The sequence below is a fragment of the Podarcis cretensis genome, assembly GCF_951804945.1.
Source record: "Podarcis cretensis genome assembly, chromosome: 1".
Lineage (NCBI taxonomy): Eukaryota > Metazoa > Chordata > Lepidosauria > Squamata > Lacertidae > Podarcis > Podarcis cretensis.
In genome coordinates, this window is record NC_137170.1 from 99360145 (window position 1) to 99483005 (window position 122861).

The window sequence follows — 122861 nt, forward strand, 5'->3', positions numbered from 1 at the left end:
CTGATTTAGGTGCTTTCTCCCCCTCTTCAGACAACTTGCTGCTTTCTCCTCTGGTCAAACCTCAGAAAGAAACTTTGTCTCTTGGACTAATTCCTTGCTCTCAAACACCTACCTCTTCCTTAACTTTCCAAAGGGAAGGTAGCCATGTATGTGTAGTTGGGCTTGAGGCTGAAAGTTCAAGAAAAATGTTTTAATAGGGCTTTCTCAGGGGAAAAGAAATGTTGAAGTGAAATCCCCACCCCTATTTCCATAATGCAATACTGGTTTGAAGTACTGAATTAACCATATGTAATCAGGAGAAAGTGGGCATATGTTCATCTGCCTACATTACAGTTAAGATTATTAGGATAACCCAAGGTCATAATTTATTTAAGAAAAAAATCTAGCTATGCACATGTCAGAACATCTAAGGGGGAGGGGAAAGTAACTCCTGGGTAATATTATTGTTGATAGATATAGTGTAATATATGTCAGGGAAGAGTTAGAAATTTCCAGTTTATCAGAGGGAGAAAGCATTCCCCAAGGGGGGAAGGGGAGCAGTGAATCTAATAGAAGGGAGCAAGAGGAACAACAGGGAGGGACTGGCTGTTCCCAGGAAAGGCAAGGGGTTACCGGTAAGTTCTAGCTCAGATTGGGAGGAGGGGAGATACAAACCAGCTCTAGCCCAGGAGGTTAGAAAAAAGAGCGGGAAAGCGAAGGGAAAGGCGCTTTTGCCATTTTGAGAGTGGCTGGTCACGGAGAAGCAGAGCTCAGAAGGTATCTGAAAGAAGTGACTGAGGAATAATAGTTAAGAACCGTTTATAAGATTGTTTTGTTAATACGCAATAAAAAGTTATAAAAGAACAAGAAGCATTTGTGTGGTGATCTGAAGAGGACAACGACCAGTCCTGACAATATAGTAAAAGGTTATACTGTTATATCCTCTCAACCTTCAAGTTAGGCTGAGAGACTGCTGAACCCAAGGTTACCTTGTATTATGGATAAAAGCACATACATTGCCTGGAAACAGGTATGTTTTTATTCTAGGATGCATATTTACAATTTAAAATGGCTCTAAATGGCCTATCTAGGGGTAGGAAATATCAGTTGTTATTAATGTCACTTGGTCATCCAGAGGCTAGGCTTATTTCATCAAAATGAAATTAATTTTTTTCCTTTTTTGTGGAAAAAATAATAAAAGACAATGACTTCTATTTCTGTTGTGAGAAGCAACACTTCAAAATCTCTTGTTACTTTTATTCTTTTCTACTTTGATCAGAAAAGTGAATTGCATGATTATTTTATTAAGTTGAGCATTCACGTACCAGTATTATTATTTTGGGTTGAATCCAGAATATTCCATCCACAAAAATAAGGGTTGACTGGAGGCAACTTTCACCAATGCTCTCTGCAGCTCCCCGCACCATTTCAAATGCTGCAAAGTTCCCCCAATCTTCTGCAGATGATTTAGCGTGGAAGTAGAGGGGGAAAGGAATTACAATTTTGCCTTCCATTCATGGTGGTTGAATGACTGGCTGATTAACCACTGCCTATTAAGATGAGCCTCCTTTTATGCAATTACAGTCAGCCTGTCTCTTCTACTGAGCTGTCCACACTTCATATTGTGTTGCATGGCTCCTAGGCTTTGAGTGGGGGTGGGGGGTGGAGAGATGAACTGCAGGGGTAGGAAAGCCAAAAGATGTCAAATGTCTGATTTTAATTTTAAAATGAGATCAAGTGTTCTACAGCCACAACATTTTGATACAAAGTTTGCCGTCCTGAAATTGCATCATGTCTATATTTGAAAATGAAAAACAAGAATTTACAACTCTGTAACTTTCACAGCTTTCATACCAATCATTCTCAAACCGAAAGTTTAAATGTTAAATTTCATTTAACCTCTTCAATAAGTAAGAGGGAAATCTGTCATCTACTGAAGCCTTTGCAAAGTTCACGAGGTTTTTAAATCATGAAGGGATGCTGCAGCAACTGTAGAGCAGTAGGTCGCTCATACTGGTCCCTGTTTGGAAAACAATAGAAAAAATATATTTATTGTGAGTAATTGATAATGCTTCTGTCAGCAACATAGATTTATTACTTGTCTAGTAATAAATCTACTTTTGAAAAACTTGTCTATCTCATGGGACTAGGTGAGCATCAAAAGGTTGTGCTCGAGCTTTTATATTCTTTTTTAATGATTGGGGCTTCTTTCTGATCATTTTGACATTTAAGGGTTTGATTCCTGACAGTTCTCAAATAGTTTTATGGCCTTTGCCCTGGACAAAAGGCTTTAGTTCTTATTAAAAGAAAGGGGGAAGCTAGAAAAGCTTCTGCCTCTTCTCTTAAATAATGGTACCATCACCCCAGTCTGACAGTTTTTAGGTTTCAGACACTGCTGCAAAAAAGTTGCAGAACATACTCCTATCCACTTTTACAGGGGACAAATGGTCCTAGACATGCGGAAGGGAGATATTCAGCCTTTCCTTATTTCAAGCAGAACTCTTTCCCAACCTCTATCTGCAGGTACCAAAGACTGGACCTTGGACCTTTTCTTTGCCATCTACGTGTCACACCATAGACCTGGTGCAATTTCCCGTACCTTTTTAAGGAACTCATTGAACTACACATTTTATTTAAGGAAAATATAATGATTAAAAGGATATCTCTTTAATATTTACAGATATTTAATATCTCTTTTAATATTAATAACTACTTACCTGGTAAAACACAGATGAACAAAATCTGCTGCTTTTGTTGAGCAATGGTTGGGTAAGGAAGGCATGATTCCCCTGTGAGCACCAATATAAAACATGGCTGCTATCCTATCCATGGAAGCCAGTGGTGGTTTTCCTGTGGCCATCTCAAATACAGTGCAGCCAATGCTCCAGATGTCTGATTTTCTCCCATAGCCAGATTCTTTTATCACCTCTGGTGCCATCCAATAAGGAGTGCCATGCACTGATTTCAGTGGTTCGCTGTGGGCATCAGTCAAACTTACATAGGCTAAACGCTTTGCACATCCAAAGTCTATGAGCTTGATAACACCATTGGGCATCAGCATGACGTTGTTGCCTTTAATATCTCTGTGGACCACACAGTTTTCATGCAAGTATGCAACCCCTTGTAGAATCTGTTTCGTATATTTACAAAACACTATTTCAGGCAATGGCCCAAATCGATGAATAATACTGGAAATGGAACCACCTGGAACAAATTCCATGAAGATACTCACTATGTTGTCTTCTAAACTTGTTCCCAGGTACCCTACAATGTTGATGTGTGTTAGATTTTTCAAAATCTCAACTTCGTATTGCAGTTTCTGATATTCCTTCTCAGTCCCAATTTGGTCACAGGTACTCAGTGCTACTTGTTTCACAGCTATTAAATGTCCTTGGCTTGTAAGTCCACAATAAACCTAAAAATTAAAAATGTCTATTTTGGTAGTGGAACTACAGATACATTCCTGTGTGCACACACATTTATATGTACTCACACATGCTGTTCTCATGCATCTAATTTAAATACATTATAACTCATCCTGCTTAAATTATGTCTGCAGTTATATCTGGTATTCATTTATTTCCATAGAAAATATGACAAGGTAATTTACCACATAAAATACTACAATAATAGTAAAAACATCAACAACATATTAATGAAAATTGGTTGTCCCACAAAAAATAATAATAATCATATTCCAAAGTCTGAGAGAATCGGCTTCTGGTATACTCTTCTGCTAAATAAGAGACAGCCCAGTTCATACTTAAGCCCTTCTGATCACAAAAAATATTCTGTGTGAGCATATAATAGTTCTTCCATGAGCAAAAGAGGCATTTTCAAATCCAACCCACAGTATTTAAAGGCCACCTCACTAGTGTTTGTCATGCAGGCCTTTTAGTGAGTGCCCTCATCTGAAAGCTATGAAGACATTGGCAGTAAATAACCCAAGGCCAACCTTTCTTCCATCATAAAATTCAGTGAGGCATACGCAGGCTTCATAGGTGGTCTTTCCATCTAAGCTCTGACCACACTCAGGCCTGCTTAACTCCCATGTTTGCTTTATAGGAGTTGCCACTGCATAACTGAACACCCTTTTCTTCCCTGTGAACCTGCTAAATTTGTTCTCGGGTTTCCCTCACCATCCTCCAAGCAGATTTGTGGAGAGTATGGGGTGTACACTTTCTGGTGGAAGAGAGGGAGCAGTTCCATTCTCCAAATGTAAATTATTGCGCTAAGAGAATGAGGACACTGGATACTACCCACAGTGCCTCCTCCCGCCTGCCCTGGCAGACTCCTTCACAGTTCTCACCAATTTTGTGGTTCACCCAGAGGTTTAGATGGCTTCCTGAAATGCACATTTGGAAGTCTGTTCAGATAAGATTTTGTCCTATCTAGTCCCATGACACAAAGCCCACTTGATTTCCTTTAGAGAAAGTAAAGCAGCTTTAATCAGGGATGCAATTGTGGTGGATTAAAAACACCCACAATTGTACATTATTTACTTTATGCTTAGAAGCCAGTATATTGCTGGGCTGATGGGAGTTGTAGTGCAAAACATTTGGAAGACACCATATTGGGTGGGTGTGTGCTTGTTTAGAAGGACTGGAATTGTAATTAGGATTGATCAAGGTTTATTGATGCTAAAATGTCCTTTGGGAGATACAGTGCAGTGGCGTAGCGTGGGGGGTGCAGGGGGGGCCGGCCGCACCGGGCACAACATTGGGGGGCACTCGCAGCTCTCTGCCCCTACTAAAATCCACGGGTTAGGGGGCGCAAATTACTTGCCTTGCCCCAGGTGCTGACAACCCATGCTACGCCACTGATACAGTGAATACACTTTGAGATAACAGGGGTGTTATATATACTCCCCAAGTAACTTACTGTGCCATAGGCTCCTTTTCCAAGGATTTCACCTTTGGTCCACAGGATAGGTCCTTCACTAGCTACATTGTTTTCGGAAAATGTAACCACATTTAGAAATCTTTTTTCTTTACTGGATTCCAGGAAATCTGGAGAAAAATCCTGTAAGAGGACAGAAGAGCAAACCAGAACACGTTGAATGAGAAATAATGCAAAGAGAGGCTTGAGATCAGGGTCATTTATATGGTATGTTGAATAGACCTTATTTCTTTCCTGAGAGAGAGACAAAAACTCTTATCACAGCAGTCTTGAGATAAAGATTGCTGCTATTTACGGTAACTTGGTGGTTGGATCTACTGAGTGCTGTTAGCACAGAATACTTAAACGGACCTTCACTTATAGAGATGGTGTACCTCTGAGTACCACATGCTGGAGAGAGCAGAGGAAAACCATTACCTTCTTGGTGTGCTTGTCAAAGTAAGAGACATCTGGACTAGATGGGCATTGGTTTGATCCAGCAGTACTGTACAATTATTTTGTTCTGACTGATATTTATAAATGGAAAGCTGAGGCTGAAAATAAAGAGTTGCCCAAGATTACCTGAAGGATTTCTGAATGGTAAGAAACTGAGTCCTAGATCTCAAGGCACAACATATTTTAAATATTTGACTGGCTTTCACTGTTCTATTGCTATTGAATATACATATAAATACTTCAATAATTACCTTACAATTTCTAACATTTGCTGCGCTGTTTCCTTTACTCTCAGTGTTTCCATTTTGTACCACAGTATCTGCATTTTTTGTAGCTATTCTTGAATGGTTGCCATCTGCTCTATCGAGAGAGAGCAGCTCAGATACAGAACAACAAAACAAGTCTTCAGTTATTTCTTCACTGCAGATCAGAATGTTTGGATATTCCTGGGAAACAGAGTTTGCAGGAAGGCAAGTCCGTTCAGTTGATAAACCAACTTTTTCAACTTGTGAGCTTTGTGGAGGAGGTGAGTTTACTCTGTTTGGAAAACATAGTGCAGGGGGGTTCCTTTGACTATCATCACAGAACAAAACCTGATTTGCATCCAGATCCTCAAGGCAAGCAGTTGATCCAATTTTCGCCTGCATTAAACTTTTGTTCTGTGCTACATTTATATGTTCATTTTTATCTTTTGCATAGTTTAAGAAAGGAGCATATTCTGCATGAACTTTAACCTTCGGCCAAAGTAATTCCTGAACATTGATAGCAAATGCTTTACTAATGAAAGCATCGCTAGCCTCTGAAGTGTGATCCAATGAGACTTCTTCAATAGTTGACAAATTTGAATTAGGAATGATTTCATTTTGTTGAGCTGGTAGAGTAAACTCGGTAGGAATTGGCAGCTGCTGATCATCATCTTCATGAAATGGTGCTGCACTCTTTATTTGCCCTTCTGTTTTAGGGCCAATCACACTTTCCTTCTGCTTCTGACAGCAACCCTCTAACCCAGATACCCCTCTTTGCCCCAAATCCTTCTCCTTCTGTTTAATGCCAAGGGAATTCTTGTGTGATTTGGGGCATGTTTTCTTCTGGGCATTTCTTATTCTGCCACTTTCCTTTGCACTGAGATGGTTATATTTATGTTTCATTGCAGTGCGCCTCCCAGCTGGAGCAGAGTGCACATTCCTGCAGGAACTGTTTTCACAGCCATTAGGCTCCCTGGAATATGCTGGAGTTCCAAACATTTCATAAATGCCAGGACCTTTGTCACTTGAATTTATTTCCTTGAACATGTCACTGTACTTCAGGTCTACGAAGTCTACGGAAGACTGTGTTTGTCTTACAGGAAAAGGAGTGATGGTTTCTCCTGAGCCAGGAAAATGTTTGGAATTGCTGGGGAGCATCTGCTTTGGGGGTTTCTGACTGCTTTGACCAAAGCGGCATTTCTCCTGCTGAAGGTGTTTCTTCTGAAGCTTTGAGGAAACCCCAGTCTTTGCATGAGACAATCCTAGTCCTTGAGAATGAGAAGTGGGATTCTTTACCTTGTTAGCATGGTGTTGGATAGAACTCTTGCCCCAAAGAATAAAATCTTGAGGCATCTTGGTACACACACTAGCCTTTAGAGCCAAGGTGGTTCTGTTGCTGTTTACTTTAAAAATTTCACTCCCTTTATGAGCAAATACGTTGAAGCTGTGGCTTAAGTTAGTTGGCATGCTCTTTCTTTGAGCGGAGTGTCTAGAAACATGGGAGATCTGATCTGGTTCATGGCTAGATATTGTAATATGGCTAATGGGAGTTGCTTTTGTAATATTGCTTTCAGCAGCTTCAGACACAGTGACATTTTCCATCATTCCCAGGTTGATTGCTGTACAAATACTGCTTTCAGATTGTTCAAGATCCATCAAAGTATTAGGAATAGTAATCACTGAAGCATGATGTCCTGTAACCTCCCTTTGCAGACTTGAATCCATATCAGTATTTCCTGGTTCAATATTCATAGTATTTTTTGTACGTTCGTTCAGATCTGGTTTCACCTCTGATGATTCTGCTTTACTTGACTGTAGCTTAGGGCTGCCACTCCTCTTTGCAAAATATTTCCCCCAGTTTTTAGCTTTGGAACTATCTTGATGTCCCAAAGGAGAACATTCATATTTTTCTGCTGTATGTACTACTTTGCTTTGGCTGAAGTAACCATCAGGATGGTCAAAACTACAGTCTTTGCTTGTAATACTTAAACTCTCAAAGGTTGCCAAAACCTGATGCATTTCACCACTGGATACTTCATTTCCTATATCTGCTCCATATCTGCTGCACTCAAACTGCAGTTCAGTTTCTTGGGCTTTGGAATATGGAAAGGTCATATGACAGTTATCCAGGGTGACTGAGTGTGGATCTCCAAGGACGGTGAAGCCATCTGTTATAATTTTGTGATTCTGGTCCTCAGACTGAGGGTTAGTATGCTTCATAGGAGCGGAATAGTGGTTCAAAATATTGGGCAGATTATTACAATCAGCATTTTTATTGGCTTTGCCTTCTAAAGGAGGAAGCTGCACCATTCTTATAGGATGAAATGCCACTGGTGGTGATAGGTTGAGCTGGAAGTTTAGAAAAAACACCTATTAATGAATCAGTATTGTTTAGGAAGTTTTTAAATGAGTTCAAGCATGGATACCACTCAATAAGGGTGGCTGGAGAAACAAGCCAGATGGGTGGGGTAATAATAATAATAATAATAATAAAGTAGTGATAATACTCAGTTTTACTTCTTAAGCCTTGCATCAGACATATAGTTTAGAATGGAGTCATTCATGTATACAGAATGGAGTCACCCATCTATACAGACAGTGGAGAAGGGGGAGAGAGAGGGAGTGAGAGAGAGCAGAGGGTGACTCCATTCTAAACTCTTTCTCTCCCTCAACAATTTTTCTGTCTTTGTTTTACCCTTTAGTCTTAATATGTGAAAGCAAAGTGATATGGATTGGGTTCCAAAGGACTGAGCAGGCTTGTGGCAAGAGTTTTGTACTACCTTTCTTTGTTTTATTTCTTCCCATGTTCTTTTTTTTTTTTTGATGTTCTGCTAAGACTGGAAATTAACTGTATTTGTCTTATTGTTTGTCTTACATATTATAATTTTGCTAGAACATAATTAGCCAAAACTTTGTATTGTGAATTGACCTGCCTTTTGTCTTCTTTGCCAGCCATCTGGCGTATAGGGTTGCTGCCTCCTGCAGCATTATCTTTGTGCTTTAACAGTACAACTTAATCTGCAGTTTAATACTTGGGTCGTTATACCATAGACAAGTTATTGATCTATCTTGCCTGCTGCTGATTCATCCTAACAGATAGAGGTTCTTCATAGACCATAAACTTTCCTTGAATCTAGCCCTTTAGAGATGCAAAAGCATCACACTATGCTCAGGGTTTACTTTTCTCAGTCACTTTTATGAGGAGAGGAAGTGAGACAGGAAATGATTAAGTATAGGAAATTAGCCTATTCCCTTCTCTTGAGATAACTGTCACAAGGTTGCTAATTAAAAAAAAGAAAACACCAACTTTGGAACTTTCTTCCAATCAGATGATTGAAATAATTGGCTAAATAAAGAGAAAAATAAATTAACATGTATGCTTACTTACAAAAGTATTTGAAGTCATCTGGCTCTCTCACTTGTATTAACTGTGGCTGGGGCATCATCTGTACTCTGTCTGCAGATGACATCTGTTTTCCCTACATATGGTGATCAACTACACAAAGAGCTTTCTAATTACTATGGTTACCCAGAGCAGTGCATCCTCCTCTTTCCTGAGCAAAGCCACTAACCCAACAGTGTCATTTAATTGTATGATTACATGAAAGGAGGTTGCAGATTACAGGTGGTAACAATAATTTCTTAATTTAGAAAAAACTTTTAAAATTATAAAACAATATGCTGGGGGCACTCATTAGTAATGTATGCTGATGACACCCAGATCTATTTCTCTGTAACAGCTGAATCAGAAAATGTCATAAATGTGATCTACTGAATTAAACTGATCTTTAAGATTTTTTGAGGATATCCTGCTGGTTATTACATGACCAGCAGATTGTCCCTTGGTGACCATATTGAAGTTGGTCTTTTAAGCTCTAAGCTCACCCTCTGGAATGCACTTCCTTGGGCAAAGGCAGTAATAACTTTCACCCACTCCTTAAAAGCTTGTACGTTACCCACACTTTACTGGACTTTGACTCTTAATATTGTTTTGTACACTGTTCAGTTTTATATAGTTATATAGATTTGTTTTTATCTTTTTGATCTAGTGCTATTGAGTGTCTTTTTTTTTTTTAGGTCCTATGGTAAACCACTTCCACTTTTATGAAGTGGAAACTGTGTAAAGTTGATGGGGTCACACCTCCTCTGAAAGTGCAGGTATGTAGCTTAGAGGTACTTCTTGGATCCATTGGTGTTGCTTGAGGCCCTTGGTGGCACAGAGTGCCTACCATCAGCTTCAGCTGGTGGCCCAGCTATGCTCCTATCAGGACAGGGATAGCCTAACTTCTGTTGTCCATGTTCTTGTAACCTTTAGGTTAGATTATTGGATTATTTTCTACATACCTTTGATAATAGCTTGGCAACTTAAGCTGGTGCAGAACTCAGCAGCCAGGCTGCTCACCAGGGCAAAATAGTCTGAGCTCACCACACCAATCCTGGCCTGACTGCACTGGCTACTAATTCGTTTCTGGGAGCAATTCAAAGTGCTGGTTTTGACCTATAAAGCTTTATGTGGCTCAGGATCCCAATACCTCAGAGACTGCCTCCCCTCCATATGAACCAGTCTTGACCCTGTGATCATCATCTGATGCCCTTCTTCATGTGCCCCCTCCATGGGAGGTCCAGAGAGTGGTAACATGAGAATGGGCTAGTGGTGTCTCCCCATTTGTGGAAGGCTGTCGCCAGGGAAGCTTGCCTGGTGCCAAACTTACATATCTTAGGCGCCATGCAAAAACACTGCTTGTTCACCAGGACTTTCATTTTTAATTATCTATGCCTTTTTGCATGAGAGGGATGCTTTAATTAAGCTTTATAAAAATAGAATGTTAAAATATTTTCCATTGCCGTCTTTAATGCATGCATATGTTTGTTTCCTTAAAGCAACTAATGTTGCTTAAATTGTCTGCAAAAGTCTAGGGTAGCAAATCCAGTGCTGTAACTTCTGCTTTCAAATATTTTTTTCCATCCATCTTCTAAGTCAGTAGTCTTTAACTTGTCAAGAGCAAGGACTCACTCAAGATTCACACCTGGCACAACAACATGGACTTGCATCCATGAGCCTCATGAACTGAGGGAAGAGAGGAGCTTTGTGATGAAGAATGAAGTCCATATATCCAGAGTGAAGGTTAAAGGGACAGAGCCCATTCATCTGGTGGTGGAGTGCAATATGTGGAAGAAAGAATTATGTTAAAGTATGCTGGTCTTCCACTCATTTATAAATCCCTGCCACTAACTGATGCATAATATGAATTTAGTCCAACACTGATTCATATACAAATTGGACTCCCAATTGTGTCATTAACACAAAAAGTGCAAAATTCAATTAGCTAATACCACTGCAGTAAAATGTGCTCATATCATCTGTAACCCACTGAACTTCATATGCGAAAAAGAGGAAACAAAATAAAAAATGAAGTAACACTGTGGTTCTGGCTTACCTGCACTTTGCTTCTCCCAACAATGACACTCCAAGCATGTTAGCTTATAGTTCCCCAGGTGTATAGGACTCCCAGTGTTCTGGCTTTGACTGCAGACCCCACTGAATGATTTCTGCTTCAGTCTCCCTACCCCCATCCCATTTACAGAGCTACATTCAGACTGTTTAGTTTACAGGCTGTCGCCAAGGCAACTCTCCTTGGGGCATTTTGTATGGTGAATTGCCAGTCAAGCAGACTCAGCTGGCTGGGAAAACAAATGTAAGAAACCCACATCTCCAACTGATTTGCTCCACCAGCGCAAACACTCTCTGGATTGGAGCCAAAGTAAACTACAATTTTTTTTGCAGCACTTCAGAGGTGCACCACGCTCATCTTACTCTCCGTTCTTCTCATTTTACAAATGACAATCAAATGCTGAAATGCAGCAGCAAAGGACCACCCAGGTTCCGGGCAATCTGTTAGGATGGGGATGGATGTAAGGTAAACCTGGCTTTATGACCAAATCTCTCCCATGATTATTATTATTTAATTAACGAGGGTTTAAAAGGTAAAGGTACCCCTGCCCGTACGGGCCAGTCTTGACAGACTCTGGGGTTGTGCGCCCATCTCACTTAAGAGGCCAGGGGCCAGCGCTGTCCGGAGACACTTCCGGGTCACGTGTCCAGCGTGACATCGCTGCTCTGGCGAGCCAGAGCCGCACACGGAAACGCCGTTTACCTTCCCGCTGGTAAGCGGTCCCTATTTATCTACTTGCACCCGGAGGTGCTTTCGAACTGCTAGGTTGGCAGGCGCTGGGACCGAGCAGCGGGAGCGCACCCCGCCGCAGGGATTCGAACCGCCGACCTTTCGATCGGCAAGCCCTAGGCGCTGAGGCTTTAACCCACAGCGCCACCTGCGTCCCCTAACGAGGGTTTAGGCTGCACTTAATAATTTCTGCATGATAATAATAATAATAATAATTTTTATTTATACCCTGCCCTCCCCAGCCAAGGCCAGGCTCAGGGTGGCTAACAAGCAATAATAAAAACAATAAAAGCAAGTTGAATGAATACAACTTAAAAACAAGATTAAAATACAACATTAAAATATTGAAACATTAAAATATTAAAATGCAGCCTCATCACAGGAGGAGAAAGGAAAAAGAAAAAAGAAAAAAGAAAGCGGGGGAGGGAATCAAATTGGCTCCAAGCCAAAGGCCAGGCAGAACAACTCTGTCTTACAGGCCCTGCGGAAAGAAATCAGATCCTGCAGGGCCCTGGTCTCATGAGGCAGAGCGTTCCACCAGGCCGGAGCCAGTGTTGAAAATGCCCTGGCTCTGGTTGAAGCTAATCTAACTTCCTTAGGGTCCGGTACCACTAGGGTGTTGCTATTTATCCATATCTTGAGGCTCTTCGTGGGGCATACCGGGAGAGGCGGTCCCGTAGGTACGAGGGTCCTAGGCTGTGAAGGGCTTTAAAGGTCAAAACCAGCACCTTAAATCTGACCCTGTACTCCGCCGGGAGCCAGTGCAACTGGAAAAGCACTGGGTGAATATGCTCCCATGGCAGAGACACCATGAGGAGCCTCGCTGCAGCATTCTGCACCTGCTGGAGTTTCTGGGACAGCTTCAAGGGCAGCCCCGCGTAGAGCGAATTACAGTAGTCAAGTCTGGAGGTGTCTGTCGCATGGATCACTGTGGCCAGGTAGGGACGGGAAAGGTAAGGGACCAATGATGATGATGATAATAACAATAATCCATGACAAAATGGTTCTCTATACCAAAGCCAGAACAAACCAAGCCAGAACGAAACCTTCAGTGTAAAAATCTTAACATGTCAGGAGAAATTCAGGAGACCCAGAATCACAACAACAACAGGGCGCTTCGGCTTTGAAGTCGGTGTGGCGAACCACAGCGAGGGGGGAGGACGGGACATCTTTCCTTAGGCAAGATACCCCTCTCCCTTTTTTCATTTATCTTTTGACAAGAGACCCCGCTCGGGATACCCCACTCGCTGCTGGCCGTCCTGACAAGTCACACCGCGCAAGCTCCGCCCCCCCGGGAGCCTCGCCTCGCCTCGCCTCGCCTCGCCCCTTCCCCTGCGTTCATCCCTTCTCCCCCTCTGTGCGCGTGCGTGTGTTGTTATTGTGCCTCTTCCTCGCTCCCGTCATCCCTTTCAGGAAGCTGCGCCGTCCTGCAGGCCGGTGGCTGGCTCAAGATGGCGGCCGACAGTGAGGTGAGTCCTCCTTCGGAGCGCCCTCCCCACCCCCTCCCGCTGTCTCTAAGCAAAGAGGGGAGTGACGCTGCGCGGGTCGCCCCTCTTCACCCCTCCCCGTCCACACCCGCCCTTCAGCGCCTCACTCGTCTTCTTTGCCCCCCGCAGCCGGAGTCCGAAGTGTTCGAAATCACCGATTTCACCACCGCCTCCGAGTGGGAGAGGTAGGTATCGCTCTTCGCGGCGGGGCCGCCTCCTCCTCCTCCTCCTTCGCGGACCCTCCTTCGCTGCCGGTCCCCCCCCCCTTTTTTTTTAATGAACTGCCTCCGTTCTTTCTCGAGTTGTCTCTTCCCGTCCCGTTTCCTACTTTGCCCTTTGCGGAGCTGCGTTGGGGTTGTGTGTTTGACAGTAGAGGAGAAGGGTGTGTGTGTGTCTGTGTGTGTGTGTCTGTCTGTGTCTGTCTTCGCTTCTTGGCTCTCGGATGATCTGGCGACAAGCTGGCTGCAAGGTCCAGCTGCTCTGGGCGAATTTGGGGAGAGGAAGAGGCAGGGGGAGACTCCCAGTGACGACACCTGGAGGGAGCGCCCCTCTTGTTTTGGGGTGGGGGACATCTTAAGAATTGGGGAGAGGGAGAATGCACCTGAAAGGTGGTTGCTGGGTCGGTAACCCCCTACCCCCCATAATAATATTCCATGTTGCCAGAAAGGGCTCTTCTGCAGCCTGTCCTCCGCCCCAGGAATGTTGTCAAATCTGTTCCACAGATGGACTGAAAAACAAGTTTGCCTGGCAATGTGGTTTTATTTTTTTAACCTGCCTTCCTGTCTTCTACTTGTTTCTATGGCAAGTGAGCTACGCCAGAAAATAGTTCATGCTGGGTGAATGGGTAACTGTATATGGTAACTTAAAACCCACCCACGAAAAACCCAAAATATAAAGGGGTTGATGGCATGGTGGTTGATCTCTTAGCAGCTTTTGATCCTGTTGGCCCTGACCATCTGATCAAGATCATTTGCGTTGGAAGCTGTGGGTTGTGCTGCGTGTGATTGTGCTTCAGGTAGATTCCAGGCAGTCTTAGCTCAGAGACTTATTAAACCAAAAAGTCTTGATGTAGGCAAACCTATATAAGAAAGTAAAATAAAATGGAAACTACCTCCATTTCTAGTAAAATATTCTGAGATGGAGGTGGGGGAGGGTGCATTGACAACCCATGTATTGGGGATGCGGGCCAGAAAGGAAAGGAAGAGGGTACTTGTGACAACTGTCTGGCCAAGGCCCCAACTTTAAAAGAAGTGAGGCTGGGCACATCATTGGAGCAGCCTCCAATGTGCGCACAGGGCATTTAGGGGTGAAGGTAATCCTGCCCACAGCCCTAAACATAACACACAAATAGATGCAGCAGATCGAATAGCACTAATCTTCCAGCGGCTTAATTGCCTGTGTGTGAGAGAGTTTTCTCCTTGATGTGTGGAGCTTGATTAATTCTAAGCATCTAGGTGGATTTGGATTCTAAGCACCTAGGTTTCTGTTAGCTTGGGAACAGCCATGCTCATCCTGATGCATTATCTGCATTACCAGCAGGAAGGTAAACGGCGAAGTGCCTCCGGACAGCGCTGGCCCCCGGCCTCTTGAGTGAGATGGGCGCACAACCCCAGAGTCTGTCAAGACTGGCCCGTACGGGCAGGGGTACCTTTACCTTTACCTTTAGGTGGATTTGGATTCTAAGCACCTAGGTTTCTGTTAGCTTGGGAACAGCCATGCTCATCCTGATGCATTATCTGCATTAGGGAAAGATATGTAAGAGTGCCTTCTTTTATTGTTGAACTCTCAGCAGCTTTTGATACTGTTGGCCCTGATATTCTTCCATATTCTGTGTTGGAAACTGAGATTTGTGCTTTAGGATTCCAGGCAGGTAGTGTAAGGAGACTGTTGTTTCTCTTCATGGGAATTATCCTCTGAGGTTCTCCAGATTTCAGTATTGCTTTCTATGCTGGGTGCAGTTGGCTTGAGGTTTGGAGAGTGGTTCCATTAATGTTTCTGATGACACTTGGCTCCATTTCTCCTTTTCATCAGATGAAAGTGGAGCTTTGACCTCGCATAACAAAAGCCATGAATGTGTAATAGACTTTACAAAGGTGAATAAACTGAAGTTTATTCCAGACAGACAATATGATAGTCAAGCAGTCTGATCAGAAAATGTCTGCAAGCACTTTCAGCTGGTTTAGAATTTGCTTATGGGTTTTAGCTGTCATCAACTTAAAACATTTCTTAAGATTTTTTTCATTGGCAGCGAGTCTGTTTCCTTGTTCAATTCAAGATGCTGGCCTTGACTTTTTTAAAACCCTAAACGGCCTCTTGGGGAGCACCTTCCTCTATTTGTTCAAAAAGTGTTTTCATTATCAATGTATTGTAGAGTAGCTCCTGCATTTTGTTAGGGGTTGGGCTAGAATATCTCCAAAGGCTCTTCCAGCTCTAAAATGATCTACCTTGGGAACTGCTGTATACTAAATAATAATAATAATAATAATAATAATAATATATTTAGAGATATATATATAGATATATAGATATAAAATATGCTAGTGAATGTGCTGGTGATGTTCTACTAAAATTGATTTGTGTCTGTATGTATATATGTGTGAGAGGGAGAGAGAGAGAGAGAGATGTTCTCCTGAATATGTTGTTTTACAGCACAATCCTATAATGTCTACTCGGAAGTAAGTCCTATTAAATTCATTGTACTGTACTTACTTGCAGGTAAGTAGATATAAGATTGTAGCCTAAAGCTACCACTGTTAAATTGTGCTAATAATCAGCCATGAAAAGTTTTAAGGTCCTTATGTTTTAATCATTTTTATGGCTATGAGTTATAATATAAGCATTGTATGATGTTAGTTCTATATCATAACTTTCCTTGTTAGATTTATTTCCAGAGTTGAGGAAGTTTTGAATGACTGGAAACTTATTGGCATTTCTTCAGGCAAAGTTTTGGAAAAGGTAAGATTGCCTTTTGAACTGTTTGGTGAAAATATAAACCATTAGTCCCATTCTATGACATCTTTATTTAGAAACTTAACAATTTTGGCAGAATTCCTCCATTAGTTTACAAACTTATAAAATCAAAATACAATAAAGTACAAATAAAGATCAGGATACAATAAATATAAACCTCCTACTTAAACCACCAAGTCAGCAGCTAAGTGGGATAATACTTGCAAACATCTAAATATCCTGTGTAAAAAGCTCAGTTTATAGGATACATTTGAAGCATCCAGACTAGAGGATTGGTGCTACAACAGAAAAGGCTTCAACAGAAAAGGCTACAACAGAAAGAGGTTTCTGGATGACCTTCTGCTGGTTGCAGTGTTTCCAGCAGAGGCTCCTTTGATTATCATAAAAGTTAATTTGTCCTATAAAAGGTGGTCTGCTAGGTATCCTGGTCTCAAGTTATTCAGGGATTTATATATGAGTAAAACCTTGCAGAATTCCTTTATATGAAACTTATTTAAAACACTTTCTATTTGTAATAGTGGAATTGCATTCAGAAATGTGTAGTAATGTTATATTGCAAATAATTTTGCCCATACATAACTAATGTTTCTGCGCTATTTGATATTCAGGGTGTATATACCACTGAAACATGGGAGGAGAAATCTGATGAGATTGCTTTTGCTGATTTCCGATTCTCAGTGACACATCATTATCTTGTGCAAGACTCCAGTGACAAGGATGCAAAAGAGGAACAAGTAGAAGGTAGTTATGTTTTCCATCACCCAAATATTTTTGAGTCTTTACTACATTATTTTGTGGCATTATATTATATTGTGTTGTTACTGAATGTTGTTGCTGGCATACATCTCTCTTTCTTGAGAGAGAGAGAGAGAGAGAGAGAGAATGGAGTGTACCTCCAGGGGTGAAAACAAATTGATGTGTTAGCGGCACCAAAGTGACCTCCCCAGGACACAAGCCTGGGTATTGTGTATGGAGGTCCTGGGCTGCACAGATGACAGAACCCTACTTTTGGCCTCACTAATGTGGTCCAAAGGAAAGCAGAGCCAATATGTTTGGCTTCTTCACTGCAGGAATTGCCGGAAGGAGGTGTACAAGGGGCCATCCAATCGTCTTAGCGACTCTTCTCTAGTTTTGTGTAAGGTTTACTTAGCCTTTTCTTCTCCCGAAGAGAGCCTGCAAGGCAGCAGAGGTTTTGGTTCAGAGTTTTGCTTCTCTTAGATGGGCTACCTTCCCAGATTGACAAGCCTCATTTGCCACTTGTTATTACTAATCTATAAATATTGTGATGAATAATGTGTTATTGAATTGGTCACTTTTTCGTTAGAACATGTAGAATATCAGTGGTCTAATTTTCACTATTTTTAAAAGTTGATATAATAGGATAATGCAATTTGAATTTGGGCATATAATCCTCCTTTCCAGTTGGTTGAGAGAGATTAAAAGATCTTACCTTCTATGGATACTGCTTCTAATAAAGAGCAGAATATTTTATGAAAAAAAGGAAGCTTTCTGAAATCACTTTTTTTAAAAAAAACAAATATTCATTGGAGGAAACAATTCAAATACCCTAGGGCAGGGGTCGGCAAACTAAGGTCCGCGGGCCAGATAAGGCCAAAGGGGCTCTTTACTCCGGCACGAGGACCCTGCCCTAGGACCTTGCCACCCGCTCGGCCAGTTCCCGCGCTAAACCAGCAAGGTGACTGACTTCCGTGACGGGCGCACGGGCGGCTTTGGATTGGCTCCAGGAAGCTCCTGCAGCCAATCCGAAGCTGCGGACACCTCTGGGCAGGCAGTGACGCTGGCCAATCAGAAGTCTTGCCGCCTGTGCGCTGGGAAACCCGACTCAGCTTCGGATTGGCTCCAGGAAGCTCCCACAACCAATCTGAAGCCGCAGACACCTCTGGGCGGGCGGCGACACTGGCAAATCCGAAGCTGCGCTGGGCTTCCTCAGCGCACGGGCGGCAAGGCTTCGGATTGGCCAGCATCGCGGCCATAGACAGAGAGGCTGACGGGCGCGTCGCAGGCTGCAGCTGGAGCTTGGCGCGCCCGCTGGCCCCGCGCCTGGGAAAGCTCTCCCAGAAACGTGAGGTGCCGCTGCCGGCTCCTAACCGCCACCGGAGGAGGTAGGAAAGCAGGGGGAGGGAGTGGGGGAGAGAGAGAGAAGCCCCCTGCTGGTGTCTCTGTGTGTGCGTGCGTGCGTGGTCTGGCCATAGCTGTCAACTTACAGATTTGAAAATAAGGGACCAGCAGCCAAAATAAGGGATCTGCAGCCTCACCTGTTCCAGGCACTCCAGTCTTCCTGTCCTCCTGCAGTCTGGTCAAACTCATGCTGGGTAGCTTCAAGAACACTGTCCAACTAACTTTGTAACCAGAGGTTCAACTGAATAGAATCTGAATCACATGCACCACAAGGCCTAGGCAGCCTCAACTTAAGATGGCTCCCCGGCCTGGCTTTGCACTGCAAAGTTTGCAGCAGCACGTGCAACAAAATGGCGTCCAGCATTCAAAAACCTCCTCAGTTTGCATTAACTAGCCACACACACACAGCCTCCCCCCCCCACAAGATCTCCTTTCCTTTTCCCTCACCATGTGCCCCCGCTCCAGACAGACCTTTTCGCCGGCAAGGGTGAGTGGGCCATCGATGACGTATCCATCCAATTCCGATCTGAGCACTCAGCACAGGTATGTTCAACTTCTGAGCCCCTCTGAGCCAAAGGCAGAAAGCCCAGCCAGCAGCCACACGAAGCCTCAAGGAAAACCACCGTCACCTCTCCGCTGGGACGCGCTGAGCAAAGACGAGTCCCCAGGGAACACAGCCAATTTGATCAGCACAAGGCATGCAAGCGCCACCCCCCAGTCGTTCTTAGACTTCTTATTGGGTGAGCAACACAGCCAAGCAACACAGTTGGAGCCTCCCTCCTCGCTGACCGGCAGGGAGGGAGGGAGAGGAGCTGCTTCCTTTGAAATTTAAGAGACATCATTTAAGGGACATTTAAGGGACATCCATCAATAAGGGACAGCAGTGAGACGTGGCGCTGGAATAAGGGACTGTCCCTTCAAATAAGGGACACTTGACAGCTATGGGTCTGGCCCACCAGAAGATTTGAGGAACAGTGAGCTGGCCTGCTGGTAGAAGTTTGCTGACCCCTGCTGTAGGGAATGATGCTAAATGTTACTTTAAATACTGACTGGTTCCTGTTGTTCAAGTCTCACAGGTGTGATAAAACAATACTCCACTTAAGTAATATTACTTGCGTACTTTATAACACATTCATGATAACATATGCACATTTAGGAGTTTGTCTCAGTGACACTTTTGAGTAAATATGGATTGAATTGGACTGTTCTGTTTTTCTCTTCTTATCTCATATGGTAGCTTTAATAATGTATCTGGTAATTTTATTCTTGTTTTTATTATTTACTTCTGTGGCTTGGATCCAGAGTGGCTATATCTTATCTTTTATGAAATAATTAAATTGATTACCATATTTGATGCGTAGATGTTTAGTTTGTATTATGACTGAACTCTTTCATTATTCTGAATGGTTTTACAGATATTATTCCAGTTGCTATGCAAGACCTTCTGTGCATGAACAATGATTTTCCTCCCAGAGCTCATTGTCTAGTGAGATGGTATGTCTGCTAAAACATTATATTACATATAGCTACATTATAGTCACAGCATATAAAATTCATGATGTACTGACTAGTACACAGAATAGTGATATGTGAACAAGCCTGGGTGAACCTCAAACTCTTTGCATCCCTGTGGTGTGACCTTGTAAAGGAAGCTTTCACTTTTATTTTTAAGTAAATACAGGTTAGTGTTACACTTGAAATCAAATTGTACTTAGTCTTAACTGTAGTTTAATTAAACAAGCTGACTTCAAACCATAGCTTATGAAGCTTGGACTTTTCAGTTAACCACAGTTTAGGGTTCAGTCATAACTGTAGTTGCAAAACTGGAAGCAAACGATTCCAATTTAGTCCTTGCAGCTGTGTTGGAGGAGAAGTGTGGGGAACAAGTGAGAGCAGTGCTCATTCAAGTTTATTCACATAATGCTAAAGCTTAGCTTAGTATTTTGTCTGAACAAGGTTGATGCTTCTGACATATGCTCAGTGTTTATTATTCACAAAACTACATCAAACTTCAATCTTAGTTTGTTTCAACCATATTTTTAGTGAATATAAACTAAGCAGTTTGAGAGAGATTAGATGTTGCACACTTGAATAACATTGAAAGCCATATATGTGCATTTTATTATAGGCTTTAATATTTGTAATCTGTAATTAACTGAAAGCATTATTGTTTTTATTCTAGGTATGGATTGCGTGAATTTGTAGTCATTGCACCAGCAGCAAATAATGATGCCGTTCTTAGTGAATCTAAATGTAACCTCCTTCTTAGTTCAATTTCTATTGCATTGGGGAACACAGGCTGGTAAGTAAGGGTCCACATCATGCACATTCATCTCATGCACATAGCATGAAACCACAGATTGCATGTGAACTGGGCAAATGTGTACATTCCACAGAATAGACTGTTACATAGTCTTTGTGTGTTTAAAACTTTGTGTTGTTTGATATGACTATACGTTCTAAAATAATAAATCTCAAGCACAGTTTGGGCTGTTTGCTAAAAGCTTAGGATGAATTGATACTTGCCATGGTGAATAGTAAAGGCTAACAGCTCTGTGTTTCCTAGGCTCTAGACGACTTAAAACACTTTTGTAGCTCTTCTGAATATTTTGCAGCCAGGTGCCAGTATTTGTACAAATTCATCACAAATGGCGAAGAATGTATGTCGGAGAGTGTCAAGGTCCTGGAGTTAGAACAGATTTTGAAATGGTTCATCTTCGCAAAGTCCCTAATCAGTATACTCACTTATCAGGATTATTGGACATCTTCAAATCTAAGATTGTAAGTATAGTTTGTGTGGGTGCATGTAAGCATTTGCACGTGCCAAGAATTATTTTCGTCAGAAAAGTGGGCAAATTCTGAAAATCCTGCCTCTGTACCTATATGTTGTGCAGATTAAAACATCTTCTTATGACAGATTAATGGATATTTGGCAGGTACAGCCACAGGAGAAAGCTTTGGTTTGTATTATATCATATGAACACAGTATAGCCTTTAGGTTTTTGAAAAGAATTACTGTGGATAAGACTTTATGGGAAATGTCTGCCAATCAATCCATTTTAATCAGGAAGACTTGGACTCTGTTCTTATTTTGATATTAGACTTTTCCTTCTCCTTCAATGAGTAACAGTGCCATTGACAACTAATGGAGTCATCTCCATTACTAAATGCTATTGGTACTTATCTTAATCAGTTTTTATTCTGTCTCATTATGCCTGTGAAATATGAAATATTTCAGTGCTTATTTTGTAGTGTATTTAAAGTTATGCTCTTTCGATATGACAAATGTGTAAAACAATTAATATGGGATTCAGATTTGCATTGTCATCCATGCAATAATTGCCACATGGTATGTTGACTTGCATGTGTGAATGGGCCATTGCATATTTAACACCAAAGAGAGGACTTTCACATCACCAGGTATCATTTGATGTCATATCATAGGACACTGTTCAACAAAGTCAGTTCACATACTCAGTAACCTGTCCTCAAGTGGACATAAGTACATGGGTGAACCAGTCTTTATCAGCTGTTACTTTTGATTTTCAGACACTTTAGCTCATGCTCCTAGGGAGCACAGAGGGATATTTGCATGAGCAGTGCATCTTTCCTTTTCTGAACAGCAGTCAACCCTCTTCATAATTGCAAGCTACATCTGGAACTCAGGTGAACTTCAGAAGTAGGTTGCTATGAAGCACAGAGAAGTGACTATAATATTTGTGTGTCCATATTACTGCTGCTAGCAATATTTCGGAAGCCAAAACTTGTTGAGTTTTCGAATACATTCAGCAGATCAGCAGTCATGTACATTTATTATATCTGACCCATTTTAATAGTAAACCATTTATTTTGAGCTTGGGGGTATTTTGGAAGGATAGTGATGAATGATCTTCCCACCAGATAAAATGGTGGGATGTAAATTCCTAATAACATTGAAAATCTATCTCTCATAGAAACTTTCTGACACATTGCTTAGATTAAAGCAGATGTCTAGATATATCTGCTTTGGTCCTAACTTTTTGTATTTCTTTACATATGTCTCCTAGGGCTGCCCTTTAACCCCATTACCTCCAATCAATATAAGTATTAGACTTACGTACGTACTTCAGGACTGGCAGCAATATTTCTGGCCTCAACAACCACCAGGTATGATGCTTCCTTGTGCATATTACAGTTATGTTCTATAGAATTTATTACGGAAAGTGGCTGAGATCCACAGAACCCTGGAACTATGGACTTTTTTCTTTGACAGCAGTGACGTGTTACCTTTCCTTCCCTGCCCTTTTGCTGTGTGGCAAACCGTTTTTGAAATGGAGGAGAATTTTAAATAGTTTCAGATATAGCATGCCAACTGTCCACAGACAAAAAGGTTTTATAAAATTCTTCTGCAAATCATGACAAATGTCTTTTTTTATTCCCAAGAAATGTATGTGATATACTATAGGACAGTGTAGACACGTATTATACTTGTTGCCGTTCTTTATTATCCTTACAATCCAAGTTTGTTTGTTTTTTCAATCTTCTTCTTTGGCGATCACTCATAGCCGAGTAAGATTGTCTTCCATAAACACAGTTTTAACAATGAGTCTGTAAGTGACTGTGGAGGCCAATTCTGGACCCACATGTCCTTCAACAGTGGGGACATTGGTTCCCGGGCGGGAGTTGATCACGATGTGGATTTGCCAAGCGTGCCTTCCTCTTAGCATGTTTCTCCTTTGTGTTCTAAGTTCGAGTGTCTTCAAAGTGCATGACACCTTTGTTTTTTTCAGTAAAGCTTAGCCCTCTCATTGACGGTGAATAAATAACTTGAAATGTTTGCCATTCAATATGTAATTTATGACTTGCCAGTCCTTGGACATCTTGGTTCGAAATAAGTGTTTAAGCTTTCACAAGCTTGTATCACTTTGTAACAGTATCGACTATCAACATCTTTGCCAAATGTAAAAATGAAACACAAAACTCCATTACATAAAAAAATAGTTTCTGCGGAAATTGTATATGGCAGAAAAAATTGTACCCATTTTACTTGGATCTTCGATGAGCTCCAACAAAGCATGAACAAGCATCTACTTGTTCAACAGGGTTTCTCCTTCCTCGCCATTCCTCCTGTGGTCCCATTGTGTGCCCCTCAAACCTGATCTGGATTGTTGAGAGAACCTCAGGATAATACTTTGTAGATGCATATGGGGACTGGAAAAGAGAGAAGAGAACTGATAATCACTGGAAATCTGTGGCAAAGTTGGGTGTACATATTAGATGTCACCCAGTGCATAATTTTGTTACTTAATTCTGATGTAATGATCAAACATGTTTTCTGTCAATAGATATAGATGCTTTGGTTGGAGGTGAAGTTGGAGGCCTCGAGTTTGGAAAGTTACCATTTGGTGCCTGTGAGGATCCCATCAGGTAAGACTTGGTATAATCAAATATTTAGTTTCTAAAGTAAAATGGAATTGATCTTGTTGTGATGGGAAGCTAAATCTTCAACAGTTTACTCAAAAGAAATGTTGCTTATGTAATCTGACATGATACAGGTAAAGGTAAAGGGACCCCTGACCATTAGGTCCAGTCGTGACCGACTCTGGGGTTGCGGCGCTCATCTCGCTTTATTGGCCGAGGGAGCCGGCGTACAGCTTCCGCCGCTTCTGGCGAACCAGAGCAGCGCACGGAAACACTGTTTACCTTCCCGCTGGAGCGGTAGCGTAATGCTATTGACCAAAGCTCTTCAAATGTAATTGCTATCCATGAGCTAAAGTATTTGCTTTGTGGACTGTCCTAATTTTCAAGGCTATTTCTTCGAATAAACATTCTGTTTGCATGCAAATAGACAGTGAGAAAGCACACAGATACAGTATATGTTGTGGACAGGTGTGAAGTTATGCAGCAATGACCAGGAAAATATTGGATCTCAGCTGTATATTTAAAAAATAAGACGAAAAAGACATATGTGCTATTCATAATGGACATAAGTGTATTAAACTAAAACATGTGTGCAAAATGGCCAGATTCACATATAACATTAAGCTGTGGTTAACGTTAATCGTAGTTAAACTTTTGGCATCTGACAGATTATTGCTTACATCTTGGTTTATTATGTGTACTTCCACATTATAAGAAACACAAGCCAGGAAGAACTGCTCTTTCAGCTCTGTAACTTCTGGGCACTGATAGCTTCTTAACTGTAACTAAGGGGGATGTTCCAGTTCATACAGAATGCTAAGCTATGGCTAACATTAACTGAGGGTTGTCAATTACAAACTCTAGTTAAAGAGTGATTTTTAACCATTTTTAAACCATAGTTAAGCTGCTGGACTGGATTTGTACAACTCTAAGCCATACTTCAATAAACCACGGTTTAGAGTTAGGTTCAACCCGAGCCAATGCGTTGTAAGTAGTGACTGTAGTCTATAGTTGTGTGGTGGTTTCCGAATTCTGTCTCCAAGTGTGCCACTTTTACTTTCAGTGAACTTCATTTAGCAACTACATGGCCTCATCTAACAGAGGGTATAATTGTGGACAACGATGTTTATTCGTAAGTATATTTTTGACTTCATTTTCTTTTTGTAATCAAAACATCTGAGCTTCATTTTTCAGAACACTACATAATCTAGAATTCTGGTCTAGTTGAGAAATACTTAAATATCGGTTTAGCAAACACGGTAGCTATTGTAGTAGTATGAAAGTCAATTTTGCTCACGTTATTATTACTACTACTACTATTATTATTACAATTTTCTCATAAGCTTGATACAGCTACTACTTAAGAGGCAATTTAAGAAAGAAAGAAGCTGCTGTTATGACCATTATTCTTTTTTTTACATTTATATCCTACCTTTACTCCCAAGAGCTCAAGGTGGTGTACACACCTCCTATCATGTTTTATTCTCACAAAAATCCTGTAAGGTAGGCTTGGCTGAGAGGTGGTGACCGGCCCAGGGTCACCCAGTGAGCTCCATGACTGAGTGGAGATTTGAATCTTGCTCTCTCAGGACCTAGTCCGACACTCTAACCATGACACTGCACTGTCTATGCAACAAAGTTCTAACATTTTTATTTTAATTCCAACACTCTTCATAGTGTCTTGCTGTTAGAATGGTTGAGTCAAACTATTTTAATTGGACGCCTGTGATTTTTAAAATTCGTGTTATTTCTATTTATCTGTGATGTATTTTCTTCCTCCTGCATTTGTGGTTATTTTTGCTATTCTAATGATTGGAGCACTCAAGGACAGTTGTGTCAGTTTCATGTTAGAGAGGGACTTGGATCTACAGTATGGTTTACTTACATGATTGCTGTATGGTGAGAGAGCCATCAGGAAGACACTAATAAAACCCATTGAAAGCCCAGATGTATAAGAAGGCCGCTACACAATAAAGTTAGATATGAGGAAGAACTATTGAGTCATGCTGGCAGCCTTATGTAAAAAGGCACAGAATGGCCTTGGTAAAATCAGTCAGAGATGGAGATGGAGAAGCCGTCAGTTTTAAATGGATGTATACATTGAATATGGCAGCTCCAGCCCAATTGAGCCTTGCCTGCATTAGACCACCTGTGCTTTGGGGCACCTGCTTTGGTGCAAGCCATTCATGCATTGTCAGGTTTGTTTGTTTCTTAAAGCGTGGCTAATTATATGCAAAAAGCACATATTACATACACAATGCATACATGTTATGTGTATAATCCTTTAAAAAGATTCAAGCACCATCTGCAGCATGATTTTTAAAGTATTAATACATGATTTCATACCATTATATGAATTGCTGTATGCATCTGGTTACTTTGGGGCAATATGCTGTGTGTAATAGTCTGCAAGAATAGTGCATAATATGTGAGAATTGTCAGTGTTTTAGTGGAGCTGGTAAAAACCCTTTTGTTTCACATCATGATCAAGGAGCGAGATGGGAATTAGAAAAAATCTGTATGGAAAAATTCAAAATTGAAGAATGTATAACTTGCTGCTGAAATGGAATACACAAGACGAAATGGTTAAATCGGTTATGATAAAGTGGGCTCAGGATATTGGGCATAATATTATGTTTGAGGACTGGGAAAGGTTGTGGACCACTGGGCTGAACTTCACTGCATGTAATGCTTTGAAGGAAAATGTAATGAAAATGATATATAGATGGTACATGACCCCAGTTAAACTTGCCAAAATATACCATTTGTCTGATAATAAATGTTGGAAATGTAAAGAACATGAAGGAACATTCTTTCACCTCTGGTGGACTTGCCCTAGAGTGAAGGCCTTCTGGGAAATGATTTATAATGAGTTGAAAAAGGTATTTAAGTATACCTTCACTAAGAAACCAGAGGCCTTCCTTCTGGGCATTGTCGGCCAGAAGGTGTTAAAGAAGGACCGAACATTTTTTATGTATGCAACAACGGCAGCAAGGATACTCATCGCTAAGAGCTGGAAAACTCAAGATCTACCCACACTGGAAGAGTGGCAGATGCAGCTGATGGACTATATGCAACTGGCCGAGATGACTGGCAGAATTCGAGACCTGGGAGAAGAGAGGGTTGAAGAAGACTGGAAGAAATTCAAGATTTATCTACAAAAGTATTGTAATTTGGTTGAATGCTAAGAAGGATGCTAGATCATAAATAATTGCCTACCATTGAATTAGACTTGAACTTGACGATAAGTGAGATTGAGGGAAACATAAAATTTGTGGAGACTAGATTAAATTAACTGAACAAAATTTAAGAATATAAACAAGATGATAAATTGCTGGAAAAATTTATAATGATGTAAGTGGGAGTGGGAGACGCGAGGGAGTCCAAAAAAGTTCTGAAAAATGTGTTATGATCCATGTTATATTGTTTATTATTTTTGCATTTTGTATTTAAAAAATCTCAATAAATATTTATAAAAAAAGGAAAAATTCAAAATTGAGATTTACAGAAAAATCCATTTGTAATCATAGATGATGAAAATAACAAAATTAGGCAAAGTAAGTGATTGACAAGTGTGTTAAAGATATTCTATAATAATATGGTGAGGATTGACATGCAAATTCTGAGGTTGCTTTCTTCAATGCTATTTATGATTGGATGAGTGAAGAAATAAAAACATTCCTGTTCTGTTTTGTTTTTTAAGAGACTTGGATCCTGTTCAAGCACCTCAGTGGTCTGTGAGGGTCAGAAAAGCTGATAACCCACAGTGTTTGTTAAGTAAGCAATCCAGAGCTTATCTTTTTCTATTATTCTTTAAAATTACTTCAGGAAGATAGGAATTGGTTTTGACTAAGTTCTTGTAGAAATATATTTTTCTTGATTGTAAATTCACTTAAATTGTCAGTGTTGAGTTTGCATATGGGAGCTCTGCTTAGGCATGAAATTCATTGTCTCTAGGCATCGAAACACTAGTAAGTTCAGGCAAGGTTGCTGCATGTGCCTTCAGGCTTGCTTGGGAGATCAGTGCTTATATGCAGTGACAATGCTATGTAAAAAAGAAAAGGTTTTTCTCATTCCTTCCTTGCTAAAATTACATATATTTAGACTGTATTAGACTCTGCTTTAGGTATGTGATTTGGGGGAAAACCTAATATTCAGAAATCTGACTGCATAAATAATTTTTTTAATTTCCTTGTGTAGGTGATTTTGTCACGGAATTTTTCAAAGTGTGTCGTCGGAAAGAATCGACTGATGAGATTCTTGGAAGATCAGCATTTGAAGAGGAGGGAAAAGGTAAAAAGTCAAGTTAATTTTCTTTGCCTTTGTGCCTGTGAAAGCAGCTGTAATTTTATCTGAAGCAGGAGGGTCTTGATAGAACTAATGGTAGCATCTCATGTGAGGGGCTGGGTTGAAAATATGTCGGTGTAAAAAAAAAGAAGCCCTTTCCTCAGAGCTCTTTATTTATAAGCCTCCTCTTCCTCCTCCATCATTGTCTATTTTAAGCCTCTATGTCAAAGGTACCAGCATAAATGGTTTATAAGGTTTAAGCCCTCATCTTGTCTCCCCCTTCCTTCTGCAGCATGCTCAGTTTCTTTGCAGCAGCATGTTTGAGGTTACATAGCCTTGGTTACATAAAAAAATCCAGCATGGCCTAGTTCTGGTTTTGGCAGCAGGTGGCACACTCGTATTTAGCAAAGTAGTTTTGCTGTTTCATACTGAAAGAGAAGGATACTGATGATGATGTAAATGCAAATAAAGACAAATAAATTGATAATTGTAACTGTGGCCTTGATATTTTGTAGATGCTGACATAAGCCATGCATTGTCAAAGCTCACAGAACCAGCACCTGTCCCAATCCATAAACTGTCTGTGACAAATATGGTTCACACGGCAAAGAAAAAGATTCGCAAACACAGAGGTGTAGATGAATCACCATTAAATAATGACGTCCTCAATACTATTCTTTTGGTAAGTAAACTAGCTGTGCTGTTGCATTTAATGACGATGCTTTATAATATTTAAATTCGCGTTCTCCCGCGGCCTAGAGTGTCTTTGCCCAGTGTCAGTTCACACTGCAGGGGTACAAATCATTTTATAAAGTTCTTGCTTCCCTCTGTAGAGGAGTAAATGGTATCTAGGATATATGATAAAGAGTTATTGCAGAACTTAATAGCTGTGGGAAATGGCAAAGACAACATATTTGAAAACTGACAGTATGTACTTTCCTCCTCAAGTACTTATTCCCTGATGCTGCTGACAAATCAGCAGATGGATCTGAAGCCAGAACTAGTCCTTCAGCAGGATGCCTCCCACCCACAGACAATGAAGACTATGTAAGTTCAATTTGCTTATGTGACTAATATTTACCATATCTATCTATCTATCTATCTATCTAATCTATCTATCTATCTATTGTCCAGTAGCACCTTAGAGACCAACTAAGTTCGTTCTTGGTATAAGCTTTCGTGTGCACGCACATGAAAACTTATACCCAGAACAAACTTAGTTGGTCTCTAAGGTGCTACTGGACAATTTTTTTATATATTTCGACTGCATCAGACCAACATGGCTACCTACCTGAATGTATCTACCAAATCTAAATGGCTTTTTAATAAAAGGAAAACACAACCCAAAGGTCTGCTTGGGGGCTTTTGTTATGTGTCCATTTTAGTTATAAAAGGATGAGTTTTCATATACAAACCTTTGTTTTTATTAGCTTTGTTTCTAACTATACTTTAGTGACTGGAGTTGTGTATATCCTGTGTTTTAAAGACGTTATTAACATTTTCTCAAGGGCAACACAGTTATCAAATAAGTAAGATGAATTCTGCAGGTATTATAAATTAAGGAAACTTACATAATTTGCTTATTTTTTTAAACACCACAAAATATTTTTTCATGCTTTTGTATTTGTTTTCTCTGCTTCTTCCTGTGTATAGAACATCTACATCCAATTCAAATCTGCTCCTTCAGACAGCTTAACTTACAAACTGGCCCTTTGTCTTTGTATGATCAACTTCTACCATGGTGGTGTCAAAGGAGTTGCACATCTCTGGCAGGAGTTTGTCTTGGAAATGCGCTACAGATGGGAGAACAACTTCTTTATCCCAGGGTGAATTATATTAGTATTTATTAGCATCATTTAGTTGCAGTTTAATTAATACAGGCTGTAATTTAGAACTTCCACTGTCAGGATGAGAGAGCCAGATTTTCCTGGCATCTCAGAGGCATTCTTGTTTGCAGCCAGTTAACTTGATTGTGTAAAATATAGTGGGGAACTATTTACATTTTTGTTGATTCTTCTTCCATGTAGCTCAATTAAATTCTAGATTAACCCTATCAGAGAGGTCAGTCTGATTAATTGTGATGGATCCTTCTCATTTCATTTACTTACTTATTTTTGGTAATTACTTATTTTTGGTTTTTAATTTGTATTATAGCTTTTGAGATTTAAAAGTTTATTTTTTAAAAAATAACTGATGGATCCAAGTGCATTTAGGTTGCAATTCATCCTAAGGGCAGGTGCAATTATATATATATATATGCCAGTACCACCCATCTGACTGGGTTGCCCCAGCCACTCTGGGCTGCTTCCAGCAAATTATAAAACTACAGTAAAACACCACACATTAAAAACTTTGCTTTACAGGGTTGCCTTCAGATGTCTTTTAAAGTCAAATACAGTAGTTGTTTTCCTGAATTCTTGTGTGTATTTGCAAGCAGGTCTTAAGCAGATATGCTTGATTGTGGCCCAAGGCACTCATTAAAATCTGATATACCTTGGTGCTGCTCCTTCTGAAAACTGCATTTTTTACTTTACAACTTGCTGCAAGTACTAGTTTACAACAGGGTTTTTATGTAATAATAATACAGATGTAACTTCATATTAGGTTAACGAGTGGTGCTCCAGATCTGAGATGTTGTTTACTGCACCAGAAACTCCAGGTAACTATTTCAAAATAAGTTATCTATCAATCTAGGATACAAGATAATGATCTTTAATGCTTTACAAAATATAAACTAGGATCTGGTACTTTTTTATTGTTGCAGACATTGTTAGAGTTGTAAAATGTATCCTGCTATTACCATATTAGTTGGGTAGCATATCAGATTATTACAGAAATAATCAGCGAGTTGAGTTTTATTCATTGTTAGTGATCCTCAAGAGTAAGTAAAGGGTAAAGGGACTCCTGACCTCTAGATCCAGTTGTGGACGACTCTGGGGTTGCAGCGCTCATCTCTCTTTATTGGCCGAGGGAGCTGACGTACAGCTTCCTGGTCATGTGGCCCGCATAACTAAGCAGCTTCTGACGAACCAGAGCAGCACACGGAAACACCGTTTACCTTCCCGTCGGAGCGGTACCTGTTTATCTACTTGCACTTAGACGTGCTTTCGTACTGCTAGGTTGGCAGGAGCAGGGACTGAGCAACGGGAGCTCACCCTGTCGTGGGGATTCGAACTGCCGGCCTTCTGATCGGCAAGCCCTAGGCTCTGTGGTTTAGACCACAGTGCTGCCTGCGTCCCATGCTCAAGAGCAGGATCACTTTAATAATGGACAATACTAACTTGGGTTAATGAATTTCAGTGGGTCTGCTCTGAGTTTGTGGGTGATGACATGTGAACAGAAGTGTCTTCGTGCTGTGCAAGCGCAGGTGTCGATCTCGGCTGTTTTTACATAAGTTGTGTTATGCACCTTAATGGAAATATTGCCACTGTGGAAGAGTGTGCATATCTGTCATAATAAGTTTTCAATGTGCTTTCATTTCCAGATGTTAAATTGTTGTATTGAAAGAAAGAAAGCAAGGGATGAGGGGAAAAAAGGAAGTAATTCTGACCGCTCTTCTGGAGACATTGGAAAAACAATTGACTTGGTGGGTAAAGACTATTTAAAAGAGGGTGATAAGGAAAAAGGAGAAGTAGGAAAATCTTGGGACTCCTGGAGTGACAGTGAAGAAGAATTTTTTGAATGCCTAAGTGACACAGAGGAACTTAAAGGAAATGGACAAGAAGGTGGGAAGAAAGGGGCTGCAAAAGAGGCATTAGAGCCAGAAGGTCGTTTACATCAGCATGGCAACTTGACTTTGCTTCATCCTGGAGACCCCCTCTATGTTCCAGTAACACAGGTTAGACCTGGAATTATTTCTGGTTTTCTGATTTCTGTTAACTTGTTTCACTTGTCATACCTGTTAGAGGTAGCTACACATAGGAAGAAATCTGGCACCACTACGTTGATTTTGTTTCTCCTGCATAGAGTTTTTCCTGCAAAAGTAAGGTGACTTTTAAAGCCAGACCATTGGTACATCTAGGTTGGAGTAGTCCTGCCTCCATCCTTTTTCTCCTTCAAACCCTGGTTTGATCTTGGTTTGTAGTCATATTAAAGCTTTTCCTAAATTGGACTGTGAAAAAGAGCTCCTTGAATTGATAAAGCCACAAGGATTGTTGTTCTGTTGATACCAAGTGTGAATGGAATTCCCCATGTAAGAAATGCTTGTTCTTTGTACTTTTCAGGAACCAGCGCCTATGACTGAGGATCTTCTGGAAGAACAGTCTGAAGTATTGGCTAAACTGGGAACATCAGCAGAAGGGGCTCATCTTCGAGCACGCATGCAGAGTGCCTGTTTGCTTTCTGATATGGAATCTTTCAAGGTGGATGCATGATTCTATATTCCATGGGACCGTCTTAGTGATGAATATACTAGTGTAAACACTCCAGTCAGTCGGAAAGGGCACAATTACAGGATTTCCCCCAGTAACCTCTTTCACCATTGCTTTCCTTCCATTTTACTTGGTGGTTCTTTGTATAACTATCACCTTCACTGTAGTTTAAAATGTTCATTTCTATATTGCACTAATTTGCCTGGTGTTTGTCTCTGATAATGCACTCATTTGAGGGAAAATCAGCTGATGTTTTTGTTTTGAAATAGAAGTAGTTGGTTAGATACCTAACCAACTTTCTGGAATTACTCTTTTCAATGCAAGAATTGTGATTTCCCCCTAAATCACAAAAGCCTATTTACTCAAGCTGAGGACAGCTTAGTCTTATTGAAGTCAATCCAGTGTACATATTAACTGGCTTTGAAGCTCATAGCTTTGGAATTTTAGTACATGTCAAGACTACTACATTGAGCTTTCTGAGGTATTTGAACGTGTGCTTTCATTGTTTTTGTTTTACTTTTGTGATCTCTATGAAATTGTATTCTGTAGCTTTAAGAGCTAGGTGTATAACAACATAAGTATTCTGCCTAGGCTTGCTTTTCAAACATAAGCATAGTTCTGTGCTATAAGAGGTTACCCATTATAAAGTCTGTCCAAGTTGTCCCCCCCCCAAATTATTTGTATGGATTGCTTTATAATATCTTTGTGAGCTACTGAATTAATGAAGGAGGAAAAGGTGTGAAACATATCTTAATATTAGAAGCTTCCAACTTCCTCATATATGACAAGGACATTACATCTTAGGGCAGCTTCTCATCTATCTTGTATATTAAAGCACCCCAATTTCCTAGATGCGGCACAACAATTTAAAATAGGCTAGAAAAATCAGGTTGCAAAATAGGTATCATGGTAGGTGGAATTCTAAATAGAATGACGGTTGGTATAAAAGTGTTGTAAATAAACGTTTGTTCACCAGTGCAAATTATTCCTTTTTCTTCCAGACTTTTCAGAGGTAGGGGCGGGTTCCTTCCTATCGCTTTTCTGTCTGTTTTAAAGAAGAAAGTGGTGATAATGCATTTTGTTCTTGGGTATTTTTACCTGAGTTTTAGTTTGTAGGGCCACTTAAGGTATTACAATATAATTACATTCTGTATTCACAGTGTAAAAATTAGAGTGGGGTTAGCTACTAAGCCACCAGAGATAACATTTCCCCTCTCATTGCAAAAGTCAAATAGAAGTGGATGTTGTGAAGCTGCTCTGGGAATTCTGAATAATAAAAATTCACGTCTGACTTTTATGACAAGTTGGCAACTTTAATTTTAGGATGTGTGTATGTATCTTTTAAAAAAATGCAAGTATTGAAATGTGGTAGTGTAGGTGCCCCTAAGTCACTTGTGCTTCTCTCGCCTGATATACAGCTTGGAAAGTATGTGGGGAAAAAATAAAATGTTCTGGTTTTGCTTTCTCCACCCACACTGCATCCTAGGCTGCCAACCCTGGTTGTTGTCTGGAGGATTTTGTGAGATGGTATTCACCTCGGGATTACATTGAAGAGGAAATTGTGGATGAAAAGGGGGATGTAGTCATCAGGGGTGAACTGAGTGCTCGAATGAAGATTCCAAGTAATATGTGGGTTGAAGCGTGGGAGACGGCAAAGCCGATTCCGGCAAGAAGGCAGAGACGGCTTTTTGATGACACTCGTGAGGCAGAGAAGGTAAGAGGACTTGCGACAGGCTGCACAGACACTGCCCATTTCCATGGGAACTTTGTATCTTGGCTGTCCTGAATCTCTCCAATTGACTATGCAGGTCACATTTAAGGTTGGACTGAATAATGCAGTTTCCTTCTGGAATTATAATTCCCTGGAATGGCGGTTATTTTGTTTGTGGAAACATGTAGACAAAATCAGCAAAGGCACTTGAAGTAACTTTGGAGATCAGTAGCACTTAGGTATTGTAAGCACTTTGGGAATGAAGCCTCTCATAGTTTTTACTTAGCAGTAATTGTGGTAGAGCTCCCTTTCAGCTGTCTGCATGCTGCCCTTTATCAGTTCCAAACACTTTCCCTTTTTCCTTCCAGCATTCGCCACTTTGTTCCCCAACACCTGTCTCATCCAAAAATTGCACCTGACCAGTGGAAAGCACCTCTCCATAGCCTCACTTATTGGGATGTTCTCTTAGTAGTTTCCAAAAGCTGTTTGTTAATGCATTAAATACTTAGCTGTGGAGTTTTGTTTCTGCTCTTGTGCTTTAAACAGTCATTGCTTTTGTTGAGTTCAATCATGTTCAGATCATCTGAATTCTCCTATGATAGACACAGAACTTGTAGTTCCCCAAAGAACAAATGTTTCTCTAGTCTAAAGTACCAGAGGAAAGTCTTCGGAAATGTTTCCCCAGAATTTATGGGCATTTTTATGAAGGCCATGAAGTATTAACGTAGAAGATTTATTTTAGTACCCTAGTTCAGTGTTTCCCAACCTTGGGCCTCCAGCTGTTTTTGAACTACAATTCCCATCATCCCTGACCACTGGTCTTGCTAGCTAGGGATGATGGGAGTTGTAGTCCAAAAACAGCTGGAGGCCCAAGGTTGGGAAACACTGCGGGCCTAGTTGCCATAATATGTGTACTTTAAAATACTGGAGAGATGGTGAGATTCATTGTGCAGAATCAAGATGATCAGATATGAATGAGAACATTATTGGCATGATGTAATCCTTTTACCATACCTTCAGGTGCTGCACTATTTAGCAGGTCAGAAACCAGCAGATCTTGCAAGGCATCTTCTGCCTTGTGTCATCCATGCAGCTGTACTCAAGGTAAAGGAAGAAGGTAAATAACACTTGTTAAAAAAATGCAGTATACTTTGTGTGAAGGTGGAACTATTATTACAATATACTTCATGTTTTAACAACAGAATCGGTGGAAGATATTTCTTCAGTAAAGAAGATAATTAAACAGATAATCACCCACTCCAGTAAAGTCCTCCGGTTTCCAAACCCAGAAGACAAAAAATTAGAAGTAAGGGGTTTACTTAACTAAGTTTGAGAAGGAACGTCTTTAAAAGGCATATAACAAAATGGAAAATGCTTTCTCTCTTACGCAGGAAATTATTAGTCAGATTTTGAATGTGGAAGCCACTATTGCTCGGGCAAGGTCACTGAAAGCCAAATTTGGGGTAGAGAAATGTGAACAGGAAGATGAACGCAAAGATCTAGAAAAGTGAGTAATCTTGAATTCCTTGTTTCATAGGCATGTGCAAGTCATGTTTCATAGTAACTCCCTCTTCTTGCTTTGTTTGTTACCTCAAAGTGCAAGGCCATTCCAGGCTTATCTGCTGCATTTTTCATGCATTCTGGTGTTTGGATAGTATAAGCATGGCAGGTTTATTTACACCTGTATTTTGGAAGAAGGAAACATGCCACCCAGAGCAGCCGCCAACATAAATGGTTATTCTTGGTGTCAAGTTAAGAGTGTTCTCTGAAGAGCAGAAACCATGGCTAATGTTTTGCTGACGTAACTATTAATCATGGGGAAGGATGGCAGCAAGAATGTGCGGGTGTGAGAGCAGGGACTTCGCAGGAAGTGCTTGGTCCTGGGGCTGCAGTGTCAAGTGTGTTCATATCCCCTCAAACACCGTATTTTATTTCCTTGTAATATTTTTTATCAGGTTTAATGTTACATGTTAGACAAACCATACAAGAGAAACAAGAGTAACAACTTTACTAAAATAAAGGCAAAACAAAAGCTATGTCTACGTTCTCTATCCCACTATTCAGGGGAAAGTTAGTCTAGAAAGCATTTACATACAAATAATAAAAAATGGGGAAGGGTTAAGCTGGAGACCAGTCGTGTTGTGGTATAGTATCCAAACTGTCGGTTGTGATTTGGGTGGCAGAATTCGGCCACTTTGCTGCAACACATGAGCTGGTTAGATGGTACCATGTATTATCAAAGCTACATTTTAATTTTACTCCTCTTAATAGTCTATTATGCACTGTTAATTTCTCTGCCACTGCATTGGTCCTCTCCCCTTGAAGCAAATGCTGTATAATATCTGCAGTATGGGCAATCTTGAAACAGGCTGCTCCCAGTAAGAAAAATACAGTGGTGCCTCGCAAGACAAAAAGAATCCGTTCCGTGATTCTCTTCGTCTAGCGGTTTTTTCGTCTTGCGAAGCAAGCCCATTGACGGCTTATCGGCTTAGCGGATAAGCAGATAAGCGGCTTAGCAAAAGGGGGGGAAAAGGGGGAAAAAGTCGGAAAAACTCACAAGACATTTTCGTCTTGCGAAGCAAGCCCATAGGAAATTCGTTTTGCGAAGCGCCTCCAAAACGGAAAACCCCTTCGTCTAGCGGGTTTTTCGTCTTGCGAGGCATTCGTCTTGCGGGGCACCACTGTAGTAAGTATTTATGGATAACATTATGCATGGTAATGGAAAATAGATAAAAGATCAAAACCTTGGTCCATCGGGATGACTTCCAGAACTATGGCAGAAATCTCAACACAGAGTGTATTTGATTTGAATAACTAATTCTATTGCCAGTCATCCAGAGCAGGAACATTAATACATGCAGTGTACATCCATGCATAAACTGGCCTTAAGCTAGATACATGGAATTTTATATGTGAGCTCAGCTCCTTTCTACCACTCAGCTGTGGTACCAATATTGAAAATATTTTTAAAATATGGTTGTTTCTTTCAAAACAGAAAAACTAGTTTATTTTGCTGACTTTTTCCTTTCCTTCCTCTTTCGCTACCAGATTTGTGAATTCTTTTCTGGAACAGCCAGAAGTCTCAGTCATTGGTGCTGGAAGAGGACATGCTGGTACTATAATTCACAAGCTTTTTGTGAATTCACAGCGGGTAAGATGGACTTTTTAACATCTCTAACGTAGGCCATGTAAGATTACTCTCAGTTCAAAATGCCAGGCTTTGAAAGTGCCTCCGTGTATAAGAATACTACGGCTATATTAAATATTCAGCTAAATGTAAAATGGGCAATACTTAACAAAGCACAGATTATAGATCAGTGTGTTCCTTCCAGGGTGGTAGTTCTGTGAAACAATTGTGGGCGTTTTGTTGTGCATTAATGTACGTAAGGTCCGTTTGTACTAATGCACATTGATTGATTGAATGAAGTAGTAGTTTTTAGGTTGCCAGAACAAAATGAACTTTTCATTTCATAACAGCTACCAGTGTTTTCCAGGTCTAAATTTTCATTGTGTGATATAATGGCAGCTTCTGGAATGCTGTAATGTATGTTTATATTTCAGTCCTTTGCTATTGATTACTGGTGTGGTCTCAGGGAGGACTTGGGTAGGCAGAAGACTTTAGGGAGTTACTCAAGGGCCTAGGAGAAGATTGGAAGTGGAATAGGAGCAAGAGAAGGCCTGAAAGGACAGGGGTTGGTTGCACATGGTCATGAGCTGCTAATGTGAGAGAAGTGGAAGTTTACAGAATGTTTTGAAACAACCAAATAATTTGTGGCCGCAGAGAACTAGTTGGCGTATTTAAGGAACTTGTACTCTCTACTCTGAACCCAAAGAAGCCCTTGCTCGGGCAGACAGCACACCTGCAACTCCATTGGGGTGCACTTGCTCATTCCGCTAGCCTACCTCCAGCCCTGCTTGCTGTTTTGGAGAGTTCCTCCACCTTCAAGGGAATGGCTTTGTAGGAACACAGAAGTCTGTAGTGAGAAGGGTCTATTGCATGTATAAATCTCTGTATTTCCTATGACAGGAGAAATATGAGGAAGCACTTGCACATGGGAAATTGCTCACAGTAGATGAAATATAGCAAGTGAGAAGATAAGAACTTAAGGAAGAATATGATTGGAGTAGGAAGCATGCAAACTTTCTGTGTTGGTGAAAAAAACCCATGCAACTCTGCATTCATAATGAAAACATGATGAAGTTTTCACTTAATTACACAAGGTTGCGTCCCATGCTGTTTAGTGTAGGGGCTGCCTTGGGTAGGATTGGGAAAGCCCCTTGCTGAAGTGATCTTCTGCTTGTTCTTTTAGAACACGAATATCAGTAAAAATAATGCTTGCTAATAATTCATTTCTGCAAGGTCATTAACTGGTAAAACTTAATCCCAGTAGTATTTCATTTTAACCAATGGATGGACTGATTTTTCTCCCCTTAGCTTTAAAATGCATGATAAAAATAAGGCACGTTTAGTGATTCACATCCCTGCATGTATTCTGATGCACAAAAGCTCCTGCAGCTGTAGGCTGCCCTGTTCATTGTAATGGCAGCATTAAACATCCATTTCAGATGAATATAAGTGGATAGTGACTGCCTCTGTTGAAATGAATGAACTCCTTTTGTCTATCAGTTGCTAGATTAGGACATGTATGGAAAGTTGCATCTGCTGAATGGGTAAAAATGAGATTGATTAGACTGGAATATTGTTTAAATTTACCATGTTATCTGTACCAGTTCTGCATCAGTGTGTTCTATGTTTGCTTCATGTTCTGAGTGTTTATCACAGTAGCTCTCTTGACTACAACATATACTTGGAGGGCACTCTGCCTTTTAAAGCAGACAATTCTGAAACCTCTCTTGACCCCATGTGAGTCATCTCTGACTTGCCTTTCTTTATCTTTTATCACTGGTTCTCTTCCTTATCCAGCTGACTGAATCTTCTGAGGAGGTAACTAGATCTTTCCCTAATTTTCTAGTCATCTGCCTAACCTCATGTAGGTGCATAGAAATGAATGCTCTAGCAGCATAGTGCAGTTGCTTGATTTGCCTCCTACTGATCACTTGCATAGTCAAACCATTAAAATAACTTCATCTTACCAACTTCAAACAAGATTTTCTGAAGCCTGAAGTTTTGAAACCAGGTTCTGAAGTAACTTGTGATTGAAAAGCTGGAGCCTTAAGTGGATGTCTAACTGGAGGGTATTTGAAGTCTAAAGGCCTCACAGAGCCATGCCATGCTTGGTAATCTAGTTGTTGCCTATGGCTTCTTCAGATGTGCATGTGTTTTGGCTGGCAAGGACTAAGCATCATAAACTGTTGCAGGAACATTTGTCCACTTTTATTGCAGAAAGCAGTTTAGTTTTTGCTGCTTTAATACTTTCTCTTGCTTTATTAATACTTTCTCATAAAATGCTCGCATGAACAGATTTATGCTTCTCAGTTATGAAGCAGCTGTAAACTAACTATACTCCCTTAGCAGGAAAGTCATATTTTTTTACCTTAGAGATGCTTTATGAAAGAAATTTAACTCATTTAGTAACCAATTACTTCCTTGGTGCTAAGAAAGACAGGCCATTTGTGACCTACAGTAGTTCTCATCCTGTTTGAGTGGCAGGACTCCCTGAAACAGGGAGTTGTCATAGCGCACTGCTGTGCTAGTATAAGGTCCCAGGCCCAGTTATGTCCTTTATCAAACTAAGGTAGCAGGGCTAAAAAGGATCACTGCAAGATGGGCGAATTAGGTGGTCATGTCATGTGAAAATACATTAAGCCCTGATTAACACTGGTTTCCTTAGATACAGACCCAAACACTGTAGAATTCATAGCAAAGCTCTTGTAGTGTTATTTTAATCATAATTTGCTGGAACCTCAACATTACATTGTTTTGACTTTTAACTAACAAATGTCATGTTTTCTGTTTTGGAGACCAGTCTGAAGCAGTTCCAAGGTCCACTTCATGAACTTGACTGAGAGTGGTCTGTGGTGTTGTCAATTGTGTGGCCCCCAAGGCTGTGTGTTTAATACTTCTTTACCGGCATTAGTCGTGTTGTAGAAGCACAAACTTAAAAACCTACATTTCTTCACTTTAGAAATCCACTGCACATGGTGCTTTCATTGTCACACTCATTCATTCTCCTCTTACGTATCCGTCTGTGCCTGCATATTGCAACTTCTTCAAAGCCAAGACTCACTATCTGTTTATGTAGTCCTTATTTTTGAATTATCCTGCCGTTCCTTGGTTTTAAAAATGATTATGGAGCTAACAAAACACATCAACAGTGAGGCTTCTGTATTTTTTTAGGTTGCCACAATGATGCCCCTTGACGAAGAACTTAAGAGGTCTGGCTCTTTGGATGAGAAACGTTTCAGTTCCGGAATAGCTGGAGACTTCCCCCTGCCTGCAGGGCGTGAGGTTATTTTGCGCACAACTGTCCCACGGCCTGCCCCTTACTCCAAACCTCTGCCTCAGCGCATGTATAGTGTTCTCACAAAAGAGGACTTCCGACTAGCTGGTGCCTTTTCATCTGATACAACATTCTTCTGATGTCACTGTGTAGCCTGCCGACAATGCATCTCTGCCGGTGGTTCAAATGGTCATTCCATGTCCAGTACTCTAGAGCTGAGGATAATCCTTTCATAAATTTAGTAATCAGTAATAAAATACTCACAGACTAGTCACTGAGGAGCAATGCTTAATGCCAAACAACTGTCTCATAAGATGTAGGTAGAACTTTAGAGTAGACTTTTATTTGGGAAAACTCCGTCTGCATATATGTGTTAAAGGGCTTCGGAGGGATGCTGGGAATGGGATTGTTGGGGAGCAATCCATTCCTGTTTACAGTGATAATGAAAATATCAGAACTCAGCAAATATGGTGATACTTGTAGAATTCTGCAGCCTCATGTGAAAGTTTACTTTGCTCATCTAGACCAACCTGACCATCAAATGTGTAATGCCACCACCAGTGGGTTATAAACTTTGTTTAAAGCTGTATGTAGTCTACACATAATAAAATGCAACTCACTTGTGGGTCTAAATTGCTGTGTATATATTACTAAAGAACAGATGGACCAAAAATTTAAACTACCATCCATCAAAAGTGTGATTAAAAAGTGGTAATTTACTATAGTGAATATACCAGCAGCATTTTTGCCACAGGATGAATTGTACTCAAACCCTCTGTACCACTGGCTTTCAACTCTTAGAATCATGCTGTTTGTTTATATACTGTTAGAAAAAGTAAAGGGTTATTTTAATGCATTGGATCTATGTGTTCTGTTCTTGTAAAGAAATGCTACATGTTAAGGTTTGAGGCCATGCCACTGTTTTATGACCATTCATTCATTTTTTTATACAAGACTACAATCCTAGCCTCACTTACCTGGCAGAAATCTCATTGAATTCAATAGGACTTAATTCTGAATAGACACAGTTAGGATTGTGCTGTCAAGATAAGCAGCTGAGCAAAGCAGCAGATTACAAGGACAAACCTCATGGTGCAATTAGGAAGCTAGAGGTTACAGCAGTACTGATATTTTAAAAAGCATATTCTGCTATTCCACCACTGTACTTGTCATATATGAGAAGATGGTTAAGGGCTAAACTGGTGCATTTCTCTCTGTATTAACCACTAATACAGTTTGGGGAACAATTAATTAATTTTTATTGGTCTATCACTGTCAAATGCAATTTTACATTCCAAATCTTGTACTAAGAAAGTACAAAGATTTTAAATCCAAAACTTTAAAATGCCAAAGATGTAGTAGAGATGCGTCTGCATGTATAATGTTGCCTTTCTCAACATTTATCTGCCATGATAACTCCAGTATCTAGCCTTAGAAAAAGCTAGGTGATTGGTTTAGAACAATCCCACTAAAAGTCAACCTATTAGTTTATTAAGGTGCATGATTAATCAGTTTGATGAACTACACATAAACTACACATCTGAATTATTTGAGCTTCATAATTTCACAAAAAAATTGGTAATATCAGATCCATACTTTAAAGCTACAGATTTTCTTTTCATTTGACTTCTTTCCTTGGCTTGCTTTGCTGTTCTCTGAAAGGAAGAGAATAGTTAGATAAAATGCATTTCATATCACCGTATACTGTACAGAGAAACTGGCACTGATTACAGCATCTTGATTAGACTGCAAATGTTGACTGGTGTGGTAACTTTTAAGATGGTCTAACATATATTGTCTACCTGAATTACAGAACTGCATTGCATCTAAAGTAAATAACCTTCGGAGTGCAGTTATCTGCCTGGCAAATGAGAGAATTTGCCAACTTTTAAGAATTAAGGAAATGCGAAAGAATAACTGGTAGAGAAACTGACTACAGGGCAAAGAATAAATAGATCTAAGGATAATGTTTGACCAAACTGCTGGAGGCAGTGGAAGACAGGAGTGCCTAGCATGCTCTGGTCCATGGGGTCATGAAGAGTCGGACACGACTAAACAACAACAACATGCATAATGTCGAAGGGTTGTTTCAGAGTATTCTGTACTCACCTCCTTGTGGCAAACCGTACACAATGTTTGAAGATTTTCCAGGGAACACTGTCCTCCACCACCATAAACTGGCTTTATATGATCCACTTGCCAGAACTGACCTTCAGTTGGGTTCTGTATAATTTCATTTAACTGCAATTAGATAGGACATTAGATAAGCTACTAAGCCTTTACCAATTAGGAATGAGCTTGTACATACCTTTCTACCTCCTTTCATGATTTGGCTTAATCCAGGCACAGGCAAACTCAGCCCGCCAGATGTTTTGCAAGTACAATTCCCACCATCTCTGACCACTGGTCCTGTTAGCTAGGGATGATGGGAGTTGTAGTCCCAAAACATCTGGAGGGCCGAGTTTGCCTATGCCTGGTGTTAAGGTAACAAGAGGTTGCTCAAGAGCAAGTAGGCAAATGCCTCCCTGCTCAGCTGTGAAGCCTTGCTTTTGATGCCAAAATAAACTTTCTCTGTGCAGAGTGCCACTCTCCCGTGGCTGGCTCATTCACTGGCAGAATCTGTGAGTGGGCGGTCCTTAAACCTTCCCCAGCAGAATAGTTTATTGACGCCCAATCTGCGCCTCCCCTCTGAGCGCGGAAGCCTACTGCGCAGGGAGGGCGTGGGTGACGGAGGACCTCTCTCCTCCCTGCTTTGCCCAGGCAAGGTGTCCTGGCACTGCCTCGCCTCCTCCAAGCCCTGAAGCTCCTCTCCACTGGAGGCGTGGTTACTCTCCTCCACTGAGGAGGTGCTGCTTCCCATGATCTTTGGGGGTTCTCTGTAATCCATCTGGCTTTTCCCCTCTCGCCCCTGAGCCGATGGCAGTTCCCTGACACCTGGCTTAATCAAACACTTACTGGTTAGTCAAACCAATCTGCCATAACATCCAAACAACAATTACAATCCTAGTTGAAGGAATCACAAAAACTACAGTTTGCCAGTTCAGATGTAATGCCAAACTGTGGTTCTGTTAATCTAAAGCCATGAGGAAAAATGATGGCTCATAGACAAACACAGCTTGTTCACAATCCTCCAGAAGATCTGAACATGGACTTCTAAATGTAGCTAGTACACACATCCTCACTACCAGATTATCAACATGTATTGGAGGGAAACATCATACCCCAACTCTTGGTTCTATGAACATGAAATAGGGTGTCATCTAACTAAAGTTGTTCAAAATGTTAATGGTTTTAGATGCATATGTAAAGAGCAAAAGGTAAATAAATATACATGTGATGGCTATTGGACCAGGTCTGTTGTTCTTAGATTAGAGAAGAGGAAGTTGACAAGTTATAATAAAGCTAGTGTTAAGATCAAGTGATACTCTTTAACACCTTTTGAAATTTAGCCTTTTAGGTTCTTGGAAATAGTGTTAAACCACAGTTTAAACAACTGTAACAACAAACAGTGTCTTCACAGTGTAGTTTGCTGGCAGAATACAGGTGACAGGCTGGGTTTGCGTGCTGATAGTTGGACTATGCAAATACTGGCTTTGAAAGGCTTCAAGAGCCATAAGCCTTCATCTTCTAAAGGAAGATGTGATTTTATAACATAACATGCTCACAAACTTAACTTTTACTTGCAGAAAGTGAGGCCTGCAGCTCAGCACTGAATGCAAGTCTCCCTACTGGCAGGAATCTTTACAGCTAGGGCTTAAGATTCTTCCTTTGAAGTTGAATCACCTGATGTCATATGTGAGTTGACTGACAGGTGGGTGATCCCACCCACCTGTTCAAAGTTGCTTGGATCCAGTTCCTTATTCCTGATTGGTAACTGACTAAATCCAACAGCACATTTTACCTGAGCTAAAGGAAGCTTGGACATCCAGGAGCTCTCCAGAAGATTTTTACGGTGATTCTTTGGGGCATCTCTGACACAAAGGTAGAGTTCCTGGGCATTCAGACAACACTTCTGACAAACCCCATGTTCTATCTCAAATACTTTAGTTCTCAAGTAGCTTTGGCTAGTGCGAAATAAGAAGTTATCTTGACACTTATGAGAACAAAACCGTGTGTCACAGGCAGTTGAGGTGGACTTCCGGTCAATCTGGACTGCTGGCATTTGGCAGCTAAGACAAAGTGGATTTCCTTCATTATCTACAGCTTGTAAGTAGCCTTTGCCTAAGGTGGGCTCCTCAACAGAATCAACCTGACTAGAGCCTGATATGAGGGCTGGGCAGTTCCCATCTTCTGAAGCCAACCTAAAGATAAAACAGGTCAGTTATTTTGGTACAAGAACAATTTCCCCATTTTGTTTTTTTATTTTAAAGAATTTGTAACCCACCATTAAGTTTTCAGGGCACTTTCCATATTTAAATTTCAATTATACAATATAAGGGGGTGGGGAAGAAGTCGAAGAAGCTTAACATAACCAGAGTTAAAACCCTGGGAAAATAAAAAGGTCATCTCACACTGAAGACATAAAAAATGCTGCCAGGTAAGTCTCTCTGGTAATGCTCAGGCATTACAAGCAAGAATGTGCTCTCTCAGTTGCCATCTGCTTCATCTTAAGATAGGGAAGCTAACCAGAGGATCTTTGAAGGTGACAAATGGTACAGGCACATATAGGTGTAGGCATTCCTTCAGGTCCACGTTGTGTACGCTTTGAAGGTAAGGATCAGCACTTCAGAAACAGACCAGAAATCAATAGAGCTCTTTAAGCACCAGCAAGCATAAGGGTCAAAACTCTGGGATGTATCCAGTCTCATATAGTCACTCCAATTAATGCATGAAAATGTTAGGACCATAGAGTAAGCTGTCCTGCTAGGTCACACCCACTCACCTTGGGAGGAAGGGCTATCAAACTCTCTGATCTCTCACTTTATACCATGTGAACCCTACCAGTAAGGATGTCTGGGCTGGTTGCTCCAAGCCTAGACCATGTGGCTTTAGCAAGACAGCTTTGTGTTTCTATACAAACAATTTAGAAACATTTACACCTTGGAACTAACCTAGCCTGTCTTTTCTTGCTGCTGTATGGAAGAGCACATGAATCTAACCTTTGAGAAGTTTGTAAGTAAACCATCTTTTAACTTGCCAAACGTGGTCTCTTTCTAAGCTAAGGGAAGTGGGAACTTGAACCTTTAAAATATCCCCTTCTAACAGCTTATATTTCCATACTTTGCTGCATGTTTTGTGATTTTATATCCCTGCTGGGGCTCTATCACTAAAGAGTACTAGCCCCAAACATGGATCTTAGGCACACAAGGAATTCTCTTTTTATTATACCACTAAAGTATTTTCCTTTTAACCAAAATACTAATTAAAACCACCAAAAACTCTGTAGTAGAATGTCTGCTTTGGATGCACAAACTCCCAGATTCAATTCCTGGCATCTTTAGGTAGGGCTGGAGGAGACTTCTCTCTCCGAAGTGCTAGAGAGCTGCTTCCAGTCAATGTCAAAATTACTGGCCAAGAGGACCAATTACCTGTCTCGGCATAAGCAGTTTTATATGTCCTTCATGATACGCTCCTGGCAAACAATCCCAGTTATTAACTTTGCTGCTGTCTTTCTTACCAATTGCAATTGCTGGGCTGTCTTCAAAGACAGCTCCATTAACAACACATTGCAGTAATTTAGCCTGGAGGTTACCAGGGCATAGATAACCATCACAAACCTCTCTGTCTAGGAGGGGCTACAGCAACTGTACTCGGCTGCAGAAAGATGCTTCAAGTTACAGATGCCGCTGGAGCTTCAAGTAATAGCTAGGTCTGTAAGCACCCTCATGTTGCAGATATCTATTTTAAGGGGAGCACAGTGCCATTCAGAACACCACCACACACCAAAAATACTTCCATTTTGCTTGGTTTCAGCTTCAATTTATTGGCCCTCATCCTACACTAAAGGGCTCATTTAACTTTTCCACCACTTCATCTGCAAAGACAACTACCATCATCCCTGGTCATTGGTGACGCTTGCTGGGGCTAATGGCAGTTGTAATGGGAAATTACTTTAATGTGTTTGGTTAGATAAAGATTGGTTTTGATTAACAAAGGTGCCCAGCTGTCAAGAACTGACTTAATACTTTGAAAATGAGGGACATGGGGCTTTCTCCAATGTTGCCATTTCTTTTGCACATTAGACCTGAGCAAAGGAACGTCCTCTAGCCTGCATCCCCCCCAATGCACTCCAAAAAAGCTGTATGGAGAGCCTCTAGATCAGGGATAGGGGAGGAAGTCTCACTGCATTAGCAGATGCAACCTACTGAAATCAGTGTTACCTTGCATACTTGAAACTTACTTTGTAGAATTGTTGTCCTTTTCCCCAGCAGAGGCAGTGTGGGCATTTAAGGCAACTGGTTTTTTTTTAGTAACTATACGAACACTGCCCCCAATACTGTCAGCCTTCTTTAGTGAAGCTTTCGCTACATCCTCTTTTGTTATGTACCTAGAAACATAGGAAACATTTCTTTGTTAGTCTGTGGGTCAACGCAAAACACTGAGATGCAGAATTCTTGAGGAAATTCCCCTCTCAAGGTAATCCTGGTTTTCCACATGCAATCTGTAAAACACTCATTTCCAGCAGCTTTCTCTGTTCTATTTTAAATAAGATCCATTATTACATTGATATGAAAATTATCATCAGGGTGATGAATTACTTAATTTTCTATTGTAATAACATAGGGATTCATGAGTTCTGAATCCTTTGGCATTGTTTTTGCTAAACCTATTTCTCTCACTGTTCCCCACATTTTATCATGCAAAAGAGCCTACTATATCAAACCAACTCGGTTAAAACTAGTTTGTAATTTAAGTCATGTTTGCATCATTAAGGTGATTTATTTCCCATCCCTCTACCGGAGTGAAAAAGAGGCTGTTAGCACACACCGTTTGGTACTGCTGAGCTTGGCTTGTTGTTTTGACAACAGCTCTTCAGCAGCAAGAATGGGGCTAGAAAATAGCTGGCCACTTTTCCTGATAATTCTCTGCTTCATGGCTGTTAGACCACTCCATTCTCTTACAAACCTCAGTATCTGGAGGAGAAAATACAAAACATAATAAAGTCTGATACACACACTGTATTCCAGAAGACATATTTAATGCTGGCTTGCAATATATTTTTAAAAGTATCTTTATGGAGCACAAATATAAGAAAATACACAGAGAATGCATACAAGATAACTCACAAAAGTACAGGCCCATACTAGTGTGATGCTTGAGACTGAATGTTATCTACAAACTTCTCTAAATTAGGAGTGTATAGGGCATGCAGCAGAAACAAGAAATTTTGCCAAATCCTCCCCCTGCTCTCATATTGAGGCCCCTCTCAAGCAGCTGTGTGCTCCACTTGCCAGCAAAACAAGCACAGCAGCAAAGACGACCCAACATTTCTTTCCCCATCCTCACATCAAAATGAGTGACAGACAATTCCCATGCTTCTTCCCCCACCCCAATCTCAAGTAGCTGCTTGCCAATTGATCTAGGTGGCTGGCAGGCAGCAAAATAAAACAAATAAAGCAGCAAATAGGTGGAACCTGTACATCTTGTCATAACTGTATTTCCATACTAGAAAATACTTAACCTGTTGAATTTGTGCTTGTCATACAGCTGTTAAAGGCACAAGAATCCTTTTCTCCCGACAGCAACTGAACAAAAGCCTAAGCTTCTATCCTGTATTCAACTACCTGGTATTAAGCCCTATTAAACACAAAGAAACTTACTTTTGAGTAGACATGTATACCACTGTACTGAAAGTTAGCTTGAAGCTAAATGGCACCTTAAACTTAGGTTATGGGCACAACCATGTGTCTAGGTGTGTTTTTTGTATAACAAGAATACAAAGCTGAAAATGAATGAACTGCAGCTAAAATATTATGTTCATTTTTCACATGGTCTAGTCCTCCCCCTGCCCACCTCTCTAATATTCTTAAGAGGGTCTCTTCTCCAGTCTCTGAGTAGCTGGAAGTGCAGAATGTGCCTAGAACAGCGGGAGTTTAGAACACTGACCCCCCACCCCACCCCACCATAGTCCTGTTTTGTACCCATCTTGATGCGTTTTCCTGGCTGGAATGTGTTAACAGTTTAAAACCAAAATGAACAGGAACAAAAGTTAATTCTTAATGTTATTTGCATGCACCCTGTGCAGTCTTACTGTTTTATTTTTAAACCCTTTCTCTACCCATTATATTGCAGTGCTAAAGTATTTTTCTACAAAAAATGACTGATGACTGACAATGGAATTGAGTTCCTAATTCTGCAGATGGGCAATTTAATTATGCACTTGAGTATATGCACAGACAAGGGAAGTGTGATATTCCCCCTCCCCCAAGTAACACATTCCACTAAAAAAAGCAATTACGATCTGTATATGCCTAGCTAATAATTGAAAACCTGACACCAAGGCAGAACATTTTGTTACTTAAATGGAAAACTGCAAGCATACACCCTGGGCATTATTTATAACTGCAGCAATTGATCTTACCAATGAACGGTTCTGTTTTTGATGAAAGCACACTGGTAAATCTTCCCAGTTATCCAATTTTATATCCAGCGGAATGAAGTTACAATTCAGGGGCTCCCCATCCTAGATGGATCAAATAAATGTTTTTAAGTCTCCTAAATTAGGAAGGTATTCGGTTATCTGAAGGTTTCAAGGAAGTTGGTGATTTTCCTACCATAAATTTATCTTCAATTACTCATCAGAACTGCTTCTTACAATAAACCAACAACAAAATTCATGGACCTTTCATTTGCCTCACTGCAGTTGCACTGCCAACATTCTAGTTTGCTGATACCTTAGCCCTGAGCAGTAGACATGTTTATGAACCATCCCATGACATCAAAGATGATGAGACAATGAGAGATGGTCCTACAGCATAAGACAATTTTAACCTACTCTAGGATGTACTGATAATTTTTCATTTCTACAGAAAAGAAGCCTACTTTAAACCACATTAAATATATTACACTGAGAGAGAGAAAGAGAGAGAGAGAGAGAGAGAAGAACCCAACAACAGGCCAACAGCAAACAAGTTATTTGTAGTGTGTTTTCTCCATCTTTAGGACAGAAGCTCCCAATACAACAGTGAATGCAATGACTTGGATCTAACAGGGACCAACATGACCGCAAAGGCAATTTTGCTTTCATGGGATATGTCCCCAATTTCTCCCAATCCTCTCCTCTTACGGTGTCCCTTTGATTTCTGCCAAATACCCCTTCCTATAAAACACAACTCAAATCTGCATTCAAAAGAATATGGTAAAGTTTTTGCTGGTTTGATGCCTTGATTATTTGCAGGTGCGGGGTGCGTTACTTCATGACTTCCCCTTGCTTCATGACAAATTCCCCAGGCTTACAACTTGTCACGGGAAGCCGTGAAACAACGCATCCCACTCCTGCAAATAAACAAGGCATCAAACCAGCAAAGACTTTACCATGTTCTTCTGAATGCAGCTTTGAGTTGTGTTATATAGCAAATACTGCCAATCCCCCTTCCTGTCACAACTTCCCACGCTGCATGCCCTTTCAGGGGGTCCTTCAGTCCTTAGGAATGTCTTTAGGGAGAGAACAGCAGGCTACAGAAGGGAGAAAAGGGCAGGAACTATTGCATAATCTTCCAGGTTGGATTGAAGCAAACAACAGCAGCAGCACCCTACCACTGTGTAGATGTGAATTCTGTCTGTGTTCCTACTTGCACAGAACTTCAGGCCAGAATATGCTGGGAATGATTCCGAGTCTTCTGTATGCTCTATAAATAAAGGAGAAATGACTTTCATCAAAACTCATTCCCCTTTCTTCTCCTTAGGGCAGACTAGACAATATAGCACAGGCATGCTCTACCCAATGAGCAGGAAAGCTCTCACTCCTCCTCCACCACCAGTTTGTATCAAGCTTTAGTTTTTATGAACCAGCATGGCCATCTCGTGGCATAATCGCTTTTGTGTAAGACACTTGTGCCAAACAGAAGTGTGACATGAAACACTGGCATAGCAGAGTCTCGAGGCAACCTGTGCCAGGTCCAAGTCTCAGCAGTGGCCTTTGGGAGTGAGGGTGTGGGCAAATGGACCCTTGATTGGTTTTCTATATTAAACAGCAGAGTGTTTTGTGGCACATTTTTTTAACTTTGTCTCACTTTGCTAAATGTAAGTAAGCTTTACTTGTTTACAAAAAATTTCCTTAAAGAAGCACATATTAAAAACGTTGTTCATAACATGCCCAAATTGCTAGAATACAAACCACAATTCTGTAAAGAATCCCCAAATCTACTGGGAGCAACTGCTTCACCATCTCTGAACTCTCTCAAGGCTTTTTTCATCTGCAGAATTATTTGTGATCTCTGAGATGTATATATAAGGCATTGTGGGTGGTATTCAACATACTGAAATTAATGGACTTAACTTAGTCATCTTTATCAATATCCAAAACTTAGTTGAATACCCCTCTTTGATCACCACTTCTGGGGCTCTTGCAAATATTCTGCATGTACTGATCCCCAGAGCATTATAATACACAATAAAATGACATGCTCACCACAAGGTAACTATGCTCCAGAAGGAAATCAGTTTTCCTTACCCACTCTGAGCTCTTGCTCACAACAGTTTGATTGCTCATTTATGTCTTCCTTCGTTCCACTGGACATCCCAGTCAGTGGTTGCTCTAGGATATTTCTCCGGCAACTTTTATGGGCTGTCCCTCCTGCATCAATAAGGTTTATAATCTCTCGGGCTGCGCTTTCTTCCCCAATCCCCGGAGAAACAGAATTGCTGATCTGGCTTTCGTTCTTTATACCTATACATGTTTAAAAAACAAACACCACAAAAACAGTAGTCAACCCTCTCTTACACTCAGGTCGATAGGTAACAGCAAAGCCTACAGCGCATTCCTAGCAAAGTCCACTAGTTAGCTCTTGAAAGAAGAGTTGCCAACACAACCAATTATATAGACAGTTCTCCATAGAGAAGGCAGGCCATAGCTTGTGCCTGCTGACTCTTTCCCTCCTAGTACAGAGTGGCATTAGACAGGATGATGCTATACAGCCACCCAATGCAGAAAAAACTTTTATGTCTGGTTGCTGCCACATGACTGGCAACTCATTGCATAGGCTTCATGAACAGCAACCTTGGCTTTGATCCTAATGTGTGCGAAAGCTTCATTCTTGAAATGAAGACCTTCTCCCCTCTTTCCCACTGTTAGTCCATCAGAAACCTGCTCCAGAGTATTTGGGGCCCTCAAGAGAAGAATTTGATATGGTATGGGATAAGGGCTGCAGCAGGAAGAGGGAGACTGGGAGCCATCATGAAGTCTTCTTGTACAGGCTGAAATGCTGTTCTGACTGTGCAGGCAGGGGAGAGCTTTGGATCCAGGCCCTAATACCGAAAAAGAAATTCAATCTGGGGGACAGAGAATTCTGCAGCTGCAACAGTAAAGTGTGGTAGATTTGGCAGCCCTGAGGTAAGAAGGCAATGAGCTTCTCTGTGTGCAAGGTGGACATATGGCAAACACATGCAGATAAAATCCAAACTTAAAAAAATGAACAAAACCTTATACAAATTGAATTTTGGATTTAGGGTTGTTAGGTATCTTTTATAAATATAAAATGCCATATATCCTTTCAAAGTCAATCTCCAATAAAATGACCTATCTTATAATAAGGTAATTGAGATAGCTACAGTGCATTGTCTGACCAAGAATAGTAATAAAACACACACGTTTCATGGACTTGTGGAAAGAAGTGTTATTTCCTGAAGAGGACTGGGAAAAGTAAGGTGCCAAGGAAATTGAATTTCTACTACAAAGTATTACATTTACACCATGGTAATATCAGAGGCACCCATTGCCACTGAATGTATGGCATGTTATACTTTATAGGCAAAGTGAAGATTTTGGAAGCTTTTTCTGAAAATTTTAAGAAAAAAAGTCACTCAAGTTTTTCTTCCAATACTTCATATTTTTAAGCATTCTTTTGTGCCATTTTAAAAAATGGCTTTTTTAAAAAAGAAAGAAAGGAGATCTTAATTGGAGCACGGGGCTTACTTACTGTTCTTTCTCCGAGGAGATTCACACATTTCACAATAAGGCAGCAGTGAATTATTACTGAAAGTGCAGAGGCTGCAGCGCCAGGTTGTCTCAGAAGGGCATCCTTTGATTGAATTAGGTAATGGTATGCCAAAACCTTCTTGTGTGGTTTCTTCTGTAATGGGAAGGTTTGTTTTTCCAAATGAAGAGTTCCTCCTTTTCTCAGGAGAGCTCTTTGGAGTTGATGGCAGTAAAGCTCTTGGTCTCTTTGCTTCTCTACAAAGCAAATCCTTCTCAATGAGTTCCTCAGAGTCCAAAGAACCACCATTTGCCTGGTCCATTTCAATGGAGGCTTGAGAAGAAGCTGGACTGAAGCTTGAAGCCTTATCACAAGATGGAGTTTTTCGCTTTTTTTCAGCATTTGGTTTTGGTGAAAGGAAGGCACGGATATCATGCTGCTTTTCCTTTTCAAACTAGGGCAGATAATAAAACAACCATTACATCTCTTTCATTGCAAACCATTGTCTCAATCTTCCATTTCTTAATTTATTAACCTTTCCAACTGCAGCGTTTCCCCAATAGGTAGTCTTTTAATACAGCAAATTTTCAGTGGAAAAACTTGACATATCAAGAAAATATTAGGACCAATATTCCAATCTGGTGGATTCTAGACTACTTCCTAACCTATCGTTGTGTTATTATTTCTGGTAAGCTGTCAGTGCAACACTCAAAAAAGTTTATGTTCTGTCTTGCTAAGATATAGCTTCCCATGAAAGACACATTATCAGGTATGCGTTAAATATATTAATTTAGTTTATGAATTTTATTAATTTGATTCATGCTACTGAGCAAGTCGGATGCTACATGGGAGATCAGCAAGGTACAACACCAGTTTCAACTGCTGCAGTGAAGCCAATGATTGAAGCCTGGTGTCATGATAAAATCATGGGATTGGCATGGTATTCAACTACATTTTACTCATAGCAGCCACGCAGAAATCAATAAACATAAGTTAGGCCCATTGAGGTCAATGGGTGTACTCTGAGTAAAACTTATTGCAAAGGCAGAAAAGCTTTTTCAGTCCAACGACAGCATTATGCTGGGGGCCCATGCCAGTGGTAGGTGGGAGCAAAAGTGGCCTGAGCAGTAAATGTGGCTTACCTTTATAGCGTAGACTACACTCCAGCTACACAAAAACCAGAGCTTTCACCCACCACCAAGACAAGTAAGAGACATTGCCATTTGAGGAGGGGCAGGACCAGTGAGAGGTATGGCCTACTAAGAGTCTTGAGGGACATGTAAAGAAATCCTGAGGCCTGAGCTTCCCAACCTCGAGTTTATTATGATGGGAACAGGCCTAGCCCCCCCCCCTTGAGGTGTTGTGTTGCCCTTCACCTGCTCTGGTATGGCTTCAAGGTGTTTGGAAGGTTTCAGTGTAATTTTTGGATTAATTACAGCTTCTTGAGTCATCAAAACCTGACAAACATTGGGTAAATGTAACATTTTTGTTTGTTTGGAATAAGTCAGCTTTCAGCCTCGGTTTATAAAAATGGTTTGTTTCAACAAACCTCAGTTAAGATGAATACAGTGGTGCCTCAGGTTACATACACTTCAGGTTACAGACTCCGCTAACCCCGAAATAGTGCTTCAGGTTAAGAACTTTGCTTCAGGATAAGTACAGAAATCGTGCTCTGGCAGCGCGACGGCAGCAGGAGGCCCCATTAGCTAAAGTGGTGCTTCAGGTTAAGAACAGTTTCAGGTTAAGTACGGACCTCCGGAACGAATTAAGTACTTAACCTGAGGTACCACTGTAATAACCATACTAAGATATGGTTAAACAAAAGGTGAAGGTGAAAGCTTCTAATTGTGGTTGCATGGAAGAGAGGAGAGGCATGGTGCTTGTTCCAGAATGGTAGCCAATAGCCCCATCCCAGCCAAGGTCCAGAGTTATTTTTGCAGTTTACAAATGGTTCTTACTTGACTCATAGGCTAAATAGATCTTCACAATACTGTAACTGCATGCAAATGATTAATGTTCCCAGCTTGGTCAAAGGAATCACACAGTCAAAAACATACTAACTTTAATTGCCATTTTGGTTATTATAACACAGCTGGAGTCATGTTAAATTGCTTTGGATTTGCATGCCATCTTGGGTCTCAGAACCTGAAACCTAAGAACAAATCTCCCCCTTCTTGTATTATGCTTAAATGAACCACCTAACTGCAAAGCCATTTCTGCATATTAAAGCAAAAGGTTATATGTATCCAATCTGGCAGGGTATGCACATGCAGCCTTTCTGTATTTAAGATTAACCAAACTGCCTTATAAAGCCACAGGCTAATTGATGTATCATACAGACAACATATTGAGTACTCAAATTAGTCTGGCACAGAGCAGTGAACTGCTCTGCAGTCATTCCAAGGGTATTATCCATATTTACAATGAGGCTACTGCTTGAAGAAGTGGATTTTGGCTGTACCAAATCTGTTGAGGATCCTTTTCGGGTATGATATACTGATAAATGGCAGCAGGGTGCACTACATTTGCTGCACAGTAGTAACCAGTGACCTGGCAAAATCCCAGGTGAGTTAGCACCATCATAAATCCATAGGTTTTAAAAAACAACCAACAACCCTAAAAAGTAGGAAATGAATGTATTCTCACAGAAGTTATAGCAAACTCCTAGTCAGTTCACAAACTGTTGATGAGATTTTGGAATCAAATTACAATAGCTGATATAAACTGAAGGAACAACTTCCAAACACTCATACAACCACTCACCAAATTATTTTGGCAGGCAGCTATATTACGAAGCAGAGATCAGAAGCAACATTTCACAAGTGAAACAAGCAAATTTTCTTTACTAAAAAAAATTATGAAGGGCGGTATTCAGCTAAGTTTTACTGAGAATAGATCTGCTGAAATGAATGAAGTTAATACCTCAAGGGACCATTTCTCTCCATATGAACCAACCTGGACCCTGTGATCATCATCAGAGGCCATTATCTGCCCCCTCCATGAGGGTTCTGGAAGGTGGCCATATGAGGACAGGCCTTTTCTGTGGGGGCTCCTCATTTGTGGAATTCTCTCCCTAGGGCGGCTCTCCTGGCACCTTCATTACCTATCTTTAGGCACCAGGTGAGAACATCCCTCATTTCCTAGGCTTTAGACTAATGAAACAATCCTTGGCCTTTTAAACAGTCTGTGTATGGGTTTTTTATTGCTTTGTTTGCTACTGTGTTATGTATTTTTTGTGTTTTTATACTGTGCCCTGGGATCCTCGGACAAATAGCAGAATGTAAATTTAATAAATAAGTACATAAAAATAAAGAATGAACTTAACTTAGTCACAGTCATTAATTTCAATGGGTCTATACTCTAAGTAAAACTTAATTGACTGCCACACTAAGTATGACTGTGGCAGTGATCTTGAAATTACTATTTTGTGCGCGTATGTATCTCTAATTGGTGCCCTAGCATCCATGGAAGTGATCTGATTCATGTACTCCTGATTCATGTACTCAATTCTCCCTCCCTCCCACAGATCAGCTCCTTTCAGACAAAGAGAGAGAGAGAACAAAAAAGAAAGGGCACACACAAATGCACTTCATTTTTCCAAAGGATTTGTGTAAAAGCCAGACCCAGTATGATTAATCTGAGCCTTGAAATGCATAGAGTTCAAACAGGAAGTGGGAAAGAGCACCATTTTCAAATTCCTCCTTCAGCGTTTTGTATTTTGCAAGGGAGAAAAAGGGGGTGTGGGTCTCCAAGGCTTTGTAGACACTGGGGGATATTCGAAGCTTACAATGGTGCCACGTTGGCAATATCTGTACCGTATTAGCAGATGTCTCTGCAAGATCAAAAGCATTTTGACAAGTGCACGGGTACCAATTGGATAGTATCCATACAGACTGACATACGTTCAGGCGCAAAATAAGCAAATAAATGGTTGCAATTAAACTAAAATAAAGGGCATGTATAATCAATAAGATGTGAAAGTGATTATTGGCAATGGAAGTCCCAGGTGGGTTTCATGGTTTCGGGTCATTTGAATAGAATGAAGATGGACAGACTATTTGAATACAGCTAATAAAAGTTTAAATTGTCCAGTTTGCTTTTGGATTAAAAAAAAAAACAATGAAACTGCGAAACAACCCAGACTTGTCCAACAACAAGAGAATATAGGTACATATAGGATGTCCTGTGAATCTCAGGTACTAACATGCCTGCAAACCAAAGCAGGAAGTCTAAGTATGTAGTCCTGGCAACATGGCAATTCAAATTACATCTCATGTGAATGCCCAGACTTCAGAAATACGTGAACATGTTAAGCACCACACATGATCTCTTTTTGTACTTTAAGGTAAAGGGACCCCTGACCATCAGGTCCAGTCACGGACGACTCTGGGGTTGCGGCGCTCATCTCACTTTATTGGCCAAGGGAGCTGGCGTACAGCTTCCGGGTCATGTGGCCAGCATGACTAAGCTGTTTCTGGCGAACCAGAGCAGTGCACAGAAACGCCGTTTACCTTCCCGCCGTAGCGGTACCTATTTATCTACTTGCACTTTGACGTGCTTTTGAACTGCTAGGTTGGCAGGAGCTGGGACCGAGCAATGGGAGCTCACCCTGTTGCGGGGATTCAAACCGCCAACCTTCTGATCGGCAAGCCCTAGGCTCTGTGGTTTAACCCACAGCACCACCTGCGTCTTTTTGTACTTACGTGAGTGAATAAAACTTCATTCTTTATCTCATTTAGATTTTCATTTGGGATCCATGCTTCAGCAAAATTCAAGAAATTCCACTTCTCTTTGTCACCTTCTTGCGCCTGCAGTTTTTCTTTCTTGCCATTTAGTGCGGTCCCAGTAACACTGGCCTGCAGACAGAAAGATTAAAAACAGTTTCACACTTGACAACATAACTTCATCCCATGCTTGTCTAGGGTGGTGCATAGGGTTGGGGCACAGTACTTTCTGGGTCCAGAAACTATTCTTTCCTACCCCAAACCAATGAACTTGCTAAGCCTCTTCTAATGCCAGAGCAGGGGCAGCAGTAGGCAGCCCCTTTGTCTCAGAAGCAAAATCAATTCTACTTCTGGATGGAAAAAAGCAATTGAGAAACGATCTGTTCCATCAGGCAGGAGAGAAAAAAACTGAGGGGACTGAGCCTGCCTCCCAGAGTCCTTTGCTCTCCTGCCTCTGTCACGTGACAAGGGTTGCTACTCAACCCATTTGGTTCATCAGCAAAAGCCTAAAATAAACAATTACAGTGGTACCTCGGGTTACATACGCTTCAGGTTACATACGCTTCAGGTTACAGACTCCGCTAACCCAGAAATAGTGCTTCAGGTTAAGAACTTTGCTCCAGGATGAGAACAGAAATCGTGCTCCGGTGGCACGGCAGCAGTAGGAGGCCCCATTAGCTAAAGTGGTGCTTCAGGTTAAGAACGGTTTCAGGTTAAGTACGGACCTCCGAAATGAATTAAGTACTTAACCTGAGGTACCACTGTACATTTCCAAAGGTAAAGATTCCAACCAGACTGCATGCCCTATGCCCCCTGGTTATGTAGACTAAATAAATTGTATTACAACAAATAACATGTCTTAAAATAAATAGTATTTTATTATTTACTATCATTTATCTTACTGCCATTGGCCATGCTTGCTTGGGGGCGATGGGCGTTGCCCATGGCCAAGTAGTTGAGCAACATCTGGAGGGTCAAAGGTTCCCCACACCTGCTTTAAGTTTACCTGAGGGAATCCTGTTGTGGATTTCTCTGCCATCTGAAGTACAGGGCAGATGGCTACAAGGCTGACAGCCTTCCCAGTATTTATGGTGCTCTGTACACAAGAAGGAGTAGCAGGACTAGCTCACGTTCCAGGTTTTAGAAGGCTTCCAGACACTGTGTTTAGAAGTCCTTCTGTCAGTCATAAACAGATCAAAGGGGAGCACAGGCTATAGATAATATCTGTTGCCGACTTGTTGAAATGGGCTTTTGTAAAGTGAATTTTAGCAAGCATCACTGACTATGTGTTTTAGTGGTGATATTTATATGGTGGTTTTAAAACTGAACCACTTCAGAAGTATATGCATAGAAGCAAGGTATAAATAGGTAAAAAATGAGAAGCAAAATTTCATTTAAACCTATTGTGTGTACCTCTAAGAAGTGTCATGTGTCTCTTCTGCCTTCTCTGTTGAGTCAGGTTTACGGATATAAAACTACTTGTCAGTCTTATATTCTTCTTAATGGTTCAGTTCATCTTGTTTTCAAATTCACCTTTTAGTCATCAAAGCTAGATTTTTGGCTTTACTTTCCACATGCTACCCAATATATTTAGAGCTAAAATGGTTTTGAGGAAGTTTTAGCTTTGGTCCTAATGCTTTATAAACACAAAAACTTTATTAACAGGACATTCTCAACTGTCTTACCTGTTTGTTTGTTTTTTAAAAACCTGCTTAAAAAATACACACAAACTCTGTTTAATTCTGTAGCCAAAGGAATTTTAAATTCTATCATTTATTGACCTTTTCTTCGGATACAGAGTCATGCCTCCTCCCAAGAACCAAAAGTCATATGAAGTGATTAGGGTAGGGGACAATCCAGAAAATAGGGTTGTTAGGTGTATGTGCACTCACAATGTAAGGAGGGTACTATAGTCGATATATTAGAGCCGTGCTTTGGACAGTGAGGTCTGCCAACGTTTAAGTGCGAAAACATACCTTGCGATTCAACATTCCCCACATAAGAGGGTCCAGCGTCCCATTTGCGACAAGGTAATGGATATTCACAGAACTGCACTGTCCAATCCGATGCGCCCTGTCTTCGGCTTGCTTTATGTGTCCAGGGTCCCAGTATAGTTCAGCAAAAACCACATGAGTGGCAGCAGTAAAGGTTAATCCCTACAAATAAAGACAAAAAAAGAAGGCTCCAGCTTGGAAAGCAGAATCGACTAAAGGGAAAGGTATTTAATGCTTTTGCCAGAGAGTCCTCACGTAATGCCTTGGGCTCAGAAGGCTCAGTTAAGTCTGAAAATGGTTAGCCAACATGGTTTAAGGAACTATGACAAATTACATTTCCAGTTACTGCTGGCGCCCACTGCCTGCAGTAGGAACTCCCAATTTGGGGCCCACCTCCCACCTTGCACTCCTCCCTTCCAGCAAAACCTTGCCACAGCCTGACACTAAGGTCTCTTTAAGTTTCAGGTAGATCATATGGAAGGAAAGGCGTAACTTCCTCCCACCCTTGCTTTCTCTCCTGCCATCTCCCACCGCTTTCGGACTCACCCTTTCCCTGCAAATGCCAAACCATCACTGCTTGGGCTCACTTCTCATCCCTCCTCTGAACTTCTCCCTTCTCCTCTCAACAGCCTTCAGTAGTAATCATGGATTTTTCTTTTGTTCTATCTTATCTATAAAACCGGCTTCTGGAAATCCTCTTATCTCCGTTGCTCCATCCTGAGTACCTTATGCAGGCACCCTGCTACTTAGACTGACGTCCTTAAATTAAGCATGTATATTTTTTTGTAAATGCACTCGTTTCTGGGCCAGCTGTGCCAGACTCACAGCAGCCTGTCATCTGGCACAAGAGAGCCAGGGCCACAGCAGGGACAGTCCCTCTTATGCTTCAGCTAAATTCCCTCCAGTCATGTGGGTTCCATACGGGCTTATTCCCCTGAACACAGAAATTTAGTTCGCAGACATGTGTCCTAAACAAGTGTGGGGACAATGCATTTGTTCTTTTATTGTGGTGGCAACCATGTTACAACAGACTACTGTCCACTGCAGAGACCAAGCTGGGAAAAGCAAACAAGCTTTGGGAACTATATAACTATTTCGTTAAATATAGGCCTGAATGCTGAAACTGACTTTGAGGGAACAGAATAGGAATGTTAGTGTATTTCCCATACCGTATCTTAAAATTCTTATGTCTATTGGTATATACTGAAGAGCAAGTCATGAAATACTACATTTAAGGAACTCCTTTGACCTATGCTGATGGAGTGAGAAATGACACCATAACAAAACATAGGGACAGGTTATTGTTCAAGGTTAAGCCATGGGAGAAACTAGTTAACTTTTTCCTTAGTTATACAGAATTGCTGCATTAATTGCTGCAGGATCATGACTCCTCCCCCCAAACTGTTGCGTAACATCAGCATAATGACCAGAGGTGATATTACTGTACAACTCTACATAGTGCTTTAATTCAGAAGTTTCATCTGGAATTTCTCACACACAAAGTGGTCTCTGTGACATCTGTCAATTCACTGACCAAGCTCTTTGCCTTGCAGTGTGCCCCATAGGGTTTTAAAAAAAGAAGTCAGTGGCAATACATATTAACAGTTCAAATGCCATAAGCAGTAACTCACAAGTTGTATCCTGTATATTGTTAGTCCTTACCTGGCCAGCAGCCAGAATGCTCAAAATGGCCACCCTAGTATCTGGGTCCTTCTGAAATTGATTGACAAGGCTGATTCTTTCAGCTGAAGGTACGCTTCCATCTATTCGAATATATCGAGCCTGTGAAGTAAGAAAACCAAAGCATTACCCAAAGTTAAAGGAAATCCTTGTCTTTGCATATGAACAGCCAAGATGCGACAAATGCAGACTTTTAAAAAAGCAAGCATTTTTTAAAGCAAGCACCAAAAAGAATGTGTACTGGTTTAGAGCTAGATAGTAAGATCCTTTAAAAGCAGTGGAAGAAAATAAGCCACACTTACCTTGCTTTCTATCACTGCCTCTGTACATGCCTGAAGCATGCTTAAGTGATGAGCAAAGACTAGAAACTTCAGTTTGTCATTCTGAAGCAGCATTTTGATGTAATCCTTTACTGCTCCTGCCTAAAACATACAAAGCAACTTGGAATTTTGTTGTAATAAAACAGTTAAAAGGATAAAACAAAGTAATTTGTGTTGATGTAAAAGAGAAAACTACATTAGCATACAAGGTTAATTTCATCTCTCGGTTTGAACAATATCCATTATCTGAAGTGTGCCAAGCAAACAAAAAGCCAATCTATGCATCACGTTATCTTACAGATATATCTTACTGGCACATCATCATTAGTGTAGATCCACTAAGGGTTGTATCTGAAGGCAAACTGTGAGAATGGAAAGACCCTTCTGCTTGTGTAAAGGGGATAACTATTTCTGCTGAACCCCAGCTCTATCAGCTGGGCCACATCCCATTCTATTCCTGAGGATGCCTGACCTTCAGGATTGGTTTTGTGGGAATCATGCATGCCAACTCCTGGGGGCCAAGCCTCCCTCAATGTTTTGAGTGGGCCAGGACCCCCTACTGTTCAAAGCAAACGCAGAGCGACATCACGACGTTGTGCAATGTTGCGTGTGTGACATCAGGACATTGTGTTGGGCCCCCTCTATGTTTTTTCTTTTAGAAGATGGCGCTTCTATTGGGGATAATGAGAGCTGAAGCACAGAGGAGGACTGTAAGTGAGCCACTATTACAGTTCTCTGGAACCAACACAAAGTGTTATTACTACAAGTACACTGTGTTACTTGCTGCCTGCCCCTTAAAAAGCAGTCAGGAATGCAACTTGGCACTGAAAATAAATTTGCAGCTAAAGACAGTGCCAAGTGAGATAATTAAAACATGAACACTATCTACTAAGTTGAAAGACAAAGTTAAAAGTGTGGCCTTGTCTTATCTAAAGCCTGAACCTGTATTCTAAAATTAGAGACAAGAGTTTATCTTCAGTGTAACTGAATACTGCTCATTAATTCAGAGATACTTTACGACAATAGGTAGGAACCAAAGTCCTTCTGTTCTCAGATGAGTGTGTGACCCAGTGTAGGCTTCCATGAATGGAAGTGGGGAAAGGTGGGAGAGAGGGGTTTGATTGTTTTTGCTAATAGCTCCTGCAGCCCTTCATTTGGGGGGAAACCCTAAAACAGCGTGGGAGGTGGTACACAGCCTGCAGGGAAAATCTGCAAAAATGATCTTGCACTTCCATTTGCAGAAGAAGCCCTGATACATCAGAGCCCCTTCCAAAAATGGAAGGAATTCTGTTCACCAAAGGGTGTCTTTGGATCCCGCACACTATTCAAAACCATACTTCTTTCACTCTGAGGGACTCATTCCCTCATGGGCCATGGGCCAGTAGCAAGCAAGTCCAGAGGCAAAAGCTGGCCAGAGCATGGATGCAAACCTTTCCGGTGTACAGTGGGCTACACTGCAGCCTCACAGAAGCCAGACTTCTCTATACAGGCAAGCGAGAGGCTCCCTCACAATTCCAGGACACATTCCAGACAAGGAAAGTACACAAGGAGGGTGCAAAGCACAGCCGGTGAGGATTGGGGCCTAGAGAGAGCTCTGAAGGCCAGACAGAGATGGCTGGAGGGTCAAATTTGGGCCCTGGGCCTGAGGTTCACCCCCCATGCCTGCCATGATAGTTTGACAAAATACAGTGACAGAAAAATCACTTTATACTGGGCTGCTATAATTTTCAGGAAAATACAGGAAGAGACAATCTAACAAATGAACGGACAAATTTGTATATAAAGGAAAAGGCAGTACAATTCTTTAAATAAATGTTAAAAATGGCAAGACATGTCAAGATTACCTTGGCAATGGCAGTCTGCTTGAACATGCTTGTAATTAGGCTCATCACCTGGAAAAAGTCACTTTCCGCGGGATCTAAATTTGAAGCTCTCATTAATTTCTCCCACTCTTCAAAGCTAGCATTTAATTCCTGCACAGGAGGGAATGGCAATATTTAGAGGCAAAAAATGTGAAAGGGCAAAACAATTACTGTTTCTCTGAATCATGCCCTACTTTTGCTACCGAGAAGAAAAGAGAAAAACAAGAGTCCCTAAAGATGCCAGCTTCTTCAGAGGAATGCCAGTGCAGAGGCAGGTCAGTCACATGTTGCTGCCAAGAATAGCAGCCCAAGACAAGCTTGGGACAAAAATATCAAAATAAAAAGAATTTACAGCTCATTCTGTTTCAGTCATATATCAATGGCTAAAAACACCCCTTCTTCAAGGCTCAAAAAGAACTGAAAGCTGGCAAAGACATCAAAAACAGTGAAGCACATTGGTCTCAGGGCTATACTTTTACAGCACCTTGCTTTAATGCCTTTGCAAATATAACGAAACATTTCACTGCTGTGCTTATTAATTCGGTGCAACTGACTGTGCTACTTATTTAAAATACAGCAATTGTCATTGTTTCAGACCATTAGTCATAATGCTATTTTAAATGAATAAACTCTGACTTTAGTAGCTGTTGGCACCAAGTGAGAAGACCATGAATTCTCCTTGTGCCGTGTCTCAAAGTACCTCTGAAATTACCCAGTGGGATTCTTGGTTCTTAAAATGTGTTGAAAGCTGCACTGAGCATGAAGAAGAAGAAGAAGAAGAGGAGTTTGGATTTGATATCCCGCTTTATCACTACCCTAAGGAGTCTCAAAGCGGCTAACATTCTCCTTTCCCTTCTTCCCCCACAACAAACAGTCTGTGAGGTGACTGAGGCTGAGAGACTTCAGAGAAATGTGACTAGCCCAAGGTCACCCAGCAGCTGCATGTGGAGGAGCTTGGGAATCGAACCCGGTTCACCAGATTATGAGTCTACTGCTCTTAACCACTACACCACACTGTTCCATGTGGCAGTCTTCAACTAAGTTGTCGTTGTGTGTGAAACAAGGTCTGCTTGCACAGAAGGACTTTCCCGCTCTCTCTTCCCTCCTCCCCAGGCCCCTAAATTTGCTCTGCGGGGTAGAAGGAACCCCCAGAACAGGTGCAGTGGGAGGGGGAGGCTGACATGGAGAGAGGTCCCATTATGTAAGTGGATCTCAGTCCTCATGTACATTTCCCACTTAGCCCTGCACAGGATGCCACCCACGGTTATCTGGACAGTGCCCATTACTACTAAACCTTACACAAAGTTCATACTGGGACTTAACTGTATATAAAAGTATGCTTTCCAATTTGCTAAAGTATTCAAACAAAAGTTCCAGGCAGGAAGAGATTGTTCTCCTAGAATTATGGCAGTAAATGCAAAACAAGACTTCTAAACCCCTTTTTAATAGATAACTGAATATCACCACTAGCAAAAAGTGATACTGTTTTCATAGGAGTTATTGGTTACTGCTTCTTTCAGTAACCGCTGAAAGAGTAACCGCTGAAAGAGAGGTTAAACGCTACTTCTAAAAGGTACTGTTAAGTTCCTGAAGAGTTCAGCTGTACTAGGTTTTATTAAAGTTGTCAGTGAGACACTGAAATCATTGAGTTATATACTTGGGCGAACCTAGTTTTTTAACCACACAGGTTGAGGTTCTTGAATAGGGTCGCACTGAATAGAACTGCTAAAAAAAATGTAGTCAAGTCACACAACGAGAGTTTTCAGAACGAGGTAATTCTGTGTGTATACTACACACAACACTTAAAACCATAAAAATGAACCACCACCATCACACAGGTAATAGTACACTGGTTTACCGTAGCAGCAGTTTGGGGAAGATCAAAAGAAATCCGTTGTCTGATTTTAGGTGGCAACTGAGTTAAAACTTCATTTTTCAGACGCCTAATCATTATATCACTTAGCAACTGGTGCAATTCATCTAAATTTGAAGCTCCTCTGCAGTCCCACTGTCGTCTTTTACCAAAGAATCTGGAGCAATTAAAGAGCAGTGAAAAATAGGACACTTAATTTAAATCAACATTAGTTAGCATTTGATTTTACAAAGAAGAAGCACGCAAGTCTATTTGATCAGCATTCCACACCTCTGCAAAAAAGCAAAGCATATAAAGGAGTATCTCAGTGGTCTGTTGCAGCCACAGTGTTGTTGATCTCTTAATCAAGTTGCAGAAACACAAAATTTAGTAGTAATAATAATTTATTATTTATACCCTAGCCACTCTGGGCGACTCCCAACAGACTAAAAACACGATAAAACATTAAAAACTTCCCTAAACATGCTGAACCAAATTCCTTCATAAATCAGGTAACAAAATGATAGTATGACGTTTGAAACAAATTATGTGTTCCTTTTTGTGTGTGGATTCAGTTCTTGTAGCAAAGCCAAAGCTGGTTCAATAAAAGAGGGTTCAACTAATTGGTCCTGTCAGTGGAAGCCCTGAGCAAAACCTTCCTCTTGTGCAACAGGGCCTTCCCTGCCCTCCAGCCCGCCCCAATAAATTGGCCCTAACAGGATTGGAAGAGCATGTTTGGGTGGGCGGGAGGAGTCATTCTGTGTGGCAAGCCAAAATGCACTCATGGAGTTTCTCAGTCCTGTCATAAGCAAAACATTCCTAATAAATAATAATAATAATAATTTATACCCGCCCTCCCCGTCCAGAGCTGGGCGCAGGGCGGCTAACACCAGTAAAATTACAATAGAAACATAATGGGGGGGGGGGGGAAGGACCCAATTTAAAATACAGGTTAAAATGCAATCTCATTTTAAAAGTAGCCCATAGATCAAAACCGTAAGGGGAGGGAAGACATAAGGGTCAGACTGAGTCCAAGCCAAAGGCCAAGCGGAACAGCTGTCTTGCAGGCCCTGCGGAAAGATGTCAAGTTCCGCAGGGCCCTAGTCTCTTGTGACAGAGCATTCCACCAAGTCGGGGCCAGTACTGAAAAGGCCCTGGCCCTAGTGGTGACCAATCTAACCACCTTGTGACTTGGGACCTCCAAGGTGTTGTCATTTGTGGACCTTAAGGTCCTCCGTGGGGCATACCAGGAGAGGTGGTCCCGTAGGTATGTGGGTCCTAGGCCGCATAGGGCTTTAAAGGTCAAAACCAGCACCTTAAACAGCCTCACAAGGGGACCCCCCAATGTGAGACTCAGCATGAAGAAACATGGGGAAAGATTTGGTGTGCATGCAAAAAAAAAAAAACTTGAGCTTATAATGCATCCTAACCCAGAAAATGGTGAGCTATTACTTCCCTGTTCAGGGAAGTTTTTAATGTGTGATTTTACTGTATTTTTGGTTTCTGTGGAAGCCGCCCAGAGTGGCTGGGAGACCCAGCCAGATGGGCGGGGTACAAACAAATAAATAAATAAATAAATAAATAAATAAATAATAATAATAATAATAATAATTCCCCTTACTTGTAAGATTACTGCACCACCCATTAACAACAAGCCATCTGGACAGTTCATAAATAAAACCTTGGGATAGTATTCAAAGTAGTGCTAAGGAGACACAAAGATTTTTGCTTGCCAGATGGAACTATCTTTCTTCTCCTCCCCTCCACCTACTGTTCTGGTTTCAGAATGGATTTGGGGGAAGTTCAGGGGCCGTGTGGTGGTGGTGGGGAACACTGATGCACTAGTGAGAGTCCTTTCACTGGCTTCTGCTCACACAATGGCTTAGTTGAATCCAGCCCATGAAGAATAAATATAGAACACAGACATGAAATCTTAAACCACAGCTCAGCCCAATTTCTTGCAGTTAGAAAGGGGAGAAGACGAGGAAAGGGGGAGAGGCAGAAGGAGAGAAAAGCGGTTTGCCCAATCAACCACAGTTACATAGTCCCTGAAAGCTTACTTCTTGAAGATTTAGAGCCTCTACAGAAAAAGGTTGTCCATCACAATCCCAAGCAATTAAATCAGTAAAATGATCAAGAGGGGGAAAACAAACATCAATAGGGAAGTAAAAGGTGATGAAATACTAGTACCTGACATGCGCGTTGCAATACTTTTTTGCATATTCAGTCCAAGTGCCAAATTTTCGTGGGCAAATCGCTTCAAGTTGCATGAAAAGCTGTAAAAACCATCGTAAGTGGACTTTATTAAGATTTTCTCAAAATCTGAAAGACACTCATTCTGCTTCTATGTGCATAACCAGCACCATTCCGAAAATTGCATCACAGTCATGGGCAACTTCCAAGTAGCCCCTCTGACATCACCAGCACAAAATTAGATGCCTTGCCCTGGCTACAGCTGCATAGTCTAGGAATTGCCTAACAGCTTATACCAAATAGTTGGTTTTTTCAAATTCAATAAAATGGCGTCTTGTTGTATCACCTTACTGCTTATGTAGTCTTAAATGCTTTCTACCACAGCAATATTCCACCATTTCTCTACTGAGAGGGAATTATGCTCATCTACTCCAGCCCAAGTGTATCATACCCATAGTTCCAAAAATGTGCTCTGCATAATCCTTATGGTAAGCAGTACAAAAAATGTATTAAACTATAGAATAATCTGAATTACACTGTACATTATAAAGGAAGAAACTATGTATATTTTATTTGTATTTATAATGCATACTTTATACCATTTTGTAAACTGCTTAGAGGTTTTGATGATTAAGTGCTCTCTCTCTCTCTACATATATATAATGTTAAATAAAATAAATAAAATTATTTCACTTTTATGCCCAGTTCAGATGTCATAGCAAGTCAGGAATGTGCTTTGGATGCCTGTGTTACCTCCTCTTCCTTTTTTTCCAATTTCTTGTCCCCTCTTCCTGGTTTGGTTTGTGGCCCCTACAGTTTGCCGAGTCATCCTAATCAGACTAACTATGGATGCTGCAAACCATATAATTGGAAAGCAGACATCATGGCAACTTAGGGTTACCATAAAGTGAGATAAGGAACCCAGTGCAAAGAAAAGACACACGCTCAAAGTATATTCCCAGTGGACCAGCATGGCTTGGCTGTGATATGTGAACCAGGCATCACATAGTGATATTCAGAACCTCTTCAGGTCTTCCCAACGCAGGAGTTCCAGTGAGGAGAATGGCCCGAGTGGCGTTCTGTACAATAGGTAACAAAATGTTGCTACGAGATGCATTTCTGGATTTCATGTAGTGTGATTCATCAACTACCACCACTTTGAAATTCTGTTTGTACAGAGCTTCTGTTAAAGTCTTTGCATCTGAAGTTAGCAAGCCATAACCCAGAACAGTGACTTTGCTCGTAGGTATTCTCCTAGGAAAAAGGAGAGAGCAAAACATACATTCATCAAGTTATAAATGGCAAACTAGCTAAATTCTGTTAATTTATATTTATCTAGTTTATGTTTACTCTGCTGGATACAGCACAGAAGTTTTAGGTTGCCAAAAGAAGACTGGCAAAATATGCAATAGAATTTAATACAGCTCTTGTTTTGTACTTCAACTAACCCCGACGTGTTTTGCTTTCAAAAGTGTTTGAGCTTTTGAAAGTATTTTATTTATATTAATTAATACAGAAAAAGAAACATCAGAGAAAGTTGAGATACTTCACTCATAATATAGAGGATAATAGTAGATACCGAACCAAAAGCTGTCACAAGTAAAGGAAGTAAAGCAGTGCTTATGGATATTCAAACACACAGAAGTTGTGTTCACACATCACACAATGACTAGTTTAACAAGGCAGCTTCAGAATGCATGGTTTGAAGTTGATTTGCTTTGAAACTAAACCACAATGCCTGGTGTGTGAGCAACAAGCCAAGATTCAGTGGAAGCAAAACAAAAGGCTGCTAAAGTTCTCCTTCCAAGTATGCCAGAAATGGGCAGGAGGGCTTGCTCAGGTTCATTACACTTCTGCACGTTGGACTAAATCATGGCTTAGTGAGATGTCCAAACCAGACCAGCACGCTCTTAACAATGGAAGTAGATTTGTAAGTATAGCAAAAAGACCACACCATTTTAAGTGCTTCAGAGCTACTGTTTGGATGGCAAAGCAATGCGACTGATAGCATGCCACTTACCAGGTGTCAGTTTTATTCTGAATAATGACGATATTCTCTGGAGAAAGTTCTGGGATCCATTTCTCCATCTCATCAACCCAAGGGTACCTCAGAGAGGAGGGTACCACTATTAACAAAGGCCATTCATGTTTGTAGTAGTAAGTTATAGCTATTGCTTGAATCGTCTTCCCCAAGCCCATCTAAGTCACAACAAATTGAAATAAAAAGAAGAAAAGCTTAATTGTATGAAAGCAGGGAACATCCTTATCAGTGGTTTACCTAGAAAAAGTCCTACCAGCTGTTTACACTTTTCATTTGCAGATGGCAGCCACCTTAGAACCTCCAAAATGTATTACTCAACTTAAGTGCATTTTGAGGAGACTAAGATAATCACTTCCAACACCTGCTCAGTTAAGGACATTAGAAGGAGATGGGTAGACATAAAGCCCCCATACTCACATATCCACAGATATATAAACCTACAAAATATACCTCATTCTCCCTCGCAACAGACATACAACACTCTCCCTCCAATACTCATATACTTATTTTTTCATGGATCAGGAAGAACTAAAACACATCATTTTGAATTCACACGATTTTTTACATTGAACCCACAGAATAACCATGGTCCCTTGGATGTGGAAATAAAATTCTTATTCCCATACCAGCTTGCTTATGTCTTAAGATCTTCTGCCCTAAGATCTGCAGACACACTCTTTAGTAAAGGAAAACATGTTTCCACAAAGGAGAGGGCCTTTTCTGTGGTGGCACCCTGCCTTTAGCATGCCAAGAGAAAGGGCCATGGCACAGCAGTAGAGCATCTGCTTTGCATTCAGAAGGTTGCAGTTTCAATCCCTGGCATCTTCAGTTAGGACTGGGGTGTCCCATGCCAGAAACCCTGGAGAGCAGCTATCAGTTAGTATATAGACAATACTGAACTAAATGGACCATTGGTCTGACTTGGTATAAGGCAGTTTCTCATGCTACTTTCCTGAGGAAACATACCAGGTGAGGCCAACATAAGCTTTCCTGTCAGGTTATGACTTTCCAGATTGCCCAGGTATTTTAGATCACAGATGATTTTGTTTGCCCTACTCTGCTTTTTAGATTTTGCAGCATTAGCTCTTGTCTTTTTTTAAAAAACTTTGTTTTAAAACTGTCCAGTAATACCTTGGAAGTCGAACAGAATCCGTTCCGGAATTCCGTTCGATATCTGAAACGTTCAAATTCTGAAATGTTTGACTTCCAAAGCATGGCTTCTGATTGGTTGCAGGAAGCTCCTGTAGCCAATTGGAAGCCATGGAAGCCCCGTCAGACATTTGGCTTCCAAAAAATGTTCAAAAACTGGAACACTCACTTCCAGTTTGGGTTTGTTCGGGAGCCAAAATGTTAGACTCCCAAGGCGTTTGGGAGCCAAGGTACAACTGTATCTCTATTTGTTGCATATGAACTAGTTTTTATTCACGTTTGTACGATGAAGGGCAGTTAAGAAGTACATTAAATAAATAAATCTCTCCTGATTCGGTGGGCTGTCTACCCTTACCATCTAGGGAAATCTTAAGTGTACAAGCTAGTTTAAAGTTAATCTGACTTCATCTTCATCTTATAAATTCCATCATTAAAAATTCTGTCTTTGAAATCCAAAGGACAATTTGAGTAAAGAGTTGCAGTTTTGGAATTCATTCCACCAAATAGTAAATTGCATTATATTCGTATACAGATAATGTTTCAGCAGCAACCAGCACATTATCTTCGGGTTCCACTCAACACTTGTTTATGTGAATTTATCATCATTTCTTCATAACACATACAAGAATAAACTTGTACGTTTTGAGTATTAATATACTGAAGATAGCCCCATTCTATGTCTGTTTCCATTGTTCCAGTTACAGATAGGTAGCCGTGTTGGTCTGCCATAGTCAAAACAAAATAAAAATAAAAAAATAAAAAAATTCCTTCCAGTAGCACCTTAAAGACCAACTAAGTTAGTTCTTGGTATGAGCTTTCGTGTGCATGCACACTTCTTCAGATACACTGAAATCACTATATAGATCCACCTTCTCACTATATAGAAGGGTCTGGTGACTTCTGTTTCAGTGTATCTGAAGATGTGTGCATGCACACGAAAGCTCATACCAAGAAGTAACTTAGTTGGTCTTTAAGGTGCTACTGGAAGGAATTTTTTTATTTTGTTTCCATTGTGTCCAGGTAAGTATGCAGACATTGTGTCCAGGTAAGTATACCAGGACGCAGGTGGCGCTGTGGGTTAAAGCCTCAGCGCCTAGGGCTTGCCTATTGAAAGGTCGGCGGTTCGAATCCCTGCGGCGGGGTGCGCTCCCGCTGCTCGGTCCCAGCGCCTGCCAACCTAGCAGTTCGAAAGCACCTCTGGGTGCAAGTAGATAAATAGGGACCGCTTACCAGCGGGAAGGTAAACGGCGTTTCCGTGTGCGGCTCTGGCTCGCCAGAGCAGCGATGTCACGCTGGCCACGTGACCCGGAAGTGTCTCCGGACAGCGCTGGCCCCTGGCCTCTTAAGTGAGATGGGCGCACAACCCCAGAGTCTGTCAAGACTGGCCTGTATGGGCAGGGGTACCTTTACCTTTTAAGTATGCAGAAGATTGCAGCCTGCCTTACAAATATAACCCACTGACTTTAAGGAAACTTACTTTCCTGAAATGTGCTTATGACTGTAGTCTTAAATAGCTACCCTTTGTTATGTTGCTTCTTCACACTGAGACACTTGCTTCTCTCAAATTAAAAAGTAACGTAATCGTGAAGGTGGTAATTGACTGAAAATGAATAAATTCATGAGCATTTCGCCATTCAGTTGGAGTTTTCAATTAAAGGGGCAGTTACCTTGAACTAACAACGAACACCGGTAATTAAAATCAGGAGATAAGGTTATTGTTTGTCCCAACTCAGTTCTAAAGTTACTTACTAAGAAATCTTTCTTTCACACATACACACAGTTTGAAGAACGATAATGCTAGCATTATGGCTATTTAGATAGCATGGCATAGGCTAAGATTTGGAGTTCCCTTTCGTAAGGCAGCCCAGTTCACCTCTCCCATTATAGCTGATGCCCTCACACTCCATTCCTGGCTGTTACAGGCACTTTCCCAAGGACTGGGGGTGGGGGCAAGAGGATGGAGTGAGTGATGAACAGGTCACATTGTGTAAGCAGTGTTTAGCTACACTTTTCTACATCTAACTCGCTGAAAAATATTCGCTGAATATCAAATTCACCTCTCAGCAAAACTGAGAGGCACTTCAGTCTATGAAAACATATTACTTGAGGTTGACTTCATTGTTCCACATTTTAAATAAGTTGATTACTAAGTCCCATTTTGATTGTCACTACTTTAAAGTTTACATTTGCACCAAGTATCTGTATGGGGAAATTATCCTTTTAATTAATCTTTTAAGTACACATTATTTTATTATTTACGAATTGCTCCCCATGAATCATTTGAAAGAGATTTACAAATATCTAAATAGGTTATAGAAAAAAGATATGCACAGTTGCGCACTAGTTTAATCCAAAGTAAGCAGTTACAGAATAGACTGAATGGCTAAAGAGCCACTTACCTCATCTGCAATCATACACCTAGAGGTGAAAATAAAAATAAAAATTAGAAGGTAACCCAGAACTTTAACTGAATAAAGCATGCATTCTATACAGTTTGCTAACACATATTTGTTTTCCAAGATATAAAACTCCCAACAATTTCTCTTCAACACTGTTTAATGCTAATATTGACCAGGATCTAAGTAATGCAAGTAATTCCACGGGCTTTAAACTCTTGAACAGCAAATAGGTCCCAGCCATAACTATGCTGCAGGGAAAACCACCTGGTCTTTTCCGATATGGCAAGGGGGCCTGTTGGGAGAAAAGAAGGGGGAAAGTCTCACTAATGCTGCTTTGTAAAACTGTTGGGCCAAGAAAACGCAGACTGCTTTGAGAGAATACAAGGCGTAAACTTTGCCTGTGGGGATGATGCATTTATTTCCTAGCTTGCGGACAATAATGCTTTTCTTCAAGGTGGTTTGGGAAGTGCAAATTTAACTTTAGTCTGAGATACCGTGAAATTGAGGTGGTGTATGCTCACTCTTTGCATGAAAATCCAGAGAGTGGTACAGGGTGATTATTCATCACTTAAAAAAACAACCACCAAGACTTCTCTTATGGGTCCTTCAACTTTGCTCTGTGCAACATGCATGAGGCTACTAGATGTTATTGGGCAGAAATTTGGAGAGAAGTGTCGGAATTGGTTTGTTGATAACAAACCCTTTACCTTTACCTTTTTGTCAGATCAGACAGCTGGGGTGCTTAAGAGTTGTGCAGCTGTTGTGATGTAAAGGTATTTAAATAAACTCCACAAATGATATATGTACCAAGGATTCACATAACAACCACTTATTCACATCGCTGCATTATTCCAATGCGTTGGATGTGAGTTTGCCCTCAAACATGGTTTGGAAACTTCAGCAAATCCAGGATAAGTCTGCTAGCTAGTTCACTGCAGCTGGATGATTTTTACACAGTATGCCACTGTTTCATGATCTGTGCTGGTTGCTTGCTTGTTTCCAGGCCCAACAGAAATGCTGGTTTTGACATTTAAAGCCTTGTACTAGGTTAACTCAAAGTACCCCTCCTTTGATATCTAACCACCTGGAGCCTGAAAACATCTTCAAATGCCCTTTTCTGAGTGCCGCTGCCATTTGAGGCATATCAGTTGGCTTCTAGGGGAGAGGTGGTAGCACCCTGGTTGTGGAATTCTACCTCCAGAGAAGCTTGCCCAGCTGCTTCTTTGTGGTGTCTGTGACCTTTCGAAATCTCTTATTTTTAAAAATCTATTGCATTCTGTTTAAATATGCAATTTTATTTATTTGTGGCTGGTTGAAATATTTTAAATTTTTTCCCGGTACTTTAAGGTGCCCAGAGAGCGGTGCTATTGTTGTTAATAAATGTTAATAAAGTAATAAATTGAAACGTTTACATCCCATCTTTTTGTAGAAAATACAGTGGTACCTCGGGTTGAGTACTTACCGTATTTTTTGCACCATAACACTTACTTTTTTCCTCCTAGAAAGTAAGGGGAAATGTCTGTGCGTGTTATGGAGGAAATGCCTACGGGTGGCATGCCTACGGATTTTCCTCCTCTAAAAACTACGTGCGTGTTATGGTCAGGTGCGTGTTATAGAGCGAAAAATACGGTAATTCGTTCCGGAGGTCTGTTCTTAGCCTGAAACTGTTCTTAACCTGAAGCACCACTTTAGCTAATGGGGCCTCCCGCTACTGCCGCACCGCCGGAGCATTTCTGTTCTCATCCTGAAGCAAAGTTCTTAACCCAAGGTACTATTTCTGGGTTAGCGAAGTCTGTAACCTGAAGCGTATGTAACCTGAGGTACCACTGTAGTCAACATGGCTTACAACAGCGTAAAGCATAGAAAACCAGCAGCAATTTAACAAAAAATAATCACAGCTTCCAAACACCCACCTACATCTCTTTAGGGTTTCTAAAAAGAACCTAAACACTGAGGTTTCGGTCAGGCTCCAGAAAACCAGCAGGGAGGTAGATCTGCTTATAAGTACAATAACATATTTAGCCCATTAGATACTGCTTTTAAAAAGCTGGTGTCCCCGTGCCGTGATAGTGACATCTAAAAAGAAAACCACCACATTCTTTATAGAGAAACATCTAATTATCACATACTTGATAGTATCATGTCTACTTAACTATTCCATCTGCCACTGTGGGCAGAATGAAGCGATTACGTAGGCCACAAAAAGAAATCTCCCTATGGTTAAGATACAGCAATTCAAAATCATATTCCTTATCCTAATAAGAAAATCCAGAGTCACGCACCCCAAGCCCTGTTAGTTATATGCTTTTCCTCACTGCTTCCTGAGTTAATGAAATTATAGCACGCTGCCTACGCCAACAGAAAGGTTATGTACTTCCGAAGCAATCTTCAGATAAAAAATTTGAGGCACAAATCTGATTTCTGTCACATATTTTGACTGCAGCGAGCAGGACAACTTGTTCTTTGAAGTTCAATTAGTCATTTCCTTTTAACTGGTAGTTACCCAATTGAGACTAGATCATTCACATACCATCTGCTCACGACAGCTATATGACAGCTATATCCAAGAACGCTAATTTGAGGGGGATAAGGCATTCCATTCCATTTCAGGCTCTAAACTCAGCTCACAAGGACAAAATATGTCATAAAGAGAGTAAGAATAATACTCGGTGTCCTAGATTCTTCCCCTCTTGAATGCAACTGCTAAGAGAACACCATGGCCAATAGTTTACCTGGAGACTAAGTAATAAAAATAAAACACCCTAGATGCTATCCTGATCCCAAGCTGATTTCACCCATAAGTGTAAAAATATACGAACACCTCTTGTAACCTAACAGCAGTCAATTAGATACTTGTCCTTTCTGAACTCCAAGGTAAAGGCAGGGAAAGCAATTGTTCCCCCATCCCACACTAAAATAATATATGTTATTTTAGTTTACAGTAAGCTATCTAAAATAGAAAGGTTATAAATCCCCACTCAGTCATGAAGCTCACAAAATGATTTGGGCTCAGCCTAACCCAACGATGAGGAAGCTTTGGCCCTCCACATGTCATTGGACTACAACTCCCATCCCCCCTGATCATTGGCCATGCTGGCTGTGGCAGATGGGAATTTGAGTCCAGCAACATCTGGAGAGCCATAGGCTCCCCATCCCACAGGGTTTCATAGTGAATGGGCAGGATAGGAATGTTACTACTACTACTACGCTTTGAAAAATAAAATAAAGGGAATTATGCTACTTAGCATCGCTGTGAAAAGTCATTTAATTTTAATATTTATTCAATATCATTTTAACTATTTACCACCATTTTCCTTCCATCTCTCATCTTGCTTAAAATGTAAGCCTAAGGGCAAGCTAGTGAATTTTAGTTTGCTTTATATATAGTGCCTAGTTGATTTAGGCGCTTTGAAACAAGTAATACTGTACAGTATAAGCAGTTGTAAAATAAGACCAAAGGCAGAGAGGGGCACACAAAAATCTCCTTGGAGAAGGTGAAAGTTGCTTTAGTCCAGAAATAGACTGAAAGTGCACCTACAATATGGCAGAACTACTCATCTGTGGCACTGACACTATCAGCATTGCAATGAGTAAAAGGAAACACAGGAAATGTAGTAAGAAAGTTTGGGTGTTGAGACTTTCAAGGGGAAACCCTGGTTCAAGACTCCACTTGGCCACAAAGCTGAGCAGTGACAGGAAAGGCACTGGATAGACTGTAGAGTTGTGTGTGCATAATGGGGTTGGCAGAATCTTATTTCCCCACAGCAGCCCCCCAACAGCCTATCCAAACTGATACGCAATTGTTCAGGGTGGCTAAAACCAGGACTGCAAAGAGCTCCAGAAGGAGCTCTCCAAACTGAGTGAATGGGCAGTAAAATGGGAAGCACAATTCAAAATAAACAAGTGTAAACTGATGCAGGTTGGACAAAAACTCCTAATTTCACAAATATGCTCATGGGTGGCCGACCAGGAACGAGACTTTGGGGTTGAAGTGGACAGCTTGATAAAGATGTCAACCCAGTGGCTGGCAGCTGTGAAAAATGCAAATCCCATGGTAGGGATCATTAAGAAAAGAAGTGAAAATAAAACTGCTGATATAATGCCATTATAACAAACCTACAGAGTGGCTGCAGTTGGGACAGTGAACAGTTTGGGTTGCCTCCTCCCAAAAAGAGTTTTGTAGGGTTGAAAAGGATTCAGAAAAAGGGCAACCAAAATGATAAAGGGAATGAAGCACCTGCCCTATGAAGGAAAGGTTACAAGATTTGGGGCTTTTTGGTTTAGGGAAAACCTAAGAGGTAACATGAAATTATGCACAGTATTGAGAAAGAGGGCAGAGAATACAGTATTTTTTCCCCTCTCTATAACACTAGAACTCACGGACATCCGATGCAGCTGAATCCTGGAAGATTCAGGACAAGCGAAAGAAAGTACGGTATTTTTCACTCTATAAGACGCACTAGACCACAAGACGCACCTAGTTTTTGGAGGAGGAAAACAAGAAAAAAAAAATACTCTGAATATCAGAAGCCAGAACAGCAAGAGGGATCACTGTGCAGTGAAAGCAGCAATCCCTCTTGCTGTTCTGGCTTCTGTGATAGCTGCGCAGCCTACATTCACTCCATAAGACGCACACACATTTCACCTTACTTTTTAGGAGGGAAAAAGTGAGTCTTATAGAGCAAAAAATACGGTAAATTGTCATGAAGTGAGTAATTTAACTATGGATTTTGCTCACATGAGAGGCAGTGAATGGCTTTGAAAGAGGATTAGATACATCCATGGAAGATAAAGGTATCAACAGCTAATAACTCTGATGCCTATGTTCTAGCTCCACATATTTCTGAATACCAGTTGCTGGAAACCACAGGGGGAGAAAGTGTTGCTGCACTCTGGTGCTGCTCGTGGGCTTCCCATAGGCATGTGGTTGGCAACTGTAAGAACAGGATGCTAAACTACATGGGCACCTGGTCTGATCTAGCAGGCTTTTCTTATGTTTTCGAAAAACAAAAGGATAAATAACAAAAGCAAACTGGCTTTAGTACCAAAGAGTCCCCTGCTTCCTTTTACGAACAGGACTCACACTAACAGAACAGACTGTATTGAGGAAGAGTGCTGTTTCCTCTCAGTTTGGAGTTCCAGATTTTCACCCACTCATGTGAATCAGTTTTATGTAACACTCTAGAATATAATTTGCATCCTACTCACAAGCCAAGACTTTAGCATTAACATCTCTCTCATATAGGGGTTATTTAAGGAATGTGCGCCTGGTGCGTTTAAAAAATGTGTATATCATTAAACACAACTGTGCGGTCCTGTATCTGTAACAAAGATGACTTGTCTTGCAAGAATTAGGGTACTTCACCAAAAATAGAGCCTCAGATGACTTGTGCATGGAATGTTAAGTTAAAATGGTCCCAATGAGTGGCATCACGTTGACAATTATGTGAAGTACTTTTCCATTCACAAAAAGGCTGTGTCAAACTTCCATCAGGAGGCAAAAGTGTTGAATGGTAAAAAAGACTATTGAGCCTTTAGAGCAGCCTTTCTCAATCTTGGGTCCTCCGATGTTGTTGGACTACAACTCACACCCTCCATAGCTAGGAGGACCAGTGGTCAGGGATGATGGGAGTTGTAGTCCAGCTCAAGCCGATTCTAAACAAAACACTAACCCTTACATGTTAACCAGTGAAAAGCAAATTAACTTATAGCTGGGGGAAAATGCCAGCCAACTGATAATCAAGTGGCCAAACATTTCCTAGACAGCACATTTCAAGCTGCAAGCATGTGTGTAGGGGGTGGGTGCATGCTGGAAAACCCTTTAACAGAAGACAGGTGCATTTGGGGAAGAGGCCAAGGGGCAGCTTCTCTCTGACATTCCAGGTGGCTATGTTCAAGGGTAGTCTGTAACATGTACAAAGCAATTTAGCTAGATTGATGATTGTCTTGAATAGTCATTATGTTACCTTTTCCTACTCTTCATCCTATAGATAAAAAAATCATTTTACATTTGCTTATAAATGCAATTGGCACCCAGTCATAAAGATTTGTGTTGTCCTAATTCCCTGCACCTCCTGATTCTTTTTCCTCCCCTACATGCACAAGTAATTCCTATTCTAAATACTTGAAGAATACTATAAGCTTTTGGGTTCAGCTTCAACTACTTAATGATTCAGGTCTAGAAATTCAGTATAACATTCAGAAAATATATTGGAGCCATTGTAACTACTTTGGTTAGTTTCCCCACTCCTAAAAGGGACTGACAGATCCATGTTTAAGATAGTTTTACCTGCCACCTCTTTCCAGTGCAAACACAATTCCTTTCTTCTGAAATGAAAGCAGTTTGTCTTTTAAGTTTTCAGGTAGGTAAGACAGTCTTTCACTGACATCGGAAGTTGAACCAGAAGTTTTACGTGTACAAGTCTCTTGGATGACCACTGCCATGTTCCACCTGACAAAAAATAAGAGATCTGATTTCAAAATGCCACACTCAGTATTCTCCAGCACTTATCAAAATAGGTCATATTTGAACACATTTACTTCATAAATAGTATCAAAATGGATATGGTTGCAGTTCAAGGACTCTGGTTTATAAGCTGTTTTATTAAAACATTGTTAAATGTGTACGTGGGTTTATTTGTACACATAAGCATGTTAAATTGATCACTGGAGTACTTTGAATTCAACTTAAAAGTGCAGTTCAGGTGATAGGAGAGTCCTATGCCCTTTGTGTATAGTTGGCACACAAAGTGCTGTGAAACTTAATAACATTAATGAAATTTCAGAGCACAGTAGACAAAATTCCCCTTTTGAGGCATCACTGCACAAGTGCTTCACTGAATACAACTCAATAATAATATTTTTTTAACGACACTGGAATGATTATGTGATTTTAACTTAGGCTAAAGTGGTTTTTATCCTCAGAAGAGCCTACTCCTCCACCCTCTTTTTGTATCGCTCACTGACTGGAAGGTGGCAAGCCTAAAACACAAGTGGAAAAGCGACAGCAGCCTCCTCTACAGGAAGGCAGGTCCTTTGCACCTGGAGTAACCGAGTGATCCAGCCACACCTAATGCAGTGGTTTACCTGCCCTCAGCAAAGGCTGATTAGGAAAAAACAAGGCCAGAAAAAAACCAAATCATGCAAAGTTAAAGAAGGCACACTCCATCAATAGCCATTTTGGATGGGTATTAATCCCCACTCTCACTGTACAACAGCAATCCTGTCACACGCAGATTTTACTACAATCAAGTGGGGTATAAAGGTAAAGGTAAAGGTACCCCTGCCCATACGGGCCAGTCTTGACAGACTCTGGGGTTGTGCGCCCATCTCACTCAAGAGGCCAGGGGCCAGCGCTGTCCGGAGACACTTCCGGGTCACGTGGCCAGCGTGACATCGCTGCTCTGGCGAGCCAGAGCCGCACACGGAAACGCCGTTTACCTTCCCGCTGGTAAGCGGTCCCTATTTATCTACTTGCACCCGGAGGTGCTTTCGAACTGCTAGGTTGGCAGGCGCTGGGACCGAGCAGCGGGAGCGCACCCCGCTGCAGGGATTCAAACCGCCGACCTTTCGATCGGCAAGTCCTAGGCACTGAGGCTTTAACCCACAGCGCCACCTGCGTCCCCAAGTGGGGTATAATTTTGGTTAAATAAATTGTTAAAGAAAACTGGGCATTATTGTCTTAGCTGTTACAGGGCACTGGAAGTAGCACAAAAGAACCAGAATCACAACTGAGGTACAACTATGAACTATATTACAGTAGCCTGGATCATTGACTTTTATCACCTATAATAATTAATCTTCTTACATGCAATTGTGCTGTGTCCTAATGAATAGCTGCATTTATGGGATGAAGTGACACCCTCTAGGTACTAGAATCTTTAGGAAAAAACCCTCAGGACAGGTAGCACTATTGCTTCACTTCCAATATAACAATGAATGCTCGCTGTGCAGTTGATGCACAGAAATGCTATATTGGGTTGGTAAGGGTAAAAGTAGGGTAAAGGACCCCTTGACGGTTAAGCCCAGTCAAAGGCGACTATGGGATGCAGTGCTCATCTCGCTTTTTAGGCCGAAGGAGTTGGCATTTGTCCACAGGCAGCTTTCCGGGTCCTGAGGCCAGCATGACTAAACTGCTTCTAGCACAATGGGACACTGTGATGGAAGCCAGAGCGCACAGAAACGCCGTTTACCTTCCTACTGCAGCGGTACCTATTTATCTACTTGCACTGCTATGCTTTTGAACTGCTAGGTTGGCAGAAGCTGGAACAGAACAGCAGGAGCTCATCCTGGCACATGGGTTCGAACCACCAATCTTCCAATCAGCAAGCCCAAGAGGTTCAGTGATTTAGACTACAGTGCCACCTGTGCTTGTAACATCACATGGATGGTCTGTGACAGGATCTGAATTTCTTGCTGAGTTCATTTTACAGATTCAGCTCTAGACATGATCATTGTTGTTGTTGTTGTTTAGTCGTGTCCGACTCTTTGTGACCCCATGGACCAGAGCACGCCAGGCAATCTTGTCTTCCACTGACTCCCGCAGACATGATCATAGCCAGGTTTTATTTTGGGGGGCAGCAGGTTTTATGTTAGGGGGGCAGAATTGAGTTATTTGTTATGCAATTGGTCAGTTAAGTATTTTTATTGATTTGCTTGATTTAGGGGGGCAGATCTGCCCTCCTCCCCACACCCATGACTCTAGAAAACTTAGGAACAGAAAAAAGCTGTCTTATACAAAGTTAGATTACCGATTCATCTAGCTCAGTACTGTCAACACTGACTAATAGCAACTTTCCAGGGTTCCAGACTGGAGTTTTTCCAGTCAAATGGGCATTTCTATCCTTAAAAGGAAGCATTGGGAAGAGTAGTAGATGTGCGAGAAGTATTTGCAACATACCTTTGAAAGCCCAGTTTGCCGCTGAGATATTAGGCAAATTTCAATAGTGACCATGGGCACTAACCTTTGCTGAAGACGACCAATCTAATCTACTTCAGTTTCCCGAGTGTAAAATGTGGAGGGAGAGGCCAGGTAAGCATATACCACCTGGAGCTTATTTGAGGAAAGGCCGGATGTAAATACAAAAAGTAACACCACTTTTATTGGGACACAAAGTAGTAAGCCCAGTAAAACGCCTCTTCTGATTAAATGTTAAGCAAAGGAAACCCAGGAATGGTGGTGGGTGGGGAGTGGGATAAAAGGATGTTGCTGAGCAAGATGAAAAAGCTGCATTTTATAGCAACCTCAAAATGGAATGAATGAGGCATTACATAGATGGGCAGCACAAAAATATGTACGATTACTTGAAAGTAAGCCCCACTTTTGTTATGGTAAGTATGCAAAAGACTCCAGCCTTAACGGGGTTGGGTTACTGCTAGGTGCAAAAATCTCAAGCAGAACTGCTCTCTGTGGAAATGAAGAAGCCAGCGGTAATTTGGTAGTGTCTCCAGATCTAATCAAAACATGCACTGGGATCGCAAAGACACAGAGAATAAATTTAGGTAGTGCTTCTTCATACCTATGGCCTTTATGGAAACCCAAGTCATTTTTGCACAGTCCCTAAACTAACTGAGACTACATAACCTGATGTTCACTTAAAGGTAAAGGGACCCCTGACCATTAGATCCAGTCGTGGATGACTCTGAGGTTGCAGCACTCATCTCGCTCTATAGGCCGAGGGAGCCGGCATACAGCTTCTGGGTCATGTGGCCAGCATGACTAAGCTGCTTCTGGCAAACCAGAGCAGTGCACGGAAACAGTGGCGTAGCGTGGGGGGTGCAGGGGGGGCCGGCCGCACCGGGCGCAACTTCTGGGGCTAGGGCAAATCCACGGGTTAGGGGGCGCAAATCCACGGGTTAGGGGGCGCAAATTACTTGCCTTGCCCCGGGTGCTGACAACCCACGCTATGCCACTGCACGGAAACGCCATTTACCTTCCTGCCGGAGCAGTACCTATTTATCTACTTGCATTTTGACGTGTTTTCGAACTGCTAGGTTGGCAGGACATGTTCACTTACCTGGGGGTAAATGCCACGGAACTAAATGGGGTTTGCTTCTGAACAGATATACATAGGAATACCGTCCACATTTCACCTTACCTGGTACCTGTCCTAGAGTGAATTGAAGGGGTGTCTGTGGATATAGCTGCCTTTCTGCCACCCTTCAAACCACTTCAGTCTAGGAGTTCAGGAATGCCATTCAGACGCGTCAAAAGATCGTTTACGTTGCATCAAGTAATCACTCTCGGGTGCAAGCAGAACTATGCAGTATTTTACTCCCACGTTTTTGACGGCCTCCTAGTCAATAGGTCTCACTAGTTTAAAGAAAACTGCACTGCCCCAAGTACACGAAACTTGCTTATAAATTACTATTCCACTTCCTAGACCTCGAAGCGCCTTCCTCACCGAGACCCGCTCTTTCATCCGTGCAGCAATCGTAGCAGCAGCAACTCCTCCTCCTCCTGCCGCAGCAGCCAAACAACTTTTTCGCGCTCAAACGCAGCGGAAATGACCTCAAGCCGAGCGCGCGGTAGACTCAGAGATACTTCGTTAGCAAGTGCCTGTCTGCATGGATTCTTTTTTCTTTTTAAAAAAAGATTAAAATGGCGGGCCTCCCCTGCACTTGTGTTTATTCGCACACCCTAGCCCTATTATGGCCAAACAACGAGAATACAAACAAGCCCCCTTTCCCCTCTTCCAGGAAACAGAACAGCAATGAGCACAAATATCAATGCACCGTTTTTCAGTGTAAGCCACATGGAACAAGGAGAAGCGATGGAAGATCACAAACAATTTGGGCGGCTGATTTACAAGTTCCTGTGTAAGGGCGGCGGGTATAGGAAGCTGCAGAGACGAAACTTAATAGATAGGAAGGGTGGTGGGTTATGAAGGGAGGAGCTTTTAGGTTGGGATGAAGCCCCATTGAACTCAGTTTTATAATTATGCGTATGCAGGTTAAAGAATTTGCAGTCGCGCCTTAAAATAGTTATTCCCCGGATTAACTGCGCGTTAGAACCGCATGGCAATCTAACGACGCCTTTTAAAAGGTCACGGCGAAGATGTAAAGCACGTTTGGCCACCCTTTCAAGTACAAACTCGGGGTTACAAAGGGCGATTATAATCCTGGATAGCGGTTGTTGCGAGTAATAATAAAAGCCTCCGGGTCCTAAAAGGTGGCCTGTAAAAAGCGATGTTTATTTGTGGGCGCTTCCGACGTCGAGTTTGTAACGGAGATCCGCCGGGAATAAGAATGGCTGGGTCGATGACGGATGCATGATGTGAAACGCTGTGAAAACGTCAGGTTGATTTCAGCAGAATGAAGTAGATAAAACACATTTGCTTGGAAAAAAATAATTTAGGAAAAAAGCACACACCCAGCAAACTTTTTTTGGCACCTTGAACAACAGATCTATCTGAAGCATAAGCTTTCGTGGGCTAATAATACGAAATAGCAAATATGTTTTGTACAGGGCATTACTTTTAGTTTTTTTGCTGTAACCGGCCAACATACCTGTGCCTCCAAGATTTAATAAAAAGCAGTTTTAAAAACACACACGATGCATTTGCATCGGAAGACAAGAACCTAGAACAGCGATAGGCGATAGGGTTGTTTGGGGTGGGGTGAGGAGAAGGAGCCGGTGTAGCTTTTTCGGGTTGCTAAGACAGGCAGGGCGATCCTATGCCTACTTAGTAACAAGACCCACTGAATTCAGTAAGATCGCAGTAATGAAATATATAATGCAAGCAGGTTGCAAAGTGCCGCTGAAATTTTTGGCAGGCAGACAAGCGCGCCATGGAGGCAGGCGGGAGATGCGTAGGCTGCTTTTACCTAAGGACTCAATGCAGTGACTGGAGGAGGAGCCTGCTAACCGCGGCGACAGAAGAACTTGGGGTGGAGGACGTAATGATGCGAGTGGTACAAATATAAGGCCACATATATAGTGCTGCAAGGAGGAGACCTTTCGATTTTAAGGCAACAGACTGTCAGGAGGCGCCTTCGGAATCTAAGCAAAGCTTCTGCATCAAGTACTACAAGTCCCAGAATGCCTCGCTTCATGGACCCGTTCATTGAAGCTAAGGCGATTTGGAAGCGTTTCTTGGGATTTGTGGTCTATCCACCTCCGTAATATTAATTACTGTTTGAGCCAGAGGACTTGCCCCGGCTGCATGTACGTCCAAGACGCCGCAACAGAGGGGAACTAAGGCCAGGTGCCATTTCGGAACAGACCGTAAAGCCTACCTATAACTAGCGCTCGGGGCCGTCAGTCACCTCAAAGCGGCAACGCCACTGGTCACAGGCACCTCCGAGGGTGGGGCTTCCGCATTGCCGGTTTTCTAAACCGCACTCCGGTCTCCAATTGGCCGGCTTCCGGCCGTCGCTCGGCTTTAAAGGCGCGGCCTCTCATTGGCTAGCATTCGCTTCACCGGGGCGTTTTTTCCTGCGTGGGCAGAATTCTGGCCCACTCAGCGTAGAGCTCCGGGGCTGAGGAGGCGTGCTCCAGGCGCTGAGTGGTTGGGCGGGGCGGCAGTCAGCAGCATGTGGCGCCGCGATTGGCTGGCGGGACCCGTAGAGGGCGGTTCTCTATGGCACCCGCGGCAGCAGCAGGAGGAGCCGGAGTCGCTGTTGGGGGCTGGTGATGGGGTTAATTCCCCCTCGTGTGTGAAGCCCCCTTCGCGAGCCGGCCTTGCCGTCGCCTTCATCCCCTTCCTCCTCCCCTCCGCCCGCTCGTCAAGGCTCGCGCCATTGCGGTAAGTTCGCCCCCTCCCTCACCCCCCGCCCCAGTTCCATTATAAATATCTCTCCCCCCCCCCCCGCTTTTCCGCCCCCTCCGCGCTCTGCAGAAAGGCTTGGAACCCTGAGAGCCGCCGTCCCAGGCGAGGGGGAGGTTGGTCTTGCCCTTTTGCAGCGCCGCCACCACAACGCCAGCCTCCCTCCCCCCCCCTCTGCCTCCCCCCCCCCCGCGCGCCCTGACCGGCCTGCATTGGACGGAAGTGCGCGCCAGCCTCGTGGATGCAATTGGTGCAGTTACGCCCCCGGGCCTTGCGGTGGGTCGGGGGGGAAGTGACCTCCCTCCCCCCCCCCCCCGCAGGGACAGTGTGGGGTTGAGAGGGGAAGTTGGTGGGTGGATGCAGTGGGGTCTGCCAAGCCCCTAGGCTTTGCATTCGGTGGAAGGGCTTCCCTGCTTCGGGCGAGGAAACACGACGGCTTTAAAATAATGTCATGGCCAGTCTCCTCCTGCCCGGGATGGCAACTCTTTTATATTATTCCCAAAGGCAGGCATTATTATAACCTGAGGGCCTGCCGTGGGAGAAATCCCTGCCGCTGCCCCCTTCGCCCCCCAATGGGTGCCGTTCTAAGATACATGTCTTCCCAGTATCTGTCAGAAAGGGAAGCTGGTCCAGGAATGGATGCAGATTGAATATATATGAATATCAATCTTTCTCTCGCTCTCACTCACTCACTCATTCATATATATCCATTCTCTCCTCTCTCTCTCCCTCTCCCCCTCCCTCCCCCCCCTCTCTCTCTCTCTCTCTCACACACACACACACACAGAAACAATCTCTTGGGACCTGCAGTGGCTAACCCGTCTTCATTCCCTGTGAAGTGTTGATTCATCCTGAAATGGTTAAAAGAAGTGGCTGGTTAAAAGCTGTGGTTGTCACTTCGGTTCTAAGCTTGAGGGTTTGCCATCCCAATCCGTGGATAGAGCTGCCTTTGCAGATTCCTCTCTGTTCCACAGGGATACTTGGCATGACAGTACTCTTGAGATCTTTAGTGAAAGGGACTACACCACAAGGTCTGTAGGGAGCGTGAGGCTTTGTATATTGTTGGACTCGTGAGCGATACATATGTAGGTTATCAGCTTGGAGAATGCCTCCAAGGAAGCGATGGCTTGCTTTGAACTTTGCGTCCTCTCCAAAGGTTGTATGAGGTAATCTTTTGGCTTGTACTAGTAGAGCATCATATGCATGTCAGAAAATGGCTGGTGCACATATAATTCTGAAGACTGCAATGGGAGACAATATATTTCCCCGTTGGTGCTCTTTGACCCACTTCCCTGGACTTGATGGGGGGTGGAGGCAATAAGTTCTGTTAGCTTTAGCAAAGTGTTATGGATTGAGTTTGTGGGTGCAAGGTAGTGTTAATTTCCCTAGTCCTATTTGAGGACTGATTTCTAGCATCCTCAAGAGCTGTAAGTGCAACTGGGTAACCAGAGCTTCAAATAGTGCACAGTAACTGCCTCATAGGAAGGACTTTAAAACTGCATACTTGCCCATATTATAATGTAAATGCTTCCCCCCCCCCTGTGATTACTTAGGGGCTTGTTCACTCTTCAAATAGCTTGTGGCATATTGATAGCTGCTAAAAAAACCAACAACAACCCAGAGCAAACATTGAGAGAACCAGTGGTTAAAAGTGAAGTACACAGTATTGCATTGGGGCTGACTGATCGTTTTGCCTATTGTGTTGAAATGATTTGTTCATTTTTAAAATAGCTAATTACTCATACCTTTAAAGGTAAGGAATGTTTTCTTGTTCTCAAGGTAACAAAGAACTGCCGGGTCCCCCTCATGCTGTGATGTAAGGTGGAAAATTCATCATTTCACAAAATTAAGGAGTAATCTAAAATGCCTGTCAAATTTGGTAATTTAAAATTTGTAATCTGTTTTATGATGTTTGGGAGCTGCTTTGGAAGACCAGAAAGTTTACATAATGTTAATGGTTTTCAGTGCCTTCCCTTTTTTCTCCTTAAAATTTAAACCATGTGTGGAAAGCACATGCTATTGTGTTGTCACAAAATATTTACAAATATTCAAATAAAGTTTTGGATTTGTTTTTAATAATGTTAACTGTGATTTATTGACTTTGTATCCTAATCAAATATTTTGGCTCTTTGAAATATTTTATGCATACAAATTAACATTTTGCCCTTTTTGATTTATATCGGTTAAATTTAAATAATATGTTAAATTGGATAGCTTTTGGGTATCAGATAATTTTCCAGTTCAAAATTTTCCAGGAGACTGGTGTCAATAACCCCTTCAGCCTGCAGTCAGTGTTCCTCTTCTAGAGATTGTAGCCAAATGATTTTGAGATCTTCCTTCCATACAGGTTGTATGGACCATCATGGCTGTTGGAAAAACTTTAATACTGAAAGCAAATTGGAGGTTTGCAAAGTGGCTTAACTGTTGATGTATCTTAGAATGCTTTGATCTTTTTTGGAGGTAGAAAGGGAATGGTATTTGGTAATGCTGTTTGGTCTCAATTGCTTTACTCAAAAGCAGAAGGAGTCAAAATATTATTTATTATTTAATTTAATATATCCCCCCATTCCTTGTGAGAGTCTTGGGTGGTTAACAGTAAAAAATGAAGCATTGAGAAACAAAGGTAGAGCCGCAATAGATAATACAACATACACTGGTTTCCCATTGTGTATGAGAGAGACTTTGTAGAATTGTTAAAGTGCATTCATATCTTCTCCACCTTGGATATTACAGTGATAGGATAAGAGCATTTGTGGCGTCATAAGCCATTTTAAATTATTGGTATATTGTACCATGTGTATTATAGAAGTTTCCTAGCCTAGTACATATTCTACATTTGCATTACGTTTATCTTACTTGAAACTAAGTACTTTTGTAGTTAACTTGACACTTTGTCTGGACTGGATTTGAATAGGAATATTCTCTGTAGCACTTGCAAAAATGTGACTGTATTCTAGTAAGTTAAGTATATTTTTAGTGCCTTTGCAATTCTGGTTTCATTTTTAAAGAAATTGAGCAATTTCCTATGGTAAGTGGCATTACAGTGGTACCTCAGGTTAGAGAAGCTTCAGGTTACAGATGCTTCAGGTTACAGACTCCACTAACCCAGAAATAGTACCTCGGGTTAAGAACTTTGCTTCAGGATGGGAACAGAAATCGTGTGGTGGCGGCGCTGTGGCAGCAGCGGGAGGTCCCATTAGCTAAAGCGGTACCTCAGGTTAAGAATAGTTTCAGGTTAAGAACGGACCTCCAGAACGAATTAAGTACTTAACCGGAGGTACCACTGTATAGGGTTGAATCAGTCTTTACAATTTTTCTCTCTATACTATATTCAAATAGAATTATTGTACCGTCGTTGCTTAGTGTTCATAATAAGTTATTCTGCAGGAGCTTACATCAGATTTAGAAACAGCACAAAGGTGCTGTATTTGTTTAGCTTGGGCTTTACTTGTGTGCGTCTGTGTGTTGGTCTAATTTTTTTTTAATGGCTTCTGTCAGTTGTGGCATTATTGCAAAACAGCTGGCCAGCATGGTTTTGCCTTTGTGGGAATGTTGTTCTTCCTGTTCCTAGTTGTGTCTGGCACCATGTGAGCTGCTGTCCAGATGGAACAGGACATGAGCTACATCACTGTCTGCTTTTAGCAGCCTCTTCATGTGACATTTAACTTAAAAGTGGAGCTGCGTAATGTCTAGCAATGTAGAACGTTTGAATTGTGTTGCGCGGGGGGGGGGGGGAGGCAACAAATAACTTTTTAGCTATGGTAAGGACTTACAGGGGGGGTTGTGGGATTTTGCCAGCGAAAGATGGTCAGTACATCCTGTGGGTTTCTCTTGTTCATAATTCTAATTATGCCTGGCAGACAGATTTGTGTGATGTATCCAGTCTGCTTCAAGTGTTTTATAAAACTAGTCATAATTTGGGAGAATGTGCAATGGAAAATGTAGTTTAGTTTGCTGTTGTGAGTTCCTTTTCCTTTCCTTTTGTGTTTGCAGAATATAGATGGAGGAGGAAAGATGATGGATCAAAATCCTATGATGCTTGTAGGTGGTAATTTTAAATGAGCAATCTCTGACTAGTTCTCCCTGCAGTAGCACCAAGCCCTTTCCTTCAAGTTTTGTAAAAATGAAATAGATGAATCAGGGTATGAAAGGGAGGGAAATCCCACTTCTGGTGTGAGGGAAGAGTAGCAGTTGGACTCTTCATCAGGCCTTGACATCGGGAGGTGAGGTGGAAATCTGCCAAATTGAATTTGTTTTGAATATGTGACCCTGCTGAGAATGCCTGCCACATGCCCTGAGGCAAATGTTTTGACCCTTATTTATGTGTACAAATATATATTTGTTGTTTGAACCTTGCTTGGGGGGCCATTGGGGGTGGTTTTCGGTTCAGTTATTTGACTTAATTAGGTGGACAAGAGGAAGCCAGCTGTCCCAGGGTATTCGTTCTGGTAATTTTTGCTTTAAGTTCTGGGGGAAATTACCAAAAGTGGACTGTTACATGACCTCTTACGATCTCAGAATTTTGCTTTAAGGTGACCATAGTGAAAGGAAATGTGAATGCTTGTTTAGTATGTGTTGGTTTCCAGAAATCAAGTGGCATCTATCTATACTGCTTTCTTTGATGAGGTTACAGAAAACATATTGCTTGTTCCTGCACCAATAAGTAGGCTTCCCTAGAATTTAACTCTGTGTGTTGGACTCCTCATTATAGTGCCAAATGGCAAGATATGGATGATCACATTAGGCTTCTTAAGCCAAATTGGACCAATCTAAGTAGTAGATATGATTGTAGGAGTGAATAGGGTATGCTTGGCTTTCATACTGTGAGTTCTTTCCTCTATCTGAAGGATTCTGTTGGATGAAATTGTATGCTTTTGTTTTGGAGTCTTGCTTGGCCTTTAGAGAGTTCTCTCTGGGAATCCAAGAGGACATTACGTGCAACGAACTGTAAAGGTATCCCTGATCGTTAGGTCCAGTTGCGGATGACTCTGGGGTTGCGGCGCTCATCTCGCTTTACTGGCCGAGGGAGCTGGTGTTTGTCCACAGGCAGTTTTTCCGGGTCATGTGGCCAGCATGACTAAGCCACTTCTGGTGAACCAGAGTAGTGCACGGAAACACCATTTACCTGCCCGCCAGAGTACCTATTTATCTACTTGCACTTGCCGTGCTTTCAAACTGCTAGGTTGGCAGGAGCTGGGACCGAACAACGGGAGCTCACCCCATCGCGGGGATTCGAACCGCTGACCTTCCGATCGGCAAGCCCTAAGCTCTGTGGTTTAGGCCAGAGCAATGTTCCCCAAATTCTGGCCACACAGAGTATCGAAGCATGTGAAAGAAGTGCTTCTTGTGTGCTTAGCGTTTTGAACTCCAGCAGTGCATCTGGCGTGGAAACATTACGTGGTTTGATCTCATGCTGTTGTAGCATATATGGTGAGGTGTTGCTGTTAGACTCAACTGCAGGTTGTTGTGGTGCTGCCCCTTGCCAAGATCAGGAAGGGGGAAGCACTGGATGTTTTTCAGGTACACGTGCTTTTTTTTGCTTTCCTGGCACTGCTGATAGCAGCAAATGTCTAACATCTAATGTCTAATGAGAGGTGATATGCTAGCCATCTTCAAATAAATAAAGGGCTGTCACATGGAAGATGGAGCAAGCTTGTTTTCTCCTGCTCTGGAGGGTGGGTCCTGAGCCCAATGGCTTCAAGTTACCAGGAGATTCTGACTAAACATTGGGAAAAACCGTTCAACAGTAGAACAGGCTCCCTTAGAATATCGTGGACTCTCCTTCATTGATGATTTTTAAGCAGAGTTGAATGGCCATCTGCCATGGATGCTTTTATTGAGATTTCTGCATTGCAGGGAGTTTGACAAGAATGACTTTAGGGGTCCCTTCTAACTCTACAACTCTTATGACTCTAACTTGGTACAAGACAGTTTCTTGTGTTCCTATGAACAGCAACACATACAATTTTTTTGGTATGTAATTTATATAGTAATTTATAGTGCCACAGTTCCATAATCCTCTGCAGTAGCCTTATGCAAATATACTACATGATTAAACATCATCTAAGTACGTAAAACTGGGCATGAGGAACCTGTGGCCCAACATATATTGCTGGAATCATTATCTGTGGCCATAGGCTGTCTCTGTCCGATAAGAGTTGTTTTTTAACAACAACAACAACAACAACAACAACAACAACAACAACAACAACTACTGAATTTGTTAGTCACTTTATTTTGCCTAGGACAACCCAAAGTGACTTACAACCAAACAGAGTGACAGACGGGGGAACCCCCCTCCAACATAACTACATTAAAACCAAGAGGAAAAAGAAATACAACATCCTGCCCACTTCTAAAATGCCAGATGGTTGAGGGGAAAATACCTGGCTACAGAGGAAAGTTTTTGCCTGGCACCTAAAGATATGTAGTGAGAGTGCCAAACGTGTCCCTGGGGAGAATATTTCACAAATGGGGAGCCACTGCAGGAAAGGTCTATTGTTGCCACCCTCTGGGCCTCTTGTGGTGTCAAAAACGTCTGGAGGGTCACAGGTTTCCCTTTCTTCAGCTAAACTGTGATGAAGTTCTGATCACATACCAAGATCTATATCAAGTCAGTCTGCAAATTGTGGTTTGTGTGGGTAAATATTACATCAGCATGGAGCAGACCACAGTTAAAGCAGTTTCTCTGCCCCTCTGTTTGCCAATCTAGCCCCACTGCCGTTGTCATTTTGCAATCTAAAACATAATTTCCCCACACTAGGTTATTCAGATGCAATGCAACACTATATTTTAATGGTGCGAGCATGAACTTCATTCTTGTAACAAACACTAAATGGCTTGCCTAACCTTTTTGTATACCACTACCGTAAGCTTTTCCTGTGGTTAATCATAATTGCTTTGTGCACCAGGATTGCAATGCAGTGTCATATGCTACGATTACAACCCATCTTAGTGTATAATGTATGGCTTGTGTAAACCATAGTTTTGTCATGTTGGATGAAATGGTGGGTTGTATATGGCCTGCTATTAAACAAGGAAATGAAGTACTCAGCCACTGTGTGCAAATGGTGGAGAGAGTGCCTAGTTCAAGGACAATGGTGGTGCCATAGCATTGTTTTGCCTTTTTTGTGAATATTGCCCACATTTGACATCTTAACCAGGATTAAGACACCAAACCATGGTTAGACCTATATTATGTATACCCAAGGTCAATTTGTGCTAGCATAGTTTCCATTGAAATCTACCTTGTGCTTTCCATAGTCTGTGGTTTTATTCACTGAATAAATCTTGGAGCGTTTTCCTTGCATTAATTTGCTTGCCCATGGCAAGTTACTTTACTTATTTATAGAATGTCCTTCCTTTCACCACAAGCAGCCTACACCAGTAATTAAAACAATAAAATTCAATTAAAAAAACACCACAGTATCAAATGCAGTAGCTCTGTGCAGGTTATTACTGCTGTTAGTTATCCTTGTCTTAATGGTGAATCATTAGTGATGTTGTTCCTAGCTCCTCTGAGCCTTCTTTCCTTTGCCTCACCCCTTGTAGTAGATAGACAAAACTTTGTAGCTTTGGATGCTAAATAAGCTCTTGTTCTCTTTATTAGGCTGAAGACTCTTTACTTTGCTGATTAAAAACTGCTACAGGATTCAGATGGAGGCAAAGTGTTGAGAAAGAAGGGTGAACCACAATCTCTTTGACCCTGAGGTGATAGGGATGGCAGGAAAACTGAACATAGGTGTTAGTTGTCAGCTGTTTGTAAAAGAATAGGCCAACAAGTAACTTTTCAGACATAAACCATTTTTCTCCACTAAGCTGGCCAACAAATTCATTCTTCTTGCTAGCATTATTGATCTCAAAACTGATAAGAAAATGATAGTTTTAGAGAAAACATTTGAAATTATTTTAGTCTTTGTTCACCCTGGACTTTGCATTAAATGTCATGGTTAGAAAGGGCCCATGAAATGAGCATAGATTTGTTGAGACATTGGCGTATTCACACTGTATTGGAGCCTAGGGCACTCATGGCACAGCTCACCATGATGTCTCATCTCCAGGCCAGCCCTTCTCAACAGCTGGAACTTGAGTGTGGATTTAGGAAGGTGTGTCACTTGATCAGGATATCTGGGTAAAATGTGTGTCCCAGTCGCATGGATCCAAATACATGAACAGCTGCTGACAAGTAGAGGTTTATTTTCAGACATCTGTGCTCTGACCATTAATGTTAGGACAAGGACAGCAGCACCTGACCCTCCTCCACCACATGACCCCCCCCATACACATGTTGCACATTAGTTATCTTGTTAAAACATTCAACTGCTTCGTAGTGGACATTGAATGCAACTGACCAGATTAAACTGCCCAGTCCCACTAGTGGATGCCAGCACAAGCACTCATTAGCACCGTGGGACTTTCCCTCTCTCCTTACCCCTCATGCCTTCCCCAGATCTGCTCTGGAGGGTCAAGGAAACCTCCCCAAAAGCATGCGGTGGGAGGAAGGAGATGATTGTTCTGTCAGCACAAGTAGAAATCTCCTTAGTGCTACATTGAATTTCACCCTGAACTTTTAATTCTGTGATAAATCACAACTGAACCCTGGCATTTTTTAAGTATGCAGACTAAATAACGGTACTTTTGGCTCTTTCTTTCTTTCTTTCTTTCTTTCTTTCTTTCTTGTGCCACATCAAAGCGTTGTTTAGTAGAAAACACTTAGTTTTCAGTACTGGGTAACAAATTATTCTTTGGTCGAAGGAAAGTTATATCCAAATACATGGAGGTGGATTGTGGTGAAAGTACTGAACTCTTGTAGTGTTCACATTGAAAGACGAGCAAAAATGTGGAACGAAGAGGTGCACCAGGGATTCTTTAAAGCACGGTGTCAGAGCTGCCTCTAGGTCCCAGCTCACAGAGGACCAACGCCAGACTGTCGTTATGTACAAAAGTCTTTATTGAGGTTTAGTTTCCATTTCAAAGCCGCAGCGCGCAGCTCTACGTCTTAAAGCCTAGACCGACGAAGTCCCGTCTGAGTCTCCGCCCCTTCCACACCAGTTTAAGACTCTCGCCTTGCTCCACCTCTTCCTAAGTTCCTTTCTCCTCTGGGCCCTCCTGCCTGCTAGGGTTTCGTCCCTTCTGGACTCCTCTGACGCTGACCCCCCTGATTCCTCCCCCTCCTTCCGGCGGGCTTTAGGACCTGGTTCCCTATCCGGGCTACCTTCTGTGCCGCTCGCCTGTACATTTGAACTTGGCGCGCGCGCCCAGCCGGCAACCTTCCTCTTGACCGTTCCCTCGCTCTCCGATGGAGGCGTGGCCAACCCTGCCTCATCTTCTCTCGCTGGTGGTGAATAAGTTGGCTCTGATACCTGGGACTCCTCCCCCCCACTACGCTCTGGTGGGGAAGCTGGTCCTGATTTCCAACTGCTGCTCTGGGAGTCCCCGCTGGCCCCTTGCTTCTGGGGTGTCCCCCTTGGGTCCCCCCTTGCCCTGGCCATAGGCGCCCCTTTCTGTGAATCTTCCGATTCGCTGGAGAGGCTCATGGAATCTCTCGGGCTGCTGTCATCTTCTCCTACGCTGCCCTCGGATTGCTCCCCCTCGCTCTCCATCTCCTCCCCTCCCTGCGCTCCTGCTGAGTCCCTGACACACGGGAATACTTAACTCCTATTGGGTGAGAGAGTTGGAGATGTAGAGAGAGTTGGAGAAGTAGAATCCATTTTAATTCCGAGTTTGCCTCTGTATGGCCACAACAACCAAGAAACAGTGACAAGCAAAAGTTGAAGATGCACACCATATAGCATCACTGGATGTTGTTCTCTGGAGGGAGGAAGTATATGGGATGTATCCAACAGTTGTCACATTTGTGCAAGGACTTCCGCTTATGTTACAGAACTTCTTTTCCCCACTACACATTCCCCAAATCTATTCTGGGTTTCCCCCCAGTCCTTTGGAACAGATTGGGGTTGGGGGTAGGCACGAGGAGAGGAAGGGAAAGTACCAAGCAAAAGTCCTTGTGTGAACGAAACAGCTTTGTTGGATGCAACCCAATGTATTAAGACATAGAAACAAGTGTAATTGTTTCTTACTTAACAATGCACACAGCACCTGATGTTTGCTGGTGTTGAAACTGAGTGAAGCGAATTTTAGAATAAAGAACTGGGTCCACAAGAAAAACTTGTGGTCAGGATTCCTAATTAAACTGTGTTTACATTCAGTCTTCTCGAGAAGTTGAAGGTATGCTTGGTATATAGAATTCTTTGCTATGTGACCTTCTACAGTTAACACCACAAAGAGTTTTTGATAAAGACCATAAGATTGTATAGAGCAGTGCATCATACAAATTTGTCATTATGTGAAAAGTATTAAGGTTCTGATTATTTTACTACTGAATTTCAGGAAGGCTTTGTTACTGGCAACATAAATCTCTGAAGAGTCTCAAATTCTGCACTTTACATTTCCTCACCAGTAAATCCCCATGGGATTTTTCATAATTGCATAGCATTGCAGTCTTCTTTTGCTTATGATGTCTGTGGACTCCTGTCATCTTTCTGTTCACATCTTATTCTAAAATGTGTATACTGCTAATTAAGCAGCAGTGGCTCTCTTGGCAACTAACGATGTGTGTACAGAGTCTTGCATATGTTGCCAGTTGCATTTCCCCCTTCCCCTTGAACTTTTTGGAATCCCAGTTGCTTAAGCTAATTGCTTAAATTTTACACTGTTTAAAATTTCTAGGCACACTTGCCCTTTAGCATCATTGGTTTACAGCAGCTTAAAATGATGGGTTTTTTGTTTATTTCTCTGTGTGCTTTATAGCTAGTAACAATCATAACATTATGCATAAGTTAGTTAATGAAACTGAATCCCAGGTCATACTTTCTGACATTCAACCAGTGTTGCCTTAAGGGAAAAAGTACCATAAAGAAATGCATGAGAAGACATATCAGGGACCCACAAGCAGTCACTGCTCCCCAATAACTGTATGCAGGTCTTTGGATGCCTGAGTCTCCTCTTTTAAAGTTTGTGTTCTTTGCAGGGAAGTGGGAATTGGCAGTTGGCTATGAAGCTCAATACATGATATTGGACAAGTCTCCTTTGCCTGAGCATAATGTACTTCATGGGACTGAGCTCAAAAGAAGCGCATTGTACACTTGTATGTTACAGAAATATATTTACAGAACTATACATATGAGGACATGTCATTTCAGTTTCTTTTGTTGAAGGAAATACCTTCTTCCACAAAGCTGGGATGGAGAGGAGTCTGAATTTGGAAAGGTTATGAACCTTTTGGGGGGAGGCATCTGAGGGAAGATTGCCACAGTTGCCGTGGAATGTTGGTGCTAATTTTGTTACCTAGAATAGTTAACAAACAGAATGATAATTCTTGTTTACTGCTGCTTCCTTTCCCTTGTGAATTATACTATTCAATCTGCTATTCTCTTGGTGGTGTTGCTGATCACCAGGCAGGGAGCTATTGAAAACACTGATCTAGACTTTGTTTTGATCCCTTTGAAAATGGCTCATGTTGGTGTTTGAGAAGAGAGTGCTATAATAACAGAATTCAAAAAAGCCAAATGTTCTTCTGATTAGACATGTAAGAAGAATGTTTCCAATAAAATGTGCTTTCTGATTGAAATTGGCAAATTTCTCTGCAAAAGACAGCACATCTTCAAAGGCAGAGGACCTTCAAAGGCAAAGTATCCTCTTTAGGAGATGCAAACTTGTACATCAGAGCTTTCCAAACTGTGTGTCGCGACACATTAGTGTGTGGGCTGCAGTGTCACCCAAATGCTCCCCGTGCTTTTCCTGAGGCTGGAAAGGGGTTAGTTTAACTTTTGGGTTGCTAGTAATACTGAATTGCCATGTCGTGAAATGATGCATGTCTAAATAGTGTGTCACCAACATAAGAAGTTTGGAAAGCTCTGCTTTACACACTTACCCGAAAGGAAGCTCATTTGAACTCATTGAGACTTTTGCCTGTATAGGATTTGAGCTGCAAAATTATTTAAGTCAGCTGCATTATGCCTAACTCAGGGTTTCCCAAACTTGACTCTCCAGCATTCATTGTACCCAGCTTTAGATCCAAAACAGCAGAAAGACACAATGTGGCTCCATGCTTGTCAGCCGATGTGATAACCGAAGTATTGGGTTGTATCAGGCATGGCCAAACTTGGCTCTCCAGCTTTTTTGGGACTACAACTCCCATAATACCTAGCTAGTGGGACCAGTGGTCAGGGATTATGGGAATTATAGTCCAAAAACAACTGGAGACCCAAGTTTGGGAAACCCTGGTCTAGCTATAGTGTTTATCCTGTAAAATGTATTAACATTTTATCTTCTGAAGCATTTAAATGGTTCTTGTAATCTTTCCTATAATCTCTCACACATTCTTCTCTGTGTCTCAACTGTACATGTCATACTGATTTTGTGCAAGTCTTTAGATTGGGTTAGTCACCTTAGTCATCTTCAGATATTGTTGGACTTCAGTTCCCAACACCCTGGTCATTGGCCGTTCTGGCTGGTGCTGAGGCTTGAGAGTACCAACAACTGGAAAACACCAGTTTAACTACCACTGCATAAAATGTGTGTGTTTGCTTCTTAATTTCCACCGACATTATTCAGTTTCTGATTTGCTTTATTGAAAATGTTTAATATTAAACATTAATATTAAAAAAATTAAAATCACAGAAAACATTGGCTGATAACCCATGTTAGTCCTAGGGTGGACCTCTTTAAATCACTGGACTGGCGTATGGCTTAGTAGAGTTGAACATCATCCATTATTTTAACTTCTGTTCCTTCTTTTTTGAAGAGTCAATTGTAATTTTGTGGTTTAGGAGGCAAACATTAAATGTATTTAGACATAGGGATAATATTTAATTGTATACTAAAAGGTAAAAGGTAAAGGTACCCCTGCCCGTACGGGCCAGTCTTGACAGACTCTGGGGTTGTGCGCCCATCTCACTTAAGAGGCCAGGGGCCAGCGCTGTCCGGAGACACTTCCGGGTCACGTGGCCAGCGTGACATCGCTGCTCTGGCGAGCCAGAGCTGCACACGGAAACGCCGTTTACCTTCCCGCTGGTAAGCGGTCCCTATTTATCTACTTGCACCCGGAGGTGCTTTCGAACTGCTAGGTTGGCAGGCGCTGGGACCGAGCAGCGGGAGCGCACCCCGCCGCAGGGATTCGAACCGCCGACCTTTCGATCGGCAAGTCCTAGGCGCTGAGGCTTTAACCCACAGCGCCACCTGCGTCCCACCTAATTGTATACTAATCCTACATTAATATTAAAATGTCCAAATCCTTTGGAACAAAATGAATTTATGGAGAATTTATGGAGAATTGGTCCTTAGCACACCCTGGAATGGTGATATTGGGCCAATGGGAGAGGGCTATATTGTGTTGAAGGTTAGTTCTGGTTCTCGGATACAGTCGTCAAGTGATTTAAAGTGCCTGTCAGGTCTTAAAAGTACGCTAGAATATTCTGCATCTCAATTTGATATGATTTAATTGGACTGATTGCTCTGTTGCAGAATTAATGAGGCATTCTGATGCACTACTGCATGATTAACACATGGTCATTATTCACTGCTGCTTTTTACTTTAGTTTTAAGTGCAGCTATCTTCACTAGTATTTGTGCAGTTGTAGTCACAGGAGAAAGACTAGAACAGCATTAGCTAGCGTTAGTACAGCACAGTACAGTAATCATAAATAGGAAAATGTAGCATATCTGCTGTTCTAATGTTGTAGTCTGTAGTCCTCTATAAACACTGTGCTTTGTTCAGCTACTAATGGATATTGAAGTGATAGGAATGGATGAACATGGCTTAAATTTAATGCAGGATGCTCAAATCCAAATATGTAAATCATGCTTAATTTCTCTGCTTGCACTATACCAGGGATTGGGTGCTGACCATATGATCTTTTACTTTGGGTGCCATTTTCTTGAAAATGAACTCCATCAACCATGGACTAAATGCTCCAGTGGAAACTAAAAAGAAAAAGGGAGTAGGGTTGCAGCACTTAATTTTTAAACCTTTATGCAGCAAATCATTTGCATCAGATGTATGTTTCTTACTTATTACAAATCGCTTTTATTTTGTCTTTATAGATAGTCTTTCCTATACAATGATATAAAATGCAAACAATAATACAAAATAAGGCAGTTTTAAAATTTCTGAGTGTTAATCATATACAAGTCAGCAGAAATATTTTTTAGAAGTAGACTTTCTCAGCACCCATCAAAAACATGGACATAAATTCAGAAGGAAAAAGTTCAACAACTGTGGATCCTCCACAAAAAAGGCCCTTCCCCCAGTGTTACGATATGAAAGCTAGGAGCTAAATGGCACTTTAAACCTAGGTTATGGGCACAGCAATGGAATGTGTAGGCTCACTTTTGTTAAAACAAGAATATGAAGCTGAAAATGAATGAACTGCAGCTAAAATATTACATTCATTTTTCATATGGTCTAGTCCTTGCCCTGCCCACCCTCCTAATATTCTTAAGAGGGTCTCTTCTCCAGTCTTCAGAGAGTAGCTGAAAGTGGGGAGGCAGAAAAAAAGTCCTCCTTTCCTTCCACTCTGCAGTTTTAATTTGCACCCAGAGCTCAGAAACTGCTTGAGCTAATGAAATTCCCTGTTGCAAAATGTGCCTAGAACAATGGGAGTTTTGAACACTTTATTCGCCCTGATACCAATCTGATCTTCTCTACTGTCCAGTCAGAGAGCAAGGCTTCTGACACTTATCTTAAGGCCCTGGTGGGCTTTTAGGTAACTTGTCATTTAAAGCTTTAAAAGGTTAATACACTTAAAACTGAGCCTAGACGCAAATTGAAAACCCATATTAATTTGGTGTGATAGGTGAGAAGAGCTTGGATACAAACGGTTCAGTGAAATCCCTGCATGTTGCTTATATATTTAGAGTTTGTTTCAAAATGTTTTTTCATGCTTCATATTTGAAAGTGCAAATAGAAATAATGGGTAGCCTTTGTGCCTTTAGATTTAATTGCTGTGCCACAGACATGGAAATATATTTTTTTCTTGCCGTGTTACTTGCACATTCTTACAACTAGAACAGTTTGTGCTTTCACTCCTGCATCTTGCCTCCCCCGAAAGCCTTCATAAAGACACGAAACAAGATTAATCTTGGGTGCAATTGAGTTAATGATTTTCTTCAGTATCTAAATACATTATTTTAATTCAATATTCAATGTATTTCAAATACATCTGCAGTCAGAGTGCAAGAGTGGATACTAATTTTCAATCTATCTTAGTGGACAGTTCTGCAAGAAAATAGAAGGCTGACTTTGAGAACCTAGTTCATTTGTATCCAATTTCCACAAAAGGTATGGACAGAAGTTCCTGTAAACATGTATCCTGCATTTATAAAAATACTAGATTCCTGTTCCTTGTATTTCCCCAGTCTTCTGCAACTGGTTCACATGCACTTGAATACAGACTTTTTGGACACCATTTGCAAACCAGCTAACATTGCTTAACTTTCCAGTTATGGAAGGAATAAAAGATGCTTAAATTTGCTGATATTTTGAAGAACAAAAAGCTTCTCACCGGTGCTGATTTATAGGCTCAAACTAATCAGAATTTTATCCCCTTGTTTCAGTATTTGCAGATATAACATCTAACACTTGTACCTGGCATCCGCAAGAGTTGTATGATAAAAGGAGCTCTGTCTGTTCTATGCAAGGACACAGGGAGAAAGATTGAGAGAATAGGACAATAATCTAGAAATAGCTATCATACACCTCTGAATCTTAGTGAACTGGTGGAACAGATTCCTATGAGATGGTATTTCCCCCCAAACTGCCTCCTGAGGAAGGTGTCTCTGTACGACACATAGGGTTGCCAATGTGAAGAAAAACCTGGGTCTCTTGCCCTCTGTTTTGCAAGAGCAAGGCAAGCAGGTCTACTTGTTGCTGTGTTCTCTTCTCTTCCTTTGTGTACTTAAAAAACCCTTCATATAATTTGGCTGCTGTTGTCTGAAGTGTGCATGCCAAACTCGTGTTCTGGTAATCTCCTACATGCCTAGCTGCTGGGTGTATTCTACTTAGTGAAAGAGTAGGGTAGATAGAGAAAAGCAGAGCACTCTGATCTCTAGGAAAATACAGAGCTGTGTGCTCACACTGCTTTCTGAGAAGACTGAGTAGATCTGGCAGAAGTGCAGGGTGTGCCTTCTTAGGGTTCTGGGCTTTAGTACTTCCTTCAGCACCCTAGAATGACCTCCCTTCTCAGGGCCTGTAAATTTAAGACTGATGTGGTGGTGACAGGAATTACCACATAGGCAAGATGCAGCTCATCTGCCTTCAAGGCTGTTGTGTGGCCATTGCACAAGGCCCTAACCAAGCTCTCCTAGTCTTCTGTTACAGCTGTGTCCCAAGATTTTCCCACTTGGGGAAGGGATTGTGCAGTACATTAAGGCAGTTGACGGGTATATAGTACTAGTAGAACCAAGTGTGGTTTACTGAAAAACCTCATGTGTGATGTCTAACATAGGTCATACTCAAAGTAAATTAATGGACTTACATAGGTCTCCTCAGAGTATCATTAACATTGGATATCTCTCTATGGCTCTGATTTTATGTTTCTAATAATGGCTCTTCGATGCTTCAGGTCCTAAATTGGTGATCCTGCAACCCCCATGTGTGCCAAATTGTTTTTATTAAAATACAAGTGATATTAGTGATAGATTAAAAAAAAAGTTTCGTTGCAGATTAAGGGAGATTTGTACCCCAGTACAGTGTTAGGATGGGACGCAGGTGGCGCTGTGGGTTAAAGCCTCAGCGCCTAGGACTTGCCGATCGAAAGGTCGGCGGTTCGAATCCCTGCGGCGGGGTGCGCTCCCGCTGCTCGGTCCCAGCGCCTGCCAACCTAGCAGTTCGAAAGCACCTCCGGGTGCAAGTAGATAAATAGGGACCGCTTACCAGCGGGAAGGTAAACGGCGTTTCCGTGTGTGGCTCTGGCTTGCCAGAGCAGCGATGTCACGCTGGCCACGTGACCCGGAAGTGTCTCCGGACAGCGCTGGCCCCTGGCCTCTTAAGTGAGATGGGCGCACAACCCCAGAGTCTGTCAAGACTGGCCCGTACGGGCAGGGGTACGTTTACCTTTACCTTTTTACAGTGTTAGAAACTGAGATATGAAAGCTAGGAGCTAAATGCCACCTTAAACCAAGGTTATAGGAGCAACAGCGGAATGTCTAGGTGTGCTTTTTAAAAAGGATACAAAGCTGAAAATGAATGAACTGCAGCTAAAATATTGTGTTCATTTTTCACATGGTCTAGTCCTTCACCTGGCCACCCCCCTAATATTCTTAAGAGGGTCTCTTCTCCAGTCTTCAGAGAGTAGCTGGAAGTGGGGAGGCAGAAAAGGGTTCTCCTTTTTTGTTTTTGTTAAATTGAGACCTTTGTTGAGACCTTTATTTAAACAACTTGCCTGGAATTCTATGCAAGTGAGTAAACAGGCTGGCCAGTGCATCCCTCCTTTCACCATGGTTTCCATGGTTGCTACAGAGGAAGGAAAGCTTCTTCCAGTTACTGCCATGGAAATGCAGCAGGGTAGTGGATGTTGTTGTTGTTTAGTCGTTTAGTCGTGTCCGACTCTTCGTGACCCCATGGACCAGAGAACGCCAGGCACTCCTGTCCTCCACTGCCCCCCGCAGCTTGGTCAGACTCATGCTGGTAACCTCGAAAACACTATCCAACCATCTCGTCCTCTGTCGCCCCCTTCTCCTTGTGCCCTCCATCTTTCCCAACATCAGGGTCTTTTCCAGGGAGTCTTCTCTTCTCATGAGGTGGCCAAAGTACTGGAGCCTCAGCTTCACAATCTGTCCTTCCAGTGAGCACTCAGGGCTGATTTCCTTCAGAATGGAGAGGTTTGATCTTCTTGCAGTCCATGGGACTCTCAAGAGTCTCCTCCAGCACCATAATTCAAAAGCATCAATTCTTCGGCGATCAGCCTTCTTTATGGTCCAGCTCTCACTTCCATACATCACTACTGGGAAAACCATAGCTTTAACTATACGGACCTTTGTTGGCAAGGTGATGTCTCTACTTCTCAAGATGCTGTCTAGGCCTGTCATTGCCCTTCTCCCAAGAAGCAGGCGTCTTTTAATTTCGTGGCTGCTGTCACCATCTGTAGTGATCATGGAGCCCAAGAAAGTAAAATCTCTTACTGCCTCCATTTCTTCCCCTTCTATTTGCCAGGAGGTGATGGGACCAGTAGCCATGATCTTCGTTTTTTTGATGTTGAGCTTCAGACCATATTTTGCACTCTCCTCTTTCACCCTCAATAAAAGGTTCTTTAATTCCTCCTCACTTTCTGCCATCAAGGTTGTGTCATCTGCATATCTGAGGTTGTTGATATTTCTTCCGGCAATCTTAATTCCGGCTAGGGATTCATCCAGCCCAGCCTTTCGCATGATGAATTCTGCATATAAGTTAAATAAGCAGGGAGACAAAATGCAGCCTTGTCGTACTCCTTTCCCAATTTTGAACCAGTCAGTTGTTCCATATCCAGTTCTAACTGTAGCTTCTTGTCCCACATAGAGATTTCTCAGGAGACAGATGAGGTGATCAGACACTCCCATTTCTTTAAGAACTTGCCATAGTTTGCCATGGTCGACACAGTCAAAGGCTTTTGCATAGTCAATGAAGCAGAAGTAAATGTCTTTCTGGAACTCTCTAGCTTTCTCCATAATCCAGCGCATGTTTGCAATTTGGTCTCTGGTTCCTCTGCCTCTTCTAAATCCAGCTTGCACTTCTGGGAGTTCTCGGTCCACATACTGCTTGAGCCTTCCTTGTAGAATTTTAAGCATAACCTTGCTAGCGTGAGAAATTAGTGCAATTGTGCGATAGTTGGAGCATTCTTTGGCACTGCCCTTCTTTGGGATTGGGATGTAGACTGATCTTCTCCAATCTTCTGGCCACTGCTGAGTTTTCCAAACTTGCTGGCATATTGAGTGTAGCACCTTAACAGCATCATCTTTTACAATTTTAAATAGTTCAGCTGGAATACCATCACTTCCACTGGCCTTGTTATTTGCAGTGCTTTCTAAGGCCCATTTGACTTCACTCTCCAGGATGTCTGGCTCAAGGTCAGCAACCACACTACCTGGGGTATATGAGACATCTGTTTCTTTCTGGTATAATTCCTCTGTGTATTCTTGCCACCTCTTCTTGATGTCTTCTGCTTCTGTTAGGTCCTTTCCACTTTTGTCCTTTATTATGGAAATCTTTGTACGAAATGTTCCTTTCATATCTCCAATTTTCTTGAACAGATCTCTGGTTCTTCCCATTCTATTGCTTTCCTCTATTTCTTTGCATTGCTTGTTTAAGAAGGTCTTCTTGTCTCTCCTTGCTATTCTTTGGAAATCTGCATTCAATTTCCTGTATGTTTCCCTTGCATTTTGCTTGCCTTCTCTCCCCCGCTGTTTGTAAGGCCTCATTGGACAGCCACTTTGCTTTCTTGCATTTCCTTTTCATTGGGATGGTTTTCGTTGCTGCCTCCTGTATAATGTTACGAGCCTCCATCCATAGTTCTTCAGGCACTCTGTCCACCAAATCTAAATCCTTAAACCTGTTCCTCACTTCCACTGTGTATTCATAAGGGATTTGACTTAGATTGTATCTTACCGGCCCAGTGGTTTTTCCTACTTTCTTCAGTTTAAGCTTGAATTTTGCTATAAGAAGCTGATGATCTGAGCCACAGTCAGCTCCAGGTCTTGTTTTTGCTGACTGTATAGAGCTTCTCCATCTTTGGCTGCAGAGAATATAATCAATCTGATTTCGATGCTGCCCATCTGGTGATGTCCATGTGTAGAGTCGTCTCTTGTGTTGTTGGAAAAGCGTGTTTGTGATGACCAGCTTGTTCTCTTGACAGAACTCTATTAGCCTTTGCCCTGCTTCGTTTTGATCTCCAAGGCCAAACTTGCCAGTTGTTCCTTTTATCTCTTGACTCCCTACTTTAGCATTCCAATCCCCTATAATGAGAAGAACATCCTTCTTTGGTGTCACTTCTATAAGGTCTTGTAAGTCTTAATAGAATTGGTCAATTTCAGTTTCTTCAGCACCAGTAGTTGGTGCATAAACTTGGATTACTGTGATGTTAAAAGGTCTGCCTTGGATTCGTATCGAGATCATTCTATCATTTTTGAGATTGCATCCCAGTACAGCTTTTGCCACTCTTTTGTTGACTATGAGGGCCACTCCATTTCTTTTACGGGTTTCTTGCCCACAGTAGTAGATATGATGGTCATCCGAACTGAATTCACCCATTCCCGTCCATTTTAGTTCACTGATGCCCAGGATGTCAATATTTATTCTTGCCATATCATTTTTGACCACCTCCAACTTACCCATGTTCATGGTTCTTACATTCCAGGTTCCTATGCAATATTTTTCTTTACAGCATTGGACTTTCCTTTCGCTTCCAGGCATATCCGCAACTGAGCGTCCTTTCGGCTTTGGCCCAGCCGCTTCATCAGCTCTGGATCTACTTGTACTTGCCCTCCGCTCTTCCCCAGTAGCATGTTGGACGCCTTCGGACCTGAGGGGCTCATCTTCCACCGTCATAACTTTTATATGCCTGTTGTCTTTGTCCATGGAGTTTTCTTGGCAGGGATACTGGAGTGGCTTGCCGGTTCCTCCTCCAGGTGGATCACGTTTGGTCAAAACTCTCCACTATGACCTGTTCATCTTGGGTGCCCTGCTCGGCATAGTTCATAGCTTCTCTGAGTTCTTCAAGCCCCTTTGCCACGGCAAGGCAGTGATCCATGAAGGGATGGATAATTTCATTCTGCCTCTAGTCTGCTGCTTCTGCTTCTTATCAACATAATCATCTATTGAATTTATATACCACCCTATACCCAGAGGTCTCAGGGCAGTTCACAGAACAAAATTAAAATATAAAACCACAAAATATATAGATATATAGTAGAAAGTTTGTCCTTTTTTATTAGCTTGTTTTCCTGCTGGCTAGTTCTTTTTCAGCCATCATGGAAATACTAGTAATTAGCCTTTTAGCAGGTTAATAAAATAAAATTGCAAGGTACTAACTGTTGTAGACTTACTTATATTTCTATAAACATTTATAAATAATAAGAAATCCACCCTTAAACTCAAAAAGTAGGATAATTTATCTCCAATTTCATAAACCTTGGGGTGAAGGAAACAAAACCTTCTAAAGCATTCAGCTTAATCTTTTTCCCAAAGTTGTTTTCCTCAGTGTTCTATAATTGAATAAATACTGTTTTAAAAAACTTGTAGCTAGTTCTTGTATCCATGGCCAAGATTTGAAACATTTACCGATACATATAATAGAATGGCTTCTGGAAATGTTGAGTATTCAAGACCTGAGATAGGGTATTACCACCTTGCTGGTTGCTGTTACCTTTGCGTACTTTTTGAGTCCCAGGTACGGCAAAGTACAGATGAGGCTAGGGCTGAGCCTTGACACTGACAGTCAGTTCCAAGGCTGAATTGCTTCAATGGTTCTTTAAACAGCGGTCCATAATTTCTCTTAAATACATAAATGCTTTCTTTTGAAAGTATTTTTCTAAGATTTCATGTGCAAATATCCCCCCACCCACTGTATTTTGCAGTTTTGATTGCAGGACGCTTGACCCCGCTGCAAAAAGCCATTTCCATGGGATCAGCATAACAGCCATTAGCTGATTACTTAGACTGATTTGCTCAAGTGTTATGACTGGCTGTAGTATTTTTCAAGGCTTGTGCTTCTGCAAAAGTGTAAACCTTAAACGATGGCACGCCAATAAGATTTGCTGCATCATTGTATGCTGGTGAAAAAGATAAGCTAAAAATATCAGGAGACAGGAAAACAAAGAGGCTGTGCAGGTGGGGGGGGGATAAATGGGGGAATAGTTGAATGCTGTTGTACCCCCGCAAAATCTATAGTAGGAAAGACTCATTTTTATTGTAATATATCTTTAAGAAAAATCTGACAAGACCAACCAAGTGAGATACATTTTCTGGTTTTTTTTTTTATTTAAAACAATCAAAATACAAAATGAGACATTGATTTCTGACAGAATTAAGTCAGCCGTTCGCATAAAGATGACTTTTCAAATACAGAACTTTATTAAGCTAGTTTTATATTTTCTATTGATGCATTATTGGGAGGAGGGCAGGTCGAACAGCCTTAATTTTAGGTCTTAAATAGGTTGAACCTTTGGGTAACCTCAGTTATTTTGGGATGAATAATTGTTATAGTTTCACAGTGTGAGTTAAATGTGAAGTGGAAAGTGACTAAAAATCCCTACAGCCATTTCATAGTATTCTCACAGTTTCACAGGACATTTGCCTTGCTTGCTGCTGAATTGCTAATGAAGAGCTCAATATAGCTTTTGATGCATTTCAGTTTTTTCTCTGTGGAGACTGGCTAAGGTGTTGCTGACATCGCAACATAATACAGCTGTTGATTTTCTGTTATGGTTGATGCTTCAGCAAGTGCCTTAACCAACTGCTTCAGCAGCTACCTGCCAAATGCCTGAAAAATGAACAGTGGGTATGTTTAAAAGCTAGGCTCTTTTTCAAAGGAGTCCTCCAGAATCTTAGAAAACGGATATTATGGAAAGAGTACCTTTAGCAGCTTTGTATTATGATGCTAAATTGCCGGCATGATGCAGGTATGTTAATTCTTCAGTATCTAGTTTCAATATGGTGAAAGCTTGCATCTATCTAGAGAAGTGGTTGGTGTTTGGGCAAATTTCTTCTTAGTATGCTAAATTTATATCTTGATGAAACGTTTTGAATATGTGCATAATTTCTTTAGTCCTGTGCATACATATTCTACTGTGTTGAAGTTTGGAGACATTATAATGGATTATTGTTAATGTACTACAACTGAATAAAATGCCCCCTCCACAATAATATACAAACTAAAAAAAGGGACAAATCTATTAAGTTTTTTTAAAAAAAATGAAATTCTTAAAGGAACTAGGTTGCCTTGGAAAGTTTTTACATATAGTTTAAAATAAAACTACCTCCTGTACTTTGAATAGATTCCATCTGGACATGCCGTGGAATATTAAGCCTGTTTTTGTAAGCATAAAAATCCCTACATCTAATTTTTGCTCTGATGATAGTGCAGTCAGTTGTAGTGAGAAAGTGATCTTCCTTTGGATATCTAGGACTGGAGATTTGCTCAAAATTAACACTGCAATTAACTAGTAAACATTGTACTGTACTAGTTAAAATAGAGCAAAGTTACAGGTGGGGGCAGGCAAGTAAAGAAGCAGTATAATAATACATTAACTATTTCAAGTGATTGCAATTATGCACTGATATTCCATAAAAAATGTCAAATGCAGGTCTAGAAGAGGTGATTGATTGCTGGTAGGAAAGAACGTTGAAACTGCATAGGTTGTGTCCAGTTAGAAAATGTTGCTGTTCTATACTAGAATCAGTAAGGGAGTTCAGCATAGTACATTTTATGTAGACCAAAACTGATTAGGATTATTATGTTTTTTAAGGCTTAAATTCTCATACATCCTTACTTCTGAGTAAGGACCTTTTAGGTCTTTGGGACTCACTTCTGAATAGACAGGCACAGGATTGTTGTGTCAATGGTACAATATATAGCTCTCCCCCCCCCCCATTTTGTTTCCAACAATTGGTACAGATTTAGTAGCTGATAGACAAGAAGCTGATAGATTAAAATATTTAAGTTAAAATTAGAATTCAAGTCGAGTCAGAGGTATGTTTAAAAACTTTTGTTTTTGGTGTATTTTGTGTTGTATTTTAGGAATAAAAATAATAGGAAGTACCCAGAATATAAGGAAGGGGTGGTGGTGGAATCTATTTATAGCTTTGTTTTCATTTTTCCCTACTGAAAATAGTATTTTGATCAGTCACCATAATAAGCAGTTTAAATGTTGTTAAAGTAATTAGCACTGATGATGGCATATATGATGGAACACTACATTCTTCCGTCATAGGCTGCAGAAAGATTAAACGAAGTTCCTCAGTGTTGCCTATTTAGATTGCAAAAAAGCATTTTGCTAGTAGGTTTACACTCTAAATTTTCATGTCTCATTTTTAATACTTCTGTAATATCTAAATTAAATGTATTTTAATGTGTGAGAGGAACATGTTTATATGTTAGGATAGGCAAATTAAATTGATACAGGGTTGTTTAAAGGAACGTGATAACAATATTAAGATCAAATCATGTACATAACTACAGCAATACCTTTTAAATACTGCACTCAACATTATCTGAACTTAAAATGTGTTGCTATATAATGGAATGATAAATGTGAGACTATTATCTGTATATAGGAAAGACTCTTTTATAACATGCAGTCCAGCCTCTCTTCATTTTTTATTTTTTTTTGAATCTTGGAATACTAGCAGTAGTCCCTAATAATTTTACCTAAATTATTTTAATTGTTCTGTGAGTTAATAAAGAAGTTGGTTAAAATAATGCATTATTATGTAAAATTGGTAGTTGATTAAGTAGCATTTTGATAGATATGTTTTATACACTTAGTAACAAAAACTAGGTTTAAAAAAGTTGTTATTGTGGCAAATAAGTGACTGTACAGTGCTAGATTTAGATTCCTTATTAGATAGGTTTATAGGGTAGAATATGTCAATAATATCTTTCAATTTGTTTTTTTAACTGGAGCCTATGGAAGATGTGTAAGCTTCTTTAAGCGTTTGGTGTCCCACCGAAAGTCTGTTAATAGGTAATTCAGAAATCTGTAAATTAAGGTATAACCCCAGGCTTCCTCAACCTCGGCCCTCCAGATGTTTTTTGGCCTACAACTCCCATGATCCCTAGCTAGCAGGACCACTGGTCAGGGATGATGGGGATTGTAGTCTGGAAGGCCGAGGTTGAGGAAGCCTGTATAACACCTTCAGTCAAGAAATCAAGTTGTTTTGCTAGGAGCTTAGGTAGCACCCCACCCCCCATGGTAACTTTCATTCATGATCAAAAGTCCCCCCCCTACCCCTAATTAAGAAAATCTGTGGAGAAAAATTCTCCAGAGTTGGGAAGCTGCTGAAAACTGAACCACTGTAGTTACTTACAAATACCTGAGAGACAGGTTACCAACCTTGCTCTGCTACAGACTTAGCTGGATAGCGTTAAGCAAGTGTTTCCCTCTTATCTCAGTATCTAATGCTCATTACAACAAATAGAATAAGAATTCATGAAATGCTTGGAACATGGTAATTATAGAGGGGGGGAAACATGGAGATAAGAGGGCTATCAGATTATTAGCAATGCTTTATATGTTTTGACCGTGATATTGGAATTGATCCCATTTCATGCACTACAGAGCAAAATACAAGACCTTGCATTCCCACCAGGGGCTTACTAATTTTTAAAAACAATTTAATGTAGCTATGTCTTTTATTTTTTGTTCTAAAAGATAGATGTAGATATATTTAACTATAGCCAGACTAGATGCTAAATGAGATCTTTAACTCTTAATCTTCTGACTGGTTTTCTTCGTGTAAGTGGCTATCAGCTAAATTATTTTGAAGGCTGATGAAAAAAAATATTGACTAGTTCTGATGGATCCATTTTTTCAAAGGTTGTCACTGCAGTTCTTATTCTTTTGTCAGATCAGGTTGGTGATGGTGGTGTTAATGTTAGAAAATAAGAGAAACGAATGAGACCTGCAGTGACCTCTTGGCGGTGTCTTCCCTGCCCCTAATAGGTCTTCTTTTATTCAAGGTTTCAGTCAGCCCGAAACAGGAGATTCGTTATCCTCTCCAGGCTTGTTGGTGGTGGAACTTGGTGGTGGGAGTGAAGAGATGGAAACATATAATTGGATACTTGGTGATATGGAAGAACTCCGCTTGAGATCCTGGAGAACCTTTACTGGTTCAAGTAGACAGGATTCCTTGCAGGATGTATACATAATATTTTGGGTTGGCCCTGTTAGCTTTCAAACTGATATGTGCTCAACCATATCCCTCCGTAGGTGGGAATGACTGCTGATAGCTATGTGAAAGCAAGTACAAATGCTTACGTACTAATGTTTCTCTTTGATCTTTTTTTCTAGAAAATGTTATTTATAGTGCTGAATAGATTTTTTTTTTTAAAGCATTTTCCTGTTCCCATTTCCATGGTTACTGCTTTGGACTATGGTATGGCATTTGAGCGAGCAGCAGACAATCTTACCTAAGCCTTGCTAGCTAATTAGGGAATAGATTGGTCTTACTGGTATTTAAGGACCTACTAATCAAACTGTAAGCAAAATGAAAGCATTTTCACTGCTGAAAGAGCTGGTTTTTACTTGTTTCCTTCCTTTTGATTTTTATGTAGTCATGCTAATTGTACCTTTTGGTGAACACACTAGCAACTGCATTTTTGTATTCAAACTTTGCAAGAGCGTCAGCCCAATTGCCTGCTGTGTAGGGACATACAGTGGTACCTCGGGTTAAGTACTTAATTTGTTCCGGAGGTCTCCTCTTAACCTGAAACTGTTCTTAACCCCAAGACTTTAGCTAATGGGGCCTCCTGCTGCCGCCGCGCTGCTGGAGCACGATTTCTGTTCTCATCCTGAAGCAAAGTTCTTAACCTAAGGTACAATTTCTGGATTAGCAGAGTTTGTAACCTGAATTGTCTGTAACCTGAAGCGTATGTAACCTGAGGTACCACTGTAGAGAGAAATAACAAGATGGCTGGGGGGTTTTTTGCAGGAGAATTGTATCCTATTGTACTAGAAGGTATTCAGAGGAAGATTCCTTGGTTTCTGCATCAATGTTGAAGATCCTACTTTGAAACTTGAAAATATGATCCGTTCTAAAAATCCTTGATGGATTTGATGACCTTTTGTTTTTCCCTAACAACAATTCAGCCAAACAACTGCTGTTGGCACAGTATATACCCCCTTACCTTAGGACAACCTATTTTGTTGTTGTTGTTGTTTCAAAATTTAGCTTTTGTGGTAAAAAAACAAAGCAATTGCAGACCACAAAATGTGGATTGAACTGGAGAGTGCCAGAGACCTCTGTGTGTTTCCCTTCTGTACACAGTAGTGATGCAGGGAACACTTATCCATCCATAACTTTCCTAGCTTCTGACCTGAGAGAGAGGACAGTGGTTCCCAAAAAGAGTTTTCAAAGATCTTCTAGTACTCTGTGTGCCTTTTTCATTAAGGTTAGAGGGCTTATTGGCGGAAGCTGGCGTGCCTTTCTGTCTTAATGTGTCTGGATAGTTTAAAATTCCCAGTGTAATATATTCTGCTTCTGATGCATTCAAGAACAGGGATAGCAACAGCACACTGTTCCCTCCCCCCACCTTTGGCATTATGACTCACAGCTCACAGATGCTTATATTGCTTTGAAATATAATTTCTTAAATGCTGTGGTAAACTGCAATTATCAAATTGAAAATAGTGTGGCACTTAAGGCAATGGGCAGTGATTCAGCCTCTTCTGGCTTACGTGAGATTTATTTTAAAGAGCACATGCAGTACACAGAATGCCATGGTTTATTACGTAGGCATTGAAGGCAAAATGAATCATGTTTGTAAAACACTCCTACACAACCTTGGGGCCCTTGAGGGCCCTTGCTGGATTATTTGCGACGGAGGGAATCTCAATTATGCATTGGGTTGCAGCTCACCTATTCATGGGCAATTTGGTGTGCTGCTGTCATCTTTAAATTTGTGCACCTTTGTCAGACTCTGTGGGCACTAAAAAAACCTGTTGCGCTTGGCACTGGGTGTAGAGAGTGCAGCTGGATGGGACACAGCTGTGGGCAGCCTAAGGAAGTAACATCTACCTTGGGCCTGCCCATAAAAGCAAGCTCTGCCATGGGGACAGTAAAGCAGCTAGTGGGGGAAGAAAGAACTGTGACCCTCTGGACAGTCTTGAGTCAAAAGGGAATTTCACCTTATTTTGGCTGTCAGCTAATCTAAGGAAATTTACACAATTTGGCTGTGAGGTTGGACCCTCTTTTAGATACATACTCATGCATGTTTTATTTGTAGAAAGTCCCATTGAATAAAGTGAAACTTCTGATTCAAGTGGCATAGGTTCATACAGTGGTGCCTCGCAAGACGAAAAGAATCCGTTCCGCGAGTCTCTTCGTCTTGCGGTTTTTTCGTCTTGCGAAGCAACCCTATTAGCGGATTAGCGCTATTAGCGGCTAAGCGGCTATTAGCGGCTTAGCGGTTTAGAAAAAGGGGGGGGAGTGGGAAAAAACGCAAGGCTCGCAAGACGCTTTCGTCTTGCGAAGCAAGCCCATAGGGAAATTCGTCTTGCGAAGCGCCTCGAAAAACGGAAAACCCTTTTGTCTAGCGGGTTTTTCGTCTTGCAAAGCATTCGTCTTGCGAGGCACCACTGTACTGTAATTTTAACTATGAAATAAGTTTTTGCATTCTGAGTAAATGTGATTAGGAGCAAACTGTTAAGCAGGAGTTGGGCTTGCAACTGGCCCAAGTAAATATGTTTCCATAAATGAAGTCAAACTTGGCAGATTTTAAATGGTAGTCATCTACTGTTAAGAGGTATTGACAACTAAGACTGCCTTTTTGTAAGAACAGGTGGAGGAGTTTAAAATGCAATCAAGTCCACTTCTCACTTCTTAAAAGTATTTTTTAAAGATTGTTGCTTCTTATGATATGAATAACTGTGCTGCAGTCTTATATATGTTTATCTGGGAGCAAGTCTCATTGAACCCAGTGACGCTTGTTTCTGAATAAATAAGGATGGGTAGAATTGCACTGCACATAACATTTGTATTCTGGCTGATCTTTGAAAAAAATCACCTATAATTGAATTCGGTTATCTGGCAGAAATGAAATGTCATTCATGAATTCCTTCATCTATAGAAAACATGTATGTTTCTTATACATTGCAGAAGAATGACCTTTTTGTTTTTATTGCATTAAAAATATATATTAAAAAACCCTCAAAAAATAAGCATCCTTAGTACTGGCTAAGAATTGTTGCTTCGCTCACTAACATAGTTTGTAAGCTGACAGTGGGACACTGTTCTGTCTACAATTTCTTAGGGAATATTGTTCAAAATTGTCTTCTCTACCCTGGTGATATTTTTTTCTTACACTGCCATGAAGTAATTTGCAACTAATAAACGGGCACAATTTTGTGTGCAGCATGCATGTATCATTGAAATCCCAACTCCATGCATATTTGTTGAGAAGTAAATCTTACTGTTCAATGGAATTTATTCCCAAGTAAGTGTACACCAGTTTGGGCTTCACATCTCTCTATCTCCTTGTGTTACAATATGAAAAACTATAATTTATGTCTGAAGCAATTGCATGGCCCTCTGCAGTCGATCATGTTGCCAGTGCTGCATCCCTATTTTGAAAGGAGGAAGTCAGACACTCGAATTGAGTAGATGTTCTGGTGTTTTATAATTATAAGGGTTCTGGCTTCCTAAACATTCAGATTAGCAAGTGTCAGTCCATATATTGATGCTGAAGAGTTTTACTGCCCTCTGCTGCCCTTTCAGTATTTTTCTCTGCTTTTCCTTTTATGGCAATTGTAGCTGTTTTTCTACATCGATCCTTCATTATATCTCATTATAACATTATAAAGTTGCCCTGTATTTCCAAACGGAAAGTATTCTTTCATTTTGTTGAAACTTTCATTATAATCAAACCTTTTATTGGCATCACATACAAACATCCATAGTAAATCAATACAGAATTACCGCTACCCCAATGTTACAGAACATTTGTCAAATGAAAAGAGGCAAAAAAGTCTAACGTTACATCTCTAGTTCTCCAGGGAGATCAGATGTCTGCAATGTGTTTCTGCGACAAAAAACCAAATAAAGATATTTAGCCACTAACTTGGTGAGCTCCTTGCTCATTCCCTAGTAATAGAAAATGTATGACCTCCAACTCTGGTTTCCATTTGGGGTTGCAGAGTTGATCTAGAAACTGTTGGTGATCAGCATATAGTTTACATTTAAGAACCATATGAGTAACTCAAAGTCAAAGTTTATTAAACGGTCACAGACCAGATTAACTCGTACAGCTAGTCAGCAAAAGATAACACCAGAAGAACAAAGGACAATTTCAATACAGATTAGGTCATAACAACAATTTAAAATTAGACAGCATAAATAAAATTAAATATTTGCCTTCACCTGCATATTGACATTGGAAAGCTCTTGTTTCCTGCGCCTAATAGCGGCTACACAGAATTTGGCAACATTGATCGTAATTTCAGGGACCTTATCTTCTACCAAGGCTCTCATACATAGGAGTTCTGGTTTATTTTTAAGCTTTTGTAGAACTGGGGCAATAAAGGTCAGACGTAAGTCCTCGTAATAACTACAGTGCAGCAATACATGCAGACTTGTTTCCACTTCCGATGAGCCACATGGGCAAACACGTGACTCATATGGTTTGCCCTCATATCTGCCTAACAACAGGGCAGAGGGCAGAACGTTGAATCTGGCCAGGGTAAAGGAGTGTCTGTACTTAGGTATTTGTAAATCAGCCAGATAATTTGCGGGTGAGAACCCTCTCCCAAAGTCTCTAATTGTGGCATGTTTATCCATTTGGCCCATATGACATTGCAGCTCTATGTCCCTAATGCGTTGGAGCACTTGACTTCTGGCACTCTCATATCCTGCCGCTATTAAGATCTGCGGGGAGAATCCCAAGCTTCTTATCTTTTCAAACAGGGAAGCTTTCCAGGTAGAATGAAAGGTGTCTAAGAGTGTTAAGGGAGCCAAACCGGCCGGGGAAAAAATAAGTTTTAACCAGTAGTGTATCTTTAGAATCCACAGCCGTGCGTTAACGGGTGGTTGTCCAACTTCTAAGCGGACAGCTATATTAGATACACAAGGGGGGATCCCCAATAAACACCGATAGAATTTTGTTTGAAATGCCTCCATAGGCGCAAAATTTTTAAAACTGCAGACCTGGGATCCATAAGTGAGTTGTGGGAGTATTTTTGCAGCAAAAACCTGGGAGGCCGCCGGAACGTATTTTCCCCCTTTCCCATGAAAGAATCTTGTAAGGGCTTTACTGGCCCTTCCTGCGTTGGCAATGGCGTTTTTCATCTGTTGGTGCCACGAGACCCTTTCCTGAAAAGTTATTCCCAGGTATTTGAAAGTTGCTACCTGGTCAATAGGTTGACCATTAATTCTCCATTTGTGTTTCCTTCTTTTTTTTGAGAACACCATAATTTTAGATTTGCTGTAATTTATTGATAGTTGTTCCGCTTGACAATAGTCAGCAAGTGATCTCAAAAGCTTCCTCAAGCCAACACAGGAAAGGGAGAGTAGGACTGCGTCGTCCGCATACAGAAGCACCGGGAGGGGCATACCTGCCAGTTTGGGAGGGTGGGCATTTTCTTTCGCCATATTTACTGCTAGAGAGTTGATATAAAAATTAAATAGCGTTGGCGCGAGGACACATCCTTGTTTAACCCCATAGTGCGTTTGAATTTCTTTAGTTAGATGGCCTGACCGATCGCATCTTACCCTCACCCTGGTGTTTTCGTATAGACTACGGATAAGGCCTAATAAGCGTTTATCTATGTTTGTAGCGCCAAGCTTTTCCCAGAGTCTGTCCCTTGGTATTAGATCAAAAGCCGATTTAAAATCGACAAAAGCTGCATATAAAGACCCCCCTTTTCTAGAGTATTTGTCTGCTAGGTGTTGAAGGACAAGGGCCTGGTCTATAGTTGAACGCTTTGCTCTAAAACCAGCTTGAGCTTCTGATAGAATATGCTCTCTTTCCATCCACTCCACCAATTTATCACATAAATGAGCAGCGTACAGTTTGCTAATAATGCTTAATAGACTGATTGGTCTATAGTTAGCTGGCTCAGTTCTGTTTCCTTTCTTAAATATTGGAATGATGATGGCTAAACCCCAGTCCTCGGGGATAATAGCCGCTTGATTTATACTAGTGAACAAGGCGGCTAGCACAGGGGCCCACCATTCAACATTTGCCTTAAGAATTTCTGGTGGGATATTGTCAGCACCCGGGGCTTTCCCTGATTTAAGAGATTGAATAAGGCCAGTAATTTCTTCTGTGGTTACAGGGGGCCATTCCTTGCCAAATTCACTTGAAGCAGGAAGCAGAGCTGGGGCCAGTTGATTTGATGAATATAATGAGTGGAAATAGGCCTCCCATGCTCCAGCGGGTATAGAGTATTCGATTTCAATCGGGGAGTCTCTCCAGCTTTTTGCAATTGTTTTCCAAAACGTGGCAGAATCTTTCTTTTGAGAGGCCTCCACTAGGCACTGCCATTCCTTCCTTTGTGCCTGGAGCTTTTTCTTGTTAATCAAAGCTTTATAACTGCGTTTTAACTCAAACCAGTCTAATGGTAGCGAAGGTAGGTTGGCTGATCTATAGTTCCTGTACTTATCCAGCAGGAGGCGTTTCATAGCCATGCATTCTTGGTCAAACCAAGGTTTGGATTTATTAGAGTGTAGAGATTGCCGTGGCGGTTTTTTGTTGCTCAGATAAGGTTGTAGGGACGAAATCAGTTCCTGGAACATGTCTAATCTAGCCTCAGGAGTTGGGGAATTAACGAGGTTCTCCTTTCTAGCAAGAAAAGTATCTGAGTGAAGTCTTTCCGATATTTCATCACTCAATTTGCTGGACCATTTAATACGTGAGTATCTTAGCTCCATGTTTTCGAAACATGGGGCTACAAGTTTATCAGAGCAAAATAAATCTTTTCTTATATCCAGTATTAAACAGAGCGGTAGATGGTCGCTGTCAACCCTCTCCACCACTTTGTATTCCCGTGCTCTGCTCAAGAGGTTAGATGACACCAGGACGTAGTCGATAGTGGAGGCTCCCATGTTGGATATAAATGTAAATTCCCCACTGGGTTCTCTGTCGACACGACCATTTAATACAGTCAGATCCAGATTGTTGGAAAAACGTAGAAGACATAGGCCTGCATAGTTGCAGCCCTTGTCTTTTGAGAGCCTAGGGGGAATAAAATGGGCTTCTTCAGAAATGGGAGGTACGTCATGGAAATGGGCATATAACGCCTCGTCTGATTGGCCAATTCTGGCATTTAAATCCCCAGCCAGCAGCACTGCCGCTGCAGGAGTTTGATTCATTAGCTCATCGACATATGATTCTAGCCTATGCCAGATGTTTTTGATAAGCTGCTTGCCTCTTTGGGGAGGGGCATATATATTGATCAATAGAAGTGTGCAATATCTGCATTTCATTAATAATGCCATGGCCACACTACTCAGAGGCTCCAGCTCGATGAAAGATGCTCTCAGCCTTGTGGATATTAGAATGCCTAGCCCACCCTTAACTCGTCCCCCTTTGTTGCTTGGTGAACCTGCGAGCGAAAATGAGGCAAAACCATTTACATCTAAATCCCCTGTTAGCCATGTCTCTTGCAGGAAAACTATATCATGATCTTGAATAAAATTGACAAATGATTGGTCAGTTGCCTTGTTGAGCCAACCAGCAATGTTCCATGATAAAAATTTAAGATTAGCTTTATCACAGTCGAGTCTTTGTCAATTATTAGCTAACGTACTTTTAGGGTTTGTCGCTTTGTGTATCGGTCGCCTATCGTCTTTGTATGGCGGGCTATCCAGCCGCTCTATGATTTCAATAGGTGGATGCAAAGTGCTCACGTTTGTGAACACCAGATCTTTATTATGCATAAATTCCTTCTGTGGATATTCTGTTGCGGCCTGATTTTGGCCCAATTCTGTATCATCTAGGTATCTCATTTTGTCCCATACGTCTGGTGGGGTCACCTTAGGGATATTTCTCCTTCGGGGGGGTGATGGAATGCTCTCCTTGGAGGGTGGCACATTCTCTCTTGGTGGAAAGTTAATCTCCGCTTTAATCTGAAGGTTACATGTTGTGGTCTTTTTTTGGTCCCCCTTAATAACCTCGTTGCCTGAGGCTCTCTCGGCCAGCTTATCTCTTAGCTTGTCTAGTCTTCCCAAGATGTCAGTTTGAATTAATGGTGGGAACATCCAGAATTGGTCAATTAGGATATTTTCTTCCATAGTAAAGGAATCCTCACCTTTGCTCACAAGGCATTGCGGATTCTGTTTGTCAGGCCAGAATTTTGAGAGTTGTTTCCCCTTTCTAAGATTTGCCTGCTTAGTTTTCAAAAGGGGGCCCAAAGGAGCCTTATTTTCAAAGAGCCTAAGTATAGTTATCCGTGCTTTTAAAAAGGCAGGTCTTGACCTAAAAATAAACTTGGCCAGGTTCTGGTCCCTAAAAGTGGTCAGTGCTCTCACTGAGTGACCATCATAATGTAGATATTCCACTGAGGTGATATCATTAGACTTAACCATTCCTGGCAGTATGTCATTTAGGCTAGATACAAAGTTCATTATTCGCTGTTTCCCTGTAAGGAAGCCCTTAGGCTTCGGAAAGTTCGTGAGTACCAATTTTGAGGGGTTTAGGATCAAATTCCAATCTCTTTCCTGACTAGAGGCTTGCCAGGTCTGAAGGGGGGTATCATCTCTACTAAACGCTTCCTCTTCCCCGCTGTTCGATTTGCTAAATGTTTTATTGCCTTCATAGGTAGAGGCCTCTACTTCCGCAGCATCAGGTTTGTTAAATAGTTGGTTATCCAGGGACTGAATTGTTACTTCTGCCTTCTTACTTGCTACTGGAGTCAGCCTTGGCAAGTCCTCCGTAGCTGGTTGCTGTGTAACTATCTTTGTTTCTCTCTTTTTACCCTTCTTTTTACTGCCTCGTGTGGTCGATTTATTTGGGGCCGAGGGAAGAAGTTTAAACAGTTTCTGCCAATGTATATTTCGATTACTGCGGGTATACTTGGCTTTCCTTGTTGTTTTGATATTTTTACTTTTCTTCACTTTTACCCCTGGGTTATGTCTTTGCAGATTCTTATTTATTACTGGTTTGTTCGTCCCCACTAGCTCAACTGTTTTATGTTCTTGGGGCATGTCACTTAATTTTGTCTCTTTTAATTGAGGTGTCAAGTTTTCTACTAACGTCAGCAGTAGCCCATTTGTTATTGTTAGATAGTTTTTTATGTTGGCTAGATCAGTACTTATTGCTAAGGAATAATCCAAAGGGTGGCCGTCACTCAATTCTGTTTGAGAGTATTTTGAAATAGGTATCTGGTTTTGATGGGTTGATGTACTTTCTTCCGTGGGCAACTGTTCCTTAGTAATAGAGGTATTTCCTTCCTGGAGTTCCTCGGCTAAAGCTAGTTCTTTCGCTAGGCTGTATGGGGAGTTAATATTTCCAGTATCTTGATATATCTCTTTAAAATAGGACGTCCAGTCAAGAACAGTTAGAGAGGGGGGTATTACTTCATCAAGAATTGACTCTTTTTGTGGACTCTTGCCCTCCTCCATCTTAGGGAAGTAATTTGTGATTTTGCTTTGTCTTTGTCTTTTACCAGGGCCCGGGGGGCTAATTGCCGAGTCAGGCAGTATACCCAACTCCTTATATGTTCTTCTAGTGAAAACCATGGTAAAAGTTGTCTTGATATAGAGAGAGGGCAGTTTACCCCAGGTGCGAGTGCCTTAAATTGGGGGGCAAGTGGGGATATCAATCTATATTCCCACCTGCTCTCTGCAGGAGCTTCCTGATGTGCTCATCAACAGCTGCAGTCTATTTCTCTGTTTTGAGTTCTCTGCTTTTAGATCTTGGTGATTGTCCTAAGCCTATAGTTTCACCTCAATCATGCGACCAGCGCTGTTTCGCAAATGCTGCAACCTAGTCAGAATATGATAATAAAACAATGCTGCGAAAGGGGCAGCAATAATAAAACGGCTAAGAACTACATTAGAATTAAAATTGCCTTATTTAGGCAATTTATGTGCCGCTGGAAAAGGATAATAGCGGAGTTTGGCTATAGCTCATGTACAGCTATGATAACCTTGTATTTCGGGCCCTAGCTTAGTCTTTAGAGGCCATCTCCCACCGCCCTATACTGAACGAAGGATATCCAAGAGCCCCAGAAGGGAAACTTTCTGTGGGCTGGTTCACTGATTCCTTCTAAGCAGTCTTTCAGAGTCTTTCTAAGCAGTCTTTCAGAGGCCTACCACATAAGGCAGGGAACAAAACGATATCTTGCTGAAGCCGGTTTTCCAAACCTCCAGAGGATCCTGTCCGATACACTGTTGTAGAGGTATTTTGTAAATATGAGTAACAGTTTCCAGCAGGTGGTCTTCACACGGGCAAATTCTTTCTCCTTCCACCATTCCTGAGAACCTACCCCAAAGGAGGTTTGATGGGTCTGAATTAAACCTGGCCAGCGAAAATGCCCTTCTTTCTTGGGGGATAAGCAGAAATTCAAGATAATTGTGATTAGTTTCATATGCCCAAGAAAGTTGAAAGTAAAGAGGGGAACATGTTTTCTCTGCTGCTGCTGTTAGTTCCTGGTGTTCAATGTCCCACAACCTAGTTTTTATTATAGCCTTGGCAGATGGTGGGGGCATCAATCACAAAAGTTCCATTGACAGTTCAAGTTGCTGTACCTTTATGTTAAAACTGTTGTAGCCCTGGGGAAATAAAGGGGTCTGACAAGACTTTGCTAAGGGGAGGATCTTTGTCTAAAGTGAGGTAGATGTTTAACCAATATAGAAGAAATCTCGCCCAGGCAATGGTTTCTACCTTGTGTTGACCTCCCTCTAGACACAAGGCTGCATTGGGTACAAAATGTGGGACAGCAAAATCTTAAAAAAGAAAGCTGCCCTCACTCGTTCTACCAGCTGGGTAAACCCTGGCAGCCAGACTGGAATTCCATAGAGCAATTGAGCTATTTCACTTTGAAGACCTTGAGGGCAGAATTACCTCTTGTTATGAAAAATCACATTGGCCTGCATAGACATCTTACTGACATTCACCGCCATTGCACGGTGCGAGGACCATAGAAGCCTATGATGGAATGTAATTTCCAGTTAGTTAAATTCAAATACCTGCTGAATGGGTTTTCTACCAAATACCCAGCTATAGCTCTTGCGTGAATTCCCCAAAACCATTATTTTGCTTTTATCAAAGTTCATGCACAATTTCATTCTGGACAGATAGTCCAGTACAGGAATTTAACAATCGTTTTAGGCCAATTCTTGTCCGTGAAAGCAAAATCACGTCATCTCTGCATAGGGGGATGGGAATGCTTGATGCGTTGAGTTTTGGGCTATGGGCATCCACCTGTTTTAGTGAAGAAGCAAGGTCATTAAGAAAAAGATTAAAAAGAGAGAGAAGCGATTACACAGCCCTGGTTTACTCCTCGGTTTATAATGACAGGATCTGTCATTACATTCCCTGGTGTTGTTCTTATACGACAGGTGTTCTTTGTATAAAGCTTTTTGATCAAGTATAGTAATCTAGGTTATAGGCCCA

General features: G+C 41.4%; 3 protein-coding genes and 1 long non-coding RNA gene across 14 annotated transcripts; 1 reads left to right on the forward strand and 3 right to left on the reverse strand.

Moving 5' to 3' along the window:
• Positions 1 to 791: 791 nt before the first annotated feature.
• On the reverse strand, positions 792 to 11533 carry MAP3K19 (mitogen-activated protein kinase kinase kinase 19). Of its 6 annotated transcripts, none has more exons than XM_079993253.1 (7): positions 10997 to 11533; positions 10573 to 10626; positions 8947 to 9054; positions 5565 to 7907; positions 4861 to 5001; positions 2697 to 3394; positions 792 to 1999 (listed from the first exon to the last, which is right to left on the reverse strand). In XM_079993253.1, exons 3-7 carry the CDS (start codon positions 8962 to 8964, stop codon positions 1942 to 1944), a joined length of 3258 nt encoding a protein of 1085 aa, XP_079849379.1. In that variant the 5' UTR covers positions 8965 to 9054; positions 10573 to 10626; positions 10997 to 11533; the 3' UTR covers positions 792 to 1941. The 6 variants fall into 6 exon arrangements, with proteins under 6 accessions (XP_079849379.1, XP_079849377.1, XP_079849378.1 ...); XM_079993251.1 differs by having other exon boundaries at positions 10573 to 10707; XM_079993252.1 differs by lacking the exon at positions 10573 to 10626.
• Positions 11534 to 13079: 1546 nt separating this feature from the next.
• On the forward strand, positions 13080 to 41361 carry RAB3GAP1 (RAB3 GTPase activating protein catalytic subunit 1). Of its 3 annotated transcripts, XM_079993301.1 has the most exons (25): positions 13080 to 13209; positions 13357 to 13412; positions 16107 to 16182; positions 16806 to 16938; positions 19752 to 19830; positions 20519 to 20638; positions 20952 to 21117; positions 22383 to 22482; positions 23661 to 23742; positions 24800 to 24868; positions 27440 to 27513; positions 27937 to 28029; positions 28539 to 28705; positions 28972 to 29070; positions 29677 to 29849; positions 30628 to 30682; positions 31508 to 31861; positions 32247 to 32384; positions 33880 to 34107; positions 35125 to 35221; positions 35307 to 35410; positions 35496 to 35611; positions 37153 to 37255; positions 39029 to 39049; positions 40403 to 41361. In XM_079993301.1, exons 1-25 carry the CDS (start codon positions 13192 to 13194, stop codon positions 40643 to 40645), a joined length of 2964 nt encoding a protein of 987 aa, XP_079849427.1. In that variant the 5' UTR covers positions 13080 to 13191; the 3' UTR covers positions 40646 to 41361. The 3 variants fall into 3 exon arrangements, 2 of the variants coding, with proteins under 2 accessions (XP_079849427.1, XP_079849428.1); XM_079993302.1 differs by lacking the exon at positions 39029 to 39049 and having other exon boundaries at positions 13081 to 13209; XR_013843019.1 differs by lacking the exons at positions 37153 to 37255; positions 39029 to 39049; positions 40403 to 41361 and having other exon boundaries at positions 35125 to 35208.
• Positions 41362 to 41980: 619 nt separating this feature from the next.
• On the reverse strand, positions 41981 to 85153 carry ZRANB3 (zinc finger RANBP2-type containing 3). 4 transcript variants are annotated; one of them, XM_079993188.1, is made up of 21 exons: positions 85031 to 85153; positions 79083 to 79244; positions 72794 to 72812; positions 69225 to 69403; positions 68227 to 68458; positions 67202 to 67287; positions 65018 to 65189; positions 63142 to 63270; positions 61280 to 61399; positions 60960 to 61079; positions 59280 to 59459; positions 57283 to 57435; positions 52583 to 53033; positions 51118 to 51333; positions 50202 to 50293; positions 49027 to 49128; positions 47433 to 47578; positions 46846 to 46992; positions 44407 to 44806; positions 42615 to 42746; positions 41981 to 42160 (listed from the first exon to the last, which is right to left on the reverse strand). In XM_079993188.1, the coding sequence occupies exons 2-21, from the start codon at positions 79235 to 79237 to the stop codon at positions 42062 to 42064; spliced, it is 3330 nt and encodes a 1109-aa protein (XP_079849314.1). In that variant the 5' UTR covers positions 79238 to 79244; positions 85031 to 85153; the 3' UTR covers positions 41981 to 42061. The 4 variants fall into 4 exon arrangements, with proteins under 4 accessions (XP_079849314.1, XP_079849315.1, XP_079849313.1 ...); XM_079993189.1 differs by lacking the exon at positions 85031 to 85153 and adding an exon at positions 84620 to 85015; XM_079993187.1 differs by lacking the exon at positions 85031 to 85153 and adding an exon at positions 83197 to 84570.
• A 22486-nt stretch (positions 85154 to 107639) lies between these two features.
• Positions 107640 to 112965, reverse strand: LOC307226509. Its single transcript, XR_013843478.1, has 2 exons — positions 112626 to 112965; positions 107640 to 108262 (listed from the first exon to the last, which is right to left on the reverse strand). It is a non-coding gene; the product is annotated as an uncharacterized lncRNA (long non-coding RNA).
• Positions 112966 to 122861: the final 9896 nt, after the last annotated feature.

What these genes read in the sequence shown, in the direction of transcription:
- MAP3K19 (XM_079993252.1), bottom strand. An exon ending in GAAAAGGAGCCTATGGCACA is followed by an intron (nt 3,395 to 4,860) that starts GTAAGTTACTTG and finishes TTTAATTTTTAG; the next exon opens with GTTTATTGTGGACTTACAAG. An exon ending in GTTCATCTGTGTTTTACCAG is followed by an intron (nt 2,000 to 2,696) that starts GTAAGTAGTTAT and finishes TTTTCCAAACAG; the next exon opens with GGACCAGTATGAGCGACCTA.
- ZRANB3 (XM_079993188.1), bottom strand. Translation starts at nt 79,237, where the DNA reads ATGGCAGTGGTCATCCAAGAGACTTGTACACGTAAAACTTCTGGTTCA. An exon ending in AAGCTCAGCAGTACCAAACG is followed by an intron (nt 46,993 to 47,432) that starts GTGTGTGCTAAC and finishes CTATGTTTCTAG; the next exon opens with GTACATAACAAAAGAGGATG. An exon ending in GTACGGTTTGCCACAAGGAG is followed by an intron (nt 42,161 to 42,614) that starts GTGAGTACAGAA and finishes TCTTCCTTTCAG; the next exon opens with AGAACAGCAAAGCAAGCCAA.
- RAB3GAP1 (XM_079993301.1), top strand. An exon ending in CTGATATGGAATCTTTCAAG is followed by an intron (nt 32,385 to 33,879) that starts GTGGATGCATGA and finishes ACTGCATCCTAG; the next exon opens with GCTGCCAACCCTGGTTGTTG. An exon ending in ACTCAAGGTAAAGGAAGAAG is followed by an intron (nt 35,222 to 35,306) that starts GTAAATAACACT and finishes TTTTAACAACAG; the next exon opens with AATCGGTGGAAGATATTTCT.